A 142203-nucleotide genomic window follows, 5' to 3' on the forward strand; every position below is an offset into this window, starting at 1 on the left:
GGGGGGAGAGAAAATAAACATGACAAATAGGTGAGTTACAGAGTTGGTTAGAAGACGGTAAACATTGCAACAAAAAAAAACAAAACAAAAAACCAACCAATCCCCCCAGAATGGAGGGTAGGTGGGTTGGGAGTGCTGTGGGTGGGCGACACGGGTCGGGCAGGGGAGGCGGCTGCCACTTGAAGAGTCTGGTCGAGTAGGTGTCCTTGAGAAGTAGCATCTGAGCAGAGACTTAAAGAGTAAGAGAGTCAGCCTTGCAGACACTGGGGGAGGAGCGTTCCAGGCAGAGGGCAGCTGGGACAGAAGCCTAAGGCAGAGGCAGCCTGGTAACTTGGAGGCATAGCAAGGAGGCCTTGTGGCTGGAGTGAAAGGACTTAGAGCGGTGGCAGAGAGAGAGAAGGGCTGGGGTGGGCGCATCAGGTGCGCCTCACAGACTCCCTAGCAGCTTTGGCCTCGACCCTGCCTGACATGGGGAGCTAGTGCAGGGCTCTGAGCAGGGGAAGGACATGACCTGCTTTGCTGGGACTGGACTGCGGACCAGTTAGGAGGCTAGAGCAGAAGTTTCCGGAAGAGTGGCTGAGGCCAGGAGGGTGGGAGAGGTTCCGGCTGCCCTTGGAAGGGAGCTAACAGAACCTTCTGATAGGCTGATGTGAACGAGTAACAGGAGTCAAGGATGACTTGACCACTGGCTCTCCTGAGGAGCCAAGACTTGGGGCTCTGAGGGCCGAAGGCTCCAGGACAGGATGGTGGGAGGCAGGGAGAGAGGGAAGGGGACCCAGAGGGGAGGTTGTGCTGTCAGGGCCTTGTAGCGCCAGCTGGGTCCTAACCCAGCCTCTGCCCCTGCACAAAGTGGGCTCTAAAGTTCCAGCCTGTGCCTGGGGTCTTGGCATCCTTGGGGCCTAGATTCCCCACTGGGCAGTGCTCAGAGTCCCTGAGGAGTGAGGCTGACTGGGCTACCCTTGGGGTTCACAGAAACATTCTCCCAGGCTTGACTGTGAGTACACTGGGGGCTCAAAAAGCACACTTGCCATTTTTCTCTGTGAGGCCAGCCCACTACTGGGACCAGCCCCGGCCTGTGAAAGCTAAGACATCAAAGGCTTTTCTACCTGGGCTCCTGGCCTCGTAAAGGTGGAGCAAGAGGGGGACTTGAAGGGCCCCAGCCATTCACGGTGAGGCCCACTGCATACCCACCCCGCCTCGTCTGGGCATCTGGGGTTGCAACACCTGCTCCTCCTGCTGAGTTAACTATTAATGAGTTCTTTGTCACATCCTCTTACCTGGCGGTGAGCAGAGGACGGCAGTTCCCCTGGGTGCAGGCTCCCGGGAAGCCCAGAGTTCAGGGGATTGGGCAAGGGGGGAGCAGGTGGGTGGGCTCAGACCGGGGGCTGTCAGCAGCGGCCTTTCTCCGGGGCACTTGCGGGGGTCTCTCTGTGTTCTCACTGCAGGGGTAGGACCCATAAAGGAGCTGCTCTGCTACCCCAGCTTGTTGAGTCAAACCGGATTTTGCTGGGATGCCTACTGGGGTCAAGACATGAACATTCACTGGAGCAACTGTTATGAATCTAAACAACTTAACTGCCTATTTGCTAATTATAGTATTTCCCCTACCCATCTAAACTGATGGACTAAATTAGAACCAAGGATTAGAAATGCCCAGTTCAACCTGCAAAATCTGACATTTTTCCCGTAAGGATTCCCAAACCAATCTCTTGGACTCACCCCTTCAGTTGTCGAGAACTTTCTGCTTAGGAGACACCGACAGGCTGAGTTGGGTAGTCAGGGTCCTTCAGATAGAATTTTTGAGGCAATAGTGTTTCAAAACAATGCCAGTGCAGACTCTTGAAGGCCAAGATATGGACTGGGTGACCTTCTAGATCTCTCTAAAGGCCCTCTGACCCTCACGTGGAGGGAAGAGTGTCCTCTGAGCCCAGCCCCTGGGTCTAGGCCTGCTACTGCCCTTACGGTGGCTCTCGGTCCCATGGCCCTGAGCCAGGAGCCCGCCCAGAGCCCCTCAAAGGCAGCTGTGTTCTCAGGCCTGGTGTGCGGCCAGGGGAAGTTGGTCCAGTTAGGCTGTGGCCTTGCCTCCAGACGCTCGTGGTCAGGTTTGATGGCCAGGCCTCCCAGCGGGCACTCCAGCCAGGGAGGGAGGGCCGGGAGAGCAGCCCACTGTGCTGGGCGCGGTGACTCAGAGTTACCTGTTCTAGGGCTCCCTGCCAACTCTGCAGACGGGGCCTGAGGGGACATGTTTTTTGCTCCTAAGCTTTCCTTGGGTGCATTGGGCTTTGACCCCTTCCTGATGAACTGCCTTTTAAGGGTCCTCCAAGTTTCCCCCCAGATAGGGATTTTCCACTTTGTTTGTTTTCCCTTGAGGGTGTGGTCTGGTCCTCTCCAGGACCCTGGCTGTGTGGGTCTTGTCCTCTTCCAGCCCAGTGACTGGGATGATGACACCCTATATGATCTTCATGGCCTCTGCTTGGTCCTCTCGGGGGTCCTGAACACAAGGGCGCTGACCCTCGTGGGGCTTGGGAAAGTGCCGAGTACAGCACTTGCCACAAATGCAAGTGCCCTTCTCCGCCCAGGAATGCTGGTCTCAAATGAGCACTAACATTTGCCTGGTGCTTTCTGTTTGCAGTGTCCCCCTCTATTCCCCACAGGCACCCCCAGGCAGCCAAGCTTGCTGTGAGGCCTCTGGGACCGGCCCACTTGTCCAGTCCTGTCCCTGGGTGGGTGGGAGGTGGTAGTGACGGCAGATGGGCGTGCCGCCCGCCAGATTCCTGCGGCCTGCCCTGCAGTGGGCTACGCCCAGCCGGGGAGTCTCCGGAGGTGAGGCTGTCGTTGAAAACCCGAGAGCCAGGAGGGGAGACCCCCACATTCAAGGGGCGCTCTAGGAGACGCAATCTGGAGAAAGAACAGCAACGGCACGGAGCAAGGTATGTTACCTGCCTTCACCTGCCCCGTGGGGCCAGGGCGGGGAGAGGGCTCTACATCTGCGTGTCTGGGGCCTGATTCATTCCTCTTCCTAAGAGCGCACCTGAGTGCACCGCCTCCGAAGGCTAGGTTCAATGTCGGCTGGGGTTTAGACTGCTTTTTCTCGTCTGATAAGTGTCTCAGCCCTTAGAAGGAAGCAACTTTAGATCTGGGGCTGAGCACATAGAGAAGTGGAAAGAGTGGGCTGGCCCAGCGAGAGCCCCTCTAAGGGCTGCTCAGAAGGCCTAGCTGTGGGGGTTCCAGCCCGGTGGGGGTGAGGGTGGGGTGTGGGGGGGGCAGAGACAGCACTGGGTGAGAACTGGGGATGGGTCTCCCTTTTAAGCCAGATTAGCTGTGGGACCTCGGGCCACCCGTCCCCTCCCTGGGCCCCTGACTCTTCTGGGAGGGGATTGGAAGGAGTGATTTTGAAGCATTAGGATGTATGATATAATGATGTCAGGACAGTCCCCCATTCCTTCTCTGCCCCTGCCTTATCAAGCCCCTGTTACTGGACCCCAGGCAGAGGAGTTAGTGGCTGTCATTGGGGCAGCGCCAGGTGGGAGGCAGACGCGGGCTCTGCGGGAACACGCGTGGAGAATGTCTCAGCAGGGCAGGCCTGCGTGCCTCTCCCACCCTTCAGGAGCCAAGCCCAGCTTCCCTCAGAATCCCTGCGGGGTGGCCTCCCAGCCCCACCCCTTCCACACAGCCCCGGCCCACCATTGGAGACATTTTGAGTGACTTCTAGTTCAGATGAAGTCCACATTCACTTTTTAAACACTTCCAGGTCCTCCTCTCTCCCCATCGCATCTCAGCTGCCTGCTGAGCCCAGAGGTGTGGCCATCACAGCCTCACCCTCAGGGTGGCCCTGGGTGGTACTGGAGACCATGCCAATGGCAAGAAAAGGCTCACCTCCAGGTCTTCAGCCACTTGAACCGCCCACTTTGGGGCCTGCAGACTGGGCCAGGCCCTGAGCAAGGCGAGGCCTCTTTCTTGGGACGGCAGCAAAGGTGGGGCCTCTCTAGAGCCCCCTCCCTGCACAGGGCGCAGCTAGTTCTTGCTCCGCATTGTCCGTGCGACTATATGGAGCAGGGCAGGGCCAGTCTCCTTCCCCTTCCCTTACGGAGGAGGAGGCTGAAGCCTGGGAGGGGAGACACTTTCTCAGGGCACCCTATGGGTCACATGCGGCTGGGACGGGAGTCCAGAGCTCTGGTATTTCCCAAGGTTTTGGCTACAGGTACACCTGCTGCTCAGAAGTGTCCTAGGTCAAGACCCTAGAAAGGACTTCTGAGAAAACTTAGGTCCAGAACAGGAGAGGTGTGAGTGTGCCTGAGGGGTCTGCATTATTTCACCCAGGCTGCTTTACTCTGTCCCAGGTGAGCAACCCCCTGGCTGAAGATGAGGCCGCTCCTTCTCCTGTGGTTTGGTAAGTATCCCTCCGCATCCTTCGAGGCCCTGTTACATAGGACAGAGGTGACAGCCATGGGTAAGAGGACAGTTTCCTGAAATATGAGCACCACCTGTCTGTCCCCTGTAGCTTTTGGGTTTGGAAGGCTTGTCGACTGGGGACACACGTGAGGTTTCCCTGCCCCATCGGTCCTTTGGGGAAGATGTTTTTCGACTTCTCCTGAGTGTCCACGTACTCCTGCACGGGGGTGGTTTGTGGCTCCCCACATGCCCTGCACAGTGTCTCTCCCATCCTCTCACTTGCAAGCTGCTTCCAGAGCTGTAAAGACTTGAGTTCTAGACGTCACAGTGAACGGTAGCCGGGCACTCACAGAGTGTGGCCGGGTCAGCTGTGCAGCTGAGGGGGTAAGAAGAATGCAGGTCCCTCTCAGAGTTCCACAAATGGCCAGCAGCCAGCCCTCCTCTGGGCTGTTGACTGAGGCCACCCTGTGAGTCAGGAGAGTTGTGGACTGTGTCCTGGTGGCCGAGTGTGTGCCTGCAGCTGGATTCCACAAGCCACATATGGATGCCACATTTCTGGATCGCCCATGGTTTCTGATTGCCAGTGTTTCTCGTTTCCATTGTAAGCTGAAGGCTACAAATACGAAATCAGCTTTTCCCCCTAACAGCATCAGGATTGCAATCATTACCACCACCAGCGAGTGGGAGCATGGGTGAGGGAGAGGATATAGTCTTGCCTCCCTAAGGGACGCTGGGTGGCTGGCTAGACCATCCTCTCTAGGCTGCACCCTAGCATCTCTGTGATTTCAGTCTTGCCCAGACTCCCGTGGGCCCAGCCATCCTGCTCCCGTGGGGCCTGCTATCCACCTGTTGGGGACCTGCTCATCGGGAGGACCCAGTTTCTCCGAGCTTCATCCACCTGTGGCCTGACCAAGCCTGAGACCTACTGCACCCAGTACGGCGAGGTAGGCCCTGCCTCCATGTCCTGCAGGGTGGGGTGGGTGGGTGAGCCTGCCATTTGTTCACTTGTGAAATTGGCACAGGCCCAGCCCCATGCATGGTGGGGCTGAAAGACAAGTATAAAGCCAGCTCTCTGTTGGGCAAGAGAAAATGTATGCAGAATTAGCCGACCAGCTCTTTTCTCTCTTCTGCTCAGTAAAGCTGGAGTCTTCCCTTAGCCCTTGGGCACGGGCAGGACAGGTTTTCAAGCCCTGGGACTCATCAGTCAGATGAATATTGATCCTTGGGTATGCAGAGTCTAAGGTGTCACATTTGGTGGACAAAGTCAAGGCTTGTGGAGCACAGGGGCTGGGATGTGTTCATTGGGCTGGGACATGTTGTTGCCATGGGGTGAGCTGAGCCATGCCACGGTCACCCCCCTGCCACCATCTCTTTGGCAAGTGTTGCTGGCATATATGAGTGTGGATGGAGCTAGTAGGAGAATGTCAACTGTAGGCTGTAAACTTCTATGTTTTACAACTGGCTCGTATGAAGGGCCAACATACCCCTCAGCCTCAGTGGCCCACATGTTTTTCCACCCCAGGCAAAGTGGAAACCTCCGAATGGTTGTTAAAGGACACAGATCAGTGAGATAGACGAGGAAGTGACTTGAGGTCAGCAAGGAGGTTCAGTGACTCAGCTGATGAGCAAGAACTCGCTCTGAGCAAATCCTACTTCCAGCGAAATCAGTCAACATTGCCTCTTCAGGCAACTGAGGTTTCCAAAGAGCTGCTGTGCTTTTTCTTTGCCTCTGGACTCTTTTTGTAGGAATTTTGGTTTTCTTTTCTCTTCAACAAATGTGGGGACTTTTCTTCATTTATCCAGGTTGGAATTGCTCAGGGTTTTCTTGTTTCCCAGCTGTTTATCTCATTTGGCCATTTTTCTGCTCTCAAAACACGGGTTTGGACAGAGGAACGGGCAAGAGAATGGTTTTTCCTGAGTTTCAGTAGCCTTTGCGGAAAAAGAAAGACAGAGGGAAGGGCAGCGACAGAGACTGATTGCCCAGGAGGCTTGGGTCATCTGTGGCTTCCTCTTTCCAGGCTGCCCTGGTCCTGGGGACCATGGAGGGGACATCTGATGCCTCTCGGCCCTTCCAGTCCTGGGTTCGCTTGGCCCCTCTTACTCCCCCTTGGTACCGGGGAGGGACGTTGGGTGTCTGAGCAGAGGTGGCTGTGGTCTCTGCATCTCACCCACTTGGCTTTGGGAGAAACCTATATGACAGTGTTGGGTAAGATGGCCCTCATCAGGGGAGTGCTCCCCACGGGCCCATATTACTCCCCAGCCATCAGTCCTGGCCCGATTGAGCTCTCTAGGCAACAGAATGGTTTAACTGTCTCCTTCCCACACACCCTCAAAATCCTGTGCCTCTGAGCCATATCTAAAAATTTCAGGGAGACATCTGCTGATTCACCTTCTTGGGCTGACCTCTTTTCTGGGAGGGGAGGCAAGGAGAGATCAGAGGCCCTGTCTGGACAGTCTCTGTCTCTGTAGACCTGGGCTTTGGGCTTCACCTTGGCCTGCCCTCTGCCTCTCTCAGATGCCCCAGGGAGCCCACTCCCTTCCCTATTCTTAAGCAGCCCCCTGACAGCAAAATAGGGTGCTTGCAAAAGAAGTCTAGACTTTTGCAACCCTGGAGATGGATAAATCTCAGCTCTTTTGCTTTTGTGAAAGTTGAGAAGCATCGGCTCTTTTTTCTTTTTCTATGAAGGGGAATCAATCCATGTCGCCTCTTGGAAAGAGTAGGGGACAGGGCGTCTTGAGTGCGCTGGGCAGCCCCAGGTCTACCCCTAACTTGTGTAGCCTTGGGCAAGATGTTACCCCTTTCTGAGCCTCACTTTCCTCTTCTGCTAGTGGCCATTAGATGAAATGGTCTTAAGGGCTGCTCCCCGCTACACTTTTCTTCGGGACTAAGCTGACTGCTGAGACCTGGCTTCTCTCCCCCTCCCCCCCACCCCTCCGTCTTACTGCTCTTTCCTTCTCCCTTCCCTGCCTCACCTTCCAGAGGCCACTGGATGCCAGCGATGAGGACGCACACGAAAGGCGCAGCCCCTTCTAGTCGTCTGTACAGATGCCCCCCCCTGAACCCTCAATGGATGCAGGGGTGGCTGTGTGATGAAAATCAGGAATCTGTATTTTTACCCTGCCGAGTTCCACTTTCAGTTCTTGAATTTAACTCATTTTATTATTTAATGAGATTATAGCAATGGTAATTTATGAAGCACATATATGTCCCAGGCATCATACTAAGAATTTTATATAAATTACCTCAATTAACTTTCACAATACTCCATGAGGTGGCTCTTGTTATCCCCATGAGGTATTGGGAAGGTTTGGGTATGTGCTGGGACCCCAAACTTCTGATGGACACACATGGTGTTGAGTTTTCTGGTAGCTCGAGATGGGGGTCATTTGGGACAGCCCCAGCTGGAAATGAGGGTGGCCTGATGTGGAGTGGCGTTCCTAGGGCCTCCCCCTTCCCCCCCTCAATCCATTCCCACCTGCATATACACCTTCCTTAAGCTGAAGCCTCTGGTTAGTGCCTCTGCTCTGTCTCCATGCAGGGGTGACACGGCAAGCCCTGAGCCAAGCACAGAATCTACCCAATACCTATTATCTGCCTGCTGATATGGTAGGAATGCAGGTATAGTGGGGATTTATGACTCTTGGGGTATTTCTGCATTGCTCACGCCCCCTGCCTCCAACCCCAGGGGGACTCAGTGGAATGGGAGATGCAGGAGAAATGGGGACTCCTTCCAGTCCCCAAATTATCTCTCCCAGCTCCCCATCTGAGAGTGCCGCTCCTTTTTTGTGGGCCCAGCTTTGCCTGTTGGAACGTGACCTCCTCTGCCTGCTTCTGTCTCAGTGGCTAAATCCTATCAGCCTTGAGAGCTGGCTACTGTGAGTTTGGGGTCCACACTGCAGCCCTTGCGATGGGCATAGGACTTAGGCCGCTTTGCCTGTGGCACCCCTCCACCCCTTGCCCAGCTTTGCCCTTCTCGGCGCATCTGCCTTGACTGCCCTTTAACTCTCTGGCCTTGTGCCCAGTATGTTCGTTACCAGAATGGTCCTGTTCCCTTGTTTTCTGTTTTGTAGCCCCTGGATAACCTCTGGGTAAGCTTATTGCTCCTATGGCTGAAGGCATGGATGAAAATGTCTGTGATCCCCCCCATCCTCATTCTCTTCCATGCTTCCCCTGAGCCCCAGTTCCTCATTTGAAAAATGGGAGTAATGACAGCACCCATTTCAATGAGTTGTTGTTAAGATTGTATAAAGGAAGGAATCGAGTGACCACTGGCATGGTGTCTAGAAGACACTAAATGGTTCATCTGTCTTTATCCACCTGCCTCCCTGGGACCTGTGTGTGCATGCAGAGGCCACCCCACCTACAAATCTTCTCCTGAGCATTTCTTCTCTGATCAGGACACTCTCGTACTTACTGAAACCAACCCATCCTAGGGCTGGCCTGCTCTCTGGCTCCAAAGTGACCCCTGCCAATCTGACTTGCTGGAGAATCTGCAGGCCGTCATGGTTAGCGAAGTAGCCCTAGGTGGGGGTGAAGACTCTCTAGTTCTGGTCCTGGCCTGACACTTAGAATAGGGATGTGACCTTCTGAAGGTCATGGCTACTCTCTAGATCACCACTTTCCCACCTATGAATGAAGGAGTTGGGTTAGTCAACCTCTATCTACGTTTATTCAGCTCTAGCATCTCTGCCTGCTTCACAGAGATGGCCGGGCTGGGTGTGACCCTGAGGGTGACCATGGCCTCAGGTGAGCACTGGCAGGGGCTGAGCCATGGCCTTGGGTCAGCTCTGGGCTCCTTAGGAACCCGTGGGTTTCACCTGGAAACTTTCCAGCCCTGCTTCCTGCTGCCATCAATGCCTCCCCCAATGTGTGTCTGCTCCCCAAATGCCTTATTTATCTTCCACTCCCTCTTTTCTGAGGGAAAACTTAATTACTCAGCTGCCTTAATGATAGTCTTACACAGTGCATTCTGCAGGTTAATTAGCTGTGTAAACCAAACAGCTGTCATTTTTGTCTCTTAGACACAAGCTGAGGAGCAGTAATCAATGGACGGCCTCTCCTCTCCAATGTGCACAAATGTGCACACAGGCCCACATGCATGTAAATGCACTCACACCCACATGCACACACCCCAACAACCACTGCCTTTGTGGGGTTGACTATTGTCTGCTTCCTTGACCTTCGGCATAGCTAATGTGCAGGCAGAGGATGTGTTCGTATAAAACCTGAGACCCTTGTCCTCTGCCCACAGAAGACTTTGAGCCTGGCTCTGACCAAGTTATCTGCCCTCCTGTTTCCCAGAAGCTCTCAGCAGGTCTGAAACTTCCAGAATGTCTACCACTAGGGATTCACTTTTGTTTCAAGTGCAAAAACCCCTGGGAAAGGCACTTATTGCTCTAACATCAACCACTTATATTGAAGCAAGGGTTTGCCTGTCAGAAAAATAGCTGTGGCTTTTGCAAAGGGTCCCAAGAGAGTAAGACCCAGAATGGGTAAGTTTTGAGGAAATAGAAGAAAATGGAAAGGAATGTTGGGGGGAAAGGTTGCTACCAGAGGGAAGCAAAACTTGAGTTGATGGAATGTGAGATTCTTGAGTCCTGGTTGTTATGGACTAAGCAGTGTAGCTTTTGGGGCTAGAAAGAGAGAAGAGAGGGAGAAGTCTGGTGGGAAGGCCTGGAACCAAACCTGGGTGGCCTCAAAGCTTTGCTGACCTGGCCTCTTACACCACTGCTCCTGAGCTCCAGGCCCCTAGAAGTCTCTGGGCAATGTCTTGTAGACCTTCCTTGCTTCTTTGATCGGAGGGGCTGTAGGAGCCATTGTCATTTGCAGAGCTGAGATCCATGCATGCAAATCAACTTTCTGCACTCAGGTCTGGGAGACATCTCTCTTTCTGCTGTGGGCTGGGGTTGAGGCTGCCATTCCCAGGGGAGAAGGGAGTTAGTGTCCTGACAACCAACTCTAGTCCCTGCAATTTCTGATGCTGCCAAGGGACCACTGAGGTCCTTGAATCAGAACAGGATGAGAAGGTTTGATGGCAGATACCCTGGGACAGAAATCCCTGCTTTCTGTCTTCCTGGCTTTTTGGACTTGGACACATTTATTAATTTCTCTAAGACTTGCTTTCTTAATCTGCCAAATGAAGATACTCACCATTTTGTGTAATATACCTACCTCAGAGATTTTGGAAGGATGAAGTGAGGTAACGTATGTACAGTGCTCAGAAGAGAACCTGGTGCAGTGTAATTTCTGGGTGTGGGGTATACATCATCTCTGTCACTGGCTTCAGAACGTGAGCTTTGTAAGCTTGGTTTGGATGGACATGGACGCAGTGTTGAGTTGAGGCTTTGGTTAAGGTGTTACTTCATGATCAGGAAGAAGTTAAACGTGCCTCATAGCCCTGGGGCTCTCCTCCCAGTACCACAGCAGGCCTCAACTTTTGACCTTGGCTGGCAATATCCACTGACATAGCTTGTGGATCTCAGTGGCATCTAATGGGAGCCTTTCTGACCAGAGGCCTTGGGGAACCCTTTTTCTGCCCACTTTGCTGGGAAATATGTTTCTCCAGTATGGCATCTGGCCAATGTCTTATTTTTCTCTTCCTTCCTTTGCCATCTTGTTTGCAGTGTCTTTAACTTATGAGCAGGTAAGCTGGAATAGGGGAGAATTCTAATAGCATGTTACAGCAAGAAGCAACTTCATTATCACAACCCACCCTTGCATTTTACCAATGAGGAAGCCGAAGTGTAAGGAATGTCTTTTCTTGCAGGCAACTAGATTTTTTTTTTGTCCTGGATTCCTTTCTTCAGGCTCTGGCTCGCAGCCATGACCCTGACTGCAGCTCCTTAGGCAGACACAGGCAGCCTCGGCTTGCTCATAGGCGGGAGCTGGGTCATGTATACCAGAACCTGTTTTCCTGTTTTCCCCCAGAATTAGCTCTGTGTTCTGAAAGGCTCAGAGTTCTGATTTGCATTGGCCTTCCTTTTTCCAGCCCTCTCCACTCTGATTTAGCTTCTTGCCAGCTCTTGCTCTCTGTTGCCAGACGGACAAGCTTCTAGAACGCTCCAGGATAGGGGAAGAGGCCCAGCCTTTCCAGATGGAGAGCAAGCAGGGGCCAAGCTGGCTTCGGGCCTGACAGGCTGAATTGGTAATCGTGCTGCGCCTCTGAGGTAGCACAGCCAGGGGAATGCTGGCCACATGACCCTGGAGAGGGAGGTGGCTCTAGCTGAGGGCTTCTGTCTCTGGGAGAGAAGGAGACGCTCAACACACACAAGGGGAGGAGAAGAGCTTCATGTTAACAATTATACATATATTACATATAGGCATACAGGAGTAAAATAGAAAGGGAACCGAGGCCCACATGGAGAGAAGAAATTAGCAGTGTGTCTGCACATGGGCTCCCGCCATGAGATGCTCTATTTCAGGCCTCCATCCCACTTGCTAGCTGACAAGCAGAGCTACTTAAAATACCTGTCCCAAGCCTGTTGGCTTAGCCTGTCTGCAGGGATTGAGATAAATCCCTCCTTTAGTTATGTTACTATGATAAGCAACATGCAGGTTTTAAGCCCATGAGGCCATCTGATCCCCTGTCAGCTCCTGCACACGTGGAGGGAGGGCGGAGAAGGCGCCGATTCCCCACAGATTGTCCATAAAGACTGAACAGGGTTGCAGAGGAATCGGCCCGTGCGGAATACCCTGGACACTATTAGTTTGTTTTATTTTATAATAATGTGTATTTTCCCAAGTGTAAAGGTTAATATATAGCCAACATATGAAAGTTTAAAATGATTAAAAAACAACAACAAAGGAAAAAAGTTACCCTCGATCCCATTAGGCAGAGGTACTAGGTTAAACTGAAGGCAGCTGCCATTTCTGTAGGGCACAATGGCTGCAGATCAGCAATATCATACGGTTCAACCTAACTCACTGGTGTATTTCCTTCCAAACGCTTTCTATTCCTTTATACATTTGAGGTCATGATGTATATACAAGGTTAGACCCAACTTTTCTTTTTGTAAAACTTTAGAATGTAAGCACAGTCTCCATGAAATTAAAAATACTCTCTAAATAGTATTTTTAACAGTTACATAATGTTTCATCGTTTGGGAATAGCAAGGGCATTTCCACAGCCCCTGGTTGAGCTGTTGCTGCTCCTGCATCTCGTGGCCCAAGGAAAGAAAGCCTTGTTTCTGGCATTCTCTTGGCCAGAGAACAGGTTGGAGTCAGCTTCCAGCAGAGGAGGGGAGGGAGCTCTGGGGACAGGCTGCCGGAAGGCAGCTGGCCCTTGTCTGTCCTCGGGACATGTGCTGAGTGCAGAGGATGGGGAGTGGAAAAGTTTGCCCCTGAGAGGCTGGGCAGAGTGCGGAGAGGGGCTTGCTCGCTCTAGTTACCAAAATAGGACTCTGGAGGAGAGTCAGATTCCAGCAGGAGGCTTCTCTTGCCCAGAAAGGATTATTTTAAGTGCTCAGGTATTTATTTCAACCACTGACACATCTACAGTCTCTGGGTTACCGGGGCGGGTTAGCCTGAGCAGCCGGCTGTCTTCTCCCAGTGCATTCTCTGCCTCAGTCTCCCCCATGGTCAGCTTCAGGGTCAGCCCAAGACCTCTGAGTGAGACAGAGACTGTCACCCTTTACCCTGCTTCGTGTGATGTCTGTGTACCCAGCTGGCTCCCGGTGGAAACGACAGGATGCCAGGAAGGGAGGGGAGGGAGAAAGAGAGAAAGAGGGAAGGGAGAGGTGGGGGTGGGAAGGGATCCTCTCTGGGGCTGCTGCTCACACCTGCTGTGGGTCAATAGGAAAGTCACATAGCCTCTTTGAGCCTCAGCTTTCTCATATGTAAAATGGAACTATGACTACTTGCCACACAAGGTGGTTGTTAAGTAGGTTATCATAGTGAAACTCCTAAAGCAATGCCTGGCACCTGGGAGGTGCTCCATCACTTCGTGCTGGTGTTTTATTACCTCCTTACCCCCCATCCCCGCCTCTTCTTTTAAACTCTCTGAGTGCAGGAAGGGAGTGTCTATTAGTGATGTGAATAAAAATATTAGCACTTCCTGAGCATTTACTATTCATTCAGTACGTATTTCTTGGGGGCCTACTATGTGCTGGACACTTTTCTAAGCACTGGAAGACAGAGGTAAAGGAAAGTAAGTTCTATGCCCATGGAGTATACATTCTAGTAGGGGGAGGCAGACCATGAGCAAATAATACAAGCAAACAGTTAGACGCTAAATACACAATATGTCGAGTACAGACACATGCTATTAAGAGAAGTGGAGCAGGATAAGGAAAGGACCGGGCAGCAAGGGGAGGGGGCAGGGGCTGCTATTGTGCACGGGGCACCTGTGCCAGACATTCTTAAACATCCAAATAATTACCATTTAATAAAGCACTTTGGGACATGATGAAGACACTCCCAGCACCAGGAAGGGGACAATTTTCTTATTTTGCAGAAAGGAGGTGTTCTCCACTGTGCCGTGCTTTGTGAGCTGTGGAGAGGGAAGATGGGTGTTGGCAAGGAGTTTCTGTAACTCAAGGCACAGGCTTAGCCTATTACCTCAAGCGCTTTGGGCCTGAGCTGTCGGGTTAATCGGTTCAGCAGACACCCCCCATTCTAAGACATCGGCCTCGTTAGCGTATTGCCTTCCCTGGACAGGGCAGAAGTTCAAGAACTGGAAGGCCTCAGAGAAGACCACCAGAGCTTTCCCCTGGGTCTGTGTTTGCGGACTTAGGGCAAAGCTGAGGCATGGGTTATGTGGAAGTATGATTGTTCTTACCCAGAAGCACCAGCTGGTCAGGGAGGTTCTTGTCCAAGCCTCGCTTCTGTGAGTGGGTGGATTTGGAGTCCTCTGAACAGTGTTTCTTACACTGGGTACAGGTTTGGGGTGATGGTTACTCAGAGAAGACAGATTTTGTGTGTGTTGCCTGGGGGAGCTGGGACAAAGTCACGTTGTCTCTGTGAGGATGTGTGTCTGTGTGTGTGCATACATGCACACACACAAACTAAAAGAAGGACCGTGTTCTCTGGTCGTGTTCTTTCCCTTGATGCTCTCTGTCCTGCTGTGGGGGCGCATGGGTTTGCTTCTGTCTCTTGTCTCCCTCCAGGACAGGGCAGGCCTGGGAAGGTCTAGGTTTTTGGGGACCTCCCCAGTGGGGCTGTTTCTCTTTTGGCTGTCCACTTGGGCCCAGATCTTCATGGGGAAGAGCCTCTGCCCTCAGCCCCAGGCTACAGATGACTTCCTCTGCTCTGTTCCCTCCTGGTCTGGGGGCTGCCTACCTACAGAGCTCCATTTGGTTGGGGACCTAGGATTCTCTCTTGTGGGTAGAGAATGTGAGATCTGGGAAAGATCCCCAGGTCCCAGACATCAATGTTGGAAGGCCTTCAGGATAATCTAAATATTACTAGAATGTTTGCTCTCTGAGGGCAGGATCTTTGTTTTGTCCATTATTATAACTCCAGGACCCAGGGCAGGGTCCAGCACATAGGACACGCCCAATAGATATTTGTTCAATGATTGAATGACTCTATTCCAACTTCCACTCAATCTACACAGGAGAAAACTGAGTCCAGAAAGTGGGGTAACAGAGCTAGGACTAGAACCTCACATTCCCATGTACCTTTTTGCTGTGGCCTCTCCCTGATCTTCAGAAACTCAGTTTTCCTCAGGCTGCCAGGATTAGTGGGATGAGATATAAAACTCCCTCACCTGGATCTAATACATAGTAGATGCCAAATTGATGTGCGTTTCCTTTCTTTTATTCTTTTTGTTCTTGGGACCCTTTTCAAGTTTCTCTTTGAGGCAGTGTCACGTACCCACGTTTTTTCTACCACCTCACAAAGGAATTAAATTAAAAGATGACCAACAGCCTTGTTTTAAGAGGCTAATACTTCCAAGTGTATTCATGAAATCAGTAGGTCCCCAGGGGTAGGATGGCCATGGAGAGAATGTTCTGGGCTTGAAGGATATAGGGGAGAATCCTCTCTAGACCCTGCCTCTGAGTCTCTGCTGCCTCCCTGTCCCACAGTGGCAGATGAAATGCTGCAAATGTGACTCCAGGTTGCCTCACAATTACAACAGTCACCGAGTGGAGAATGTGGCTTCGTCCTCAGGCCCTATGCGCTGGTGGCAGTCACAGAATGGTAAGGGCCTGCTGCCTTTAGGGGCCCAAACTTGCAGAGACTCTCACTGGGTGGGAGTGGGTTTTCCAGGCATTTCTTATAGTGGTGGGATGTGCGTGGCTGACAAGCAGAACCTTCTATCACTGTATTTGAGGTCTTCCAGATGTTATAGGTAGAAGAATTTATTGGAAGTTAAGGAAAGTGTAAGAATATTGAGGAGTGCCTTTATCTTACTCCACTTAGTCACCATGGGCTTGTTGAAGGAAATGAGCTTTGGGAACAGGTCTGTAGAACAGACAAGTTGAAACCCTTTAAGGTATTAGGGACATCAGTGGATGGAGGGAAGGAAATTGGCCAAGGACAGATAAGCAGAAACATACTGGCATCATTCTTTCCAAGAGGGAAATTGGAGAATCAAGTTTAGAGTGTCTGACTTCCCTGAGCTAGTATAGTCCAAGCCTTCTTCCTGGCTGGGAAGGTGGAAATTCTCTGGTCCAAGTTCCTACTTTCTGTTCTTCCAGATGTGAACCCTGTCTCTCTGCAGCTGGACCTGGACAGGAGACTCCAGCTTCAAGACATCATGATGGATTTTAAGGTTTGCTGCCTGGGGATGACAGTGGGTGGGAGAAGGGGACCCTGGGCCATGTGGACTTGGAAGGAAGTACAGTGATCTTGCCTGCCCTGGCTGGGGTGACATTTGCCCTGAGCCTGTATCACGGTGGCAGCAAAGGCCCATTCCTGGGAGAACAGTGGCACCTCCAAGCTCCCTGTCTTGGCTGTGCAGTGGTTATGATGCCTCTCTGCATCCCCCACCCTCCACCCATCCAACTAATTCCACTCTGCCAAGTACCAGTTCTACTGGGCCTGTCACTTACTGTACAGTTGTATATTTTTGGTATATTCTGTCTTAATAACTTTGCTGATGAGTTGCAGGGAGTGACATGATCAGAGAGCCATGTAGAAGATCTCCCCTGTGCAGTGGGGTCAGTGGTTTGGAGGGCTAGGACAGAGGCTGCCTGTGAGTCCCAGGCTCAGCATGACCATGGCAGTGAGAGAGAGCAGGGCAGGGATAGAACCAAGAGCCAGTCGGGATAAAAACTGGTTGGCTTTGGGAAGTGCAATGGGAGAAATATCTGTCCTCCCGGGTGGTGGGCTGAGCTAGGGACCCTGCCTGCTGGAATTTCTATTACTTTCCACTGTTCTCCTGGGGCAAACCATCTGGGGCCTGTGGTGTGCCAGAGAGTTGGACCCAGATGCCCCTGAGTACATGTGCTCCCTTTCAGCCCCCTTCTCCCTCCTTCACCATGGTTCTCAGGGGCCACCAGCGCATGTTCAGGAGCCTGTTTCTGTGACTGTGTCCTGCGGAGCCCCCTCCCTGTGTCACCCAGGCCATGCCCCGTGTCTCTGCAGGGGCCCATGCCTGCTGGAATGCTGATTGAACGCTCCTCGGACTTTGGCAAGACCTGGCAGGTGTACCAGTACCTGGCTACTGACTGCACCTCCACCTTTCCCTGGGTCCACCAGGGCCAGCCTCAGAGCTGGCAGGATGTCCGGTGCCAGTCCCTGCCCCAGAGGCCCAGTGGGCACCTAGATGGGGGGAAGGTAGGTAGTGGGGACCCTGAAAAAGTAGGCACAGGGACACAGTGTTGTTCACACAGTTACCTGGCCTCTGGAGAAGATGTGGGGACACTGTGGTCAGCACCCCTGTGTCCTCCCTGAGCCCTCCAGGAATGACCCCTCTGGCCACCCTCAGAACATTGGCTGCTTGTCTCTCGCTGCCCACAGGGGATATTCCAAGGCCAAGTGGAGTGCACTGCACAGCCCAGTCCCGCTCTCTTCCCCAGCCTCCTCCACACCTGGTTCGCTGGCATTGCCCCATTGCAGAATGGGTGGACATGACTTTGCTCAGTGTGGGGACCTTGAGACGGCTAGTCAGCTGAGAAATTTACATGCATTTAATTCAAAGCTCTGATTTCATCTTGGTGGTTTAATGCTAGCATGAATTTCCTCAATCCATCCACGGAGCCCCACCCTTGCCCTTGGGGAAGTTCAGGTGGACGCCACAGCTCCAGGTCACCTCAACTTAAACCCTGAGCTGGAAGTGAGACCCTGCCTCTAGAGACAGCTCAGAACGTCTGTCTGACTCTGAACCCTACCACCTTGGGCCAATTCCTCCTTGCCTTCCATACGTGCTGTACGCATGGCCAGATGAAGACTATGTTCTCTCCTTTCCTGACCCAGGCTCAGCAAACCCTCAGGGTTGCTGTCAGATGTGCCAGCGCTGAGCCCAGCGCCCCCTGTGGCCAATGCGGGGCTTTCCTGCCCCATCACTGTGGTTACAGCCTGTCCAGGTCCCTACTAACCACGTTCCCCAGCCCGCAGACCCAACACAGGATCTGTGAAGGGTTGACATGAAGACTCTTTATGGGATATACCGACGAAGCCCCATCTAATGAGTGTTTTTATTAAAGCACAGTTGAAATTGGGGTTGTCTAGAAGGTGGTGGTATGCCCTGGGCCCTCTCATTCAGCATCCCCTGAACCCTCATGTATGCACCATATAGCTCACTGTAACTTTTGACCCAAGGAAATCAGGAAGTTCTTGGGATAGCTGTATTTTCAACTGTAACGGAGAGGTTACACACACGCACACACACACACACACACGCACACACGCACACACACACACACACACACGCGCACACACACGCACACACACACACACACACGCACACACACACACACACGCGCACACACACACACACACGCACACACACACACACACACACACACGCACACACACACATACACACACGCGCACACACACACACACACACGCACACACGCCGCACATTCATCAGGGCCCAGTGACCATCTTGTGGCCCAGGGCAGTTCGCAGGTCTTGAACCCAGGGTCCTCTCAGGTTCCAGCTGAGAAGGGTCTCAGAATATGAGGCATGTGGGACATTGATGGAGAGAAAGACTTCTGAGCCTGGGGCACCTGCTTACCTCTTAGTCCTTCCCTCCTCCTGGCTTCGTAGGTCCAGCTTAACCTAATGGACTTAGCATCTGGGATTCCAGCAACTCAAAGCCAAAAAATTCAAGGTCAGTGTGGCTACTCCTCTTGCTTCTTATGGAGGGAGCAAAACAGGGCTGGAACCCAGGCCATAGAACTTTCCTGATCTTTCACATGTCTATCAAGCTGGTTGGATTTCAGACTTGCTCCTCTTACTCCACAGGTCTACGGTGGTAGTCCCACAGGCTCAAAGGGCCCGAGTCAGAGTGGAGGGGTCCTTCCCGTCAAGAGAAAGTGGAGGGCTGGGGAGGAGGGCTTTGTGTAGCCTTCTGAAGGCATGGAGGAAGGGAAGACAAGGTCAGGATTCCTTTCCTTACCCATCTGGCCCCAGCGTATTTGCCCCTAACTTCCTTTATTACCCCCACTCCTTGTTTGCCCCTCTCAGAGCTGGGGACGATCACAAACTTGAGAGTCAACTTCACCAGGCTGGCCCCTGTACCCCAAAGAGGCTACCATCCCCCCAGCGCCTACTATGCCGTGTCCCAGCTACGTCTGCCGGGGACCTGCTTCTGCTACGGCCACGCTGACCGCTGCGCCCCCAAGCCCGGAGCCCCTGCCGACCCATCCTCCGTGGTGCAGGTGACAGCCTCGGGTGGGAAGGGCACAGGGGGGAGGGCAAGACCAGAGCAGAACGAGGACACCCTCTGGGCTCCCGTGAAGCAGGGAGGGCACTGAGTTTAAGACTTGGGTATTTAAAACTTTAGCAACAGTGAGAGAGTCTAAGTGATTATCATTTCAAAGGGCAGAATTTTGTAGCACTTCCTTAAACCTGCCTTATGGTTTGGGATGGTTTTGAGTTTCAGTTACATGTAAGCATATGCGTGGGTCTTGCGGGGAGCTTCGGGTAATGCCTCTCAACTTTGGCTACACATTATAATTTCACAGAGAGCTAAAAAAAGAATTGCTCAGATCGCCACCCACAGAGACTCTGCTTTGATTACTGCTTTTTAGAGCTCTCAGGTGATCCTGGGGGCTGAGAGCCACGGCTTTGGGGACTCAAGAATCCCATCTAGTGGTGAGATAGGGGCAGGGTGGGGACAGAGTGCAATGCAAGCTCCAGTGACCTGAGACCAGCTGAGTCAGGGGTGGGAGTGAGAAGTTCCGGCTTAACAAGTAACCCAGAGGATTTTGCTTGAGACCAAACTTGAAAACCATCAGCAGAAGAGAGAGAACCTTGGGCCAAGTGGCAGAAAGAGCTGTCATTTCACTTACCTGGGGCTTCAGTTCTCCTGCTAACATACGGGAGCGTGAGGTTTGCTGTGCTGTAGAGGGGTGTGAGGAAATCAGGAAACATGGCCTGTGAGGCAAGTGCAGGTGAAACGAATGCGGGTCAGCTTGTGTTTTCCTCTGCTGGGCCAGCTCCTGCTCTGGGCTACAGAGGAGCAGAGGGAGGTCATTCCAGGCCCGTGCCATCTATTAGGGCCTCCAGACAGAGATGCCCAGCCCAGGCTGAGCCGGCTCGCTGACACGCAATCACAATGTGCTGTGGGACGCCGAGGGAGAGGGCAGGCCCAGCCCAGTCATTCTCAAATCTGACTGCACAAGGGAATCGCTGTTTTCAAAAGTACCAAGCCTGGGCTTTGTCCCTGACATTTGTATTGAACTGGGCCTGGGCCCTGGTGTATTTTAAAAAGCTCCCCAGGTGACTCTGACGTGCCTCCAGGGTTGACGTCCGTGGAATCAGAGGGGCCAGGGAGGCCTGGGGAAGGAGGTGCTCCTCTAGCTGGCAGGATTTTGCTGGAGAGGTGAGAGAGAAGGGAATTCCAGGCAGGAAGAAAAGCATCAGTAACAACCCAAAAGGTGGGGGAAGTGGGGCCTGTCCAGAGCAGCGGGAAGCTCGACCTTGCTGTGCTGGTAGGTGGGAGCAGGGCGTGAGAACCAAGCAGACCTGAGGCAGGACCTGAATACCAGACCCAGGGTGTTGGGCTTCATTTGGAAGACAGTTAGCACACAATAGTTGTTCTATTTTTAGACCTTAATGAGTCTAATAACAGTTCATCAGAACAGTTCTGTTAGGCAAACAACCACAGTCATAGATTGTTAGAATTATAAATCCCCAGAGGGGCTGCGCTTCTAGAATCATGGGTTGCCAACAAGGATGTTTGGGTGCCCTCCAGGGGCTGCTTTGGACTGGGCATCACAGGGATGTCCAAGTGCAAGGAACGAGCTTTTAAAAACCTAGCTTGAGCCACAGTGCACGCGCGCGCACACACACACACACACGATGGCACACAAGCAGGCCGCTGAAGTGTCCCAGGTGCTGAGCGAAGGCTGCAGGGGCTGAGGTCTGAGCTGGACCCTGACTGGTGAGCTGGAGGGTCAGAGGGGAGAGGGCAGGTCCATCCCTGGGACACTCTATTGGTAATTATTCCTGATGACTGATGGCCTCCTTTTCTAGGTCCATGATGTCTGCGTCTGCCAGCACAACACTGCTGGCCCCAATTGTGAACGCTGTGCTCCCTTCTACAACAATCAGCCCTGGAGACCTGCAGATGACCGAGACCCCCACGAATGCCAAAGTATGAGCCTGGGGTCATCCCCTCCCTTGTAGTGACTGGGTGGGGTGCTGTGACCTACCTGGGGCACAGGAAGAATCTATTCTTTATTATTTTAATCTAATCTTAATTGTACCCCTGCAATTTAAGTTCTCCTTGCTCTGTGGGGATGGAGAGAGGGTTTGGGTTTCAATTGTCCTCTGCTTCTCTAACCCTTCTCAGCCGGTCTGGAGGGATCATGTCTTGGTCCATGCCTGTGTTGCCACATGGATCTCATGGTATCCCCAGATCCTCCTTCTACTGGCCTCTCCACTTGCCTTATCCTGTGTAGGGCATGTCTGGTTCCTATTTCAAATGGGCCCCTGGAGTCAGGGCCTTCCTCTGCACAAATGAGGAAAACAAGCATCCCCTGCCCAGAGAGAGGCAGTGACCTAGCAGGAGACCCATGGTGGCAATGGGGGACAGTTGGGACGAACCCCACCGAAAGGGCCGTCTGGCCCAACGGGGACGTTATGCCTGGGTTAGCCCCCACACCGGGAGCCAGGAGGCCTGAGTTCTTACTCTACACTCTTTCTTACTGTCCGTACAACCTTAAATAAATCACCCAGCCTCCTCATTTTGCACACTGGAGCATCTTGCAGAGTTGCAGGAGATGCCCCTGAGACCATGTGGAATATTGTAAGTGGCAGTGGTGCTGGTCTAACACCAGCCCTGGCAATCTCCTTTTTCAGGGTGTGACTGCAACGGGCACTCAGAGACATGTCACTTTGACCCAGCTGTGTTTGCTGCCAGCCAGGGTGCACATGGAGGTGTGTGTGACAACTGCCGGGACTACACTGAGGGCAGGAACTGTGAGCGGTGTCAGCTGCACTACTTCCGGAACCGGCGTCCTGGTGTTCCCGTTCAGGAGACCTGTATCCGTGAGTCAGGGCCCTGGGGACCCAGTGTTTCCTCTGCCCATTACTCCCCATCCGCTCTGGGCATGGCAGAGCAATGTCCTTGGGGACATTAGAGCCCTAAGGAAGGCTTGGCTGCATGTCAGGACTTCGGGACATTTTTAAAACTTGGCTGTGCACTTCTAAGCAAACCACCCAACCTCTCTGGACCATTAATCAATCAGTAAATCATGCATTGTGTAGCCCTTATTTTGCACAAAGGAGAGAAAAAAGTAAATACATAATATAGTTTTTGCTGTAAGGAAGCACACACACACACTGTTTGGTTACATAAACTGTACATGCGTGAGAAAACGGGGGAAGCACCTTATGCATACATATGCCATTGCCTTTACCATGTGATGTGGTTTGCTCTGTATTTTTCTTTCTTCCAACACTGAGCATGCCTCCCTAGCAGGGATTATGTCTTATATCCTCAGGCCCTAGCACAACCACAGGCAAATTGCCAATGCTGCAGGAATGCTTATTGAATGAATATGTGGATGTAGCACTCAGGGGTGACCTCACAAGCCCACCAGGGCCAGTGGGTTGTATGGGAGAGAGCAACGTGGACTGAAACAATCAGATTCAGGCTGGGTTTTTTTAAATCAGGAAAGACCTAGATGAAGGAAGAATCTGCATTTAAGCATTAAAAAAAAATGAGTGTGGGGGTGGGAGAGGGCTGGTTCATTTCCTGTTGATATGACTTGTTTATGGAAAGGGGGAGAAAGACTTGAGTTTGACTTCAGTTTCTGGCACTTACTTCCTGTGTGACCTTGAGTACATGCCTTAACATCTCTGGGCCTCAGTTTCCTCATTGGTACAAGAAGGGTGATGGTCCTCACCTTGCAGGGTTCTCGTGAGGACTGCATAAGGCAACATGGGAGTGTGCTCAGCTGTGCGGCACCTGGCGGTTGTTCACTAAATAATGACAACAGAAGCTTCTATCGGACTTAACGTGTTGTTAAGTGCTGTTCCACCTGCTTTACATTTACTCATTTCTTCCTCCACAGAAGTCTGTGAGGATGGTATAACTATCCCCATTTTACAGATGAGGAAACTGAGACATGGAGGGGTTAAGAACCTTGACTAAAGTTGTCAGGTTATAAGACAGTAAGTGGTGGATTAAGGATTTGAACCAGGAGTCTGGCTTCCACAGTCTCCTTGTAACTCCCTGCTTGCCTTCTTTATTCCGACTGTGGTGGCCGTTTCTCTCAGCCTGTGAATGTGATCCGGATGGGGCTGTGCCGGGAGCTCCTTGTGACCCAGTGACCGGGCAGTGCATGTGCAAGGAGCATGTGCAGGGGGAGCGCTGTGACCTATGCAAGCCGGGCTTTACAGGGCTCACCCACACCAACCCAAAGGGCTGCCACCGTGAGTAGGGGGACCCAGCATGGCCTGGCTTGGGAATGGCCCTTGGGGCTACCAGGCTCAGGTCTTGCCCTGGTTTCTGGGACACCAGGTGCTGTGCCACTGGATTCCAGCAGGTGGCAGCACCGGCCTGGGCTAGAAGGTGGCGAGCCGGTGGAGGAGGGCGGGTGGCCAAGCTGCCAGGGCGGGCCCTGGTGGGAAAGCGCGGTGGTCCTGTGAGTCACAGGTTATCTGGAGGGAACGACCTGCCTGATTCCTTTCCCAAGCTGGGCCCCCGCCCTCATGTATGTCCTCTGGGGGTGAGTTTTGGTTGTCTGCCAAGAGCTCAGTAGCCCTCCCTCCTGCAGGCTGTGACTGCAGCGTCATGGGGTCCCGGCCGGACATGCCATGCGATGAGGAGAGTGGGCGCTGCCTGTGTCTGCCCCACGTGGTGGGCCCCAAATGTGACCAGTGTGCTCCCCACCACTGGAAGCTGGCCAGCGGCCGGGGCTGCGAGCCGTGTGCCTGCGACCCGCACAATGCCCTCAGCCCCCAGTGCAACCAGGTGCGAGGTGGGGGTGTCCCCGTGGGCCCCTCAGCGGGGGAGAATTGTGCCCATCAGCCTCTGTCTCCCCTGCATGCTGCTCTGGGCCTCCCCAAAGTCAGGCTGGGCTGCTGCTGCCCTCATTCCCCTTTTGGAAGGCTGCCCAGTCTCCCTTCCTCTTTGGTTCGGGGCCTTCTGCAATGCCATACTTACCACACCTTCTGCAGGGTCATTGTGGCCTTTGACTTCAGAGCCTGCCTCTGATGGGAGCCCTTATTTTGGGGCACACCAGCTCACAGGCAGCTGGTGAATCCTGAGCTCTGTCTGCTGACCAGGGACCTGGGCCACTTCCCCTGTACCCAGGCAAGGCTGGGGCTTCTGGGGGGCTCCCTCACGGTGCTGTCCCCCACAGTTCACAGGGCAGTGCCCCTGCCGGGAAGGGTTTGGTGGCCTGACATGCAGTGCTGCGGCCATCCGCCAGTGTCCAGACAGGACCTATGGAGACGCAGCCACTGGGTGCCAAGGTGGGTGTCCACTGGGTCGGGGGGTGGGCGCTGAGGCTGTGGGGTGAGCCGGGGTGAGCTCGGGGCAGGGGGCGTATGGCCTGTGGTAAGGGAGGGCCTTCTCTATGGCACAGGAGTACACACCCTGCACCTGAGGTGGCACATGCTCCCCTTACTGCCCCTGCTGGTTGGCTGGGCCCACCCCTAGGGCTGGCTGGTTAGGCCACCTATGTCTGCATGACAGGAGGGCTTCTCCCTACATCCTTGACAAAGCATTTCCCAGAAGCCACCTCTAGGGCCCAGTAGTGGGGGAAGGATGTTTCTTCCTTCTTCATAGATGGAGAAAGTGAGTCCTCAGGGGGAAAGGTGTACTCTCCCCAGAGTCAGGTTGACAAGTGCTGACAAGAGCCTGGGACGTGGAGCGGGCAGACCCGGGTCTGGTCTCGCTCAGTCTCCACCTCCCTGGTGACAGGGGTGAGCCGCTCCCCTCTTTAGGCCCCAGTTTCTGGAAGGCATGTTGCACTTAAGTTCTCTGTGCCTCAGATCCTCATCTATAAAAATGGGAAAAGAAGGGTGGCTGACTATTACGGTGTGGTTGTGAAGGTCAAGTGAGGTCATGTGGGTATGGACGTGGGGCACAGAGCAGCCCGGTGCAGAGTGGGTGCTGAGCAAAGGCTTGCCTTCTCTGCTACCATTACTGTGATTTTATTCCAGCCTTGACAGTCCATTATTCTAAGTCAGGTAGAAGGAACTGGAGGTCAGGCCTCCTCTTCGGGCTCTCCCACCAGCTGCACTGTCTCCCTGACCCAGCCCTGACCATCATTCTCCCCTGCCAGCCTGTGACTGTGACTTCCGGGGAACACAAGGCCCAGGCTGTGACAAGGGCTCGGGCCGCTGCCTCTGCCGCCCCGGCTTGACCGGACTTCGCTGTGACCAATGCCAGCGAGGCTTCTGCGACCACTACCCAGTGTGCGTGGCCTGCCACCCTTGCTTCCAGACCTATGATACTGCCCTCCAGGAGCAGGCCAAACATCTCAGTAGCCTCCGCAATGCCAGCGCTAGCCTGTGGCCTGGGCCGGGCCTGGACGACCGCAGCCTGGCCTCCCGGATCCTGGATGCAAAGAGCAAGGTTGAGCAGATCCAAGCAGTCCTTGGCAGCGCCGCGGTCCCGGAGCAGGAGGTGGCCCAGTTGGCCAATGCCATCTTCTCCATTGGGTAATTCCTTTCCGTGCCATGCACTTAGAAGAATTACACCACATGGGTGCACATAAGGGGCACACTGTCCTTGCTCCCATTGGTTCAGCCCTTTGCAGTTACAAAGCATTTTCATGTTTGTTCTTTTAACAATTGCAAGTCCTGTGAGGTTGGTGTGCTGGTGTTATGACTTCCATTTTGCAGATGAGAAAAAAGGCACAGATGGGTGCTGTGACAGAGCCACATGGCCACTGAGGGGCAGAGCAGGGCCTCAGAGGCCAGGCAGGAGCCCAAGCCCGGCATTCTTTCAAGTCCCCAGCATTGCCTGTAGGAGAGTCAGCTCTGCATTAGTCACCCTGGTGGAGGGCATCCGAGAGGCAGGAGCTCTAAAAATAACTTGCGTTTGCCTTTGGATTGGGAGCAGTCCCACACAGCCCCCCACCTACTGGCAGAGCCATCTTGTTCATGAGATTTGGTTCTGGAAGCTTCTATAATTACATTGCATTCCCTGAGCCCTTGCTGAGTATTGGTGCCCAGATCCATCCAGGACTGTGATTGACCTAAGTCTCAAAGTTGAGCAGTGAGTCCATAGGTATTTGGTAGGCTGGAAATGCAGGTGTGGAAGGATGGGCTTTGGAAGGATGTCCAGGCCCGCGCGAGGCCTGGAGGAGGAGAATGTGAGGCTGTGGAGGGTGCTGGTGGTTGGTCAAGCTGCAGAAGGGATGCAGAGGGAGGACAAAAGCTCAGGGGTCATGGACCAGGGCGGGTGGACGCTGACCCCTGTTCCAGTGGGGATGAGCAGTGGGCAGCAGCTCTGGGAGCTCAGTGGGGAGTGGGGGCTGCAGAAGGGAGACCTGGGAGCCTGGTGGGTGGTCCTCCTTCTCCCTGCCCAGGATCCAGTTCATCAGACGGTGGGCGGCTGAAGTCAGTGTACAGCCAGCCAGGAGGAGGGAGTCAGGGTGGGCTCCTTGAGGAAGCCAGCTGTGGGGACGTGGAGGAGAACGGAGTGTCCAGGTCACACAGCTCAAGGAAGGGGAGGTCTTTACGGACGCCCCAAGCCCTGCAGAGGGAGGGCGGTCCTGCCGGCCCTCCCAGCCTTTGGCTACACAACTCTCTCCGACTGGAGGGCTCTGCATTCTGTTGCCTTTGCTGAAGTCCTTCCTCCTGCCTCAGTTCCTCCAAGGGCATGGCTGGTTCCGGGGGGAGAGCCCCCTCCTTTCTTCTAGTGAAGGCTCGTCTCCCATCCCAGGCGGAGTCTCCAGGGCCTGCAGCCCGATCTGACCCTAGAGGAGATCTTGTCCCTCCCGGAAGACCTGGCCAGTGTGGATAGAAGCTTCAGTCACCTCCTCGTCTTGTATCGGAGCAAGAGGAAGCAGTCGGAAGAAGTCAGCAGCGCCGATCTTGCTGGTGAGGCCTCCGGCCGCCATCCATGCCGCACCTCCTCCTCCTCCATCCCCCTGCCGCCAGGCTCACGGGGACCCAATTCCCGTCCTCTTGCCGCAGGGGCCTCCCAGATACTGACTGCGGCCTACCAGCGGTCACTGCAGGCGGCTCGGCAGGTCTCCAATAGCTCCCGCCTGCTGCTCCAGCTCAGGGGCAGCCGGAGGGAGGCGGAGAGGCAGGCGACACAGGCCGGCGGAGGAGCAGGAGCTGTGGGCCCCCCGCTCGAGGCCCTGCAGCTGGAGATGGCTTCCTTGCCTGATCTGACCCCCACCATCAACAAGGTGACTCCTGGCATGGACTGCCACTGCCTGGAGCCCCTGGCCCAGCTTGTCACACACCAACTGCTGCTACATGCTTCCCACTAGGGCAATGTGAAGGCACCCTACCCCCAACCCATCCAGTTCTTTGGCTCCTCACTGCGTGCTTGGCAGTTGCCAAGGAAACAAGTTTCTGGTGCCTGGTTGCCATGGAGAATTCTGGCTGTTTGTCCCCTGAGTGTGGGATGGGTGGTTGTTGAGGAGCCTTGGGTATCCTCTCTGATGTCCCCCTCTTTCCACAGCTCTGTGGGGGCTCCCGGCAGGCAGCCTGCACCCCAGAAGGGTGCCCTGGAGAGCTGTGTCCCCGAGACAACATCACGGCCTGTGGCTCCCACTGCATAGGTGCCCTCCCCAGGGCAGGTGGGGCCTTCCGGGTGGCAGGGCAGGTGGCCAAGCAGCTGCAGGGCTTCAACGTCCAGCTCCAGCAGACCAGGCAGATGGTAGGTGCTGCCAAGGTGGGGTGGGCACTATAGCAGAGGGGATAGAGCCTCCCGGACAAGTCAGTCCCATTGTACAGGCAGGAGACCAAAGTCCGAGATATTAGGTGACTTATCTGAGGCCCCACAGCAAGTGAGAGAGTTTGGGGCCAATGTTTTGGGCTTTTTAAACCTGATTCCACATCATTTCTTCTGGGGCCAAACCAAATTAGTTACAAATGTTTCCCAGGTAGGTCTTGGGGAGCAGGTTCCCCAGAATCCTGGGGGCAGGTGAGACGTGCTCCCGGGGCCACGCCCGCTCCTGACCTTTTGAATGTGCCTGCAGATCAGGGCTGCCGAGGAAGTCGCCCTGCAGGTGCAGTCCGATGCTCAGCGCCTGGAGACCCAGGTGAGCACCAGCCACTCCCAGATGGAGGAAGACCTGAGACGCATGAGGTACCTCCTCCAGCAGGTCCGGGACTTCCTCTCCGGTGAGCCCGTTCTCCACGCGCCCTTCAGCTCATGTTCCACCTGCCTGCCCCTTGTCCTCCCGTTCCCTGTCCATGATCCAGTTCCTCAGCCAGCTGCCTCCTGCCCTGGCCTCTGTGCCACCCGGGCCAGGCCCCCACCATTTGCCTGGATGGCAGCCACGCCCTCTCTTGGTTCTCCTGTCTTCCCTCCTGCTCCCTTGAGGTTGGTTCTCAACAGAAGAGCCTGACACATCTCTGGGAAGTATGTAAGGGAGATCACGTCCCACTCGTGCTCAAAACCATCCCCTGGCTTCCCTCCTTCTGGGAACGCACCCCCAGCTCCTCGCATGGCCTCTACTCCCCCCAAGGTCTGAACTTATGTCTTCCCCTCTTTGCTCACTGACCACCTTTGAACAGGCCAGGCCCTTGCCTGCACTGGAGACTTTTATTTGCTCTTTCTCTGCCTGGAATGCTCTTTCCAAGGCTGCTGGTTCTTGCGCTTGAGGCCTCCGTTTAAGTAACATCTCCCTAGAAAGGCCTGGCCTGACCGCCCCTCCCTCCAATCTGGTCTTCCCCTCCCATCCTTTCCCCTCTGCTGTCTGACCTTCACTGCACTGCTTCCAGCCTGTGGTTGTTGAATTCACTCGTCTACGCGTGTGCTGTTTGTCTCAGAACTAGACTCTACACTCTAAAAGGGCAGGGATGGCCATCTGTCTTGTTCACTGTCACCTGCACCCAGGGTAAGGACAGACTCAGAAAAGCACCCAGCGTTGGTGGAGTGAATAAATGAACCAGATCCCCTCTCTTGCTGCCCTGGGGATTGGAAAGATCCCTGGACAGGAGAGAGGAAACCTGTGTGACTTTGGGCAAGTTGCTGCTCTCTTTGCCTCATCTGTCACCTCTGCAAACTGGGATGCTAGTATTTCACACATCTATTCTGAGGATCAAATAACTGATGTAAAATGTGTTTTCAAAAATCAAAGGTGCCTCAGGAATACGAGTTGATACTATTAGATTTCTCAACCCTGCCAGGGAATTTGCTTGGCTGGGAGCCCAGCTCATGTGAGCTAAAGGCTTACTTGCTACTGTAGTGGTGCTCTTGCTCCGAACAGGCCAAAGCCCCTCATGAGTGGATGGCAGGTCAGAGATGGGCAGAAAGGGTCTGCTGAGGTCCCAGGGCTTGCCTGAAGCCATGCTGGGATCAGCGTCCCAGAGAGCCCCAGAATGGGCAGTGGGGGCAGGGGTAGGGGGGAATTCCTTAGGGATGCAGGAAGGTGGCGCTTGGCCCATGTGGCCATCCTAGCACCCTATTCAGGGTCGTGCTTCCCTGGTCACGTGCCTGTCTATCCCATCAGGGTCGAGCTCCATGGGGCAGGGACCAAGTCTAATCTGATTTTCAATCTTAGCCGTTCGGAGCAGTGGATGTCTGCTAAGCCCACCCTGAGACTCGATGCACCTTAAAATGAGTGTAACTCAGACCACGCCTGTGGGCACAGCCGAAGTGACACAGAATAAAGGGAGGGCCCAAGCTGGGTGGGAGTGTGCTCACTTGTGGGAGGCTTTCTGGGAAGGGGCACGGTAAGCCTTGTTCTGGGTGTAGGGCTCTGCATTAGATGAGAGGTCGATGATCTCTAGGAGGAGGTCCTTGTGCAAACCTGCAGCTGGGGATAAGCCAACTTCAAAACTCAGCCATAATCATGGTTTGGGCCCCTGCAGTGTGCGAATATGGCTCTGAAGGGACACAGCAATGAATGAGGCATGGCTTCTGCCTTCCAGGAATGTCCTTCCATCTGGCAAGGAGGACACTGGGGCCGGGGCCTGTGTAGGTAGCCAGTGAGAAAACCCTCTGATTGGAGAGTGAGACTCTTCACAGGAGGCTGTGTCCAGGGGAAACCTTTCAGGTGGGTGGGTGCCCCCAGGTCAATACCAGTAGAATCTACAGAAGTGAACAGGGTGAAATGGCAGGGAGGATGCCATCTCTGTACTTCTGGCCTTACTCTGACCCAGAACTGGGTGGTAAAATTCTTGTGAATTGATTGTTTCATTTCATCCCTTCAGGTTGAGGACTGTTATTGTCATTTCATAGACCAGGAAACTGAGCCCAGAGAAGCCATCTGACCTGTCCCAGATTGCTTGAATAGTAAAAGAAGCCTGGGTCTGGACACCTTTCAATCATTCACTTACTCTACAAATACAGAGTGCCTCTCAGAGTCAGATGCTGTGCTAGGGCCTGGGGAGAGAGTCCTGGATGAAACCCGGGTCCTACCATCGTGGAGCTTTGTCCTAGTGGGGTAACAGACAAAACACCAGAAAAATGAGTGTCTTTGCAATGGGTTTCAGCCCCGGGCAAGTTCACAATGTGACCAAAGAAATGACAGTAGAACCTTCTTGGGGTGAAAGGGTTATTCCCAACTTTATTTCCACAGTGGCAGGTCAATGACTAAAATCCCATCCACTCAGAGCGAGTCTGCACACAGCAAACCAGTCTCTGCCTCTGGGCCCCTCTACCAGCAAAGCCATCCTCTGGGCCTCTCTGCCCACACAGCTCTGCCTGCAGCCTTGCAGCCATACCGTGATACCGCCCAGAGCCCTGGCAGGGCTCTTTTATATAGAGTCAGTAATGATGCATTGCCCACACATGTGTAGTGAGCTAGCCAACCAGGGCCAGGTGAGAATCCTGGCCACAGGAACCTTCACTTTATCCACAATGAGTAAAGTGTTTGGCATGTGGGAAGTGATGCATGCTAGGGGGAAAGATAAAGCAGAGGAGGAGGAGAGGAGGGATGGCCTAGGGTGGAGGTTGCAATTCTAGATCAGATGGCCAGGGCCTGCCTCTATGAGGAGGTGGTATTTGAGCAAAGACCTGATAATCTTTATCTGCCTTTGCAAAAATGACCACTCTGGCCTGAGGAGGGGCCCATGGAAGGGTGTCATACTGCCAAGGAAGCAATTCCAGTTCCCGATGGCTCTCCCCAGCTCAGGGCTGATTATGTTTGTGCTCCAGGCGTTGTTTGGTACCAGCTGTCTGGCACCACCTCCTCTTCCCCGCCTACAGCTCCCGTGGCATCAGACACTGAGTTACCACAGCTGTGCTGACACTCCTCCTCCAGCGTTCCCGGAAATTCTCCGGGAATGGGCACCTGAGTGTGCCTGGGACGCAGCAGCCAGGGCAGGGACTGAGCTTCCTGTGGGTGCTGCTCGGCCCAGAGAGGCCCCTGACCTTCGGGGAGGTGGCTGGGGTCCCCCCAGTCTGATGGGCTGCTATCTTCCAGACCCTGACACAGATGCGGCCACCATCCAGGAGGTCAGCGAGGCTGTGCTGGCCCTGTGGCTGCCCACAGACTCTGCCACGGTCCTGAAGAAGATGAGTGAGATCCAGGCCATTGCAGCCAGGCTCCCCAATGTGGACCTGGTGCTGTCCCAGACCAAGCAGGACATCGCCCGGGCTCGCAGGCTCCAGGATGAGGCCGAGAAGGCCAGGTGTGGCTCTGGGCCCTGAACGCCCTGCCTGGGATTGGGCCTGCGTTTTGCTCCCCAACTCCTCTGCTTGATGGAAGAGGGAGAGGAGCCTCTGCAGGTCAGGGGGGTGGGGGTACCGAGGGCTGGGGGACAGAAAGGGGGCTCACACAGTGTTCAGGTGAAACATCACATAGTCCTGTCTTCCATATTGGAAACCAGGCCCAAAGGGCGTCTCAGACATAACACATTTGTCGTGTCTGCTCAGTGGGGTCCTGGGATGGAAATACTGCTGAGTTAATATTCCTTTTGTTGTCTCCACTGGGAAGGATCTTCTAGCCTGTTGAGTGAGTTGAGCCACCCAACTATCTGTTTGTGATTCACTCCTTCTCTCTCCTCTCTCTCCTGCTCTGTGGCTCCAGGAGCCGAGCCCAGGCAGTGGAGGGCCAGGTGGAGGACGTGGTGGGGAACCTGCGGCAGGGCACTGTGGCGCTGCAGGAGGCCCAGGACACCATGCAGGGCACCCGCCGTTCCCTTCAGCTTATGCAGGACAGGGTTGCCGAGGTGAGGCTTTATGGCTTCCGTCCCCCATATTTGGGAATGAACAGACAGATTTAGGCACAAGGCATAGAAAATGCCAGAAAGCGACTTGGACGGCACCTGAACTGGGACCCTAAAGAAGGAAGGTTATAAGCATTGGGACTGGCTTTGAGCTTTTGTTTTTCTGGTCTCAGGGCCAGTTGCAGAAGGCAGGGGCAGGGGCTGAGCTGCAGTGGGGTGGGGGTCAGCTCAGCTGCTGGGGAAGGAGGAGGCCTGGATGCGAGGGGACAGAGGGGATAGGGAAGGGGCAATAGCGAGGACCTGGTTGGAGAGAGTTTTGGCTGCCTGAGGCGCTGGAGAAAAGAAGGATGACAGCTACTGCTTATGAGACCCACCACAAACCCCCAGCCTCCCTCTTTCCACAAAGGTTCAGCAGGTGCTGGGGCCAGCAGAAAGACTGGTGAGCAGCATGAGGGAGCAGCTGGGTGACTTCCGAGCTCGGATGGAGGTGCTCCGGAGCCAGGCAGGGCAGCAACGAGCACAGGCAGCCCAGGCCCAGCAGCTCGCAGAGGGTGCCAGCCAGCAGGCACTGAGTGCCCAGGAGGTACAGAGAGGGCAGAGGCCGTCCTGGAGGCACAGCATGGGGGCCTGAGCAGGAAGGGACTTTGTACACTTTATAAGACCATGGGCTCAAAGGCAACTAGAGCAACAGCTGTTCTAGAATAACCAGATGGGGCTTCAGGATTCACCCAAACCTGGCCAAATCCTAAACTACCTCTGGTTGCTTTGGGGGGTAACTGGTTCAAGCATGTTGGAAATGATCTAGTCCAATCCCGCTCCTTTTGCAGATGAAGTGGTAACTTTGTTAGGCCCATGGGTCTCTTGACACCAAGGCCAAAGCTTGTCCCCTCTCGTGGCTACCTAGCCCAGACAGACACTCGCTGCATCACTGTCTTGACCCGGGCCCATCGGTGTTAGAGTTACATCAGAGAGAAGACCAAAGTGCCATTCCCGATGTCTCCAGCATTTTTAGCAGTTTGCCAGGAACTTTGGCAGTTGTCCCAGCACAGTGGCCAGGCTGCCACGTATACAATTCAGGGACAATTGTGCCTGGCACTGTGCTGCAAGTGAGGTGTGGAAGGACAGGAGGCGCAGATGGAGGGAGGGAAATACTAGAGTTTAAGTTATAGTTTGTGGCCTCGGGATTTTTACAGGCAAAACCGATCCATGCGGAATATAAGGAGGCAGTTGACGTGCGGGTGGATTTGGGTAATACCACATGCTTCCATGAAGGTTTTGAGGACTTTGGATGGTGATGATGGCAACACTGAGACTGTCCTATAATTTTCAGGGATTTGAGAGAATAAAGAAAAAATATGCAGAATTGAAGGACCAGTTGGGGCAGAGCCCCATGCTGGGTGAGCAGGGCAGCCGGATCCTGAGCATCAAGACGGAGGCAGAGGAACTGTTTGGGGAGACCATGGAGATGATGGACAGGATGAAAGGTGAGGGGATGGCCCAGGGGCTCGGACTCCTGCGCGCTCCCGAAGGCTGAGCCCAGCCCGGGTCTTCTGTGGCCCCCTCTTGCTGGAGCTAGCCGTGCTGAGGGGGTGAGACCAGTCGGGATTTGCTGAGCACCTGGTAAGGAGGAGGCATAGTGATGGGGCTGGGGGAAGGCAGAGATGTTTGCGAGATTTGCCCTGCCCTGCAGCTTGCATTCCAGAGGGGGACATTGTTCTTATTGTCCACAAGAGGCATTAAGCTGTATTTAACAAGGGGTCTGTGATAGAAACCAAAATAACAAGACCTCTAGGGGTTCAGGTGATAAATAATGTCAGAGAAAAGGTGAAGTTCAGAAGGGATAAGGTTTGATGTGGGCCTGGCAGGATGCACAGGCCTGGGTGAGGCTGTGAGGAAGAGGAGGGATGTCAAGATGAGGTGGGTGGGAAGGAACAAGGCATGTGGAGGGTGGGGGCGGGCGCAGCCCGCAGGAGAGGAGGGCTGGGGAGGACAGAACAGGTGGGAGGGAGGCAGCGTGGGGTCAACGCGGCGGGTCCAGGGGACCGCCTCCTTGTCTGGGGGAGGAGGGCAGACTCTGCCCTGGAGGCAGCAGGGTCATCACCCTGGCAGATGCATAATGAACGTAAGCCATCACCAAAGGGTTCTGCGCTTCCTCAGGAAGGAAAGTAGGCATTTCTGGGATCCACATTTAATTTCTAAAGACATGATGGTTGGGTCTCTGCACTAGTGTGCCCAGCAAATGCCAGGAACAGAATTTCTCTGAATTTTAGAAAAAAACAGACAAAGATCCATGTGACCAGCCAGGTGGACAGCACAGAGAAGGTTGGCCTGGTGAGCTGGCAGAGAGAAGACACGAGGCTGTGGCCAGCCAGACCTGAAGGGTGAAGCGAGGGGTGCAGACCGAGGGGGAGGGGCCTCGGGGCTGGGTCAGCATGTGCCCTGCCCATGTTCGTGAGTGTTTAAGAAGATAAAGAACTTGCTTATCAAACTCTGTGGACGACAGATGGTACAATAGGTAACAGAACCAGCCTTCTATGGCAATGTCGGAAGAACTGAAAGGCTATCCTGAAAGGACAGGATGAAAGTACATACGGAGAAATATCTCCCACTCTGGCCTCGTTTGGGCATAACCCTACAGGCACAGCTCAGTTGAGGCCTGGCTTCTCAGCGGCTAATGTAGCTGAAAATAGGTCATTACCGGTAAGTGATAAGCAACTATGAGTTGTTACTCACCTGAAAGAGACTCCAGACGCGTGGCTCAGTAGTGTCGTGGGTCTGCAGGACCTTGCTGCTGCCCAAAGAGCAAAAAGATACGAAAAGCGGCCACCAAAATAAGGGGAGAAATGGCTCAGGGATGATATTTAAAACATTTAGTAACTATTCATGTCATGTGCCTACCGACCAGAAAAGGCTCAGGTTGTAGCATTGGGACCTGCTTGCAGGGATTTATCCTTAATTGCGGGGTGATGGGAAAGATCTCGCAGAGGGGACTTGTGGGAGTGGGGACCAGGGAGTAGGACAGCGGCTGTTACATTTCAATATTTTATCCACCCATAGGTCCATAGGGGTGCTGGCTGGCTTAGTAATGCCAGCCCAGTAACAACCCAGTTATACTTGGCTGACAGGATCCCGCCTGTGGGGTGGTGTTCTGTGGTGGCTGCTACATCCTCAGGAGGGACACTGACAAACCTGGACATATCACAGGGAGGGTGACCAGGGTGCGGAGGTAGGGAAGGGCTCGATAATCATATCGGATGAAGACTGCCTGAAGGAACTAGGGAGGCTTGACCTGGAGAGGATGCGGCCTCAGGCATCTGAAGGATCCCCACGGGGGAGAGAGAGCAGATATGCTCCCATACCCTTAGGAGACAGACCTAGACAATTGGGTGGAAGCAAGGAGTGCTCAGATTCTGACCTGAGGAGAAGGCTTTCCTAACAGCTGGAGCTGCCTGAAGGTGGAGCCCTGGGAGGCAGTGCGCTCCCTGCTTATTCCTGGAAACGTCAGGGCCGGGGCTGGGAGCTCTGTGAACATGACGGAGGAGACCCCCGCCCAGCCTGACGGGATGGACAGACCGGGCTAGTTCACTTCAGAGAACTCCAGATCCTCCCTGCGTACTCTGGGGGTGGCATGCCGAGGGGAGAGGCGCCTGGGAGGCCAGACAGCCCTGGAGGTGGTTTCTCCTGCAGGGGCTGCCTCTAGGTGGGCGGGAGGAGAGGAAAAGGTCGGGGGTCTGTGGGTTCCTCACTAGCAGCTCCTCCACCCTGCGGTTCCTTCCATCCTCAGACATGGAGTTGGAGCTGCTCCAGGGGAGCCAGGCCATCATGCTTCGCTCAGCGGACCTGTCGGGGCTGGAGAAATACGTGGAGAAGATTCGCAACCACATCAACGGGCGCGTGCTCTACTACGCCACCTGCAAGTGAAGCTCCGGCTCCCAGCCCCTGGCCCCACTCACCTGCCCTCTGTGCTTTTGGGGGACAGACTGGGTTGGGATACTTTCCAGCTCCGGGCGACTTTTATGCAGCCTAAAGCACAGCCTGGCCGACCCCTGGTGTGCACCTGTTGAGATCGTTCTGGGCTGCAGCTGAGCCTGAGCTGATGGGACCCAGATGGTGGAGGCGGGCCGTGTCATGCGGGGGAAGCTTGGCTGGGCAGTAGTGTTCCTGCCCTTCACCCTCCACTGAGGCTGACTCCTGGATCAACACGAACTCTTAACAGAAAATGATATACAAGTGAAAAGCCCAATAAACATCTGTGGTAAGAACCCTGGAGGTTCAAAGAGGGAAAATGGTCTGTCTCCCCATTAAATAAAGCTTCGTCACTTGTTTCTGTCTCCCATTTGGGGTTCCTGGGTGCTCTGCCCACGTTCAAGGCTTAGAACTGTATGAAGCCGTAGCCTGCCTCACTCCCAGTCCAGCCTGCTGACCTCCCGAACTTAGGGAGACTGGACCCCTTTGCCCCAGGACCTGATGCGTCCATCCTTGAGAAACCAGAGGAGCCATTTTCATCTGTCAACAGTGATCCCACTTCTCATTTACACACGAGGAGGTAGACGTCCAGGGAAGGAGAGTAACGTGTCCAAAGTTCACACAGCTTCTTGAGGCAGAGCTCAGACCAGAATCTGTCTTCTGGGATCTCAAAGGGAAGTAAAGGAAAGTGTATTTGTGTGTGTATGTGTGTAGGGGGTGCAAATATGGAAACGGCATGACTGTGTGATAACCGTGGCTCAGGCACGCACTGTGCTAGGACTTCATTTACATTAACTTCTTGATTGATAATCATGTTAGTTACTGAGCGCACTGTGCTGGACACGCCGTCTATGTCATCTCAGGATGTCCGTGGTGTTGGTGGTCCCATGTGACAAGTGGGGAAACCAAGGCCCTTAGGCTGAGTCACTCCCCCAAGGCCACAGATGTGGTAGGGCAGAGCAGAGCTGGGCCTCAGATTCACGTTCATCTAGTACCGTCATTAGGTCAAAGGACTCTGAAGCCAACTGCCTGGACTCCAACAGACCCCACCTGAGGGGATGCAGAGGAGCTGATGCGTCAGCAGGTGTAACTCCTGGCCCTGGGTGCCTGGCCCTGTAGGCTCCCAGCCCACATCAGCTGCATAGGCTCAGAAGTCCCTGAACTGCTTGCTTTTGCCTTTGAGAAGAACAAAGTGAAGCCTCATAGAGAAAAATATGTACATTTTATTAAGCACAACACCGAGCAGGAGGTTGGAGGGGGCAAGAAAACTGGGGAGGGGGAAGGGACAAGAATAATGTGCCTGCTTTTTGTGGAGAGAAGGGAGCAGAAGCAGGATTGGAAAAAAATGGCTGAAATTAAAACAGTCAACTTCCAGCTTTTACTAGATTGGGTGTGTGTGGAGGGCATCTGGCCAGGACAGTAACTCCTTACAGTACCTAGGATTTCTTTCTTTGTCATGTTGGAGGCTGGGTGCTGTTTTGCACGGGGGCAGGGAGGGAGGCGGGCGGTCCGGAAGTGTGCGGCAGGAGGGTGGCCCGGTCTCCGTGCAGCCAGGGGCCCATCCGACTTCAGCATTTGAGCCTGAGGGCTCACAGACCAGGAGCTGCCTGCCCCTCATGCGGATGGGCAGGCGCCGACATTCACGAACCCGTTCCGGCCACGATGGAGGCCTGAGCGGCAGGAGTGAGGGCGTGCTGAGCAGGGGGTCTGGGGAGGTGGTCCACATGGCTTTGCCTGGAGAAGGTGACACAGCCTGGCCAGCCTGTTAAGCTTCTCATGACGAACAACACAGGCCTGGCCAGAGCAATCTAGGTGCACTGCCCAGAGCCACGGCACGCAGGGTGTGGGGCGCAGGGCGGGCAGGTCAGGGGGACCTGGGAGCCTCAGAGGTTGCTCCTCCCGTCGGCAGGCGAGGCCTCCGCGCCCCGGGGCTCACTCCTGGGCCTTCTGAGAGCGTCTGTCCAGGTGGCAGCCGGCGGCTGCTTCTGACCAGAAACTGCTCCTGCCCGGCCCTGCTCTGCTTGCTCCCTCTTCCTCCCACTGCAGAGTAGAGGCCAGGTGTGGAGGGGCAGAGGAGAGTGGAACACCTCTCCTGCAAGGCAAAGGGGTTCAGGGCGGGGGTGGGGCTGCTGCCTCTGGCACCCCTAAGGCCCCGTCTTCCATACTCTGGGATGTGGCGTCCCTCCTTGGCAGAGGCTCTCCCGACCCTCCCGCCAGCCCCTCCCGCCTTCAGTCCCCTCACCTGAGAACTGCAGGACGAGCCGGGATCACATGAGGAGACACACTCCCGTTTGCCCTGCCCGGCAGGGGGAGCTGCCGCTGGCCGTGACTGGCACCACGACCTCTGATTTGTAGTTCCTGCAAAGGAAATGACGCGCCGGGCATGAGAGCCGGAGGAAGGAGGAGGGGCTGGGATGCTCCTCCGTGCCCGTGGCACCCACCCAGCGCCCCCTTCAGGAGGCTGCGCATGTTCAAGCCCTCGCAGTAAATAAATACAACCGTCCAGCACCCTTCCTCCTCCCCGAACACGGACGCCCCGGGAACTCAAAGAGCCCACTAGTCGTCACTCACGTGTACCTGGTTTTCTATGCGCACTTATAATCCCTGTTGCTTACTAAACCTTTATAGCATCTCTTGAGGCAGGTTAGGTAGATAAATGTGATTCGATCAACCCATTTTACAGGTGAGCAAACTAGAAACAGAAACATTGACTGACTTGACCGTCAATGGCTGCAGAGCTAGTGAGCGGCACGGACAGGCCTGGAAGCAGTTCCCCTGCCCTCCATCCAGAGCTCTTCCCATAGAGCGGCCTCTACTCTGCTCGATTCCTTTCAGCCCCACTGCCCGAGGTCTCCCAGACCCAGGCTGAGCAGGGCCAGGCCTCTGTCTTTGGCTGTAAATACTTACTGTTTTTTGTTAGCCTTTTTGAGGAGTGTGGGCTCAGAGCAGTGGGAGGACTTCCCTTTGCTCCGGATGCTCAGGCAGCTGGAGCAGCAGCCACAGGGCCCGGCAGTCAGGGGCCCCTGCTGCATGGGCACCAGGCTGCTGCTGATGCGCAGGGAGCCATTGACCAGGCAGTTGAGGGACCTGCCACCAGGGGCGCTGGGCCTGGAGCTGTGCTGGCAGGGCAGCCGGGACAGGGCAGGGAGCCCCACGCTCTGCTCCAGGGCGGGCGCTTCAGTGATGGTGATCACAGGGGAGCTGGGGCTGGAGGCTTCTGAGGCTTGCATGGCAGGTGGCCTGTTCTCCACCCCTGGGCGGCCCCCTGGGCTGTGCAGGTTCATGTGCAGCTTCCTCATGTGATGCACCACAGCTGCTGCATTGAAGGCTTGCTAAAGAGACATAAGACCAACCCCTGGCTGTCTCCAGCCTCTGAGGCCACAGGGCTCAAGCTTTCCCCTTGACTGTGCCCTCCAGAAATCTCTGTGCTTAATTCTCATCTTAGAGAAGGCCAAGGGATCTCCAGTGTCTGCTGGGAAGCCCCAAGGAAGCCCCTACACCAGTCTTTGCCCCAGCCCAGCCTCCAGCAGCCCAGAACAGCATGCCCACCTCCTGGAGAGGACGACTTACCCTCCACTTGCTCTTGGCAAAGTTCTTCTGGATCTGGAGGCTGACGGATGGGTAGATGTCTCGGTGAAGGGCTGTGTTCCCGTCAATCCTACGGATGCACAGCAGATGCCTGGCTAGTGGGTACCTATGGGAGCTGTGGGTTGGCCTGGGGGCTGTGCATGCAGGCTGAGGTTAAGCTGAGTGGAGTGCCCCAGAAGAAGAGTGGTCCACAGAAGGAAAGGGCTCTAGAACCAGGGCTCCTCTGTGTCCTTGGGCAGGTCAGAGGGGGCCTATGCTTTGGCAAAACCAAAGACTTGCTTAGAGCAGGGTCAGCAAACTATAGCCGGTGGCCAAATCTGCCCATTGCTTGTGTAAATAATGTCTTCTTGGGACACACGCCCATTCATTCAGGAATGGGCTATGGCTGCTTCTGTTCTTCCAACTACAGCTGAGTAGTTGCCATAGAGATGGTATGGCTAGCAAAGCCTGAAACACACACTATTTGGCTTTTTACAGAATATATCCCTTTTGCTCAAAACCCGCCTCCTCCCGGAAGCCTTCCTGGATGAGGCCCCGGATACAGGCTGCCTTTTCCTGTACCCTCAGACTCTTATTCACTCATCTCTAAGTGTTTCCCAGACCCTCCCCATGTGCACGCCGCTTTCTCGGTACTACCCTTGGTGCTACCCAGAGAAGTAACAGAATGGCCCTAATCCACACGGGATTTCAGTGTAGGTATTCAGCCATGTTGCTTGCCTTGAACTACACTAAGACATTGAACATTGTAAGACCTGTGTTAATAGAGAGAGATGGGAGGTCTGCCTGCACTGCAGGAGAGCTGGGGCATCTCACAAGGGCAGAGGCTGCTCGGGACCCTGAAGGATGCCACATACAAGGCAAGAGGCAGGACATGCTAGGTGGTGAAAATGACATGGCCCGACGTGTGGTTTAGAAAGAGTTTCATATATGGGGTGGAGGAAGGGAAGGAGAGAAAGATAACTTCTGGCCTTTTTGAAACAGAGAAGGTGTGTTGGGAATCCTGGGAAATGAAGTTGGAGATAAAGGGTCAGGCCCAGAAGAGGGAAAACCTGGAGACACAAAGGAGTCTAGTTTGCTCTGGCAGGAAGTGGGGAGCTAGTGGGAATTCTTGAACAGGTGTGTAATATGAAGAAAGGAAATGTTTCAAGACTTTATTTACCTACTTTGCCGATTGGTTGCTTTTGTAATTATTCACAAATCACCTCACATGGAACAGGGTTGGATCCCAGAAAAAAATGATGCTCTAAGGACAGGGCAGAGTTGCCTATTCCTGGTTAAGCGCTACGCTCTAGTGCTGACAGCAGTGCCTAGTTGCATCTACCTCCTGCACTTGACTAGGTGTCCGCCTGCCACCCCTGGGTGAGAACCTGCTTCAGTAAGTGCTGTTTGCATCTCCAGCTGGACATGATGAACATTGCTGAACTCCTTGCATGCTGCAACAGGAAAGAGCTCGGGGCAAACACCGCGTGAACGAGTCGGCACAGGATCTGGGGAGCCACATGGCTAACGTCTGGAGCCCACCCCATTCCTCACTCACCAGGGGTGCCTCAAGGCCTTCTCACAGGTGTACCGCTCATTTGGGTCCTTCTCCAGCAAGTGGCAAATAAAATCCTTGGCTAAGGGGAGCAATCAAAGACACAACAACTAAGGAGCAGATTTCCCGACTCATAGAAATTCACTTCCAGGCTGGTGGGTGGCAGTGAATGCATCTTTAGCTAATCTTCCAAAGAGGCAATTTTAAGAGTCTTAAAAGTGGAAAAAAAAAAACCAAGCCACCTAACAACCCACCATAAACCGCCAAAAAGAGCTCTACACAACTTCACCCACACAGCACTGCATCACGAGGTACCGAAGCGCCTGTGTGCCACACGTGTGTGCATTTTCACCGGTCGGGCTGGCAGCCACACATGGGTACACATGTGAGTGCTGGCTTATTGTGGCTCCAATCTCCTCTTAACGGCCCCCGAAACATGTCATAACTGCCTTCTCTCACACACACACGCATTGCATGCTCTTGGTCTTAGTATGTAAAAGGCCAAAGTTGGCGTTGGTTTTTCCAGTCCTGCCTGGAACACTCCCCTGGATGCAGCTCTGCCCTCATTACCTCCCCAACTTCTACCAGGCATACTGCGATTGTGCCTCTCAGGAAACAATAGCATGAACTTAGATGTGGACAATCGATTTGGCCTTTGAACCAGATGAAGATCTCTCCACGTTCCTTGGCAGCCTGTTCTGTAAGGTTTCCGAGGGGCCTCCAAGAGCCAGGACTGTCATCCTTTGCTAAGCTCTTTCTCTTGGCAGCCTCTGCCTTGAGCCTGTTATCTTGTCCTTCACAGCTGCTGACCTTACCTGACTCAGAAATGTCATCCCAGAATGGTGAGTCAAACTCGTAGTAGCCTTCCTTGATCTTCTCAAAAAGCTTAGACTCAGTTTCTTCATAGAAAGGAGGATACCCACATAACCTGCAGGAAACAGGAAGGAGGTAGGCTGCTGAACAACCCTGTCTTCCCCGGGCTGGCTTCTCCCCTCTGCCCAGTGCCCACCACACACACAGGCAGGCAACCAGCAGTGTGAGCAGGACATAGACCTGCCTCCGATTCAGGAGCACCACGGGTCTCATCAGGTGTTGATGCAGGAACCAAAGCTTGGAACAGCCAGTCCTGGAGGCTGACGGATGGGTACATGTTTTTTATATTTCCCCCAAACCCTTGCCACTTCTCCCTGCACTTCCTCTAACTCTTAGGTGACGTAGAAAATACCTTTAAGAAGGATGGCAGGAAGTCCAACTGAATGTAAATTTCTTAAGGGTTTTTTTTAAGGCTACTTTGTTCTTCATTCTTTAGCACATAAACCAGTGATTGGCAGAGAATAGACAGTCCACAAATACTTGTGCAAATGAATGAATGAGAGTAGTTGTTCATTATAAGTGGAGGAAATAGAGAACTGAATTCACACTAAGGGATAAATAATTAATAGCAGGTTATTTTCCTAAGACCAAAAATGTGCTATAGGTGAGGAGGGATGGTGGGGAAGGGGTGATGAGGAGGTCTGGCAAGGAGAGCCTGAGAATGTCTGGAGGGGAGCGACGAGCAGGTTCATCCGGGCCATCATTTTGCCTTGAGCTGATGTTGCCAGGAGAGAAATCTGAGATGTGAACATTGGGCCCACTTGGTTTCCAGGCGTGGTGTGGTCTCTCTCCTTCCTGCTGCTCGTTCCACAGAGTGGGATTCAACACATTCATACACTGTAAATGAGGCTGTACAGGAACAGTGAGGACCCTGTGACTGAACAGTGGGATCACACTAAGCTCTGGTTTTATACCCTGGTGGAGATCAAGACAGGAAACTTCGGAGCTGTGTGCATGAGTAAGAGCGTGTGTGTGTGCGTGCACGTGTACACGCACGTGCTTTGAAGATAAATGCTGCCAGGGGAGCTGAGACGGGAGGGGAGAAGAAGGGGTGAGCAGGCTCTGAGATCTCTCAGGAACTGAGCCAATGCCAGCTTCTACTCACAGTATGTAAGTGATGACGCCAATGGACCAGCAATCCACAGCTTTGCTGTAGGGCTTCTGGGCCAGCACTTCCGGAGCTGCAGCAAACCAAAGGCGGAGTCAGGGCTGGGGCAAGAGGACAGGACTAAGGGGGGAGGGCCGAAGGCGAGCAAGAGGCCTGGAGAAGAGGCCCGGGGCAAACCTGGGACCCGGTTGTGTCAGTGACACGAAACTTCCCTAGGGCGGGACTCTCCCGTTAGACTTAATATTTCTCCATCAGCCTTCAAGGCCCCTGTCAGACCGGGGATCTCCAGGGCTATGTCTCTGCCATCAGAATAAGTAAGCTCTGAAGGTAGGGCCTATGTCTCCCCACTTAGACGGCGGATCTCTGAGGCAGGGGCTGTGTATCTCCCTCCAACAAGAAATCTGCAAGGTAGGAGTTGTCTCTTTCCCACTGGATCGGAATTTCCTTGAAGGCAGAGGCTGAGACGCCCCTGTTAAAGTTAGGAGCTCCCAGAGGGCAGGCAGTAAATGTCCTATCCGTCTGAGGCCATTATCAGATGGAGAGCTCTATGAGGAGCTCTGGGGCAGCAGAGAGCTACCTTCTGTATTTATTTCAAATTCTAGGGTTTTGTAACCAATACCTGATGGTAAGTGACTGATCTCTCTTTAGGGGGTTGAGCAGATTCCTGCTACTGAGTCAGGGTTCTGCTTCCCACTTTCCAACCCCAACTAGGTGATGATTGGCTAAGAGGGAAGGCGCAGGGCTGGTGCTCTGAATTTTTACTTTCTCCCCTATGGATCTCAGGAATGCTTTCATAGTAACTTGCCGGCTTTTACTTTTCTTGGGTGCTTCAGAAGCCCCTAAGGGGCTTTAGTCAGGAGGCCTGACCTCTGCTAGCTTCCTAGTGTGTTTCCTTGGGTATACATTTGGGTCTAGGTTCCTCAGATTCAAAGTCAACACTGTGCCCCAGGAACTATCAACTGGGGGGCTGAGGTCTCCTCTAGAGTGGGAGAAAAGAAAGGGGTGATGAGTGGTCAACCCCTCCACAATCTAATGATCTCTGGGTTTGTGATTTTATCTCTGCACCTGGTCTAGCTGAATAGACAAAGGCTGGAAGTCTGACTGCAACAGTGACAGTCAGGTATAGACAGGGACCGTAGGAAGGGCTCGGGGTAGACTGTCTTTAAAGATACAGGATTTGGGAGCCATAGGGGGTAGTTCCAGAGATAAATGGAATCTACCCTAAACCTCATACATGAATGTTCTACCTGGATTGCTCCTGAAGTTGAACCATATCTTCCCATAACCACCCTTTCTGTAAATAATATCCATGTGGTTGGATATAGTCAGCTGGTCAAACTCCCTCCCACTCCCGGGCTTACCCACATAGCCTGGGGTCCCACAGGCAGTGGACATGACCCCACTCTGTTCCATCTTGGACAGACCAAAGTCTGTGATCATGATCTTAGAATTCTCTTCAGGGGTGAGGTACAGAAGGTTTTCAGGCTGTGGAAGAGAAATATCATGTAGTGTGTGGGATACAATCATCTGAAACACACATTTGTTTTCTTCCCCGTAATAAATAATTTCAGAGAAAGCTGCACCCTGGGCTCCTGACTTCAAGGCCAGGCCCATTTCTTCCAACTATTCCCTCCTTCCTTCTTCTTGAACTCTTGCCGCCATATCCTAGCAATCTGTGTTTTGTTTATGACCAACTTTGCTCAGCTTTACAGCTGTTAACCTACTAATCCACTCATCCCAACCACCTTAACACTATTTCTTTTTTGAGGAAACCAACTATTAATGATCTTTGATCTCTCTAAAGTCTGGTACACACATGACACAATGTTGACCCTCAGTAAGTATATATTACATTTGCTTTTGACTGTGGCTGGGTTCAAGACGTGTGGTTATCTTGCTATCCTAATAGGGTGGGGCCTAATGAAAAGTTCAAGAAAAGGTTGAGGTGCAAATTAACAATGATTGCTTAGTTATCTGTGATTTGTTTTAGGAATCTGAGGGCAGAAGGGGACTCAGGAGTCTATTAGTACAACCCTCTGCTTTACAGACCTTAGACTACCCATGACCCATGCAGTCTCCTGACGGGTCATTCTCTGTCCCACCAAGGAGTCCCACCTTGGTACCTTTAAGTCTCTGTGGACGATGCCATTCTCATGGAGGTATTTCACTGCTGACAAGACCTGCTGGATCACCAGGCTGGCATCCTTCTCTGTGTAGACACCCCGCTCCAGGATCCGGTCAAAGAGCTCCCCACCAGAAACACTGCGGGCACAGGGGCAAGTGCAGGAATCCAGTTCTTATTTCAGGTCAAAGGGACATGAATGTATTTGCTCTGCAGCCGTGGACACAGCTGAGTCAGAATAGGCAGGTGCTCAGGGACTGTGCAGAGAGGACCCCTCCAAGCTCAGAATTCCGCCTTTGCATGCTGGAGTGGTATCACTAAGAAGTCATTTTTCTGGGCCAACCATTGACCACTCCCTGAAAAAGTCCTTTAAAATGCAAAATGCCCCCTGGTTAGGGTCTAGAAAGAAGCCAATAATCTCTTAGAGGGGACACATGTCTTAGCTGCCTTCTTTCCTGGCCTAAGGCACAGGAAGGCATGCTAGAAACTGAATATGGTGAAACTGAAATCAGGCAAAGTGAGAAGGTGTTCAAGTAAGACTAAGTCTTTCCTTATTTTGCAACACTGGGCTGTCTAAAGTGGGAATTATGGGGTGGAGGGGTAGTGGTGTTTTAAGGCTCAAATGAAATGGAATGTTCAGGTTCAGAGGAGTGTTAAGAGGAGGCTGGCCCTCCTGCCTTGAATGCCATCTATACTATTTTGCCAAGAAGCTTTCTAGTCAGTAGTGGAATAGCTTGGTGGCAAAGAACTCATGACTTCTTAAGACAGACTGCTTTATCTTGTGTCACCTTCTTAATATTTCTATAATTATGATGGAAGTTGACTCCCTGTAGCTTCTACCAGCACATACCATTGGGGCCACCCAGAAAAAGAACATCGTCCTTTCCTATGAGCCTTTGTAAGTATGTGAAGACAATGAGATGCCCTCCTGAGGCCTTCTCCTGGATCAGCACCCCTGACTACTTCAGCCATGAGCCCGGGTTTCTGATCTCTCTATCGCAGGTGTCCCCCCACGGTTCCATGACATTTGGGTGTGAACATGCACACAGGACGGGGCCAGGCAGTGATGAGGCAACAGGGCTTCTTCAATCAACATGCACACCATCTACTCCTTTGGCTGCTGTCCTGAAGCTCTGGACTCCACTCTAGGAGCTGCAGGTCCATGAGAAAGCTACTCTATGTACACAGCTGTGAATTCCTGACTCAGACTGACCTGGGTCCTGGAGCTGGTCCTCTCCTAGGCCTGGCCGCTCTTCAGTGACATCTGAATCTGCCTACCTCCCCGCCTCACCTGGGCTGTCTGATTGACGGTGGGAATCCTGTTGAATTGGCCGCGTGGTCCCTGTTGACTTGTTAGTGCCACTCCGGGCACCCTCTACCTCACTCTCTTGACTTCCTGATAGTCACTGGGACTCAGGTGAGCCTAGGAGTTAATAGGCTGTTTAGGCTTGAGTCAGCTCATTAAAGTTTCTGAGGAATCAGCCCATCAGTCAATAACATGAATCCAGCCACAATACGATTACACAGTGATGTGTGTGTGTGTGTGTGTGCACTTGATAAATAGAAGCATCTCCGGGCCCAAGGCTGAGCCCTCAGGAGCAATGGCCGATCCCTGCAGCTGTCACTCTCAGGCAGAACTCTTATTTATACATGATAATGATAAGGAAACCCTTCTAATGAGGTACCATTTCTGGTCCAGATGGACACACACAATTACAGCCTGTTTTTAAATATGGGAAAGTCTTGATCTTGCAATATATCTACCTGTCTTCTAATCCTACAATGGTTTTACCCTGAAGTGATGTTAAAACATTTAATATCCACTTGGATGGACACAGACTGACTGGTCAAAATGGACTCAAGCTATGGCCCAGAAAAGGGTTCTGAGGCCTCCTGTTACACTAGGCATTACCCCTTCTATTATAGGGTGCTGTGTGTGTGTGTGGGGGGGGGTCCAGAAAGTCTGAGGGGAGAGGCTGGACAGCAGGGGAGGATGCAGGTGTTGGGGTCACAGCTATTTGCTGGCTGGTAGTTAATATTTTAATGACTGGTAGGGCTGGACTGGTACATACCAACTCAATTATCAGCTCAAGCTTTACCCCTCTGTCCACATAGAACACGACCATGACCAGTGGCATATTGTATTTCACAGAACTCTTGGCATTTCAGGGCCTCTTGAACTAAACTTGATGTTGTCTTTTAATGACCATCCTTCCCTCACCACTAACCAGCGTCCTCTAGGCCCCCCAGGCCCTGTGAGATGTCTGTGTAGGAAGTGGGTCCCCTTTCACTTACAGCTGCATGACCAGGTAGTAGTGAGTGGAGCTCTCGTAGATGTCCTCCAGGGTCACGATGTTCTCATGCTTGATCCTGGGAAAAGTAAGGGTCGTGGTGAAAGCCATGTGGTTTAGGTTGTACGGACAGAGAATGCAGACCCAGGCCAACTGGACTTTTATTTCTGTTAGAGACTTTTGATGAGCATGTTTAGGAAGATCATGCAGCTTTCCTACTGAGTAGGCAGTTCCAGTGAAATCCTGGAGAAAGGACCCCCAGAGTGGTGGTCAGTCCCTTTTTTTAATGGATAATTGATCATCTTGCCTACAGGGAACAAACATTTCCTTGTTACTCCAGGAATGTCACTAAACTTTACCAAGTAAAAGTTAAAGGAAATGAGGAAGGCCAAGGGAGTGCCCGAAACTAGATTATTTCACACAATGGGTGCCCAGGTCCCCTTCAGAAGCATCGCATGAAGAACATGGGCCATAAGAGGAGAGATTTAGGGCTGATAAGTGTCCTCATGGGTCACCATGGGGGAAGTGCCACAAAATCATTGTTCCAGGATATTGGGAGAAGCAGGACAGATGCTCATTTGGGGGGTCAGTTCTGTAGGATGCCTTAGATCAATGATTTTCATCCAGGGCTATTTTGTCCCTCAGGGGACGTTTGGCAATATCTAGAGGCATTTTGGATCATCACGAGTAGGGAGGGAGCAGGTGCTATTGGCATCTAGTGGGTAGAGAGAGGAATGTAGCTGAACAGCTTACACTGTACAGCATGGCCCCCAACCCAATAAAGAATCATCTGGTCTAAAATGGTAATAGCACTGTGGCCAGAAAACCTTGCTGTAGATGACCTCTGTCTACGGTTACTCAGAGCAGAGTAATAGCACAGTAAAGCAGAATAACCGTAATAGCTGGGGGGCTTCGCTTCCCATTCTTCCCAGGCAGCATTTCTGTGCATATCTGTCCAGCAGGAAAATTTCTAGATGTTTTAATCATGGCTGTGCAGCACATGGGTTAAGAACTTAGACTCTAAGTCGGTTGGGTCTGAGTTTAGATCCAGCTCGGCACTAATGGCGGTAACTGGCCGGCTTACTCAAATCTAAGCCTCACTTTCCATGTGCATCTCTCACAAAGGGTTATATTGGGGTTAAAAGAGATAATGCATGTAAAATGCCTAGTACAGTGCTTGGGGAACAGTAAATACGTAACCAATAATAGCTGTCATTCTTAAGGTATTTCTAAAAATATAGACCTCTTACAATGGTTACCTGATGGATTCAACTACATTTGTAAGCTGACAATACTAAGATGAACTTATCAATGGTTTACTCACTGAACACATGTTTATTGAGCACCTATGCTGTGGGGGACAGATGGTACAATGCAATAAGAAAGATGACCCTACTTCTTGCTCTCATTGACATTATTTATCATGGCGTCCAAGACCCCTTTTAATAAGGTCTCCCTTGACCATTTTAATTTCATTTTCTGTCCCTTGACGGTATACACTCCGAGTTCCGGGACTCCCAATACTAACTCTGCCCTAGTATCTTTTGCACTTTCATGATTTTATGTTAAAACTTATGCTACTCTTGACCTGAATTGCCTTTCAGCACTGCCCTTCCTACCTGCACAAAATTCTACTCATCCATCAAGGTCCCTCTTCTTAGAAAATGTACCTAATACTCCATATTCACGGAAACACATGTGTAGACAAAATGAATCTGTTTCCTTCAAACTTTGCCTTCGGCTAGTGTGGCTCACATGCAGTGGGATTAGGGTTTGTGGCTGCCACCTCTGTCTCCGCCCATAACATGTGAGTTCCTGAGGGTGAGGGATTTCCTTGGCCTCATCCTCGTGGCACTGATGGCTGTTACACTTCGGGCACACCACAGGGGTTCCACAAGGCTGTATTGTTTGAGTTCTGCTGTAAACATTTGATGCTTTGTTAGTGTGGACTCTATCATGATGGTTGGGAAGCTGAACCTACAGTTGCTTTGGTCCAAATTGAGAATAATTTCCAAATCATATGCTGCTTGCTTAACTTTTGATTCTTCCTGGTATTGGCCCTCCATCAATTCTTGCCGCCTTAAGCTCACTACTCTCCGGTCTGTGTGCACAAACCAGATGCTGCCACCGGTTGGTTCACTAGTCGTTGAGCTGGAAAAAAAATCAGTAAGACAGCTGTCTGTCCAAACTTAGCTGATTGATCACACTGACCCAAACTGACCCACCAACTCAGTCAAAGAGAGTATGTAAACTTTTGAATATGGAAATCCAGCCCCAGTCCTTCTCGAAGGTAATCTGGGAAGGAAATGTTTCTATCCCACAGTTGTACCCAACCCACCCTAAGAGCCACTCACTTTTTCAACACAGCAATCTCATTCTCGAGACTGCTGTCCCGGAAGGCAGGGGACTTCTTGATGCACTTCAGGGCAAAGAGCTTCCCAGTCACCCTTTGCTTCACCAGGAAAACTTCTGAAAAAGCTCCCCTGAATAAAAGATACGAAAAGATAAACATGACAGTACTGATTTGGCTAGTGAACATTGCTGGAGGCAAAACCACGGGGTAGATGAAAGAAGGTCTGGCTTGTTGTTAGTTTCCACTGTCGTGATGGGCACCTGACCAGCTGTGCTGACGGCAGACCCTATCTGACATGCCCCTGTGTCCTTCCTCTATCTATCACATAGGAAAGAAACGATTTGACTATAGACCCAGGGACTAGGTGGGTTCTATTTCTGGTTCTGCAATTTGGGAAGGACTCCCAGAGACTCTGCTTTGGCTACAGAGAGATTTCTCCACTTGGTAAATCCATTAAAGGGAGGGCACTGCAGAGTTCATTTGCTTCACTACTTTCAATATGGTGAAGTATGGCTCACCAGAGTGGCTGTCGGAGGGAGCCCTGGGGGACAGCACTCAGACACAGTAAGGGAGAAAAGACCCCTGTATCAGTTTTAGAGGGTGATAATGACCCTGAGCCAACTGTCAGAGGCAAGAGGGCTCTGCACCCTCTTATTCCGTAGGATCTGCCAGGACAAAAGGCAGAACCCAGCAGCTCTGGGCAGGCTTTCTGAAGATGGAGAGGATTGAGCCCAATAGGGACACAGAGTAGGACTGCAAATTACAGGCTTCTCGGTTTCAAGGGGGTCCTCTGGAGACCAGATTATCAGAATGGAGATGAACTAGTGGATGGTGGAGCTAGATTGTCCATGTTAGAACCTCAGCTTTTTGGGTGATAAGTTGCTTAACTTCTGCATATCTAGTTTCTTCATATGAAAAGTGAAATGTCAATAGTATCTGATTCATAGGGTTGTTCAGAAGATTAAATGAGTTAATATACATAAAGGGCTTAAAAGCATTCCTGACATCTATTAAATTAGATACTGTTGCTGTTTTTATTACTATTATTGTTTGGATATCATTAGGGAGAACCCTTGGTAGCAACAGGAGATAGAGTTTAAGTGAGGAAACAGCTGAGCTGTCCTCTCCCCCGCCATCTGGGCTCTAGATTGAAGAGTCAAGCTGGTGTGAGGACTCCGAGAATCTGCATTAGAAAACAGTCACTGTTTCCTGTGGCTGAGTCTCCTGTTTCCCCCAGCTGCACTTGGAACTGAGTTAATCAGAGCCTTCAGAGCTTGCTCTATTCATTCACCCAGCCCTTCAATCAAGATTTATTGAGCACCTACTGAGCCTTAGACACTGGAGATGGAAAGGTAAGTGTTTCTGCTCTTAAGGAGCCGGTAGACTAGTGAAGAACACAGACAAATGAGCAATTAACATTTGATTTGAAAAATGTTACTAGGCATTCAGTGCGTGCTTGTTTGGCTAACAGAACCTCTCTGTGTCAGGTACTTGGATTAATACTGGTCTAGCTTAGCATCTAGTGTGAGAGACAGACCCATACAGATAACCAGTGGGTATTCGGGGGCCACAGACAATGAACACTTAAGACAGGACCTTTGCTACTGTTGGGCAGGTTGGATACTGCACAACTTCAGCAGATGCCATTCACCTTGGAGACACTGGGACACTTTCATGTGATTAATTATTACATGTTTTTCCCAGCAGACAGCAGGCTAAAGGAAAGGGCTCATTTTTCCTAATGTGGACCAAGTGACCAATTGCGGTGGCTGAGGAGCACATAAATATCGCCCTCTGACCGAAGAGCACCCTGAGTTCAGTTTTAAGGGAGGAATGAGAGGTCGCCCATTGGAAAAACCAAGTTGGAAGTGATGTTTCAGGTGCGGGTAGGAAAGAAGCATGAGCAAAAGCCTGGAGGTGCTGAGCAGGGGGTAGGGGTGGGCCGCCAGCGGGCAGTCCAGTGCTGTGGGTAAAGCATGGGGCAGGGAACAAAGGTAGGAGGAGGAGGGTGGCGCCAGGTTCTATGCCTGGTTACATATGGAAAATGCTCTATGGCGTCTGCGTGATGGTTGCACGGGCGGATGGGTGGGCAGATGTGTGAGGGCTCTGGGTTGGGATTCCTTATATGTTCTACTGGTCTCTAGACCCCACTTTCTTTATTACAAAATCAGAGCGTTGAACCACATAGCCTTAAAGATTCCTTTAAGAATCTAGGATCCACATGGCAGGCTCCACTTCCAGAGTGCTCCCTTTCTCACCTCTACCTGTAGAACCATACATGGACGGTCCCCTGACTTCAAAGCTGCCATCCACTCCGGGTCCTCTTGTGGAAGGAGATCAGATGAAAGCCTTCCTTGGGGTACCGTGTACACTGAAATGTACGTAAACGGCACCTAATGGAGTTGTGCAATGCTGTGGCAGATGAAATGGCGTTACTGCTGTTCTGCTCATGCTGTTTTATACTGTGTGTGTGTGTGTGTGTGTGTGGTGTCTGTGGTGTGTGTGGCAGGGGCAGAGAGAGGGATTACAGGACTTAATTGTGCCATCTGTGAGACCGGGGAGCAGAGAGCTAGTTTTAAGCAGCCAGGGTTGCTCAGGTCGGAAGGCAGACAAGCAGAGCCTTCAGGGCCAGAAGCACCTGCTGCAATAGTACTTTTGGGTTGCGTTTCCTTCTCTGAGTATCTTTCCACTCTTGCTGGGAGCCTGGGTGGCAAAGGACATGGTGGAGGAGACAGGGAGAAAAATATCTTCCTGGACAGTGAAAGGAAGAGACCTGGCACTTGGGTGACAATGCCCCCCGCTCTGGACTAGCTTTGCCTAATGTCCTTGTGGCTGCCTGAAGGCCCTAGCATTGTGGATGGCATCCAGGAAGATGTAGCAAAGACCTATTCCCCCTGATGGGTTGCTCCAGGGCAGCTGAGAACTGAAGAGAAGGGGCCTCTGTCGTAGGGCTCTGCTGCATCCTGACAGGGAGTCTGCTCTGCCCAGCTTCTCCCTGTTCCACAGCCCCTCACCTTGTACTGCGTGGGGTCTGCAGCCTGCGGCTGCCTGTCCCCTCCCTGAGCACCGCAGAGATGCCTTCTCTTTAGCTCCTGCTCAGCCCTAACTGCTGCGACAACTGTGGCTTGCCCCTGCCTTGTCCTCTCTGCCCCCAGCCCCCTCCAAACCAGTGCATGGGCTGGATGCATAAGAGCCACCAGGAGAACTACAAATATAGGTGGTTGGCTATTGGGTCATATCTCCCCAAATCCCAATTTGGTAAGTTTGGGACCAAGAATCTGTAATTTTCAAAAATTAGCTAGGCTAAAATGACATTAGGGAGTTATTATTAATTTTCCTGAATGTGACAATGATATTGTGGCTATAGAAGAAAACATCTTTATTCTTAGGAGTTGCAGACAGAAAGAATTCAGAGGTGATGTGTCATGATGTTTGCGACCTGTTTACAAACTGTTCCAGGATGTCAATATTTATGTGTGGGTGTATCTAAAACAAATATAGTGAAATGTTAACACTTTTTGAATTAGGTGGTAGGTATATTGGTGCTCACTGTACTATTATTTGCCTTTTTTTTGCTTTAACATTTTCACAGTTAAAAGTTAGGGGATAAGCCCCCCAGGTGACTCTAATGTCCCCTGAGCTTTCTGCTGTGACAGACTTCACTAAGCTCCATGAGCACAGCGGTGTCTGCTTCTAACAGCCAATCATTTCTGAGCCACTCAAACACCCCCCTCTAGCCGCCCCTGTCTGGGCCAAGTCCCTTGATTGAGGGCCAGCATGCTGATGACCAGCACCACCGCTGAGATGTGCACAGGGGCTGAAGCCTGCCTGGGCAGGAAGGGCTCAGAGGCCTCCTGTCAGGGCCAAGCCTGGCTCCTTTCATCTCCAGTGAGTGTGGCCAAGCTTCATTGTTACTGCCCGAGGTCACTGCCTCCTAGCCATGGCACAGGAAGCGGAACTTAGCCAGAATTGGCTAAAGGGAAAGCTTGATTCAATGGACAGCCCAGTACCAGCCCCTCACTTCCTGGGGCCCAATTAGCCCAGACCAATGAGCCGGCCAGCTGGGGTTCTGAGGCTGTGGGAGCCAGGGGCCCGGGGCTGCTGCTGGCCTGCGTCAGCGCCCTCCCGGAGGAGAGGCAGCCCCAGACAAGCTGTCTCTGCTCCTCGAGCCGTGTAATCGTTGTCAGGGGCAGGCACAGACACGCTGGAGGGTGCTAGGAGTTTGGGTGATGGGGTGACTTTATTTTTCCAACATGGCACTTAAAGAGGGAACAGAGAGGATGCTGGTGGCAGGGAGCTGATTCAGGGGTGTGCAGCCCCTCAGATCTCTGAGGCTTGGGAGCCCCTTCTCTTCTGTCTGCCACAGACAGTGGGGTTGACCTGTCCACTGCTGGGGGAAACGAGGACGCTGGGTGAGGAGGCCCAGGAAAGTTCTAGGGTCACAGAATCTCCGGATGTGCCCCAGAACTCCTCATTCCTGCCACCAGGGTAAGAATTCACAGGGTGTCACAGAATTGGACGCGGGGCAGGGTCCCTGGGTGGGGGTGGGGGTGTCAGGAGGTAGAACCCTGGGAAAGGGCTGGCATCCCTGAGGGTTCCAGAATATTAACTCATCCTCTGCATTACCCTAAATACCCACCCCTCCCCTTCCCCTGAGGCCCTTACTCCACCTGCCTGGGTCTCTTAGAGCTGCTGAGATGGTGTCACGGCAGCCTCAGGCCCCGTCTGTCTGTCCCTGCTGGCTCAGAACAGCTCTTGGCCGGCTCCCCAGAGAACTCCCCGCCGCCCAGCTCGGCCCCGGGACTCACGATCCTAGCACTTCCATGAAGGTGAAGGTGTTCCTGATGTTGGTGGTCTGCTTCTTCCAGGAACTGCAGTCATCTTCTTCCTTCCGCCCCATCGCCTCCAGAGTTGAAGCTTTCGGGGAAGCTTTGTGTGAGGAGCGAAGAGAGGGTCTGATCAGCCGGTTTCTCAAGTTAGAGGCGAGCAAGTTGCAACAAGAACTAAAAGGCTCACATCTCTCATGTAAGGACTGGAAGGGAGGATAAGGAGCAAAACCTGGCTAACTGGTGAAAATAAGACTATTCTCCCCACTTGTGAAATTACTACAGTGAAGGCAATTGGACATCTACCACATGCCCACGGTGTTGGCTGCATGCTTGGGGAGTTTAGAGTCTAGTACTGCAAGTTCCGCCTTGTACGTATATATTCAAGGGCAACAGCACACGTATAGATGAACATGGGAATATCCACCTTGAGGGGACCTGAGCAGAGCTGAGGCGTTTCCTGCTTTACCAGGTGATCGCCAGGTTTATTCAAACTATCCTGTCAGCCCGACTTCCTATTGTCACCTATTATATCAGCTCTGCCACCTCCCCCAACCCTCCCTACCCCTGCCTCTCCCCTACGTGCTGCAGGTTGAACGAATGGACGTTAGACGAACGAGCTTTGTGTCTTATCCTCTGTAACTCCCACATCATTTAGCACAGTGCTGGGAAAATAGTTATTCATTAAGATGTGATTGGCATCATGTCCTAGCTCTCTCTCAGAGTTCTGCAGGTACCGTATTCATTCCACTGAGTCAACACCTATGATACGGTAGGTGCTGGGTACGTACTGATGGACACACAGGTGACGGTTCTGTCTGTTCTAATCTGTCTGTTCACATTACTTTACCTGCTCATTGCCTGGCTCGTCCAGTCCCAGGGCGACAGAATGAACTAGTGTACACAGAGATTTAGCACATTGTCTCACACATATTAAACAGTTGTGAAGAGAGACAATTTGGAAGCTATTAAATCTATGTATTGTCATTCCTGGTTAATCCCCACCTGGTGGATTCATGCCATTAAGTAGGTCCTATAGTACAGAGGGAAACCTCTTCTGCCATTAAGACACACTATGAGGCTTAAGACCCAGAAGAATATGATACAAGTGAGGTCCTTGCTAGAGAGGAAGAGGCGTGGAAAGATAGACACAGGGGATCCCGGGAAGGGGATGAGGAGGCAGTGGTGTCATTGTCAGCAGTGCACATTTTCCCTGTCACCCTCTTGGAGAAGGACACCCATCCAGGAATGGGGAGATCAGTGGCATGGGTGGGTGGGCTTCCTGGAACCTTGCTGGCTGGATACTGTAAACCTAGGGGCATCTCTGATTGCATCCACATGTAATAGGTAAGCACAGGGCAGGCCTAGAGGGAGAAGGTGGGTGAAACAGTGATGTGTGACCTGCATGGACCCTGGAAAGTCCCCAGGGCCTGTGGCTGTCAGCTTGTGCCAGCCAACTGCATGTCTCTCCTGGCTCCATGTTAAGGGTCTTGTGTTGTTAGCTTGGAATTGGCCAGAATGGGAGTATTTATACCACAGAAACAAGCATATACTATAGTCAGAACTTCTCCTCCCCCCTTATGCCAACCTCCAAGAACCAGTCATTAAACATTTATCATCACATCTCTCCCCATGGCCCTGGTTACCTGGGGTCTGAAACAAGAAAGACATAATCAGGGCTCCTCAGGTGGAAGCAAATGGCTGGAATCTAGGCTGTCAGTGGAGGGTGTTAGCTTGACACCCCACAGGCCAGATGGGAACAGTCATACCTCAGGGGGCACTAGTCAGCCTCTGGCGAAATCCCAGAGAACTGGGATCCCAGGTGCCTGGTAAGTCTGAGGCTCCCTTCTCCCACGCCACAACCAGGTCAAAGCAGTACCTGATGACATAAAATGCCACCTTGAAGTAGAGCAAGAGGAAAGCCTCTCTCATGGCTGCGTATTTTCCTAAAAGAGACCGAGTCAGCTAAATGAGATTCTTCAACCTGAGATGCTATAATGGACAGGTTCATATGTAAAGTTCCTCATTTCCCTTTTTGCTGCCTGATGGGGTGGGAGTTCCTGAGAAGGATTTTATAGGAAATAAAGAAGCTGAATTTTTCTGGTACACTCCAGCATGGTGTTGAAGTTTCTAACCTGGCTATATCATGATGGTGATTGCTATGAAAAATGCATGTGAGGAATATTAAGAATTCCGTAGCATTTGGTACAGCCCAACGTAGACCTGCTGACTTGGGCTCGTATCCTCAGGCCCATTTGTTTTCTCCTTTGGTCGGGGCAGCAGCCCAGAGGGACCACGGCATTTCAGAGCCAGGCACTGGCCGGAGGGGGACTCACCAGCAGTGCGGTAGTGGGCTGAGCCTTGACTTGGCACCGTCTACAAGACGGAGACAAATGAAAGCCCAGAGATCGCTTTGGGGAAGATGAAATCTTGGAATAGAGGGCTATCTTTAGCCAGATCTCACTCTGCAGATCTGAGCCCAAATCTAGTGGCTTCTACTTATCAGAGTGGTTGGCATCTGGCTGGCCCAAGTGCTTCCTACTGTATAGACATGCAGCTGTACAGACAAAGTCCTGAAAAGGGCAGGGCAGGAGGATGAAGGGGCGGATGCTAAAAGGAGCCAGATCAACAGGGCCAGTTTGGGTGCCTCCCTGTGTCTCTCCTGCCCATCGAACAACAGGGCTGCAGACGCTGCTTTCCAGGGAAGGGCCAGCCTAGGGCCTTCTCTGCAGCTCAGGTCGGCCTCGCTGGGCATTCATCGCCGCCCCTGCTGGAGCCCCAGCACGATGATGGCCTGCTCTCCAGGAGGCACCACCACCTCATTAGCAGATCTGTACTCACTGTTCCTTCTTTCCCATCTCTCTTAAATAGCTTAAAAACATAGTATTCTTAGCCTAAGCTAGGCTGTAAGAAAACATCTTTCCCGCCCACCCCTCCTCCCATACACTCCATCCTAACAACTTAGTTCTATCTTCAGAGCAATGTGGAACACTCAGGGGCCCAGACCCCGACACCCCTGCTTCATTCCCACTCCTCCTCGACCTCAGAGAATGCTCCAGACCCCTGCCCAGGCTGGTTGGGGTCCAAGAGTGGGCTCTGAGAGGGGCAGCCCATATTCCACTGCTATATCCTGCTTCTTGTGTTAAAGCCCGCCCTTCCTTTTGTCCTGACTTCCGTAATCTAGGTCCTTGCAGAGGAATATAAGATGAATTCTGAGAAGGCTGAATCTCCAACATTGCTGTCATTTGTTTCCAAAGGACGCCCCACCTCTCACTCTATTTTAGGCAACAACTTCCATAGGGCTTCAAGCTCAGGCATAGCCACTGTAGATCTCTCTGAGATTTAGAGCAGGGGTCACGTGTGTGGCCCAGGAGATGCCATGGATGTGAGCATTCATGGCTGGTTCAAAACCCCCACTCCTCAATAGGGCAAGACCCTCAAGAATATTCTGCAAAAATGGCTCCTGGCAAAGGAAATGACCTTATTTATAAGACCATCTTTGACCTGGGGAGGTAACACCCTTTCATTCAATAAGCATTGATTGATTACCTCCTGTGTACCCACTGGACTAAATATAGACATTCCTATGACGGGAGGCTACCCCTCAAAGTGCTTACAATCAAGTTAGAAAGACCAAGCATGGGTATATAAACAACTAAAAACAGACCAGTCGTTTGCTTACATCCTGTTCCCCTCACCAGACTGCAGGTGTTTGGAGGGCAGGGGCCGTGCGCTACCCATCTTGGAATCCCTAGTCCCTAGCCCTGAGCCATATGAAGGGTCCGGCCCGTGTTAGTTAAATGAGTCAGTGAGGAGAAGAGCCCTGGGGGGTGAGTTGATCAGGGAAGGCTTTGCAGCGGAGCAGGACTGGAGATGGGTATGGAGAGGCAGAGGCTGTGCTCTTTATATTGCTCCACAGGGGAACCTGCCAGCAGGCAGACCTGTGCCCTGGGAAGGGAAGGCAGGAGGGCCCCCTCTCCAGAGGCCCCGCTGTGAGGCTGTGCCTAGGGTATGGCAGCAGGAGGGGCTGAATGGCCACAGAGAGCTGACCTCTTGTGGCTTCTTTGCTATCATCCTTACTGCAGGGTGCGGGGTGGGCTCTGGGTCCCCCCCTTCTTGGTCAGCAAAACTTCCCTGGGACACTCAAAGGGGCCTTCCCTGATGCTTCTATCTGGAGGCAGCCCACCTTCCCACCCCCACCCACAGGCATGCTCTTCCTCGCTAAAGTCACTCTGAGTGGACAAAGACCTCACGCGTCTCCTTTTCTCCCGTGGGCCTGGGGCTGAGCCTGGCTCCCACTTAGTGCTCAGCTGCAATTTGGGGGTTGTCTTTCTGGTCTCTTGGGGGAGAAATTTCACCACTGGGGAGGAGACTTAAGAGGGAAAATTTCTTCCTAAAGTGAAGATCACACAGCCCTGGGGTGGACGCTGCCTCTGAGTGTAGCCTTTTCTCTGCTTCTGGGGACGGGCTGTGTGACCCAGGGTGGCATCCAGCCTGGCTGTTTATGAGATGCTGGTGAGAGATGCTTGGGCCAAGAGCCCAGGAGGCAGTGCCCTTCACATGCCTTCTGCCCTCCCCTCCCCAGGCTCCGTCTGGTCACAGGAGCAGCACCAGGGCAGACCGAACCCTAAGCAGGGGAGGTTTGTCTTCAGTGGCCTCACTGCCATCACATACCCTGAAGGTGCCAGGTCCCACCCCGTGACCCCACACTGCCCTGGACCCTCTCTTCTGCCAGCCCTGCTTCATACGGCCTCCTTATCAGCAATTTCCTATTTTGAGCCATAGCCACTTAAGACTGTGCTGAGGTGCTTAATAAGTGAATCAGCTGGGTAACTGCTTAAGAGTGTCACCTCTCTTGATAAGATGGCCCAGAGTCTCAGGAGCACCATGTTTTAATCCAGAGGCACTCAGTTCCATTCAGTCCAGTGTGTTTCCCAAATCCACAGTAGGGTTTCTAAACAGGACATGAACAGACTTCAGGAGATGGGGGCAGGGAAGGACAGAATCTTTGACTGGCACCTCTGCAGCCTTCAACCTGCAGATCATGGCTTTCCGCTTTACCTGTGGAAGAGCAACCTTGCTTTGTCAGTAATCTCACCTGGGGCTTCTGAGCAAGGAGGCATGACTCACTTTGGGGCCTGGTGAGCAGGCTCAGAGCCTTCCTGAGGGACCGTGGGTGGCTCTTTCACTGACTTCAGAGGAATTACTTCCCTAGGTCTGCCTTCTAGTCTGCTTCCATGGTTTTCCGTTTCTTGGGAACGTGACTCAGAGAGGCCTGTGGGTCTTGGGAGAGAGGTTATCAGTTGGATTATCCTTCATAAGAATGTGCTGTCTGCCTCCAGGCTGCTGCATGCAGTCATGCAATATATAAATCACTTGGTTATAAAGGACTGAAAGGGTAAAGCTGAGACTTTACTTTGCTGGGGCCCCACAGTTTCCTGGACTCTGGATTGAGAGGCACGCTAGAAAAAGCTCAAGTTCTGGCTCTGGTCTTGGCTTTGCACCAAGGAGCTGGGCAGCCCCAAGCAAATCACTGTAGATCTCTGGGCTTCTACTTTTTCTTAGTGAAAAGAGGAGACTGGACTAGATTAAGGTTCCCTGAAGTTTGTTTTCTAGACTATTAGTTCCAGAAGACTCTCTGTGAGCAGATGTGCTGCCTCTTCTTGGAGATTCACGATCTATGTCAGCTGTTAAAGTCTCTACGAACAAGTACAGACACCTGTTTGATGCTGTTTGACCCGGCACTCCCCCAGCTCACTACACGGAGACACCCCTTCCTTTCAAACACCCACGGGCATCCAGGAGATCCAGGGTTTCTCAGAAGTTACTTTGGAAAACAGGGACTAGGCCCTCTTGGATACCATGTGACCCTCCTTTTGTTTGGGCGCTCTGTGAAATTCCCAGCAGCCTGCTGTGATCGGGCACGGTCCGGCTCTCCTGCTGGTGTCATGGGCACGCGGCTGGGTCTGTGTGTGCTGTCAGAACCTGCTTCCAGCTCATGGGCGGCAGCTCAGGAGGCCAGCCAGATTGCCAGGGCCCAGGCCCTGGACCCCAAAGGCTCCTGGAGACCTCCGGCCTGACCCAGAACCTCTGGGGAACACGGACTCCAGCCCCAGCCCTCCCACGCTAGCCTTGCGTTTCAAAGGCCAACTCTGCGTGCCAATTTGTGTTTGCAAAGCCACTGAGGAAGGATGCGTTTCACTTGACTCCTACAGTTTATTTCAGGCTCAAATCCAAATTTAAGCTTAACCAAATCCCTCCTGCTGTAGAGCAAGCCTGAGGGCATGTGTTCCTGAAGGCTGACTGTGTACCTCTAACGGAGGGAACGAAGGGCATCCTCCAGGTGGCTGAGAGGGAGACACATAAGAGTTACTGGAAAGAGCAGGGTGTACTACTTATTTTTAATGTGCTCCTAACCACGTGGGCCTCAGTTTCCTCATCTGTTGCATGAGGTAATGACCTCTGCTCTGCCCATTTCTCAGCATTCCTGTGGAGGCCAGATACAGCAACGGGCAGGAAGAATTCTGCAGCAGTTAAAGTGTTATTCAGGGGGTCCATATGACAGGCGCATGAATTAAACACTGCACTGGGGGCATAGAGAGAGGGAAACAACAGTTTGAATAGCCAGCACATGACAGGAGCCAGCTCCCACATGCCTCCCATCGTGGGAGCATCCCTCACTATGATCCTCAAGTATTTAAGGATGTATATAATTTTACATACATCATGCTCCTGACATGCAAAGCAGCTATTTCATCTGGTACTCAACCAAGAAAAGAGATCTGTGGCAACACTGGAGTAAACACCGCCTGTGTTGCTTTTCTTCCCGGGCAATGTGCTGGTCTCCAAGGGGCATCCTCCTAAGTTTTCAAGGGTCACAGAGTGGACTGTGTGTCTGCCTAGAAACCTAACTCCTTTGCAAGAGGTGCCTTTGTACAGATGGGGGGCTCCTTACTTTAAACCGCCGCAGAGGAGCATTCTCTCAAGTCCCCCGGGGATGTCAGAGGAGGGATCTCCCCCTGGGGTGGGGGCGCAGACAGAAGGCAGGGCAGGCTGAGCTCAGAACGGCTGTGGCAGGAATCTGCATTACCCGCCCCGCGTCGGGGGACTCCGGAGTGACAGTGCTGACAGCCGGCGCAGCCCAGGGCCCCCTTGCTCTGCCCCAGCCCCTGGCGGTGACCGCGGCGGCGCGCGCGCGGTTGTAGCGCCTGCGCGCAGCCGGGGTGCAGTGGCGGCCGCTCCCCCTCTCATTCATGCCGCGGCTCATTCATCCGCGGGCTCGGCGGGCTGCGGCGCGCGCACTCCGTGTGGCTGTTTATTTCTGGGCGTGTGTGCGTGTGTGAATGGGGGAGAGGGAGCTAGGCGGGTTCTCTCCTCTTACGGGGGAAGGGGTGTCTTTTCAATCCCCGTGGGAATTTCTCCTGAGCCCCACAGAGTTCGCTGCGCGGACTGATCACCTGGGTGGGGCACTGTGCTAGGCACTTTATCTGCATTGTCTCGTTTAATGCCTCGCTGCTGCCTTACAAGGGAAATATCCCCAACTCCATGGCTAAGGCACTGATGAGGAGAAATGTTAAGAAAAATGCCCCAAATCAAACACAGTTAGACGACAGAGCTGGCGCTCCAGTTCATCAGACGCCAACAGCACTTCCTGCCAGCCCACCGTATGACCTGTTGCCTCTGTCCTCCAGGTGGTTGTGGGGGATCTCACTTCTGCCCTCCTCCTGAGGATGCTTTCATTCAATCCCAACACCCCAGGCAGTCCCCCTGGAACACGTGACTCGGTTGCTCTGGGAAAAGGCTGGATCTTGGGAACACTCGGCCTGACCTCTGTCCCCCTGAACCTCTTCTGTCTCCAGCTCAAGCCTTTCGCACTAGAACCTCAAGCTTCTTACCCAAAGTTTTGCTCCATCTTTCTAAGGAGTGCTCTTAACACGCACACACGCACACCCATACACCATAGCTATCTGTAGTATCATGGAAAGGTCACTGGTTATGTCAGAGGATCTGGGTTCAAATGCTACCATCATCATATGGTACTACCGGTATCAGCCTTGGGACCCCAGGCAAGCCTCTTTGAGTCTTAGTGTTTTCATCTATGCTAAGGGAGAAATGCTGTTTGCCTCACTAGCCTAATGGGCTTGTCCTACAGATTAATTAAAAGCACACTATAAACTGTGAAGTGTGGTCTCCATATCAGGTATTACTATGCACTTTGTGGGATGGCCTTTTAGGTCTCATCTTTGGCCCTGGGTAAGCTTGGGTCAGTAGGATTGACAGGGTCTGGGCTCTGCCTCCCACCTCTGATCTGGGAAAGATCATCTTACCCAAGACGGAACCTGCTTGACTCTTTTGACCCTTCTCAGAGCTTTTCCTCATGATCAATTTATCTGGCTCCAGAGAAAGCAGCTGGCTAGCCACGCACTGCAGCCTGAGCAGCGTGAGCCCGGCAGCTGCCTGCGGGAACCTCAGGGTTAATGTTTGTGCGTCAAAGTTACGTGAGGAGAAGGGGGCACGGTACGGATGGGGGTTGGTGGTGAATCCAGACCTCCTTTTAACATGTTTACCTGATAACTGACCTAGGGAAGTTTAAAGAGGGAAAGGAGATAAATGAGCCCCTGGGGAAGGTGAAGAAGGGATCCTGGGACTGACAGCAATGCGAGGCTGAGTTCTGCATCCTAACGCAGCCAGGGACAGGGAGCTGGAGCCTGCCTATGGACCCTGCCAGGAGGGACTGAGGCTGGTGTACCTTCCTTGGGTTTGCAGAGCCACAAGCTGTCTACCAACAGCCCACTGGCTCTCCGAATCTGTACAACCCAGGCAGGGAGACAAAACAAGCATCACCCCTATTTGACAGACAGGGTCAGAGAGGTTAAGAGATGAAGGTTGAGCAGAAGGCAGACGGTGCCAGTATGCTGGTGGTCCTGACTCCCTGCGGATGGATGGCCCCTCCTAGGCACAGAGCTTGGAGGTCTGTCCCTGGAATGCAACCCTCGGGCAGGCATTGCAGGAGGAACATATACAGATATTTTGCTCCCTGTTTCCTGCCCAGAAGTCCAAATGGTTCCCATTCAAGCCAACCCTGAAGTAACAGCCAGATGGCTCCCCGTGGAGGTCCCACCCATACCCCCATTCAGACTTAATTATTCCTACTTACCCTTGAATGCACAAGAATCAGGCAAGACTGGACTGGGGCTGAAATAAATACCAAGTTGCTCACAAAAGTGGCTCTTTAAACCTACTCTGCAGGTGCCACACACCTCCCACTAAGCAAGGAAACGTCTTAAAACCAAAAAAAAGAAGCAGGTCCATCTTACCCAGGGACTCAGAAAGAACCTTGCGGTGCTCCCACTCCAGCTCCTACAGGTCTGTGAGGATTAGCTGCTCCTGTGCTTTAACAATAAACTGAATTAAAGGGGAGGAATGCAGGGGTTTTCTTTCCCAGGACCGTAACCAGGCAGCCTTAAAGGGGAGGAAAAGTAGCTAGTGTGGCTCGCATCTCTCCTTTCCCCCTGCTCTGCTTTTCCTCCCTCTAAGCAGCACTGAGTCTGATCCAGAAAAAAAAATGCTTTTGCAAAGGGGCCCTTTTATGCCCTGTGGGTGTGTATGTGTGCATGTGTGTGTGGTTGCACTGATGTGATGAAAAGAGGGAGGAAAAATAAAAAGCCAAAGTAAAGTATCATAGTACAGGTTTCCATTGGCCTGAATGAGGTGATAACAAAATCAGAGAAACTTCCTAGGACTGCCCATCTCAGTTTCCTTTTTAACCACTCAGTGGCTGGAGTATGTTGTCTAAAGACAACTTCCAGAGCAACAGGGTATCTACAGTTGCTGAAATGTGCTGGATTTCAGCCTGGAAACCCCTCAGTGTCCAGTTGTCTCTTATGAAATGAGAAGAATAGCAGGGGGACCCCGTGTTGGGTGGTTCTCCCAATACCTCTGGTACATCTCCTCTGCTCTGTTTCTGGACAAGCCGACTGTCCTCTTCTGTCCTAACCCTTAGGCCCTAGGGGATCACGCTCCTCCTTCCGGAAACTCTGGCCCCTCTGCTTGCCCTCTGTCCCGCCCTTGGCCCGGCCTGCGCAGTGCCAACCTCAGCTGCCCTGCGGCTGCTCCTTCAGTGCAGTTCCTTGAACCTCTGTCTTCTGCCCTCTTGCTTCTTCCTTCTCTCCTCTCCCCTTGACCTTAGCATCCATTCACTGGCTCTGTTACCATCAGTATGTGATTGTCCCAAATCAAAGCCCCCATCTGGGTTGTCAACCTTGACCTTGACATCCCGATGTCCACTTCACCCACAAAAAAACATGAGCGTGCCCAGACGCACTCCCCTGATGCTCTTCCCAGCTCGGCGAGCCCAAAACACACAAGTCGGAGACCCAGATGCTTTCTTTGGCTGTGTCGTCTCTTTGGTTGCCTTCCAAATCCGATCAGCTATTAAACGCTTTCAATCGTTCCTTCAAGTTAACTTTTAAATTGTGCTTTTCATTTTTCATCATTTGTGTTTTTTGAACAAATAACACCTTCATATGGATCAGAAAACAGAACTAAATTTAAAGGCATGCGTTGTGAGGTCTCACCCCACTCGGCTCCCCAGCCACTCCCTGCCCTCTCTAGGCAGTCACTTTTATTAGTTTCTCCTCTATCCATCCAGTATTTCATGTGGATATAAGCATAAGAATATATGTAAGTATATTCCCTATTCTCTTTTCTTACAAAACGTGGTAAGTAAATGCTGCCTCTTTTGTTTGTTCATCTCTATCATTTTAATCCAGGCCCTTGTCCTTCCCTCTTGAGTACTACTATGATAGGCTAGGTTCCAGGTGCCCTGGGTGAGGTGTCCCACTGGCATGTTTAAGAGTGGCTCTGGAGAAGACTTCTAGGTTGGACTCCTAGGTCATTCGTTAACTGGATGTGTGGTCTCGGACAGGTGGCTTAACCTCTCTATGTCTCAGGTTCTCCATCTGTAAATGGGATAATTACTGAACTTAAATTATACAGTAGTAGGGTGGAGTGAGACAGAATGCTAGGTGCTTAGAGCAGTGATTGGCACATATTAGGAGTCAATATGTTATTATTTTCTCTCCAACCCAACTGTCACTCATGCTGGAATTCTATCAGTAAAATATATTGCTTCCATCCCGAAAAAGATCCCTTACCTGCAGAATAAAATCCAAAATCTCACCCCATCATTGAAGGTTTCTACTCTGCCTGGGCAATATGCCAGGCTCTGAACATACAGTAATAAACAAGTTAGATGCAGTCTCTGCTTTAATGAAGCTTATGTTTAGCAGTGAAGTTAAATTTTAAACAAATACAGACCATTGCACTTGTTAGGTATTTGTGCTATGAATAGTTTAGGCCATTGTGAAAGTATATGTTAGGGCAATATTACCTAGCTCTGAGGAAGTGACTTTCAAACTGGGATCAGAAGGAAGAAGAATCAGCTACAGGAAAAGCCAGAGAAACAAAAGAACAACAGGTGCAAAGGCCCCTGGTGGGGTGGGAAGATGGAGGTGGGAAGGATCCGAACCTATGACAGACAGAGTGCATTGTGGCTGGGCAGTGAGAACAAGGGAGGGAAGCCCCAGATGAGCTGGTGAAGCAGGAAAAGGAACAAATCATACAGGGCCTTGAAAGTAGGACGGGACAAATAATGAGATAGGAGAGGGGCCACCGAAGAATCAGTAGCACTCATTTCATAACACATTTCCAATTTGGAGCCGAATAACAGAGAATGGAATGGGCACAGGGAGTGGGGGCGGGAGGGAGGGAACGGAGATTGCAGGATTGTAGCGACAGGCTGGCACACTAGCTTGAATCAATGTAATACTTGCTGTTTAGTACTTACTTGCTTTAAAATAAGACACCAGATTTCTAGTACTTACAGGAATAGACATGTTGTTCCTGTAGTCTAAGATGGGCTCATCTTTTTATTTGAGCTGGATTTAAAAAAGTCTCCTCCCCTAGCACCCTTCCCTGGGTCCAGAGGCAAAATGGATGACCTGCTTCTCCCAAAGCCCGTGTCTGCTATGGCATCCGGCCCCCTCCCCGGGTGGAAATTGGTCTAATACATGTCAAGGTTGCCTGTTAGTGACAAGCTTTCTAAGGTAAGCATAGAAACCCTGGTTCAGTTCCCTCTCTACGCCTGGCATTTGTGTTCTAACAAAGCTCTGTAAAACTATAGGGCTGAATAAAACCTACAAGGAACAAGGTGTGTTCCTAGTTTGACACCATTAGTAGCAGAAAGAGAAGGAGTTTGGTTCATTGGGGATGGGCTTACCAGGGGCTGCCCCTAGATACCCACAGAATCTCCAGAAGAATATATGAAACAGTCCATTGCTTCTGGTTCTTTTTGCATCTTCGAAATTCTTTAGAGTCTGCAGAGAGCAGATGTCAAGGGTGGGCCATGCAGTCAGGATGACTGACCACTTCCTCAAGTGCCCTCCACCCAGGAGGAAGATATCAACCCATTCCACCTGGACTTTCTTTCTTCTGCTCTTTCCCACGACACCTCCATCTATATACTCCGCCTTCAGATCTTTCTATCCTTCCCCTCAGCCTCTGCCAAGGTTCAGCAAACATTCAGTTATACCTAGTTCTACCCTGGGTGGGAAGACAGGTGGCTTTGGATTTTGCAGGTGGGATGTCTACAAGGTGAGTAAGTTCTCACCAATCCCATCCTCAGGTATTCACTATGCCTATGTGCTAAAAACTCTGTCCGTTGCTTTGAGTCACTTTCCCAAGTGAGCCCAGTCTTGGTATATATGCCACGTTCCAGGAAGAAGGTGGGGGACAGGATAAAACCCATCACTCTGGGCTTTGGAGTTTTAGCTGATGATCTCTCAGTTCTTATGTGGGAACCTGCCTCTGGTCCTCAGCGATGATTGCAGTTCCTTTCTCCTCTGTGTCCATCATTATCTGCATGTGTTTCTGTACCCACAGCTGGAGGAATCCTTCACGACTCTCCAGGGTCAACAGTGGTGACCTTGAAAGACAGCGGTCAAGGGCAGTGGGTGAGTAGTCATGAGAATCACTTGCCTCATCCAAACTTTTTTTTTTCTCATCCAAACTTTTATCAAGGCTACTTACAAAGTACCTGATGGTCCAGTTTGGTTTGAATCTGCTTTTTCTGTTTCTTCCTAACCCTCCAGGTAAGAACAAAAAACAATAGGAATGGCCTATAAAGGGAAAATTATGAAGGTGGGAGTTTCATTAAAGAATTTAGCCCACATCACCATGTTTAAAACAGGCCCTGGATTTGGTCCAAGATTGAGGTTTAGGGGCATTTGTCCCTGTAGCTTCTTTATTATCCAAGCAACCTAGAACGAGTCTAAACCTCAAGAATCTTCCTGTTCTCATCTGTTAAATTGGGCTAACGATGTCCCTCTACCCCAGGGGTCTACTATCAGAGTCAAAGGAAATGAAAGGATGTGTATGGAATGTGGAAAGTACGTTGCGTTCATTCCCAGTTGACACCACGTGTCCGTCCCGGGGTCCTACCCTCGCCCTGGACCGTATCCCTCACTCCCAACAGTGAGCTACCACTGCCCTCTAGTGGCAGCGTTCTGCCAGACCTGGTCCTGCGGCCACCCCTCTGGCTCCTGGGCAGAACAGATCTTTCTCTTGGCAGAACTGTTTCTGACCAACACTTCCTCAAAGACAAAATGCCTTGCTTCAGAATTTTCCATATCCCTGATATGGGTGGTGACTGCTGCTCTTTCCTATGATATTCTAAGAGCTAACAGGCATTTGTCAGGTGTCTGCTGTGGGTGTGGACAGTGTGTCAGGCACTGAGGTGACATTCTCCCCTGCTTCCTCTCCCTCTGCTGCCCCATAGGAGAGGGAGCTCTCAAGCCGGTCATCCCCAGGATGTCAGCCTTCTGGAAACTTCCCGTAGATGATTACTGAGCTTCCAACTTCCCTTTGAAAGGACCCAGGGACGACCTGCTAATCTCTGTCTCCACGGTGCCCAGCACAGAGCAGGCAGGCATTCTGCAGGGATCGCCTATTGAAGAATTTGTCTACTGGATGAACTGATGACCTTCAGAAATGCCTTTGCTGGATAGACCCTGAAATTCTATAATATGTCTACACCTCTTTGAGAGTCATAGTGAGGAAGTTAAGAGTCAGACAAGAGAACAGGTTTGGGATTGAATTTTGGGTGCTTTATTATTAGCAGGGCGATGCTAGGCAAGTTTCTTGACATTTCTGAGCTTGTTTCTCATGAGTAAAATGGGCATAAGGGAATGACACTTCCCTCAACAAGAGGGCCCTAAGAAACACATGGGATAACGTATGTGAAGTGCTTGGAAAACAACACCACTGAAGAAGAGGACCCTTTGGGGGCGTGACTCCGTTTGAACACTGCGGGGACCACATGGAGAGCAGGCTGGAGGCAGCAGGCAGGGCCGGGAGGCGAGTACTGGGTGCGTTGTCTGAGGCAGAGGATTCCCACGTCCAGCGGGGTTTCAGCTAAAGACCCCAAGGTGCAGAGCTGGCAGGTCCCCCCCTCTCCTGGAACAAGCATCTTTTCCAGGAAGAGGCCTGGTCCTGAGCTCCTGAGCCCTCCGGGACCCAGGGAAGCCCATTGGATGTCCTGCGGATGCACTTAGTCATAGGGGAGGTGGGGATGGGGGCAGCGAAAGACAAAACCTCTCCTTCATAATGGGTTTGGGGGGATGACAGCCAAGACTCTTAAACAACTGGAATGCTAGGAACTGGGGACTAGACAGCATCTGGGGACACATGCACCCCTGGGAACACCTGGGTGAAGTAGAAGAAAACCCGCTTTCCGGTAGGACCCGCCCCCCCCCCCCCCCAACAGGTGTCACGGGCAGGTGAACCCCTTCTCCGTCCCCTCCCTCTCTTTCCCTTCCCCCCTTTCTAGGCTTTCAGGAGGAGGAGGGCGTCAGAGGCTGTTAGCAGCACTGCCACCTCAGTGTTCTTGTCTACTATTGTTCCTGAGATGGAGCATTTAAATAGTAGAACTGACAATAAGTAGAAGCCAGCAGAGATCATTTTCTCCCGAGGAAGGAAACGATTGCTTGATTTAGACGCAAGATCTCTTGTCTGATGGTTCCCAGTGCTATGGGCCAGATTTGACCTTTGCAGATGGATTGAAAGAAGCTTGTGGAGGGAGACAGTGCAGTCTCGTTGCCTCCCGGGCGGCTGCGGGCTGAGAACAATGCCCCTTCTGTGTGCTGTGCAACGGGGACAGTCACGGTACACCCAGTCCGAGGCGAGTGCCCGCACTCGGTATTGGAGGCAAGTCAGCCGAGGGGGCGGGGAGCAGGCTGGCATTGACACTCCCGTTATGGATTATTTTGATCTCAACTTTCAGCATTTCTACCTGGCCCCCACAGGTCGGAGGCAGCAGAGAGGAAGTGATCTGCCCAGGCTTTCTGGAGCCTTGGGGAAGCAAGTAGACCACAGGATTTCCAAGGGGACAAGGGATTCTCTTCTGCAGTGGGAGCAAGGCCCGTGCACCCGGTAACACTAGAAAACTTCTAATCCATCCTGGGGTCTAGGGGACCTAGATTAGCCCCCGAAGGGTCATGTTTGGGGTCAGGCCTACAGGATGGGGTGTGGGAGACAGAGGGGAAGGAGTCATTTCTTCTCTCCTTCTCTTGGACTAGGGCGTGGCAGATTCAGGGACAGAAGGAAAAAGCAGGCCTAGAGACAGACCCTGTTCTTTTTATAACCCTAGGTAGCTTTGCAAGTGTCAGCTTGTACCAAGGCCCTGCCCATCATTTTGGACATTCTCTGTACTCTAAGGCTGGCCTTGTCATAACTTGTGACCATCTGAGAATGGAAGGGTTGGGGAAGGGCTGGAGCTCAGCCCCGGGAGAGGGTGGGACGGGCAGTGGCTGGTATGTCTAGCAAATCATCACATCCTGTAGTTCCCGCAAAGGGTAACGGGAGCATCACGGCGTGCAGGCAGAGGACAGCAGTGGGGAGTCCGGGAGAAGGCAGTGTTCTGAAGTGGTCATGCCACGTGCCTTTGCATGACTATTTCTTTTTCCTGGAGTGTCCTTGCCTTTGCTTTTTCACTATTATTTTTTACTAAAGTATTGTTAGTATACAATCTTATGTTGGCTTCAAATGTACATCACAGTGGTACAACAGTCCCCGTGATCCACTTATGTTGTGATTGCAAATTATTGTGCCCCTTTATCCCCCTTCCTTCCCACCCCACACCTGCCCCAACCCCTCCGCACAGTAACCACTAGTCCCTCCTTGTTGTCTAAGAATCTACTGCTGTTTCATTCCTTCTGTTTTGCTTTGCTTTTATATTCCACAAATAGGTGAATTCATATGGTATATGTCTTTCTCCACCTGGTTTATTTCACTGAGCATAATACCCTCTAGATCCATCCATGTTGTTGTAAATGTCAGGATTTCTTTTCTTTTTATGGCTGAATAATATTTTATTGTGTATGTGTACCACTTCTTTATCCATTCATTCATTGATGGACACTTAAGTTGCTTCCATATCTTGGCTATTGCAAATAGTGTGGCTATAAACATAGGGGTACATGTATCTTTTCATATCAGGGATTTTGTTTTTTTTGGGTGAATTCCTAGGAGTGGAATTACTGGGTCAGATGGTACTTCTATTTTTAGTTTTTTGAGGAAGCTCCATACTGCTTTCCACAGCAGTTGCACCAATTTACATTACCATGTCCTCTCCTTTTTTGATGAGAAGATGACTGGGTTTCAAGAACAGCTCGCATCTTACCTCCTCTATGACATCTCTCGTGACAAAATAGTTCTCTTCCACAGCGTTTGACAATACTTTATTCATTCTTCCATTATATTCAAAAATTTAAATTATTAATTTATTTCACTAAATCTTGAGTCCTTAGAGTAGATACTATATCTTTAAGTGCTTAGCATAGAGCAACTCGTGATTTATTCATTCAACAACCATAATAGGATTCAAGAAGGCAGGTGGGCAGGTAGCCTGGGGATGAAATTTGGTGGGAGATTTCAGGATGAGATTCCGAACCCGAGGTGGGAGTGTACACAGGAGCAATAAAGTGCCCTTGTCCTAGAGGAATTGGGCTCAGGGTGGAGTTTTAATGCAGGGGTCCAGCTCAGGAATTTAGGTTGGAAATGGGGTTCAGAGAAGAGGCTTGGTTGTAGAAACAGGTCACAGAGTTGAGCAGTGGCCCTGAGGAAGGCTGGATGGTGACTGAGTCTTAGGAACACTGACAAAATGGCCTTCGTGGCTCCTTACTAGAAGATGGTCCTGCTGTCCAAGCCTGGCATGGGGTTGAGTCTGCAGCTGGGGGCCCAGGGTTGAAGGGGCCTCCGTTGCAATTGGAGGACTAAAAATGTCATGAGTCCATAAGTCAGATTCCAAGACCATTGCTTTGTTCTCTTTTCTTCACTAAGGGAACATAGGCATAGATACCCAGCCTTCTGTCCCAGAGCAGCACCCGCACATCTGATGAAGTCTCAGGAGGTCAGCCTTGAGCAGCTATCAGATACTAGACATTTGTGCACAACACGTGGAAGCAAAACTTGCAGAGACACAGATGCACCACCCACGCACACACTACCTGTCTACGTGTTCCACAGAGCCTACTTCCAGTTTTTAAATTCAAGAGCTGTTCTGTGGCTTTTCTCCTCCCATGCAGAGCATCACAGTTGCTCACTCCAGGGCAAGGCTCTTGGGAGAGATTTTGCTGCTGACCCAGAGATTGGGAAAGGGTAGGTCAGAGCTCGCGTCTGTGGGTGGTGTTTAACCAACACGAAAGCAACCAGAAAGGATGTGGAAAAGTCAATTTATCTTAAGTCTTAGAATAAAGACAGCTCAGGTTCTAGTCCCCTTTGCAAATTCTCCTCTTATAGAAGAGGTTTTCATTCTGGATTTGGGTCCTTGTAGAATGGCTTCGGACACATCTGAGCCTCAGTTTCTTCATCTATAGAATTGACAGAATAATGTGATCTTGACAGCATGGGGGCATCTTATGAGCAGAGCAGATGGCTCCTGTGGGGTCTGCCTAGCACTCATGCCCTTTCTGAGTACCTACGCCCACTCCTTTTCTGCTGGAAAATGCTCCTCTTCTTGTCACGTGGCTGCAGTGGGAGGCATCGTGTCTATGCAGAGCCCAGCACGGGCCGCAGCTCAAGGGTCCCATGGTGAGCTGAAGTCAGTTCTGTTTGGTGCTGTTTAATGGACTTCACATTTATAAAAACCTTTCAGATTTCCTGGGGTTTGGGGATTTGGAAATTGCAGATAATAGGTTGTAGAATTATAGGAACTTGGGCGTAGGCATTTGTGGATCATCCGTGTCTATTTGCTCCACTGGAGTGGAGATTCTTCAAGGGCAGGAATGAACACCTCCCCCAGGGGCTCCTCAGTCCCCTCAAGTTCAGCACGTCTAAAACTACCTCTGTGGGAAGTGAGAAACATGCAGTAGGGAGTGTGAAGGATCAGGGCTGAAGTGGAGCCTGGCCTCTGCTCCCCTCCCCTGTTTCTCCACCCTTATCCTGTGTTAGCCTGAGTCACTGGGGGATCTCCACCTTCCCTCAACCCTCCACGTCCAGTAAATCTCCAAGTCTTACTGATTGAATTTCCTAAATATTTCTTGAATTTGCTCCTTCATGATTGGAATTAATTATCCCTTGCCTGGATTATAGTCCCACTCTGAATTGGTCTTATTTCCTCTAGTTTTGTCCCTCACCCATCCCTGGTTTTCACTGCTCTGCTAGAGTGACGGATCTGTAATGCAAATCTGCCTGGGTCACTCTTATTTAAATCTGCCCGGGGCTACACATTACCTGTAGGAGTGAATCCAGGCTATATGGCACAGTAAAGATCTGGCTCAATGCCCTACACACACCCTGCTGGTCCATGCTTCATGGGCTTTATTGTGCTGGGACTCTCCTCTTGCTGAGGATAACCTGCAGCAGCCTAGCAAACTGATACACCTCCACGGGATGGATAGGACTGAATTCTGGGGTAGGAAACTTGTGCAGCTGGGCAGGGCTCCTATTAAGGAAGTACTGGGGGCAGCCTGCCTCTGCTGCACACCGGCTGGAATGAGAGCAGCAAAGAGCCCAAGTCGGCCTTTGCTGCCCTCTCAAGGTGTGGATCTGCTGACAGTGTGAAAGCATCAATCTCCATGTTTTCATTTTTTCATTCTCAGTGTGGAGTCAGACCCCAGGGCGTGCCCTCCGGGAGCTGTGTATGCAACACGCTTTACATGTTAGAATTGGCTGAGAAGTGAGCTGTTGTTGCCCATTTTTCGAAGCACAGTTCTCACTGCCGGTCCATCTGAGAGGTACTCTTGCAAGAAAGGAAAGAAATGTCTCCATGCTTTTAACCACCTAAAGACTCCATCAGAAAGAATTACCTTGGTACTGCCTGATGGGACTGTGCCTTGATAATGTTAAGCACAGCCCTGAACCAGTTGGAGACCCTTCACAATACAGACCCCTTCAATACAGAATAACTTATTTGAGCGCTTAGTTAACTCCTGATCATCTGTCTTCTTAGTCAGATCCCAGTCTGCAGATATAGGTTTGAATTGTCAGCAGAAATTGAGAATGTTGAGCGAATGTGTGTGTGTGTGTGCGTGTGTGTGAGGAAAGGAGAGAAATGGACAGAATAGCTAACCATGTATCTTTGATAGCTGTATAAACAAAATAGCCAGTATTTTCAGACTGCCTTGAAAGCTGTAGTGTTTCAAAATCATTGCCAAGGAGATGTTGAACTTTTGTTAAGAAAAACAGAAAATGAGAGGATCGTAAACCCCAGGGAAGAAATTTGACATTTTGAGGCCAAAGACTGACTCCCTTTGATGCGCTAACAGGAGCCATTGAGTATCCTGTGTTTTGGGGTAAACAGAGCCTTCTTGATGATGTAACATTCCCCCAGAAATAGAAGCAGAGGACGCCCAGCTGAAGCTCATAATTTGAAGCTTTCAAGCAAGAGACGAGCGACCTCTGCTGGCCATTCTTGGGTAAGCCACGGGCCCTCTTGCAGCTGAGTCTTACCCATTCCTCTGATGAGGAAAAAAACAAACTCATGGAATCCAGTGTGCCCAGGTAGGATTTTCTCTTTCTTCTCCCAACGGTATTTTTTCAAGACTCTAATTTTCCAATTTCATGTGGAATGGATGGGGGGAGTCTTTGATAAGACAGAGTAAATGAACAGTTTTTATTAGGATAACTTTGAGAGCCCATCGCTGACGGTGGGAGAAAGGCTCATTTTTCATGCAGATGATTTAACCCATGGAATTGTTTTAGTCCCTTCTCATTGGGACTGTGCCTCAGTGACACTGAGATGTAAAGCCTCCTCCTATCATACTGTCACTTGCCCACCAGGGTAGAGCCAGCAGAGAGGCTCAGACCTCGGGGTGGGGGCCACTGTAGCTGGAAGCGTTTCTCCAGATCAGGTGAGGATGCAGACGGGGAAGGGAGGGAACTGAGATTCCTGGGTCCCCATTTAAGGAGGACTTGTACCATCTGGGAGGCAATCCTATGAGAAAGTCGAGAAATATGTTGTCCTCTTCTCTTGATTTCTGGTCCATTACTAGGAAGGTTGTGCTCTTTAGGGGGGCCAGACACTACGTTCTTGGTTGTCTACCAATTGTGGGACATCAGTGAGGACCCTGAAAGACCCTCTGTTGGAACTGAGTCCCATTCCAACATATCTGGCTTGAGTCAACTTCCACAGAGCTACTTACCATGGGTGTGGATAAGGTTCCATTGTCATTCTTTGGTCTCATTGAATCCATAGTGAACTTGCCTGGGGCCGAAACCCATCGGCAAGACAATTGCCAATGTTGGCAGGGGTCATTGTTGACCAAGGGAAAGAACAGGCTGCCCTCGTGGGGGGAGTGTCTCAGCGGGCTGGGCCTACGGATGGGGAGACATTCAGGTGTCCCCCAGTGGACATGTGGCTTGCCTCCTGGAGGACTGGGCCCCACCCCAAGACTGGGAAGGGGTGGAGGCTAGCACCCAAGGCAGTAAAGGTGGCCCTCAAGAAATAGGGAATTTCTTAGAGAAACGGAGTGCCCGTGAGGCCACGGGAACGGAGGGAGTTTTCTTCTCACAATATTGAGAAAGGCTGTGAGGGAGAAAGACGCCCTCCTGCCGGAGGCCCGAGGGGAGGCGGCACGAGAAGGAGCCGCGGCTGGAGAAGCAGCGCGAGCGCAGGCTGCCAGGGGCCGTGGGGCAGGTGAGGGAGGCAGCGGGGCCTCGGCCCCAGGAACGGAGGGGCGGGGGTCTGACCAGCAGGCGGGGGTGGAGGCCCTGCCGGGGCCGAGGCATCAGCCCCCCCTCGGTGGAGGCCCCACCCGGTTGAACGCTGGTGGAAAGCCAGAAGGACTCGGCAACCGTGGGCTCTTCCAGGGGAGGCGCAGCCCCCTCCCCAGGTCATGAGGCGGCCATGCTCTGCTTCTGTTCTCACGCGCAGCTGAGACCCGAGCGGCGGTTCCGGCCGCTGAGGACGCGCAGCAGAGGCAGAGAGAAAGCAACGAGATGGGCCTGTGTGTCGGCAGGGCTTTCTGCTGGAGAGGCTGGAGAAGGTGGGTGTTGTCAGGCCCACCCTGGGTTGGGTGACTCCTTGGAATAGAACTGGTTTGACTACAGCCAGGTTATGACCGCTTGGTGGCGATGGATCTCCTCAGGCTTGAGGGTTATTATAATTTGTTGTAATTTTTGTTATTTGTATGTTGTCACAGTCTGTGTTGTTATTTGTAGGGGTTTGGTTACATTGTGGCAGCCTCCTCGCGCAGGGACCGCTGCCAAGGGCTGAGGGCACATAGATGGGGAGGCGAGAATCCTGGAGGGGTGGGGTGTGGATAATGCTCCGTGGTCATTCCGTGGTCTCACTGAAGCCACAGTGAACATGCCCGCGGCTGGAACCCATTGGCAAGGCCCGTCGGGATGCTCTATGAAGAACTGTTTATATTTAGAATATTTAGGTCTGGACTACGAGCTTATCCAGAAACCAGACCTTCTCACTATTCTCTTTAAAAATAAAATGAGCCACCCAGCGATGGAGCGGAGCAGCCGTTAAGAACACGGACTCAGGTGCCCGACTGGCTGGGTTACAGTCCCAGCTGGGTCCCTTACTGTTTGTGTGACCTGGGAAAACTACATAACTACGCTTTGCCTCCATTTCCTCAGTTATAAAATGGGATGTAAATGCTGCCTTACCATATAGGGATGTTGTGAGAGTCAAGGGAGTTAATATACAGGAAGCACTTGGCATAGGTCCTGGCGCACAGTAGGCCCTCGGCGGTTGTTTCCTATCAGCGCCAGCATCGCCCTCATCACCCTCATCACACTATGACCGACGCGTGAGAGGCTGAAAGCGTGTCCCCAGTAACCACTGCTCCATTCTGATTTGACGGCACGTGTTCTTGGAGTGAAGAGAGACACGCTGGGTGGTGTGGCAGACAGGACAAGTGCCGCCCATGTCTGGTTCACCTCCCCTTCCAGGAGCACCGACTTCTCCCTGGGACGGGGGCGGGGCCGTGTGAGCGGCCCTGGTCCATGAAAGGTGGATGACGTGTGCTCACTTCTGGGCTGAGACGATCAGAAGCCCGGATATGACCCCTTCTCGCTTCCCTTTGTCATAGAAACTAAGCAGGTCAGATGTTCTGGGAGATGCCCTGTAAGACAGGGGGGCATCTAACGGCCTGGTGCCCCGGTGACTGTGGGGGCAGAGCTGCGCTGACTCATTCCACATAGAGCGTGAACAAGAAGTAAACTTTTGTGCTATGAAGCTACTGAGATCCAGGAGTCATTACCATAATAGCATATCTGAAACTTTGTGAGAAATGTCAGTTCTCAGGCTCTACCCCCCAGCCCCCCACCTTACTGAATGGGTGGGGCCAGCAGTGCCAGTTTTAACAAGTACCCCTGCTGATTCTAATGTAGGTCAAGTCTGAGAAGCAATATGTATCCTATCCTGAACGAAACAGGTAACAAAGGCCTGGGGGGTGTCCTGCTCTCAGCTCCAGTTTCACAGGGACTTGGCCCACATCGGTGGCCACCGTCTCGGATAGTCCATCCTGCTTTACCTTTTCCACTGGTAGCGTTATGAAGCACCAGGTACCTCAGAAGAGCTAACATCAGACATCAAGGCCCAGGGATATTTCCCTGAAGTCAGCAAATGGCCTGGAAGTGGTTCACTGTTGCTTTAAGAAGGTGAAGGCTTTCTAGTTCTTTTCAGGTGTGTCTGAAACCACTTTTATTGCATAGCTTCTCACTCTGCTTTACAGCTCCTCTTCACCCCAGGGAAGAGAGTGTCTGATCATGTCCATTTCACTGAAGAGGAAAGTGAGGCTTTGGTGGTCTAGTTATTTTTCCACAGCTTGGAGACATAGCTTTGCACTACACGCAGCCCCGACTCTATGTCTCACAAAAGCAGATACTCAGTAAGTGGTTGTAGAAAAATGAAGATACAAAGACAAGGGCTGGCGCAACACATTGGTTAGTTGTCTGAGCTTAGCGGGATTCGCTCCTGGTGCCCACAGCAGTAAGGGTGCACCTTGGCAGAGAGCAGATGCAGGAGGGACAGAGCAAAGTGCTGGTTAGGAACAAGCTGACCTGTCCTTTCCTGAGCCCTTTGCGAGGCAGAGCTGTCCTAGAGAAGTGACAGCCTGTGGTCAGCAGCAGAGGGCAGTATTGTCTTAAGCACTACTTGGATTCGTGCTGGGAGGAAAACTCACATCCCCTTTGGCAACACCGATGGCATTGGCGGGGGCCAGAGGCTCTGGGCCGTTGGAAGGACAAAAAACAGGAAAAAAAAAAAAAGGTGGACATCTCCGTACCCACCATTTACATTAGACAATTAGCATTTCCTGTAGAATTCTTTCAAATTTGTGTCTGAAAAATTTCATATTGAAATGTTAAAGAAGAAACAGGATAGGGCGCTGAGCTGCGCCATCCCCACCCTACGGTTAGTGGGGGGCTCCCCCATCTGGCCCAGCCCCGCGGCCACTGGGTGTGTGCAGTGACATCAGTCTTCATCAAGTGTGTTATTCTTCAGGTCCGGCATGTTCTTGCTGTTCTGGGACGAGCCCCCAACCAGACCCCGTCCTCACTTGCTCCCCGCCTTCCCCGTCTTGTCTCCCCTTTCCTCTCTCTTCCCCTTCCTCCTCCCTCTTTTACCCTGTGTCTGGGTGGATGGTTGATGGCTCAGCAGGGTCAGGTACCGGGGAGCAGGGGGTAGGTGTGAAAGACTCTAGATCCCTTCCCTTCAGGATTTATAGTCTTGGGAAGATAAAGCCACAGAGGCAGAACTTGGAGGAAAAAGGCAGGAGAACATTTATATCATGTTCTCTGAGCCATATGATAAATAAAAATGTGAGCCTTAAAATTTTGGCAAACCTTGGCCAGAAGCTCCTAAGTTCTTCACAAGTTCTTCATCATGAGCTTCTAAAACGCACCACTTTCATGTCTCCAAACATCCTGCAAGGTTTTCCAAGGTAGAGCTCATCCCTGTACCAGGAGAAGAGGGGACAGATTCTGTAATGTGGCTGTGAGAGGGCAGCTCAGCTCACCCACGAGGTGCCAGATAACGGCCACATGGTGTCACTGTAATCCATTCTCACATGCACTGGAATCGTTCCAAGGCCCTGTGACCCATGGGGGGACCTTGAATTAGGCCAGGCCTGCTAGGATCACTCCAGCCAGAGGCAGGGATGAACCAGGTTCTAGGTCAGCCTGGCTCCATGTCCCTGGGCACTAGCTTAGCCTTCTGAGAAGGGAGTGGTGTCCCAGTGTTATGCTGCGGGAAGGAGCCCGGGAGCCCCAGGGGACTGGGTGTCGCGAGGTGAGGCACCATTACCAGCCGTGGCTACACTGGCTTTAGGAGATTAATGAGCCTTTTTGAGTAACAAATGTAGCTTCAGCCAACTGTTGGCAATTAGTTAGAGCAAAACCATGCTGTGCTCTGTATCTGTCAGGTGGGACCGCCAAAGGAGCAGACCACAGGAAAGAAAGGGAAAGTTGAAATTCCTTCCCTATTCTAGGCTGACCCTCTAGGTCTGTAATGACCCTGAGATAGACCTTTCATAACCTATCCCTATCAATGCGATGTCACTTTGATTTGAGAGACATATACGACAATGAGGGTCCTTAAGAAGTCATCCTGTGTACCACCGCGCCTCCACTTAGGACCCTATAGCCGTACTTCTCAGAGTTTCATCTGGGTGTAGGTCACCTGGGAACCTGGCTTCCTTGCTCCCCGGTGATTGCTGATGCTTCTGATTTGGGGACTATGCTTTGAGTAGCAAGGCTCAGAAAACCCAGGGGTGGGGCAGCGGGGGTGGGGTGGGGTGGGCGGCACTGAAGAGAGAGGAGAGAAGACATCTATTTCATTAAGTTGAGACTTTAGTGTTTATACTTCATTCATCCTTTATGTGTTCACTCATTCAACAAGGTCTCCTCCGTGCTAGGCAGTTGGATTCACGTGTATTGGTACAGAGATAGGTATAGAGCCTGGAGTAACCAGACCAGTTCCCTGGGGCTAGGAGGAGGAGACTGGGGCGGCAGGGTGGGTGTGAGACTGGGTCACGCCAGCGTGGAATTGCTATAGGCTATGAGAGCCTGTGTTCTCCTCCCTTCCGAGAAGGCCCTGCTGAATCTGCAGAGACTGCAGTCAACGACCGTGGCAGGCAGGGGGATGCGAGAGAAGTAATGCTCACATCATCATCTCTTTAAGAGAGAAAATGCAGCTTAACAGCGGTGGGAGCTAATTTGCTCTCCTGTAATCAATCACCCAGCACAGAAAACAAAATACAGCGCAGCAAGCCTGGAATGGCTGAGAGGAGATGTAAGGCTGGCAGGCGGGGGGTGGGGGTGGGGTCTCTGTACAGAGGATATATTTTTCTCTTTATGGATTTAAAGTAAAATGAATCCCAAAGACATATGGCATATGTATGGCTGTGTGGTTGCATGTCAGTGGTCATGTCTAAAGAGGTGCCAGTCTTCTCCTGGCTTCCAGTCTGCAGCCCAGGCTAATGTCCTGCATCTCTTATTGATGGATGGATGGGCAGTGGGACACGGTAACTTCAGTGCAGGCTTCTCTGTACTCCTCCACCTGAAACATATACCCCAGAGCGTGGAGCTTGCATCTGTCTCTGCCTTTAAGTTCATTACTGGGCAGCCGCTGTTCCCTCCTGAGCCTTAGTTACCTTCCGTGTAGAATGGGGGCATTCACTCTCCCTTTTCTACCCACACGTGTATTGGTACAGAGATAGGTAAATCTCTGGAGTCAGGGAAAGTGGACTTTTCTAAAAACTGGTGTAAGATAAACTCCCATGGAGCCTGGTGCTCTGGCTATTTCCATTTGGGTCTTGGGCTTGGGGTGAGGACTACAGCCCAGGCTAGTCTTTCTCAAGTGGCAAGTCTGGGAAAAGCACCTTCTTAGGGATGCCACGTGGCACAGCGTGCGCTCTCCACCTGCCCCCGTCTCACTGTGCAGACATGCCCCCAACTACCCCCCTTCCTCACTTACTCTCTTTCCTCCCCCTTTTTTCTTTTTCTTTTTCTTCCTTCTCCCTCGTACTCTTTCCTTTACCCCTGTATCTAGCGTGATCATGTTTTTCAAATTGAAAATTGGGACATGGCCTGACAATGGGTCTGAGTATTTGAAATCTTGACATTTATGGACATTTAAATATGTATAATCACGCTAAACACCCTTCTTTCTGCTTCTTGCTTTCCCCTACTGCTGCTCTGGGCTATAACTCCATGGTCACGAGACAATTGGTTGGGGTCAGTGTGACGCCAAATATCCAGATTTTTAGAAATGTCCAGATGGTAGATTTACTTTTTTGCAGTTTTGTTTATTCTGGACCCTTGGTGCTCTGTGGACACAATTCAGTAAAAACAAATAGATGAGTAAATAAAGATAACCTCTGTAACCTAAGCAATGAGTTGCTTAGCATCTTGTCTTCAAAACAACTGGTAGACTGATTGGGCTTTTTTTCTTCCTGCTGGTGTTGTTTGGGTGGCGTGTTCTGCAGACTTCATGAAAGTTGTCGCTGACCATGTTCCCTGGAGACCCTCCTAGGAAAGAGACTCTGAAATGAAAGAACAGCCTGAGAAAGAACCATGGCTTGGTTTTCTGGAGCCACAGGATCTGTGTAATAGTGAGTGGAGTGCCTCATCCAAATTCTTATCATATCATCCATCCATCCATCCACCCACCCACCCATTCACCCACCCATCCATCCACTCACTTCCTCATCCACCTGCCTGGTTTTCTTCTCTCCTCTCCTTTCTTCCTCCCTCCCTCCCTTCTTCTTTCCTTATTTTCCTCCTTTAAATCTGACCTGTGAACTCTGTGCCCTGCACTAAATTAGATACTCATCCTTGCCCCTAGCACTCACAGTTTATTGGGTGAGACAGATGTGCATACAGTTGTTCAAATATACAAGTGCATTTGTTCCCTTGCCCCATTTCTGGAGAGTGCCACCTTCTCCTCCTGGCTTCATATTCCCCCCACCTCCCCAAGGTGTGGGCACTGCCTCCAGGAATCCAAAGAATCCTAGAGAAGGGCCGCTCCTGTGTGGTAGGCAGGTCTCATTCCTGCAAGTATGGGTGGCTGGCAGAAGGAATGATTTAGATAAACAAGCTTGAATGGTGTCCTTTTCTTTCTTCTTCCTCCGGAGCTCTCAGTACATGTTTCCTGCAGGCCAGCAGCCCTCCTGTCACAGGGAGGTGCAGACCTCTGATGCTAGAGGCCAGTTTCTTCCCTCAGAATGCCCTTCCCTATTGTCACCACCCCTCAGTGGGAGCCGATGCACGGGGTGGGGGCAGGGCCATTCATTTATTTCAGTTCTGCTGGTGTCTGGCCTTGTGGGAAAGTCTAGTAAGAAGACAGAAGGCTCGTGGCTTTTGGAGCTTAATTAAGCATATTTACAAATCCAGGCCTGGTTATCTAGTGAGCCACGATGACGGAGGCTGGTCCTGAGTAGCAAGATTAATAAACCAGTTAAATAAAGACTGCAGTGGCCTGGCAGCCCCATTGGGGCAGGAGGAAAGTTTGACAGCTGCTCTTTTCTGATGATTGCCACACATTTTAGAGGAAAAGACAGCCTGGGCTTTTGCCATTCCATGAGCGAATACTCCAGGCTCTTGTCCTGTCTAATCGCTCACACTGTTAGTCAAGTTGTTTTCCAAGCCTGTAGGTTGGATGTCATGTTTAGACAACTGGGGGAAAAAGGAAACAAAAGCTATTTCTTCCCCTCCGATCCTTGAAAAAAAAAAAGCATCAGAGTAAGACAACTTATTTTTCCCTGAAATGTACCTTCCTGAGAGCAAAGGAATGGAATAGGCAGGGGAATTCTGGGAGTCCCAAATGGCCACCTGCCAAGGAGGCTCCCTGTGGAGGCTCGTCCTCTCCAGCTGGTCTATCTCTTGTCCCCTTTCTGTCCAGGTTAGCGTGCTCTTCCACAGCTGGGGGTCTCTCAGAATCAAATCATTGGCTTTTGCATGCATTATCTTAGGTTGGAATGACCCGCCCCCGTTGCCTGGGGCATAATTAATAAAAGCAGGCCCTTTCACAAAGTGCCGTGAAGACCCTTCCTTTGTGAAGCAACAAATCAAGTCCTCCTATGGGGTACAGGGAGTAGCTCCTCAAGACCAGCAGGAATTGCCAGTTCCCATCTGCTCTGGGCCAGGGCCCAAAATCCTGGCCTAAAACCGTGAATAAGACTGGACAAAGAGGTCCCGGCCTGAGGAGACGTGTCAGTTAGGAAGTCCCCTGCCTTTAGTGGCATTCAAAACCATGGGAGAGTGTGTTCAGGGCTTCCTTCTCTGGCTCAGCTGTGCAGGCCATGTGTGCTTTGGGGGCCCCTGGGGTTCATTTGCTGCCTTGGCTTACCTTTTCCAGCTGCCATACATGCTCTGGTCAGGAGTTCGGAGAATGTGGATTGGATGGGGCACATCTCAGAAGAGATCCTGGGTGTTTAGTTTCCTTGTTTGAAAAAAGTAGTGTGTGCGGGGAGGGATAGTAATGATATAATTGTAATCATTAAAATAAGTTATAAAATTCTTGTTATAATAAAATTAGTTATGCCCCCTTTACAAAATTGGCAGATAATAGATTTGGAGAGTTCCAGACAACTATGAGTACCTGTAGTTACAAGGTAGTTACAAGACAGGCCTTCAATTCCTTTCTGGAACAACATAGGGAATGAATGAATCAGGCTGACCTAGGACTTACCAGAGGCAATCTTGCCAAGCTGTTTAAACTCTCCGACTGACCGTCATTTTAAGTGGGTGTGGCAACACTTAAGGTGAAAAGAGTGGACTTTGGCGTCATGATCTCACCTACTTGCTGTTTACTTTTGAAAGTTTTTTTGATGCTCATTTTTCTCATCTGTAAAATGTGAATGATCATAATTCTGATAAGGAAAAATTCTGAAATGTCTTAAATTAAGTGGCATAAGGACAGGGGATTGAGGGAGAGAGACAGGAAAGATCACCAGTCAATTGCTATAGGACAGAGCTCACCAGAAACACCACGTTACTGGTTGAAGTCATTTCAACAATCATCTAGAAGTTTCCCAAAACACTGCATGTCCTTTGGGTACAACCATCCTCAAGAGCCAATCCCTGGGCCTTCTCTAGGGATCAACACCCATTCTCAGACTTGGCCAACTTAATACACGCCGTATTAGCTCATCTTCCTTATCTGTAGCCAATGTGGATTTAAGTAACATTTTTTCCTTGAGGCCCCTCATAAATGTGCCATGTTTCTTGTGTCTGGTGGACAGGTTATTTCTGTGAACTGGCTTTGCTGCTGGGAAAGCAGAAACTTCCTGTCACAGGCCTCAGTCCTTATTCTAGCTTCAACTGAATAAAGGCTCAATTCACCCTTTTATTTCAGAGATCTCTTGGTCTCTAGAGTTTTTGATTTGTCAATTCCTACCTCATAGGATTATTGTAAGAAGCGATTACGATTACTCATGTAAAGTTTATGGCTTAGTGTCTGGTCTGTGGTAAGTGCTCAGTATAATAAAGCCATGTTTAATGACCCTGGTTCTTATTAAATATGAGATTATGTATATAAAGCGTACTGCACAGTATCTGGCACATGGGAGACAGTCAATTAATGAAGCTCCCCTCCTTCTCTCCTTCCTAAATGAATGATCCACTCCATGAATCAAAAATCCTGGCCTAACAGGGTTTCCCACTGAATGGAAAGGCTGCTGTTAACATAGAGTGGGGAGCCCTGAGAAGGTCCCACGCCTTTGGAAACTTTGGTCCACTGGGTCATGCTTTCTCCAGGAGAAATAAATACTCAAGGAATAAGGTGGGAAGAACAGGATAGAAAATCATGACTCCCCAGGAAGCCTGGGTCTGGCCTCTGCCACCAGGACCCCTCCTTACCCTCAACTCCGGGGCAGCACTTTGCAATTTTACTCACGTTTCCTGGAGTATCCTAAACATGATGGAGCTCCTCAAAAATCCTTAAGTTAAATGTACAATTTTCTCCATAAACTGAAATCATCCCAAAGGATATCATTTCAAGGTATTATCAATATTGACTCTTTAAAATTGAAACCATTATTAATTTTTTAATGTGTTCATGGATTCTAAATACCTTAGTGACTGGACATCCATCACTGTCCATTTAAAAAGCATGTCAGCCTTTCTTTAACACTGAGAAATTGTATTTCATTCTCTTTCTTAAACTCCTCTTTCTATCCCATCTCCCACAGAATTTTATTCTGATGTACTGTGCTTTTATACTTGATTGTTCTTTACTGATCACCCAGTATTCATTTCTGAAATAATATTATGTAGGAGATAATATTCTGTATGTATTCTGTAATATTATACATGTATCAGAAATTTTTAAAAATTATTTTTAATTGTGATAAAAAACACATAAAAGTTGCCATCTTAACTATTTTCAATTGTACATTCAGTGTAAATACAGTATACCTAGAGTTTAGTATACTTGTAGTTCAGTTAAGTGTATACATGCTGTATATAATCAGAAATTTTAATATTAAAATATTTCCATAAGGTTTTTAAATATTAAAATTACTTCTGGAATGAGTGATCATTATAATTATTATCAGTGAACAAATATCAAAATAATATAAATACAAAATAAATTTTGTCAGTACTAAAGTAAGGAGTATGAATTTATTGGGACTACATTTCTTTATGAGATTAATGTGCTCTCTCCCAATTAGATAATAAACACTACTTATTTTTAGAATGAGAAAGGGTGCAGCATCAATTCTGTTTTTTGCAAAAACTTGTTTGCTTGACTTTTATAGATGTGAGTGCTGACAAATCTTGCTTACATTAATAAGTTGATAGGAACAGAAGATGTTTTATTATGATAACTTCACTAATTATTTAAACTCTTTTGGGTTAAATGCCCCAAATCACATGGTGACCCATTATCAAAAATTATTTTCTCCTTCAATTTGAAGGAGAAAAGAACTGGAAGAGAAAAAGACTTCCTAAAGGATTTGTTATCCATCATTAGAACCATTCACTTTCTCAATTTCTGGGAATATCAAAAAAGCCTTTTCTAAAATTTGTTCAATGACTATTAACTACATCTGTTATTTTTTTCACCTTCTCTGGTCTCATTTATTAAGAAAGGGCTGGAAAATTAAGATGTTGAAATTGAAATTGAAATAATTTCAATTCACTTTTCTCAATGCAATTTTAAAATACAAAACACTTTCTTTTTTTACATGCTTAATTGTCTTTTTGTCAAAACCATCGAGCTCAGAATTAGCTCATTTAATTTATGGAAAACTCCTTGTGCGTAATCTATTCCGCCAAGCTGAGCTCGCTTGGAAGGGACAAGAGGGACTCCATCTTAAGGCTGAGATTCCATTTGGAAACTATTAAGTTAAACGATTAAAATTCCCAACATATTTTAGGAACGTTTAGTCAGCAACTGACCATATCCTGAGGCAGGGAAAATGATCTCAAAATAAAGGATGTGCTCCCCTTATCTGAGGGTAATAATTACCCTGAAAAAAAACAGGACTAATGAAATTCCTTGTGTAAGCTTATCTCACAGAGCATCAAAGATGGAAGGGACTGGCTGTACCCTGAAAGAAGTAACAGTAATAAGTCAAATCTGCTGACCATGGGAGGGCGACATGCTATCTTAACCACAGGAGATAAACATCATGAAACTGCCCTTCCCTCCCCCGTCATCCCATTTGTGAAATCCTTAGAAGCCTAGCCCAGTGCTTCCTTGAGGAGGCAGCCTTCTCTGCTGCTCACTCCCTTGTGCACAGGCTGTCTCCCCAATAAACCTTGACTGTTTCTTACTCTGCTGGGTGCTCTGTCTCTTTCTATGCCATGGGAAGTCCTCCTGGCCAGCCAGCCAGGAGAGGGAGGCATCCCGTGGTGGCTCTCCTGGCTTGCTTGACCAATGCCCGGAGACAGGGGAATGCTCTGTGACTACCCTAGGACCCAGCGGCCGCTCGACCTTTTGTCCTAACCACCCTGTGGAGTTGGTGAGTGTTAGTCTTCGAGCCTTCAGGGCTTCACAATTCTGAGCAGCCACTGTTGATCCTACATTTGTTTGTCCCTCCGTGTTCTTTTCTCTGATCTCTTCAGTAACTCTTTCTGCAGTTACCTGGTTGCTTCTCCCCGTGTGCTCTGGGCTTTGAAGTAGGAGCCCAGCCTGATGACCTAGGCCCAGGCGCATTCAGAAGGTTTCCCTAGTGTGCGCTCCAAGGCAGGAGGTGAGAGCCGCGGCTGACTAGCCGGATTTTTGTCTTTTCATTTAGGCCTGCTTGTTGCTGGGATTTTGGGAACAGGAGGCCTTTGATACTCTCTCTGTGGAGGTAGAACGGGTCTGTGAGTATCGAGGCCACTCTCTTTCTATAATCCTAATTTTCCTCTTTCTTCCTTCTTATGTGTTCTTAAAACTTTTTCCATTGAAGTCGTTCCTATTAAGCAAAATTCTTAGAAACCACGTTGCTGGTTAAGCTTTTTCTTGAGTTTCTTGGTGTGGTTTGTCCTTACGTCTGGTCCTGGGCACTGCATCCCTCCCCAGCACCTTTGACAACAGAGCATAAGATTATCACCAAAATGGGCAATGCACCGGGAATTCCCAAAGAGTCCCCCCTGGGAGGTATTCTAAATGGTTGCGACCAGTTCAAACTGGAGAGGCTAAAACAAAAGAAACTGGTTTACTATTATAACACCATCTGGCCAATGTACCAACGAGGTGTTCAGGAAAAATGGCCAGAGAACGGGTCTCTGAACTATACCACCATTTTCCAGTTAGGCCTCTTTTGTAAATGAGAGCCAGAAGTGGGGAGGAATTCCCTCTACACAGGCTTTCACAAAACTGTATCCGGATCCAAAGCTAGCCGGTACCTGTAAAATATCTGTGTCGGCTGCGGTGAAGCCTAAAAATGAAGATATTTTAAATGATCCTGCTTATCAACAGCCACCCGGGTCTCCAGCTGCTGTCCCTGAACTGGTACAGGCACAAAGCTCCTGGAAGAAGCTGGGGACATTCCTTTGCCTCTCTTACCACCGCCAGAGCCTGCGGCTCTGCTGGACCCTACAGCCTCCCCCCGATATCCACCATCATCTCTGTACCCACCTCTACCTAAACCGACGCTAGAAGCAACACAAAATATCAAGCTACCACTGGACAGTACCTCTTAAGAGATGTCTCGGATGGGACCGGGGGAACTTTATGGGTTCATGTCCCGTTTCCCATGGCTGATCTGGGAATTTGTAAACGTACATGTGGCAGTTTTTTCTGAGAATCCTGATAGGTTTCCCAAGGACTCTGTGTGCCTAAGTCTCTCTTATTCCCTGACATGGCAGGATGTGATTGTGATTTTGACTCATTGTTGCACCCCTGGTGAAAAAGAATCTTAAAAAGAGCTAGAGAATATGCCGATGGATGGTTCACTCCTCATCCTGGACGTGCCGTCTGTGGGACCAGAGAGGCAGCAGTGCTGGGAGTCCTCCCTGGCTGGGGTTATAAGGATAATGAAGACAGGGCTGAAATGGAACATTTCATAACTTGTACAGCAGAAGGTATGAAGAGATGTGTCCTAAAGCCTAAAAACTGTGAAAAGACAAAGGAAGCTTCACAGGGAAGCGATGAAAATCCCACCATGTTCTTGGCCAGCTGACAGAGGCACTTGCCAAATACACTAACACTGGCCCGGAGTAACTGAAGGGAAGGCCTTACTGGCAATGAGGTCTGTTACTCAGTCGGCTCCAGACATCCACAGAAAGTCGCCGAAGAGTCAGACTGGGCCCCAGACCCCGTTAGCCCTATTGGTTGAGGAGGCTTACAGGGTTTTTAACAACTGAGACATGGCAGAGGATGGCAAAGTAGGCAGGTAACTGGCTAAACCCACTCAGCTCTTGGCAGGAGGCTGAAGACGGCAGGGTGTCAACCTCTGGAAGGAGACCTGTGCGCCTTCTGCAGCAGCAAGGACACTGGGAAAATGAATGATCTAAAGCTAAGCAAATCCTCAACAGGACGACCCTAGCCAGGTTCCCCTGATGGCCAACCTGGCCGAAGGAACCACCAGCTGATGGGGCCTGAGACCCTCATGGCTCCAGCACTGGCCTCCACCATCGCCTTTGTCGCCAAGATAAACCTTGGAAGTGACAAGGAGGAAAACAGAATTTCTTGTAGACACTGGAGCTGCCGCCTCTGTCCTGACTCACCCCTTGGCCCCTCTCCCAACTGGACTGCATGAAGATGGGAATAGATGGAAAACCGCAGGTAACATAATTTACTTTTCCTATCTCCTGTGAAACTGGCAGTGCTCAATTAACACTTTCATCTTTCTGAGTACCTGAACCCCCCAATCCTTTATTAGGAACAGATTTGCTTCGTAAGTTGGAAGCAACCATCACCATGACCCAAGATAAAATGCAGGTGTTGGTGGGCCTCAGCCAGGGCCTTCACCTTGTCGCCCTAATGCAGAATGCAGAGGCACCGCCCTCCACGGTGCCACAGCCAGGAGAGACGAGGTTGAGCCCCGCGTGTGGGATAATGGGGTCTCCAGAGGAGCACTCAGTGTAATCCTGTCCAGATCCAACTAAACCCAGGAGGTACATATCCCTGGAAAAGGTAATATCCGCCAAGACCAGAAGCTCTAGGAATACAACCAGTTTTGGAGACGTCTGTACAGTGTGGGCTGATAAGACCTTATCAGTCTCCCTATAACACTCCTGTCCTTCCTGATAAAACATCTAATGGAGATTTCCGATTTGGGTGTCTCAGAACTATTTACAAATCAGTTACTCCTATCCACCCTGTAGTTTCATGCTTTCTTTTGCAAATGTTTACCCCCTGACTGTCAATATTGTCTGCTTAAGAAAGGCTGAACCCGATCACAAAAAAGATAGAACGATACCCTTGGAGCGTCTTGCCACAGGGATTCAGGGACAGCCCTCAGCTATTAGGCAATGCTTTGGCCAGGCAGTCAAGGGAGTTTCATCGCAATGTGTTGATAACTTGTTAATGGTTAACGAGACAAAAGAAGATTCAGGTGCAAACATTGTGATGACTCTTGAATTCCCAGCCAAAAGAGGTCATGAGATGTCCCTGAGTGAAGATTGAATCCCTTTACAGAGGACTCAGTATTTGGGGTTCATCCTCACCCTTAGAGCTCGATCCTCAGCCCTGAGAGAAGGCAAGCCATTATCTCACCAACTGCTCCCCAGACTCGTGAATGGCTACGTGGATTTTGGGGAATGGATGAATTCTGTAGAATTTGTATTACAAACAAGGCCATTTTATAAAACCCTAAAAGGGGAAGAAAAAGAGCCATTACACTGGGACAAAGAATGTCAAAATGCTTTTGATATCTTAAAATGGGAGCTAAGCCAAGCACCTGCTTTGGTGCTTCTGAGCTTGGAGAAACCTTTTGCTTTATAGGTACAGGAGAACCAAGGAGATGCCTTGGGAGTCCGAACACAAAAGGCAGGCCCAGACCAACAGCCTGTAGCCGACTTCTCCAAGCAGCTAGACGCGGTGGCCCAAGGCTGGCTGAGCTGCTGAGAGTAGTAGCAGCTACTGCTCTCCTGGGAGGGGAAGCCACCCGGCTAACCTTGGGGCAACAGATGGATGTTTTTTGACTCCTCACCAAGTACAAACAGTCCTTGAAGTAAAGGACCATCATTGGCTTATGGGTGACCAGTTAACCAAGTACCAGGCATTGCTGCTAGACCCCCTTGACATAACTTTAAAGGTGTGCCAAGTAAACCTGGCAACTTTGCTCTTGGTTATAGGGGAGAAATCCGTACACCAATGTACAGCAATAATTGAACAGGTTTACTTTAGCAGACCAGACCTCTGGGGTGAGCCCCTAACAAACCCTGGTGTAGAATGGGTTCAGAGATGGCGGCAGCTTTGTTCACAAGGAATTTGTAAGACGGAATATGCCATAGAGTAAGTTTACAGAATGGTACAGAAACAAAGGCCTTCCCAGGATCTACATTAGGGTAGAAAACTGAGTCCATAGCCCCGATGACAGCATTATAGTTAGGAAAGGGTAGAAGAGTTAATGCCCATATGGATTCCACATTCTACATGTAAAGAAAGGGGAATGCTGACCACGAAAAACTCTCCTATTAAATATAAAGAACTGATCCTTGAATCGCTAGAGGCCATCCTAACGGCAGCAGAAGTGGCTGTAATACATGGCAGGTGCAGCTAGAGGGATGCCTCTGCCATGAGTCAAGGAAACAAAGCCCACGGGATGGCCAAGTGGCCCTCCTCTAGACTGAGCTCAGGGCCATAGCTGGCCTTCATTAGCAGCCCTTCTGACTCCCTAGATCATCCTCAATATTCTGGGTCAGAACAAAAATTTGATCAACGGAATGGCTGTAAACTGGAGCCTAATGCATGGCTGACTAAAAATCACAGGCTCCTTATCCCTGACGCCCCCCTTGATGCCACCCATGTGGAAGCTATGCATTATGGGAGTTTGTACACAAGGTTTATATCAGAAGGGGATTGAGAACAGCAAACTGTATTATAGCCTCCTGTGAGCTATCCTTAAGAAATAACCCGCAATCTCATCCCATTCCACCTGTCCAATACCAGGACACATATCCTGGTGAGCATTGGCAGATTGACTTTACCCAAATGCCCCCTAAGGCCTGTTTTAAATATCTGTTGGTATTTACGGACACCTTCACTGAATGAGTGGAAGCCTTCCCACCCATCACAGAAAAGGGAGCTGAGCTATGCAAACAACTGCTAAAAGAAACCATCTCCCGATTCTGACTTCCCAGGTCTCTGTGCAGAGATTACCCAGGGATGTGCTGCCGCTATGGAGATACGATATAAATTACATGCCTCTTGGATTTCCAACCATCAGGAAAGGTAGAAAAGGTAAAGCACGTTCTAAAGAAGATGCTGGGAAAGTTATGGCCAAGAAATACACGAGTCACAGAAAAAGTTACTTCTATAGCTCCGCTTAGAATTCAAATGGTCTGAAAAGTGAGCTAACACTTAGCCCACACTGCAAGGCCTAACTAGTTGGGAACATCTGTTCCAGATTAGCCCATACGTTCCTGCATCTCTGCAGGATCTGCTCCCATAGGAGCAAAGTTACACCTGGAAGGCCATAGATGATCTGAAATATTTATGCAAGAAGACTACCTCACAAGCAGGTAAGTAACACTGTACAGAAATTTGGTAATTTCAGCAAGATGAAGCTACAAATGTATGGTCTAACCTTGCTTTATTTTTTCTGTTCCCTTGTCTCCCTTGCAGATGCAACCCCAGGGGCCCCCAAAGCACACATGGCTTGCACAGCTGAGCCAGAGAAGGAAGCCCTGAACACACTCTCCCGTTTTGGAATGCCACTAAAGGCAGGGGACTTCCTAACTGACGCATCTCCTCAGGCCGGGACCTCTTTGTCCAGTCTCATTCACAGTTTTAAGCCAGGATTTAGGGCCCTGGCCCAGAGCACATGGGAAGTGGCAATTCCTGCTGGTCTTGAGGAGAGAGCAGTGTGTGGGGCTACTCCTTGTCTCCTTGGACAGGCAAAATTTGCAGCCTTTGAGGGAAAACATTCACTTGAAAGGGCCTCACTGTCTAAGTTAGGGTACTTAGATGGAGTGCTCCCTCAAGAAGATGGAGACAGATGGGCAGCTGCTGAACAAACTAATGAGGCCCTTCCTAAGGGGGTAGAAAAGACCCAACAAATTAAGCAAACTTACTTTAAGACTCAGGTATGGGAAAACGCATGCATCCTGACTTAACAAGAGTTGCTAACTATTCTGATCCACATGGAATCAGAAATTGCCATGAGACAACGGTCCACCTTGCTTATGGCAGATCTTCAAACTAAATGCTTTTGGGAGACATATGGTCCCCATACCTTATAGAAGTTTTTAGATGGAAAGTATGGTATCAGATATTGTATACTTAAGGCCCAAGTACCCTGGTTAAATCGAACAGAGAGTTATTAGGTGGTACAGTTAGTGTGGGAAGCTTCATCAACACTAGGATTCCTCCAGTAGGAAGCCTTTGGGCCATTTTAACTAAATCTAATACTTGTTGACCCATCCCCCTCTCTGACTGTAAAAATTGCAGAGGATAATGGCTATGTCCCCAGAGCAGGTGGAATCCTGATCTTTCTGAAGTCTGGCTTCTAGTGTCCACTCCAGTAACTAATGTCATCTGGTACATGGGAAAAGGCCAATTTTGCAGGGAAGGACACAGTAATTCCATTGTAAAACTCTCTGATTTTTCCTGTAAGGACACCTCTTTTCCCATCCAGGATGAGAATCTGCTATAACACCAAGGCTGCTGGCTGAGGAAGTTTACCCTCCCCAAACCAGTCCTTTGATAATCTAGATACTGAGGACAAAATGTTTCTAGAAACCAATTTACTCCCACCTCAAGATGTTGCAGCAATAGAAACAGGTTGGCCTGAGGAAACCTTAAAACCTCTTGAAATGGAATTAGAAACATTCTCAGAGTCTTTTGCCCAGAAATACCATAAGGTTCAAATATCAGTAAACGTAGGGAAACGTATTTTCAGTCTAATAAAAAAATATGAGACTGCTTGAAGGGGATTTTTTTGGTTGGTTAGGATGTTTATTTCCTTCTGGCATCACTTCTGAATTTTGGATAAAAATGACCTTTGCATTTTTCTTATTAGCCTTTTCCCTTGTGTTTTTCTATTTCATATGGTGAAGTTATGACAGATAGAGATTATCAATGCTTTATCTGCTCTAAGTAGCATACCTGAGTGATAATGATGACAAACGATCAGCCCACTGGCCAGGATTCAGGCTGAGCCTGTAGGCCCTCTTTAGAGCAGGCAGCTAGAGAATTTTATGCCTCCAAATAGACAGGGTCTATAGTCCCTTCTCAGCACTGAAGAAGTTACAGAAGACAGACCGTCAGTCCTCATCTTCCCCTAAGAATAAGGAGGATAAAAATCTTAGGGGGAAATGAATTCATAGAAGGAACAAGTGGAACTCCATCTTAAGGCTGAGATTCCATTTGGAAACTGTAAAGTTAAGAGATGAAAATTCCCAACATATTTTAGGAATGATATAGTCAGCCACCGATCATATACTGAGGCAGGGCAAACAATTTTCCAATAAATGATCTGGCCCCATTATCTGAGGGTAATAATTACCCTGAAAAAGAACAGGACTAATGAAATTCCTTGTGTAAGCTTATCTCACAGAGCATCAACGATGGAAGGGACTGACTGTACCCTGAAAGAAAAAACGCTAATAAGTCAAATCTGCTGACCATGGGAGGGCGACATGATATCTTAACCACAGGAGATAAACATCATGAAACCGCCTTTCCCTACCCCCTCATCCCATTTGTGAAATCCTTAGAAGCCTAGCCCAGTGCTTCCTTGAGGAGGCAGCCTTCACTGCTTCTGACTCCCTTGTGCACAAGCTCTCTCCCCAATAAACCTTGACTGTTTCTTACTCTGCCTGGGTGCTCTGTCTGTTTCTATGCCATGGGAAGCCAAGCACCTGGCCCACATCTGGTGACAAAGCCAGTCTTCCTCCTCAAACCGGTCTGCACATCCGACTGACTTTCTCTAAAGAAAACATCTGACTTAAATTTTTTATTCAAATCAACATTACAGTATGTTTTGAGGAATAGTATGAAAACTACCATGAGAAAGATTACTTATAATCATATAAAAAAGGTTCCCCAAAGCAGGCAAGACTAAAATCATGAAGGATATAATTAATCTATTTTGTAAAAAGTCATACAAATGAGAATAAATCTGTATGCTGTTGGTCATCACTTACTTTGTGAGAATTCAGGGTTATGTGCCGCTCAAATTGCAAGTTGTGAAACAAAAAAACATGATAAAAAGTGATTCTTTAGTAAATGTGCTCACATGTATGTACTGAACTTTGGATTTTACTTTTGAGAATAATTAAATAAGAATCTTGTATGAAAATACAGAAATAATTCTTTTAATGTCATTAGGCATCAAGATAAACACCCTAACACATTTAATGAAAGAGACATCCATATATTGCTAAAAATGAATTTGTCCAACAGCTAGTATTTAATTTTCATTTTTGATTAATAGGAAGTGTAGTAGGGAACACATTTTAAACATTTTATAAGATGAAGTAGTCTTTGGATTGATTGTATATGGAATAATATCTCATTATATTATTTGACAAAATAGATTTTAACTACTTATGAATAATGCATATTGCATTCAAAAGAAATCACATAAAATTTTTATCCGTGGGTTTTATTCAGGACAACCTGTCAATTTTTGTAGTCCCTGAAAATGTTTCACTTGTGTTTAAGAGAATTAGTGTTGCAAATCTATGCTGGTTTGGCTGTTCAAAATTTTTTTTATTTCTTTTTTTTTGTCTCCTGAGGTTGAATATTGAGAATAGCTGAAAAGGGTTGCTTGTTTAATATGGGGAGAGGGGAGAGCCATTTTTATTTTTTATTGTTCTTTTTACAATGCAGTCTTTTCTTCATTCTCCCCAGACCCATCAAAAGCAATGTGCTCTTTGACAAGACTTGAGGGGCGCAGGGATGATGTCCGTACCAGAAAATTGCCAACACACCCATTGCCCACGCTCTATATTTGATTAGACCACGTCCAGGCGGGCCCGTGTGGAGGTTGTGGCTTTTCCTGAGCTGAAGAATGGATTTGACGGGGAGGAACAGAAGCCCTGAGGTAGGTTTACTGTGCCTTCATTCACTGATAAGACCACCTCCCCCCACCCGCAGCTGGTGGTTTTAATTGTCCTTTTTGTCTGGTGCCCGGGAGAGCGCACTACAGTCAGGTGAGGAACGGGGAGGAGACACCTTTTTAAAAAAATTTACTTTTATTAAAGTACAGTTGATATACAATATTATATTGGGTTCAAGTGTACATCATAGTGATTCAACAGTTACCTGCATTATTAAATTCTCGCCCCAACTAGTGCAGTTACTGTCAACATAGAAAGATATTACAGAACTATTGACTGTATTCTCTATGTTGTACTCTCATCCGCAAGGCTAGATTTTGGGCCTCTTTATCTCCTTCACCTATTTCACCCACTCCACCCCAGCCCTCCCCCGCCGAAACGCTGTTCTTTGTAACCTGGATGAAGGGCAGTTAAATAAGGAGGAGAGTGGGAAGAGGACCCGGATGATGCCAGCCCAGAGCATGAGTGGCACTGGGGACCTGCAATGGTTGACATTGGTTACATCTGCATCCCCCTTGGAGGGTCCTCAGGTGTGGACTCTCTCCACCATCTACACACACGTCACAAGTTCACATTCACCATATGCTCCCAAATGCACTCTCACACCTTTACACTTACACACACATACACCTGAACATAACAGAGGTCGTGCCCTTTCTGCCTGGACCTGAGCAATGGGTGTGGGGTGCTGGATGGAGCAGAAGCAGAATGTTCTAGGCTGGTCCTGTCCACTCTGGTAGCCACAAGTCATACATGGTTGTTGGGCACTTGCAAAGGTGAAAAGTCCAAAGAGACATGTGCTGTAAGGATATGATACATACACATCGACCCTCACAAACTCACACCCACCGGAACGTGTGCTCACAACCATACACACTCCTGCTGAATCACACATTCAGTTATACACACACAGTCACACACTCCTAAGCTGCACACATTTCAGAGGTTGGTGGAAGGCCCAGAGATGTCTTTTAATTGCTTTAGGTCACACAGCACGACTGCATGCTCCAGTTTTGAGACCACTGCTCTAGGACATCTATGGCTTCCCTCACCCCAGCTGCAAGTCTTGCTTTCCTTCTAGGAGGCTGGGAGTGGTCAGACTTTTTGCTGAGATGTTCTGCGCCTTGCTTTTCTGAGATGACAAGTCCACACCAATCCCCTGGCTGCCCGGGGCTGTATTGGCAAATCTCTGCCTGCCCTGAGAATCAGCAGTGTTTCTCTCTGAGGCAGTGCTGTCAAGGAGACCTGTCCTAATAGCATAAAACCCATAGAAATGTACTTAGTTGGTGATTATTTCCAGCCTCATTTGCTGGCTGGCAGCAAACAGCAATCACTGTGGACCTCCCAGACGCACTTGTTGCCTGTGTGGTTCTGCTGGCCCAGTGAGAACCGAAATGGTTGCCCAAATGGGGATGGTCACCTGGGGATATGGTGCCAGGCCTGCCCCGGTTCTGCCATGTGACCTGGATCAAATAAGACTCTGGACATCTCATCACCTCTGCAGTGTGCATGGATGTAAATACAGGGGTATAAATATGTATGTGAGTGTAGGAGTGTGAGTGTGTGCAGGCAGACATGAGTGTGAATGTGTGGGTATGTGTGGGTGTGAGCATGTTTTAGTGTGTGAGTGTGAGGCTAGTGAGAGGGTTTGAGAGAATATGGCAAGTGTGTATGAGGGTGTGAGGGTGTGTGTGTAAACATATAAGGTAAAGAAAGGAGGGTGAGGCAAAAGGGAATCTCTAAAGGAATTTAAAATGCATCTTAGCTCCCAGTGGTGGGTGAGGACACGGGAAATTATTCTTCTTTCGGCAGATACTGATTTGGTACATACGACTTACATTGGCTGCTGGGTTCAGTTGGAGTTTAATGGTAAACAAGACAACAGGTCCTTTATATTTAAAGACATGGATAAGTTAAAAGTAAAGGGACTCCTGAAATGGCCAAATCAAATGGTAAGCCTGAGTAGGTCAGACCGTATGTAGTGGACACGCACAGTTAGTTATCGTGAAGGAGAGGAGCAGTTGGGTGATTTGTTCTCACCTAGGTTTGCCTGAGAAGAGGGTTGGCCAATAGAGCTTCACCTGAAAGCTAGCTCTTGGGCGGCCTTGCTTTTTGCTTACATCACTGGAAGCCTTCCAGGTGGACCAGAGCAAGAAAACACGGGTCAATACATCGCACAAAGCTGAGTCAGAGCAGAAGACAAGCTGGGAGCAACTGGCTGCGAGAAAACTCACCTGGGCCGTCTTGGATTTGGGTTGTTGGGGCCGTATCTGAACCAGGCACTCATGACTTTGTCTCTCTAATGCACCAACTAAATAGAGAATAAAACATTTAGCTGGTTGGTCTGTCATATCTGAAACATTTGATTGATGTTTTGGATTAAACTCAGATGTTCGGTGTTCTGGAATTTTATCAGGTGCATATTGATACGTTCACATCAGAGATTCTCAAATAACTCCATGAAGAATATTAATTCCACACAATATTAAGAGATATTATGTGTGTCTGAATTTCAAAAGCAAGGTTCTGAAATGCTAGATTCATTAAAGTGAGTGGCTTTTTTTTGTTTTGAACCTTAATATGGGTAAATGTGTAATGGGAGTCCTGACACACAAGGTGGGAAATACTGTGGTCTAGAACAGTCCCCAAACTTGTTTGAATAGAAGCTCTTTTTTTCATAGAACACCTGTGTCAGAGTGAATAACCTCCAGTGTGTCACTTAAAGTAAGGTATTTATTTCCTTTCAGGTGAAAGATACACAGAAGCAGGCTGTCCAGGTGACTGTGGCCCCATGAAATCACTTGGATGCAGACTCCTGTTACATGTCTGCTGTAATATCCTCAGCTCATTACTTACGTCCTCTATGTGGTTCCAGATGGCGGATGTGCCGGCCATCACACTCTCGGTCTAGACAGAAAGCTGGGTGAAGAGCATAAAGTATGTTCCCCCATGGTGAGTATCTCCCTTAAGGAGATTTCCAGGCTTCTATTTGCAGCTCATTGGTTACATCTACCTGCCATCGAGGCTGAGAAATGCTGGTTTACAGTTGGACACATTACTGCCTTGAATGACGTCAAGGTGTTGTAACTAAAGAAAAATGGAAGAAAGAAAATTGAGTAAGCAAATAATCTCTACACACATGTCCAGCTGAACAATCCTCAGGCCAGGTTTGGGAAATGTTGCTGTATATTGTTTTTCCGCTCGTCTCCAGTGTTTTCCCTTTCCCACATGCTGCGTGGCCGTGCCTGTGTGTTCCCCCTCTCTTCATCTCTGCGTATGTTTGTCTTTCACATACATATGTATAGAAATATACATGTACACATATATGTTATTGATTATCCATAGACTATAAAAGACTGATAGAATGTTAGAGAAGGAGAAAGGTTTTGATGTTGTCTAGCTCAGCGGTTCTCAACCCGCATTGTATCTTACAATCACTTGAGGGAACCTAAAAAAAAAATCTATGCCTGAGCCCTACCAGTTGGAATTGTAATCTTTGTGGCTAAAGCCCAGATAGTCAGTCATCTTTTTTTTCTTCCCCTTCTGAAGCTTCCTGGTTGATTTTAATCTGCAGCCAGGGTTCAAAGCCTCTGGTCTAGACCAACTTCATCATTTTATAGGAAAACTGTCTGTGAAATTATTTCTTTCATGTGTGTTTCCCCCATTAGACTTCAAAACCTATGAGAGCAGGAAGAGTATCTATTCTATAATCACCACGATCCTGCTCGGTGCTTAGCACAGTGTTGGCAAAAAGCCACATGTACAAATGAATGAGTCAAGTAAAGCCCAGAGAGGAGAGGATTCTTACGGAAGGTCACAAAGCAAATATACATGCACAGAACCAGGACTGGAACCTTTGGCTCTCAACCCCCTTTTCAGGGCTCCTGCAGTGATCTCAGATGTCCACAGTCAGATGGCCAGACCTCGGAACACGCTACTCCAGAACTGACAGATGCGCTCCTGTGTTCCGGTGGTGTGTGCTGTATGCCGCTGTCATGGTGAATCCCAGGTTAAGAACTGTATCTATTTCTTCAAGCATCACCACCCACCCACCATGCCCAGCTTACCATAAATGACTGATGGTAATAGCTAACTGGATAAAAGAAAAGAAAAGAAAAAGCTCATGCTACAATTCAGTCCTTGGACCACCCTGCCTTCCTTTCAGGGTATCTCTGGCCAAAGGCCAATTTTCTGTCTCCTACTAAGTCCTAAACCCAGATTCCACATCTTCTCTAGCCAATTGCTTGATTTTAATTACCTGCCTGGTTGAAACATCCTGAATATTAGTTCATAGTACAGTGTTAATGATTGATTATGTTTAATGAACTACATCTTCTTGGGATCTTTGTGTATCAACCAGTGTCCTGACTCAGAAGAAGGAACACTTAATGGCAAAATTTTAAGTATAACAGGACAAAACTCATGAGGGGAAATTTGGGGTATAAGCCGGGTGGCCTTCCTGGAGGGATATAATTCGATCCATCAAAGGCAGGCAGCTAGGTGTTCATCTTTGAGGAGGGCATCTGGAAGGCACCCCTGGGGGTCAGATTCTCAAGTCTGCCTTAGTTACAGGTCTACTTTGAACCTGGAGTTCTCACTCAGTCCTCTTGTGAGTGGTGTAAGAGACCAGTAGCTTCGCTGGGATGCTGTGGGGGTTGGGCTATGGATTCAGACTCATCCCATTCTGGTCAAGGAGGAAGGGAAGCATATTCAGTGCCTTAGGCAGAGCTCTTAATAAATGTTCACTCTCTTTCTTCTCTCAGCAGGGATTGCTCAGTCAGCAGCCCCAGAGGGAACAATTAGGTTGTTTATCCAAACCTCAGCCACTTTGCTATGTAATTGATTTTTCATTGAGTGTATTTAGGAAATAGTTATTTACATGAATACAGGCTCACCAGGGACATGACAGCATTTGATCATAGGAAATGGGAGGGAATCTAGATCAAAGTGTGAAATCTAGATCAAAGTGTGGAATCTAGCGGGAGGGAGGGTGGGCTGTGGAGACAGACAGCCTAGGCTGAGATTCTGACTCTGCTACTGACTGCGTATTTGGGCAAATTATTAACCCTCTGAGCCTTGGTCTCCTCTTTTGAGAAGAAGGTAAATTTACTCCCTAGAAGGGTTGCTGTACGGATTAAATTAAGCAATGCTTACACCATGTTCACAGCTGGGGCAGCTGCATCCTGTACCCTCAACAGGCTGTTGTCATCATCATCATTATGATTTCTGGCACTGTCCATGCTGGGGAAGTTTTCTGTCCTCCTCTTAGCCTACCAGCCCCTAACCATATCTCAGCGCCTGGCCTAAGTCTCGCCTCCTCCCCAAAGCCTTCCCTGACAGTTCCAGTCCTCTCTAGTTACCCTCACCTTCCAGAACATTTATGAGATTTAGTCTATAGCACCATATTTTAAGCCTTGGTTCTAAGCAACAGTATTTTCTTTTTCCCTGTGTAGACCAGGAATTGGCAAGTGGCAGCCTGTGGGCTAAATCTGGTCCACTGACTGTTTCCACTGGGCTAAAAATAGTTTTCGCCTTTATAAATGGTTGAAAAAAAAAAATCAAAAGAGAAAATGTTTGTGAAACATGAAAATTATATGAAATCCAAATATTAGTATTGATAGAGTTCCATTGGAACACAGCCACACCCGTCTGTTGGCACTAGCTGTTCTGGGGCTATAATGGCACGGCTGAGCAGTTGCAGCAGAGACTGTATGATCCACAAAGCTGAAAGTATTTACCATCTGGCCCTTTACAGGGAAGTTTGCTGAGCCCTAGACTGTACGCTTCTTACAGGCAGGCAGTGTGTGCCATTCTTGTGTGAATTCCCATGGCACATGGCCAGACACTTGACATGTAGCCAATGCTCCATAAATCCTGGGAGTTGCTGATTGTAACAATTCAGGCTCACCACAGGGGGTGTCTGATCCATGTCCCCACTGTTCCCCATGTTGGGGAGTGGATAGAAAATTATTTGTACAGCAGGTCCATGTGTGTGTGATGAGTTGTTTCCCTGGGGTATTTGAGGTCCTTGGGGCAGAGAGACCAGTTCTTATTGTAGTGCAAAGAGAAGAAAATGAATATTAACTGGCACCAGTATGTGCTGGACACTGTGCTATGTCCTTTGTATGCTTTATCTCCTTTAATGTTCATTCATTTATTCAACAAATATTTATCAGGTGCCTACCATGGACCAGGCACTGTTCTATGAACTGGAAATGCAGCCAGGAGCAAACTGGACATTTTCTGCTATCGCTGAGTTTACTTTCTATATTGGCATGGGGTAGGCATTCTAAAACAAGAAATAACCACAATATATTGAAGTATATTGTATATTAAATGGGATTCAATGCGACAGGGAAAAATGCAGCAGGAATGGGAGAGAGTATTTGCCAGCTTTTTATTTTAGGTTGGGGAGAGTGTTGGGATTTGAAAGAGGAAGGTCAGAGGGGGCCTTTCTGAAAACGTGACTCGAGCAGACTGAGGGTGTGAGCCGTGCGGGTGTCTGGGGAGAAGGACATTACAGGCAAAGCGAACGTCCAGTACAGAGGCCCTGAAGCACGAGAGGACTTGGCGTGTCCAAAGAACAGCAAGGAGAGCTGTGCGGCTGGAGCGACGAAGGGGGGAGAAAGCAGTTGGAGGAGGAGGCGGCAGAGATGGGGGGAGGGGAACGAGGGCAGGAGACCAGTTATGAAAAGCCTCTCATCGCACCGTGAGGGCTGTAGCTTTTCCTCTGAGATGGGAAGTCTTTGAAGGGTTTGAAATACAAGATTGAGGATATCTGATGTTTATTTTAAAATAATCGCTGTATGAGGACCTTGGGCTGGTGTTCCTTGTTTTCATTCATTCTGCAGGCAGGGAATCGGAGTTCAGAAAAGGCCAGATGGTGCATGTTTACGCGACTCGCAAGAGGCAGCAGTGGGGCTTGAACCTAGGCTTCACCAGAATCCCTCCACTACCCTTGCGGCCAGCCTGCTGGCATGGAGAAGAGCCTCAGTAACTACTAAATGAGTTCAAAGTAAACGCTGGGGCTTGGGCAGCGGGACGAGCTGGCAGCCCCACACCGGGCCCCATCTGTTCTGCTCGGGCCTGGTGCTGGGAACAGCTCGGAACACCGTCTAGGGGCTGGCCTGTGGGACCCCTCTCCCTTCTTTAAACTTGGTCCAGCTATGGAGCGGTCAAATGACTAACATTAATTAAAGTACAATGGAACAACGTAATTAGCTCCTAACAGTCACATGTTGCCAATTAAACACTTTGATGTCTAGTTTACTCTGGAGCTTAATTAGGTGCTTCCAAATACATGTAGCCCTGTGCCACCACCTGTTGGCTTAGGAGCCAAACCTTTTGTTGGACGTGTCCTCTCTTACTTGGGGAGGGAACAGAATGACCAGTTTGGGTAGAGAAGTGAACTCATATGTTGGCATCTCTCAAAGTTATTTCATGGCTCTGTTGCATATTTAAAACTTGGTGGAAATCACTGCTCAGCTCACCCCCTGCCTATGCTACTTGTATGCCTCTGGCAACAGGAACCTTTAGCTAAAGGGTCCCTGAGAGAAGAAGATTGTAATGTGCATTAGGACTTTCCCCTTCCGTGGTAACATGAAGTCCCGTTCTCTGGTCCCAACTGTCTGCTGCTTAAGCACAGCTATCTTCTTAATAATTGTGGAATTGGTTTGTTATGAATAAGGGGTCAGAATTTAATGGCACCACAGGAGAGAAGGTTTAAGGTGCTTGCGAACTCAGTATGTGTTAATACAACCAAGAGACTGCTGAGGATGCTGGACTGTCAGTGATGGAGAGACGATACCCAGTGGCACTTGGTGCTGGTCAGTGATGTGAGCACTGTGTGCAGGGTGGCATTTTTCTAAGGAACACTGACAAGTGTAGACATTTCCCATGGATGCTGATTAACTTGGCAAGGGGGCTTAGAAATCAGATCAGTAAAGGAATTGATGAAAAACATTGAGAATACTTAGTGTGGGGTTTTGGTAGTGCTTGGGACTAAGCACCGGGTAAAGCAGCCATCATTCCATCTGTGAAGACCTGCCATGATCAGAGAGCATGAACGTTTTCCACGTTGCTCCATACGGTAGTGCAAATGTCCAGGGGTGAACAGTACCATCGCCCACATTTTAAACCATCATACGTTATGGAAGGACAGGTAGGATTAGCTGGGTTTATGCCCCTCACCACTCTTTCTCCCCATCTGAGGAGGAAGTTAGGACCATTTCTTCCCAAATTGCAGGCTGTGGCAGCTTTGAAACATGTCTGCAAAGGTCTTTGACCCTCTCTCATCAAGATGTGGGGTCTGTGTCCTCTCTCCCTGAATCTAGGCTCTGTGACTCCTACGGCAACATAATACAGGGGCAGTGCTAGCTTCTGGGCCCAGGCAGTAAGAAACTGGCAACTTCCACTTCCTCTGACTGGCTGCTCTCTCTTGGGACCCAGCCATCACCCGTAAGGAAGCCAGCAGGCACACGGACACATTTAGGTGAGTCAACCCACAACTGCAGCCGAGGTCCGAGCTGACAGCCAGCATCACTACCAGGCACACATGAGAGCCTTCCAGTGATTCTCTGCATGTGGCAGGGGTGAACGGTCCCCACCCAGCCCTGCCCAAATGGCACCTTCTGAGAACAACAAAGGATTGTCATTTTCCTCCCTGCCTTGGAGAGGGCTTGTCAGATAACTGGAACACAGGCCAAGGCAGGCTCCCAATCCTCAGAGCCAGTCCTAACTTGAGTGCCAGACTGTTTTGCCCCTGCAGTGAGTCAGGTAGGCCTGACCCTGGCTCACCACCTGGCACATAGCAGGAACCCGCAGCATTAGTTAGATGAGTCAGTGACTACTTGTTCCTCATAAACACTGAACCTTTGCCTGGGTCCTGAGACTAAGTGCCCAGATCAGTGTTTTTGTTTTTGTTTTCTTAACCTTGATTTTCTTGATGGTGCCCATTTTAAAAATACAATCCGAAGTCATCCCAAATATACATAAAAGGACTGAGCGAGGAGCTTTTCCGAGTGAAATAGGGAGATGCACTCAGCCCTGTCAGCCTGGCCTCCCCTCCCCACCTCGCAGGGCTCCCGCGGACTTGGTTTCTGTGGATCTCAGGTTTACAGACCAATGTTCTGTTCACCTACATGTCATCTGCCTCTGGTCCTGCTCCTGAGCTCTGTCCCTACCTCTCTTCCTTCCTTTATGTAGTACCAGGAGGTAAAACTGAGCCATCGTAAGTAGTAAGAGAGGCCTTGTGGCCACCTAAGCTCCCTGGCGCTCTTCTGAGGAATAAGGTGCTTGTTCAGGGCAGATGAAAGTGAGCAAACGAAGCAGGCCCTGCTTTGTGGGAGAGAGGCTGGGCTGGCTGTGGTCTGCCTGGCCACAGGGAGGGAGGGGCAGGGTGGGAGGGATTCTCCACACGTGGATGATAGCGGCATAGGAAAGTGGGTCTGGAGCATTCACATTTGGGGTGCAGCAGAGACCAGAGCAGCTGTCAACTCTGGGAAGTTGAGCGCTCTCCAGATCTGGGCGGGAGGTGCTTAGGTGAAAGCACAGGCTTGAAAGGTGGAATGTGAAGCCTGATGGGACAGCAGGGGCATAAGCCGCTTTCTCTGGGTCCACTGGACATGGGAGGCTGACTTGGGGCTGAGGCTGAGGTGGGGGAAAGTGGAGGGCAGCTGAGAAATGAGGTCAGAAAGCATGAGGACATCGGAGAGGGGCTGAGTGAGGTAGTCCAGGAATGAGGGGGTGGCCAGGGAAGAGGCACTTGGCAAAGGGCAGAGCTAAGACTCAGGGAAAAGCCACTGAAAGGGAGCTGATTCCCATTGGAAGGCCCTGAAGGAGAAGCATGTGGGGCGGGTAGGTGGCACTCCCACAAAGGCACACAGCTTCTAGAAGGTTCTGGGAGAACTGCTCAGTTTCCTCCTGAACTACTGGGGTCCTGTGGTTCAGACCTATTGGACGGTTACTTCTTCAGAACGTCAGTGTGATGTCATGAGGAGAACACTGCCTAGGAGTCAGGAGGTCTGGCTTCTTGTCGGATTTTGCCACTGGCCAGTCATTTCAGTTTTTCTTATCTGTAAAATGAGAAAGCTGACAGCTGTTGATTGCCAGGTCCTTTCAGTTCTAGACACGTGTGATTCAATCCAATAAACATATGTGGGCCAGGTACAGTGCTGGACGCTGGGGGGATGAGCATGGGCCGGACACCCTTCCTTCAAGGGGCTTACATGATGGTGGGGGAAGTGGGTACCTGGACAGGTGGCTGGGCTGCAGTGTGAGAAGAGATAAAAACACCAATTCCAGTACTAGACTAAGTTCAATGTTAGGGAACAGTAGTAAAGAGGAACAGAAAACCCCAAAAATGGGAGCTGGAAGAAAACCTGATTGATTTGGAGGTCTAAGAAGGTGGTGTGGGATGTATGCTGTCTGTCTTTGGCCCATCCACACCTCGGCCTGCTCCCCATGGCCTGGTGCAATGCTGGACCCCAGCGCCCTCTCCTCCAGCAATAGATAAAAGGGCTCAAAGCCATTTAATTCCTTTGAAGCATATATTTATTTTTAAAAAGTATTTTTGTTGTAGAAAAATTAGGAAGTTCATAAACAAATAATTTATGAGGTGGCAGCCAGTTAACATACTGTATATCCTAGATCTCTCTCTCAACACACACACAATTGCTTTACACTATTTTGTGTGTTTCCCTTGGTAATAGATTTGAACATCTATCCTGGTTGATAAACAAAGATCATCAATCACAGTGGACACCCAGGGCTCCAAGATGGCATCAGTTGTATTGGCCAAAGAGAAGAAACTCATGGGTGTCAAAATAGGGGAGCAGGTGAGCTAGATGCTGATGTAGAATTTCACTCCGAAGGCACAGTTGGAGCATTTCAAAGAGATATGGCAAGATGTGGGGCAAGTATTACTAAGAGGTATTGCTGTTATTAGGAGTCTGGTGTGAAGAAATGAAGCGTTGCTGAGGTCTCGACAGAGCTGGAGGCTTATGTGCTTTTTTATCTACGGTTGACCCTTGAATGGCACAGGGGCTAGGGGCACCCACCCCCTGTGCAATCAAAAATCCAAGTATAACTTTGGACTTCCCCAGAACTTAGCTGCTAATAGCCTACTGTGGACCAGAAGCCTTCCTGATAACATGAACAGTTGATGAAAATGCACATTTTGTACATTATGGGAATTATATACTGTATTCTAACAATAAAGTAAGCTGGAGAAAAGAAAGTGTTCTTTTCGAATTGTCACAAATCTCAAAACATTTTCCAATGTAGTTATTGAAAAAGAATCTACACATAAGTGGACTCATGCAGTTCAAACCAGTGTCGTTCGAGGGTCAGCGGAACTGCTTTTCTTACAAGGAGCTCAAACATGAGCGGACACACAAGCACCTGAAGAGGGCCCGTTTGAAGGACGCAGCCTGCATTCCTGCCCAGGACTTACTCTCTCTGGCGCCTGGGTCCTTTAATACCCTAACTGAGAATTCACAGCCAGTAAAAGATGACCGATTTAAATAAATGCTGCTGGTGGGAATGTAAATTAGTTCAACCATTGTGGAAAGCAATATGGAGGTTCCTCAAAAAGCTCAAAATAGAAATACCATTTGACCCAGGAATCCCACTTCCAGGAATTTACCCTAAGAATGCAGCAGCCCAGTTTGAAAAAGGCAGATGCACCCCTATGTTTATCGCAGCACTATTTACAATAGCCAAGAAATGGAAGCAACCTAAGTGTCCATCAGTAGATGAATGGAAAAAGAAGATGTGGTACATATACACAATGGAATACTACTCAGCCATAAGAAGAAAACAAATCCTACCATTTGCAACAACATGGATGGAGCTAGAGGGTATTATGCTCAGTGAAATAAGCCAGATGGAGAAAGACAAGTACCAAATGATTTCACTCATCTGTGGAGTATAAGAACAAAGCAAAACTGAAGGAACAAAACAGCAGCAGAATCACAGAACCCAAGAATGGAACAACAGTTACCAAAGGGAAAGGGACTGGGGAGGGTGGGTGGGAAGGGAGGGATAAGGGTGGAAAAGGGGCATTACGATTAGCATGTATAATGTAGGGGGTGCATGGGGAGGGCTGTGCAACACAGAGAAGACAAGTAGTGACTCTACAGCATCTTACTATGCTGGGAGACAGTGACTGTAATGGGGTTTGTGGGGGGGACTTGGTGAAGGGGGGAGCCTAGTAAACATAATGTTCTTCATGTAATTGTAGATTAATGATACCAAAAAAATTGTGTATGTATACATATACATACATAGTTTATATATCTCACCATTTTCAATGGCTTAATAATAATTTTGTGTTAACACAACAGAAATTATTTAACAACTTCCTATTGTTTGAACTTTATGTTTCTTCCCTTTTTTATTTTGCTATTATCAACCATGCTTTAATGAAAATTGTATTATAGCTAGATCTTTGCACACCTGCCTAATTATTTCCTTGAATATGGTGGTTTTTACAGCTTCTTATGTATATTACTGTCTTACTCCCCAGGAAGACTTGTTCTCATTTCTTCCCAAAGCAGCATGGAGATGTCCGTTTCCCACTCTCTTGCCAACACCAGGCATTATAATTCTGTTTTATCTTTGCCGTCTAAAAAGTAAAAAGGGCATATTCTTGTTTTAAGTCACATTTCTTTTATTACCATTAAGGTTGAACATTGTTGACGCTTTTAAAATTGTATTTGCATTTCTTCTTTCGTGATTTGTTTTTTCATTTCATTTTGCTGTTTTGCCCCCATGCTGTGTATATTAGCTTCCTAGGGCTGCCATAATACATTACTACAAATGGGGTGGCTTTAAACAACAGAAATTTATTCTCTCCTCATTCTGGAGGCTAGAAGTGTGAAATCAAAGTGCTGGCAGGGCTGTGTTTCCTCTGAGGCCTTCAAGGAAGGCTCTTAACTCGCCTCTTCCTCGCTTTTGCTGTGCCGGAATCCTTGGCTCGCAGCCCCATGGCTCCAGTTTCTGCCTCCGTCTTCCCTCCTGCTTGTCTGTGTGTCTCCAAATCTTCCTTGCCTTCCAAGGATGCAGTCATTGGATTCGGGTCCACCCCAACCCAGTATGGCCTCATCCATCTGCAAAGACCCTACATCCAAAGAAGGTTGCATTCACAGGTACTGAAGAGCTTAGGACTTGAACATATTGCTTGGTGGGGGACGCAACTTAACTCATTACAGTCTGTGTGCCCTTCTGTTATTAATTTGTAACAGCTTTATGCTTTACCTTTTAGCTTCTTTGACTCACACCTGCCCCTCTGCTCAGTCAGAGAGGGATGGAGATTTGATTGGACTCGAGGCATGTGGGTTCTTAAAGCCACCTTGTGAGTTATAAGACCTGTTGGTCTCAGGAGCTCCTGCATTAACACATTCTCCCTAGAGAAGCTCAGTGATGGAAGGAGGGAGGAAGCAGCTATCTTCCTGGTACTGCTGTGATTGACTGTTGCCAGCTCTTCTATTAGCAGGTCCGAAAGCCAGTTGGTTGGGTGGGATCAGGATGATCAGGATGGGAAAGAGGCTGAGCCACCAGTAACAGTCTCTGAATCATAAACAGGTGAATGAATGACCACTGGGGTTGGGAAGGGGGTCATCTAGCTTTACTGGTACTTCCTGGGTTTATATGAGGCTGTTTCTCTAATTGGCTTCTTAAAAGCATCATGTGGCTCTTTCCCTGCTTTTCAAGAGCTTGTACAAGCATTGCAATATCAGGTTAGTCCCGAATTTGCAGTTTCCTTGTATCTGAATGGAGCAAGAGTCTCCACTTTCCCCAACCTCTGCAAGGTTCTTTCCTAGGTGGCTAGGAGCACGGAGAAGAATTGGCTGTGATTTCCAGATTAGTTAGAATGGAGCAGTAGTCTAGGGCGGAGTTCCACTGTGGCCCAACTCCCGATCCCTCCCTTCTGCAACCTCACCTTTGAGGAGCATCTCTTCAGAGTCAGGAGCAAAACAGGGCTCCTGAGAGGCTCTGGGGTCTCTGAGAGGGGAAAACACCTTGTTCCAAGACACAGAGGACTGTCCAGTGTGCCAGTCAGACGGTCCCCTAATGAACCTGGGGCCAGCACCGGGGTAGCCAGCTTGATCTTTATCTTTCACTGGGGTGGAAAGCAGTGAGTGGCATCAGGGCCAGAAGAGAGACTGAGGATGGAGAAAAGTGCACCATGCTCTCCAAGCACCACAAATTCCTGCTCAGGAAAGTATGGAGATAGGTGTCAATACAAGTGGCTTCTGGAAGCAGAAAGCCTACCATGGAAAAGTGCTAGAGCAGCAAATTCCTGAATTTAGGAGACAATACAGAGCTGGATTTGAATCCCAGCTCTGCAGTTTACTAGCTGAGTAGCATGAATTAATTCTTTTAATCTCTTTAATAAGGTTCTGTTTTGTAAAAGTAAGATAATATTGTGGAAAGTTTGTTTATAGGATAAAATAGAATAATGTATGAGGAAAAGCTCATCACAGGGTCTGGCACATAGTAGGTGCTTCTTTATTGTATTTTTTTCATCCTGTATCCTATATAATATGATTGGAACAGTACCACTGAATCATTTATCCTAAAATAATTTATGAAACCATAAATCTCCTAGAATTAAACAGGCGGTGAGCTCCTTGACATCTGTCTTAGTGATTTTTCTTTTGGCTCTGACATCAAAGGCAAGGGAAACAAAAGTTAAAATAAACAAATGGGATTACATCAAACTGAAAAGCTTCTGTACAGTGAAGGAAACCACGAACAAATGAAAAGGCAACCTGCTGAATGGGAGAAGATATATTTGGAAATTGTATATCTGATATGGGCTTAGTATCCAAAATATATAAAGAAGTTATATGTTTCAATAGCAATAAAACAAACAATGCAATTAAAAAATGGGCAGAGAGTTTGAAAAGCCATTTTTCCAAAGAAGACAGGCAAATGGTCAATAAGCACATGAAAGATGTCAACATCACTAAGCACCAGGAAAATGCAAATCAAAACCAAAATGAGATATCACCTCACACCAGTCAGAATTGTTATTATCAAGAAGACAAGAAATAATAAGTGCTGGCAAGGATGTGAAATAAAGGGAACCCTTGTGCACTGTTGGTGGGAATCTAAGTTGGTGCAGTCACTATGAAAAACATCATGAAGTTTCTTCAAAAAATTATAAGTAAAGCCACCATATGATCCAGCAATTCCACTACTGGGTATCTGTCTGAAGAACAAAAGTACTAATTCAAAAATATCTATGCACTCTTACGTTCATTGCAGTGTTATTTATGACAACCAAGATATGGAAACAATCTAAGTGTCCACTGATGAATGAATGGATAAAGAAGATGTAGTATGTATATATGATGGAATATTATTCAGCCATATAAAATAATGCAATCTTAACCATTTGTGACATGGATGGAACTTGAGGGCATTACACTAAACGAAATAAGTCAAACAGAGAAAGACGAATACTGCTTGATTTCACTTATATGGGGAATCTAAAACACAAAACAAGCAAAACAAAACCCAAACTCATAGATACAGAGAACAGATGGGTGGTTGTCAGAGGGGAAGGTGTTTCAGGTGAAATGGCTGAAGGGGATTATGAAGTACAGATTTCCACTTATGAAACAAATAAGTCATGGGGATATAATGTATGGCATGGGGAATGTAGTCAGGAACATTGTATGAACTTTGTAAGGTGACAGATGGTAACTAGACTTATTGTGGTGGCCATTTTGCGATGTATACAAATATCATGTCACTGTGTTGTATACCTGAAACTAATATAATATTGTACGTCAATTATACCTCCAACAAATCAGTTTTTTGAAGGATTAGGCATTTTCATCACCAGGGGAATGAGATACCACAAGGACTACCTTGGTCTTCCTCTCAGGGGCTCCATAATTCCATAGACTAAGACTCTAGTTATGGGTTTGGGGCAGGAGACATTATGCTCTATGTGATTGAATGTGTGATTCATTTGACACTGAGAATAAAACCAGGCTGAATAATAAGAAAATACAAGCCTCAGAGGATCTGAGGAAAAGCCTTGAAATCATTGTTGAATCATAAATTAACACCCATAACGAGAGTAGGAATTTGCCCTGAATTTAGGACACTCTGTTTTTATTTTTTTCTACTGAGTTTAAATGCTTACCATAAATCGCAAATATCTGGGGGTTGTAAAGATGATTAAACACATGAAATGTAGTTCCCTAGGACATAAGAAAAAAAAATATTAAGCACTTTCTTAAAGTCCGTGAGTGAGGACTGAGTTATGGTTTCTTTGAATAGTGAGACTTGTGCCTTCTCTCTACTGAGGTCAAAAGGAAGTGAAGAGAAAGGAAATCAATAGGAAAATGACTCTCATGCTTGAATCATCATTTCCTTCTTCTACCAGGCACCTGCTATTGGTTTGTATAAGTAATAGTAAAGTGATTAAAAACATACTAAAACCTTGAAAACCGAGTGTGGGGCAGTGGCCTGAGCAGAAAGATCCTGTCTCCTTCATTATTCTCCCCCTTGAGACCCCTCCCTCATTCTTTCATTCATCTTGTGAGCATGGCTCATGCCTTAATGCCGCTATGATGTTACATATTTATATGGTGATTTGTCTTTCAAGAGAGTTTGTGCCTAGCCTTGCAAATAATCTAGCGGTGTACATTCTATGAGCTCTTTCCCAAAATACTGAATTCTGACCTCCCCAGTGCCCAGATGACTGTGCTGGTGGTCCTCCCACTTGCTGTAAATGGGTCCTTGCCTACAGCTTAATATCCTTAATCACAAATCAAGTGGTCAAGTCCCCAAGTATTCATTGAGCACCAATTTTTAGAGCCTGCTTTTTGAGTGTGAGGTGAATTTGTAGCAGGCTGGCCAGTTGGCTGCCAGGGATCGAGGGCAGAGGCCTTTCATCCACAAGATTTATTATCTCCATCTTTTGGAGAGGTTAATGAACTTACCCAGTGTTCCAGGATAGTGAGTGGCAGATTTGAACCCGGGTCTCCTTAATTTTAAGGGGAAGTAGAGAGTGAGAGAGAGGATAACTGGGGAGTTTAGGTGGATCCTGGAGCTGGCCCACCATCACCAGCAGGGCATTTTTCACATTCTCTCTGTTTACCCTTATTTTAAGGAACTGAGTTTATGTATGGTAACAGACAGACATCAAGTTGGTACTCAGCACAATTCCAGGTACCCTGGGGTGAAGAACTGACAAGCAGGACCTCACTTCTGCAGCCGGTGCCACTGCAGACTTGAGTCAAAGGGGAACCACTCTGGGAGTCTTGGGTGGTGACAGCTTGGGAATCAAGAACTAACTCACAGCGTTAGGCAAACTTGGGACCAGCTGCAAAGAGAATGACCGGTCACAGAGTTCAAGTGAGGAGAGAGAGAGAGGAAGTCAAGTCTCCAGCCTGAAGCCCCCTGAGGTGGTGGAGTCGGCAGGCAGAGGGGCTGCTAGTGTTTTGTGGGCAAGGTCAGCCCCTGGGGGTAGGTCTTCTCTTCCTGAAGGACCCCATTTTATAAGTTTGAATAGCTTTCTTGTCCACAAGCCCAGCCTCTCTACCAGGTTACCTGACCTCAGGCCCATGAGGGTGCCTTGGGGGTCCTGTCCTGCCTCTTCCTGGATGCCCAGGACTGGCAGATCATGACCTGGACCACAACTTGGGGTCCAACTGGCAATATTCCTTGGATAGCGACTGCTTCCTGAGTCCTAAATACAACTGCTGCTTCGGTTCTTTGCCCTCACCCCCACCCACCCCACACTCACCAGTGGGTCTCCCTCCAGCGGTTGTGACCTGACTTATGTCCTGGGTCATAACAGCCTTATCTTGATAGATAAGCAAGGAACATGCAAACAGAACAGAGAGAGAGCATTCCAAAGTAGGACACAGTCCAGTGCTATGCGGTGCAATGTGACATGTGATAGGAAGTCAGAGAAAGGAAAGCAGCACAGAGCCCTGGAATCAGGAGAGGTTCCGCGGAGGAGGTGAAGCATAGATGGGACTGCGAGGATGAAGTCAGTCTTCCATTTCTCCACCCTGGTTTCAAATGCCCCATGCTTTCCTTGGAAAAACGGGAGTCCTGCTGTGTGTGGGTTTCCAGGTCCACGTTTTTTTATGTGTGATTGCCAGCAAAGGGGACCAAGTAGATAAGAAGGCTGTGCTTCCCTCTAGGTGGCCACCAAGACCTATTAGTCAGGGACGCAATTATTGACCAAAAGATATTTAACTTTGTCTGCTTGTCTGTGTGAGTAATGATCATAATGAAATCTAACCTTCTGCCAAATGGATATAGATAAAACTTAGATAATGAAGAGATGACTTCTTTGACAGGTAGCTAGAAGCAGATCTATCAACAATAGGAGCCCCATTCCCAGGGAAGGCTGCAGGAAAGTTAAGGGGATGGATGGGGCCGGGGGCAGGGAGGTAGGGAGCTGTGGTGGGGAAGGGGTTAGGTTCAGGTGTGGGACTGAAGCAGTGGTGCAGGGCTTTTGAACCTGGGGTTCGTGTAGAAGACACTGATGTGTCTGCTCAGTCTCCACGCCGAGATTCTGATACAGTAGGTCTGGAGGGAAGGGGAGTCTAAGGTACACATCCCCTTTGGAGCATAAGGAGACATGGTTATAATCCTTACTCAAATCCTAAGCCTGCTTGAAACCTGGGAAATGCTGACTGAATGAGTGACAGAACCACATCAAGAATGGGCTGGGCCTGGGAAATCGTAGGCCAATGCTTCTCAAAGTGTGGTCTGTGGACCACCTGCACCAGAATCACCACCAGTCTAATGGATTGGATTTTAAGGGGTGGAAACCAGGAATCTTCCCTTTTAACAAATACACCAAGATAGGAGATACTCACATACTTACATACTAAGATCTGAGAGTCATACAAGAAACCTTAGTCTGTAAGGTCAGAGGTACAGAGCCCGGCAACTTCATGTAAATAGTAAGGGTTAGAAGTGGGATTCAGTCGCGGATCTGGCTGACTCTGAATTGCATCCTTGTTCTGCCATGTTGAGCTGCCTCTGATGAGCAGGAGGAGGGATTCCAGGATTCCAGTTGTCAGGGACAACTAGAGTATGATAGAGTCTGACACCAGGCAAAAAGGACCCCATTGCAAAAACTGATGGGTCAAGGCAAGACCCCAATCTCAGAGGCACTGGAGATGCTAGTTGGTATATCTTTGCCCTTAAGGACAGCAGGTGTCCAGGAAGAATGGTTAATATAGGAACCCAGTGACTGGCTTAGAGATGCAAGGTGGGGACCTACTTCTCAGAACAAGGGAAGAATTCAGGCTGAGGAACTGGGGAAAGATTAGTTTTAAAATTAGGGATTAGTCTTTGATTAGTACTCAGATCTGAAAAGTGCTCCTAGCTTGATACACACTCAGTCCTGGGCAGGAAGCCAGGCTGTCTAGTGTGGCATAGAGTTATAAATGCAGATTGCCCAATATTAATTTGAAGGGTACTGGGAAGGCCTCATGATTATGCCCATAGACCAAAGCCTCCCAGACAGAGTTCTAGTCTCTGTACCGTGGTCAGCCCACTCGCCCTAGACAGAGTCTCTTTACCCGCTGCTAGAATTATGCTCAGCCCCAAATTCTTGGTCTTATTCCTGTGATAAGCATCTATCTTTTGTTTTTGTTTTTGTTTTTGGCTGTCCCACATCTGACCTCCTTTCTTCTGTTTGGAGCATTTTTGACCCCGCAATTCTTACTGAAATGCAGATTTTGACTCAATTTCCAATCTTCTGTAGCTAGACTGGGATAAAGGACATAGGCTTGGCCAATCGGGTGAAACCACCTGGGCTTTATTTTGGAGAAACTTTCTGAGGGTAGCAGCGGCTAGGGCCCTGCGTGCCATGCCAGTTGGTCTGGAAGCGTGGTCCTTAGGCCCCGGGCCCACCAGGCGTCTGATGACCCCCCACAGTGGTTTCCGGGGAGGGCATTTGGCTCTGGGTCTTGCTGCATAACTTCTCTCATTCCTGGAAGTTCTGGAAATGACTAACCTGTTTCTAAAAACTTATTTTTCTACTCACACCAATCAGGATTTATAAGATGTTATCTGACTGGAATATATCAGATAGGAAAACAGAAACCACTGTAGGCTCTTCAACTGCAGGTGTGTAATATCAGGAATTGGCAAGGTGGTGGAAAGGCTGAAAAACCCAGCCAGAAGTGGGGAGGCAACCCAAAGATGAAGAGTTGCAGGGTATTGCTGCCACCCCCAGAACTGGAGTCACAGTGATAGAAGGTGTGTTTTCTAATCCCACAGGCAGGGGCTAAGCAGTGAGCTTGAATCATGGCCTTCTGGTGGGAGGTGGAGCTAAGGACACACAACCACAGACAGGGACATGGCCTGTGGCAAAGCAGGGAAGGAGAGAGTCCTCTGGTGTCTCCCCTCCTGCCTTCCTCTGCACTGCCACTAGGGCACCATTGGCAGAACCTACCCAGAGGGAGCCTGGTCCTTCCTTGCAGTGCAGAACAGAGCAGGGGACAGGTAGGGGATGGGTATGGCCAACAGCCCGCAAATGACAAATCCACTGAGTTTGTCTCTGTTGCTTTCAAGTAAGAGCATCGTTGGTAAGATGCTAAAAGGAGCATCCCCACGTGAAACACAAAAACATATTGGAATTCACAATCTGAAGGCTGGGTATTTCTTGGGTTGAGTGGTAGTTCAGGAGGAAGACTATGGGCACATCGTGTCGCTGCAGGCTTGGCTCGGTCCTGCCAGCACCCATGTCTGTTCATTTCACTTTTCACACTCCCGGGCTGTCTGCCCTTCTCGCTTAGGCTGGAACCCTGAGGCCATCAGGAATCTTTGTGGCAAGACACCAGGAATGACCACCTCACTTCTCAGATTTCCAAGCTTCCAGTCCTTTCTAGACCTCACCTAGCTGCTTCACCCTCAGGTTTGTGTCCTGCCAGCTGGGTGGAATGCCATAGCTTGGAGGATGAATGGTCAGCCAGTTGTCAGAGGGTGATAGGCAGCTGGCAGAGGAGGGGCCCAGAGTTGGGAGAGGCCCCGAACACTGCTCTGTGATTTCACCCAAAACTGCCCCAGCTGCCTGGTGAAGCGAGAATGGCCCGCCCGCAGGCAGAAGGATTCATCCCTATAGTTTATGACCCCGAAACCTCAGCTCCTAGAATTACTTTCTCTTGCTGTGTTTTAACCCTGAATCAAAATTAAGGACTGAGTGTTTCCATCTTTGTACCTCCAGTGCTCAACATAGTCCAATTTAAGTGTGGAAATAGAAATAATAAGGAAGAAAAATAATGAATGAGTAAATATGACCACTGAGGCATATGTACATCCTTGTATGGCCACCGGAGATAAATGCCTGTGAACCCTTTGACTTTTCTGCGGTTGTTCCTGGAGGTGGGCATGTGTACTTCACCACCTTTGCTGCTGCGGAAAGGAAGGAGATGGGGAGCTCAGAAGCCCAGGAACTTCAAACACGTGGAAGTGCAGGGAGGCGGCTCTTTCTCTTTGCTTCGGCTTCGTGGCCCCGGATGCTCTGGGTTGGCTTCAGCCTGCCTTTCGGCCTTTGACCTAAACCTCCCAGCCATACTGCTGGCCAAGTCAGGCTGATGTAGAAAAGTTTCCCAGGGAGACAGGCAAGCTTCTGGCTCCCTTTTTTCCAGTGGGGATTGATATGATGGGGAGGGGACGGGAGCTGTTACCTGAAAGCCAGAATTAATTTCCATTATAGCAGAAGAAAATAAAAGCAAGCTGGAACCCTAGTTCATAAATTCTGCCTGTTCTGTATCACTCTCTGTTTTGAGTGATTGTTCCAACGACAGGAGGGTTCTAGGGCCCTGTAGGTGGGGAGTGGTTAGGTCTCTATTGATGGACTTCCTCTCTCTTGACCTGTTTCGCCATGAAACTCTACACATATACACACACACCAGTGTCCGGTTAGCCCTGAGACCTTCTTCCTGCTGTTAATTTATGATTCCTCTTGTCTGGCCGATACTAAAGTGACAAGCCTCCCTTTGGAGATCCTGGAGAAGCTCCAGGAAGTTGGACAAGAGCAGGATATGGAGTCTGAAAAATAATAGTGGGTAATATCTGGTTGAATATCGGGCATAAAGGGAGGCTTAGCAGCTTGCCAGAGGCCAAGAGCATGTGCTCCTTAGGTGGAAATGGCGTCATATTCCCTGCGTGGCCCATTTTCTGCTTGATAGAAAGTGAATGAACATGTGACCACCCTGGAATTGGATTTTTGAAAAAAGAAAAGATTTTCTTGACCACTGCCCAGGTTCTCAACTTTAGAGTCGGAAGCTGCTGGAGCCTGAGTCCTCTCAGCAGGCAGGGCTGTGAGCGCCCCTAGGGATTCCCAGGGGCCCAGCTAGCTGGTCTTTCTTACTAGGGCCCTCTATGAACTCCAAAGGGAATACCTGGGTCATAGTGCAGTTAGGCCCCATTAACACTCTAGGGCCGCCCACTGGACATCTAGGCGGAGAGAAGGTGCCTATTTGGGGTGGAGGATTCTTCAAACAGAAACGCCCCTTTCCTTACACTTTATGTGCAGGGGTTTGTGTGTCCTGTCCTTCACGAGCACCTTTCCATTTCTTTCTCATTCTTTTCCACCTCATCTCTCTGCCTCTCTTTCTCATTCTCTGCCTTTGTCATCTCTCTCTCTCTCTCTCTCTCTCTCTCTCTCTCTCTCTTTCTCCCACACACTCTCTCTGCCTCTCTCTCTTGTTTTCTCTGCTCAGGTTTCTCAGTCTTCCTCCTATACCTGGCTCTTGTTTCCTTACTGTACTGGATTAAATAGTGAACCCCCACTCCCCAAAGTCATGTCCTTCTTGGGATCTCAGAACTTGAGCTTATTTAGAAGTAGGGTTGTTATAGATGAAATTAATCAAATTAAAAGGACTCCATTCTACAGTAGGGCGGGCCCTGAGCCCTCCCTATGGTGGTGTCCTGATACAGGGAGAACCACGTGATGGTTCAGGAGGCGGCGATGCATCTCCAAGCCAGGAATGCCAAGTGTTGCTGGCAATAACCAGAGGCCAGGAAGAGGCAAAGGAAGGATTCTTCCTTAGCGCCATCAAAGAGAACAAGGCTATGCCAACCTCTTGATTTTAGATTTCTAGTCTCTAAAATTGCATGACAAATATGTTGTTTAAGCCCCCCCAGTTTGTAACATCAGCCCCAGGAAATGAAGACACCCATCATCAGGTTTCTGTGCCCTTCTCTTCCCTAGCCACAGCTTTCGGATTCACAGATCCAAATCACTGACCTCATCCGTTGCATTCCTGGCATCAAATCTTGGCTGACTCTTTCTCTTGGGGGCAAAGTGCACATCTGCTGGACTCACAGTTCAACAACCATGTGGACGTTCTCTGTTCAGAAGTGTCAGGGTTTGTAAATATTTCATGAAGGGAACCGCCTTTTAACCTCGTCCTCCCAAGCCAGTATGCCTTCTTCAGAAACCATAGGAAGAGTCAAGAATCTGGGTTTTTAATCTCCATGGGGCCTGGGGCAAGTCTGTTAACCTCCCTTTGCCCCAGTGTCCTCATCAATAAAATACAGAAACTGCTTCTGCCTCATCTGCCCTCCTGAGAATGTTGCTAATGGGAAAGAACCTTCAGAAGCACAGAGTAGAATGCTGTGTACATTTCATAGCCCTTTCTTATCCAGATTTAGGAAGCTGGGATGAAATAAATATTTACTGAACACCCAGAAGGTGACAGGGACTTTAAAAAATATTATTACATTGAATCCTCAACTCACCCTGCCAGATGGGTGATTCCCGTTTTTAAGTGAGGAGAAAGCTGACTTGAATAGAAGTGAAGAAATGTCACTTCCATAAGAAATGGTCAAGTTCCTAATTAAACTGAGATCTCCTGCTGTCCAGTCCAGAGGTTATTCACTGTACTACACTTTATTCAGTCTGGTTTAATGATTGGTTTATTTTTTTAATGACATACTTCCTCTCCACCTTGATATCTCAGGAGAAAAATACTAACCCAATAGAGAATGTTCTCTTCTGTAAGGCAAGATGTAATTTTCAAATATGAATTGTAACAACATGCTCAGCAACCACAGAAGTAACATTTTGGTGGAATAATTGATAAGAGCAGACAGGAGTCTATCAGGAAGTAAAGGATTTGGGGGTTTGTAAAACTGAAGTTTATATAAACCTTTGGAGGGGACACCGGAAAGACTACATCCAGAAAAGAGGAGGCATCAATATCAGGAGTCCCAGGGGGCTGGCGAGTGTGCAAGCCTGGGCCATGCTCTGCCGAGGCGGCTATTTGCAGACGTAGCATTTTATCTGCATAGTGTGTAGGTGTGTGATACGCATGTGTACATGTTAGGGAAAGACACCTAATTTCTTTCATGTCTTAGGCATCCTCTAAAAACATACATGTCTGAGAAATGGTCACCTTCTCTCCCACTGATTTCTCCACTTTCTGTATCTGGTGAGTCCTTTCCTTCCAGAGCAATGGACCGCTGGCTCCTTCTTGAGGCGTTTATCTGACATCTGCCTCACTGCCAAGGGAGCAGGCCCCTTGATTCCCTTCTTTAAGTCCCAGAATTAGCTTCCATCTCCCCACCCTTGGTGTGATTACGGCGAAGAAAAGCTCATAAAAAAGAAAATTAAAACATCGGATAATTTTATGGCCCATAATTTGTTTATCTTTAAGAAGCTCATATTGGAGGAGCATTACTCACCCTGGGGATCCTGGCATAGGCAGATGCATCATTTATACTGAAGTATATTATCTGCTGTGATATTTATGATGAAATGAGTTTGCCAGCCATCGTCTATCAGGTCATATGCCTCTTACTCAAGCTTGAAAAACGGCTTTTCATGCATCTTGTTGCAAGATTGGGATGGATGTGCACTCTGTGGCTTTCCCATCCCCACTGCTCCCAGGGCGGGGAGGCATGTTCCTTTGCCTCATTTATACCCCATCCCCTCCTCAGTCTGGTGAGATCACAGGTTCTTAAGGACAGGCTCCATATCTTACTCATCTGTACATTCCCTGTGTCTGGTGCATGATTGATGGTCAACAAATCAATAAAATGGAGTAAAATGAACCAAGGATGTTTCAATTCTAGGATCATGACCTCATGAATTCCGGGAAAAATGGAAGAAATATGCAGCACCACTTAAGGTCATTTATTTATTCATTTGTTCAATAATACATTTGCGCATTCATTCAACAAATGCTCCTCACAAATTATTGTGAGAGGAGGCGGAGCCAAGATGGCGGCATGAGTAGAGCAGCGGAAATCTCCTCCCAAAACCACATATATCTATGAAAATATAACAAGGACAACTATTCCTAGAATAAAGACCAGAGGACACAGGACAATATCCAGACCACATCCGGACCTGAGAGAATCCAGCGCCTCGCGAAGGGGAGGCCCGAGCCAGGCCACGCCCACAGCAACAGCGGAGATTAACTCCACAGCAGCCGGGCAGGAAGCAGAAGCCCTGTCTGCGCGCAGCTGCGCAGCACAAGCCACTAGAGGCCGCTGTTCTCCCAGGAGAGGAGGGCCACAAACCAACAAGAAAGGAAGTCCTTCCAGCCGTCACTCGTCCCAGTTCTGCAGACTATTCCTATCACCATGAAAAGGCAAAGCTACAGGCAGACAAAGATCACAGAGACAACACCAGAGAAGGAGACAGACCTAACCAGTCTTCCTGACAAAGAATTCAAAATAAGAATCATAAACATGCTGACAGAGATGCAGAGAAATACGCAAGAAAAATGGGATGAAGTCCGGAAAGAGATCACAGATGCCAGAAAGGAGATCGCAGAAATGAAACAAACTCTGGAAGGGTTTATAAGCAGAATGGATAGAATGCAAGAGGCCATTGATGGAATTGAAATCAGAGAACAGGAACGCATAGAAGCTGACATAGAGAGAGACAAAAGGATCTCCAGGAATGAAACAATATTAAGAGAACTGTGTGACCAATCCAAAAGGAACAATATCCGTATTATAGGGGGACCAGAAGAAGAAGAGAGAGGAAAAGAGATGGAAAGTATCTTAGAAGAAATAATTGCTGAAAACTTCCCCACACTGGGGGAGGAAGTAATTGAACAGACCACGGAAATACACAGAACCCCCAACAGAAAGGATCCAAGAAGGGCAACACCAAGACACATAATAATTAAAATGGCAAAGATCAAGGACAAAGAAAGAGTTTTAAAGGCAGCTAGAGAGAAAAAGGTCACCTATAAAGGAAAACCCATCAGGCTAACATCAGACTTCTCGACAGAAACCCTACAGGCCAGAAGAGAATGGCATGATATATTTAATACAATGAAACAGAAGGGCCTTGAACCAAGGATACTGTATCCAGCACGACTATCATTCAAATATGACGATGGGATTAAACAATTCCCAGACAAACAAAAGCTGAGGGAATTTGCTTTCCACAAACCACCTCTACAGAACATCTTACAGGGACTGCTCTAGATGGGAGCACTCCTAGAAAGAGCACAGCACAAAACACCCAACATATGAAGAATCGAGGAGGAGGAATAAGAAGGGAGAGAAGAAAAGAATCTCCAGACAGTGTATATAACAGCTCAATAAGCAAGCTAAGTTAGGCAGTAAGATACTAAAGAGGCTAACTTTGAACCTTTGGTAACCACAAATTTAAAGCCTGCAATGGCAATAAGTACATATCTTTCAATAGTCACCCTAAATGTTAATGGGTGAATGCACCAATCAAAAGACATAGAGTAATAGAATGAATAAAAAAGCAAGACCCATCTATATGCTGCTTACAAGAAACTCACCTCAAACCCAAAGACATGTACAGACTAAAAGTCAAGGGATGGAAAAACATATTTCAAGCAAACAACAGCGAGAAGAAAGCAGGGGTTGCAGTACTAATATCAGACAAAATAGACTTCAAAACAAAGAAAGTAACAAGAGATAAAGAAGGACACTACATAATGATAAAGGGCTCAGTCCAGCAAGAGGATATAACCATTCTAAATATATATGCACCCAACACAGGAGCACCAGCATATGTGAAACAAATTATTGTGAGGAAGGTGCTGTACTGGGTGTGGTGTGGACTGAAACAATGCATAAGACATGGTTTCTACCTTCAAGGAGCTTATGGTCGAGTACTGAAGGGAAGAGAGAAATAAGTGGGACTGAGAAGACAGTAAGTCATGAAAATATTGTGGGTGCTCTGTGGATGAACAGATCGCTGCTAGCAGGAGGCGTTGGAAGGAGTGGGGATGGACTAGAAGTAGGCTGGATGGCATTTTTGTTTCTTGTTGGCAAGTAAAAGAAACCAAAACTAATCCATCTTCAGAGGTTCATAGGGAGCAGGCTGTGGAATCTCACAGGATCTCAGAAAATGCTGAACCAGTAAGTCTCAGGCAGGGTGGGAAGCAGAGATTTCCATGGGCCTCAATAGTAGTCCTCAATGTGTGGTCCTTCCCTGGAGAGTTCCACTGTCCGTATGATTCAGGGCCAATGCTTCTCTGTGGTCTGGTCCAATATAATGTGATTATATATTTTAGGTATAATATAATGAGATATAATATGATTAACCAAGCTGAGTGTCAGGAGTTCAGCTCTGAAACTAACTGACTATGGCCAGAGCAGCTATCCCTAGAAACATGGCTGCTGAAATGCCATCTGGACATTGTGAGCAGTTCCCAGAAAACAGGGGCTGGGCAAGACCCTCTGGCAGAGGGCAGCTATGGTAGGTAAGATTTGGAAGTACACAGACATGATCACGAAGGACATTTCTGGTAGGAGAAGCAAAGGGCTAAAATCCTCTCCACCAGGACTCTTGGACTTGGTTCCTATCTGTCCTCCCAGCCTCAGCTATGGTCATTCATCACCTCTGCTTGTATATGACTGTGTGTGAGGGTGTGTGTGCACCTGTGAACATGTGTGTGAGTGCAAGTGTAAGCATTCATGACTGTGATAATGTATGAGTGTGAGTATGTTGCATGTTTGAGCGGGTGTTGAATGTGTCTGAGTGTGTGTGTGTCCACTGTGAGTAGGTGTGTGTGAGTGTGGGGAATGTATGAGTGATTATGTGTGGGCTCCTAAATTCTACTTTGGGCAGGGCAGTGGGTGGGTGGGTGGGGGTTGTGCATCACAATCAGCAGCCAGTCTGAACCTTCTCAAGTCAAATGGGATTCTTCTTAGCATAGCTTTTACAGGCTATTACGTAAAATGAATCTCTTGTCCTCCACCTAAGAAAATTACTAAATGCTTTTGTTGACCTGTCTTCTGTAGGTGCCAATCCACACAGTGAAGTAGAGCAGGGGAGAAAAATACCTATTGTGTAACACAACAGCAATTTCTTCCTGTCCAAAACAAGGCATTGCTTTCCTGCAGCATGAATTCATTTCATCCTCTTGAACTTTGTATGCTCCTTTTAAGATAATCCCTCGGTTAAATAAAGCCATCTTCCTCTCTTCCCAGCCACCTCGTTTCCAGACAAAAGAATTCTGGTTCTGCCCACTCCCATGGGCTCCTGGCTCCTAAGTGTGGGGGCTGTTCCACTGTAGACCTGTTCTGCTTTTCCACTTTTTCTTACTTGCCCTGTATACCCACTGAAGCCCCTTGCTTCACTGTAGAGCTTCAGAAAGTGGATTCTGTTTCCTTCTCTCCCCTGAGGATCAAGTAAAGATGACTGCTTTTTTGCAGAGTGGGAGGGACGTCTATGTCTCAGTAGAGAAGTCATTGGCAAATGGGATAGCAAGCGTGAGTAACTGAAAAAAAAGAGGATGTCCTTCCTGGCATGAAGAATAGACCATCCCAAGCTGGCAGCAGGGAGAGAGTGCTGCATATTTACCTCACTGGATTTTTGTTTATGTAGGAAATATTTGTGGCTTGATCAAACACTTCTCACAACTCCAACTGTTATAATGGGAGAGAACAGGTGTCCCGTCCACCTAACCTTTTACAAAGGAGATACCTGGCTGCCTCTGCTGTTTCATTCCCCCTGGAGAAAGCTGGATGCTTGCACATCATGGCTGTATCTCAGCAACACAGGCCCTGATTTATTTTGTTTCATTTTGATTGAAATATAATTGACATACAATATCCTGTTAGTTTCAGGTATCTATCGCGGTGATTGCCTATTTGTATACATCTGATTTTCTTGGCAGCTGCAGTTCATTTGTAAGTTATTAACCTTCCAAGGGCCAATGTTTGCTCAGCGCCTTCCAGTCCATCCCGAGGATCAGCACCGTGCTTGAGAATTTGTGGGGAAGACGGAGCAGAGAGCTGGAGCTGGAGAAGGTGGGTGGCACATGACCGTGTTGGGAGGCAGAATGTGTTCCTAGCCAGCAGGGGAGGAGACTCAGACTCAGCATTAACAGAAGCCTCGTCCACCTTCTGCCCAGGCCCAAGAAGATTGTCCATGAGCGAGTCCACACGGGAGCAAAGAGTCCGCTGTGCACACCCGGCTGAGGTTTTTCAGGCCAATTCATTTCTGAGGATAAGACGAGAAGGGAGTTCCCTACAGTGTGCTGAGAACTCTCCCCAAATACTGGAACCCCCCCTTTGGGTCCACAGATGGGAACTCCCCTTGTCATCTTGCATGAGATCAATTCCTCCATGAGCCTCACCCGCAAGACGGTGGGCACCTTAGGAACAGAAACTGTGACTCAATCAGCTCTGGATATTCGGATTAGCATAGAGCCTGGGATTTATCAGGGACCCACTGCATTTATGCTGACTGAGTAATTAACTCTAGTTCTTTAAGTTTCTCAGGACCAAAGAGTCAGCCTTAATTAAAGCAAATCCACAATTCAAAATTCAGTCTATGCACATTCATGTACAATATAGTATAGTAAATATAAGTCCCTTATTGACTATTACACATTGCCAGAATTTCCAGACAAGGATCTGTCAGTAATATGGGTAGGTGTTCTTTGTAAAGACAGTCAACAAAATATTCTTCTATAATCTCACTTACTCAGTGAGTAATTTTTAGCTTGAGGCTAAAAATTATTCAATATTTCTCTTGTCAATCACAGTATTTGCTGAGCACTATAAAGTGACCAAAAGTGCAGGGGGAGTTACCAGGAAGGGTGTTAGAAATAAAATAAAACAATCACTTTTTGTTTTAATAGAACTACTTATAATACCAGAGAGATTGTATAGCAAGGTGAAAAAAGATCAAAGTCCTTGGTGTCAGACACACTTGAATTCTGGTCCCATTATTACTTCATCATGTGTACTTTGGATGAATTATTTAATGACTCCAAGACTCAGTTTCCTCATCTGTAAAATGGGAATATACTACCTATCTCATAAGGTTATTGGGAGGACCGTGAGTGCTTAGCACACATAAGGACTCAGTAAAGTGCTAATTCTCATCTTCATCACCATCATCACCAGCACTATGAAGAGCCCTACCTTGAGGACCTTGCAAAGTACCTGGCATATAATAGGCACTTAATAGAGGGAAGCCAACTAGTATTAATAATACTTATAATTAATTATAATTAATAATTATAGTTAGAAATGATAAATGACAAATTTTTAAGTTATGCAAAAACCAAAAAGATCTTGTGTTTATGAAAACCAGAGTCCATATATTCCAGGCTACTGAGATTTTCCATTTATCCAGAAATAAGAAAGCTACAAGGGAGAATTAACAGTTATTATTTACGTTGTGCCAGCTACTGTGCAAGGGGCTTTACAAACATTGTTCCCCCAGTTAAACTAGTAAGTATTCATAGTTTTACAGGCAAGTCACCAAAGGCCCAGAGAGACTGAATAGCTCCAAGACTGCACTAGCTGATAGTGGTAGAGCTACGGTTTCAACCTGGTCTATTTGGATTCCATAATCTGTGCTCTTTTCACTTTCTGAATCTACCTTAAAAAAGAATAATATTTCCCAGAGCTCTCTGGAGTTTTAAGCTGTTCCGACCTTCCTTTGCTGTGCATGGAAGCAGGCACAGCTTGACTCAGCCCGAGCTTTTCTATTTGCCAAAAGAGACATCTCAGGGGCCATGGCCTGGAGGGGCAGTTCAACAAGCATATGTGTAACTGAGTGCCAAGCATCACGTAAAGATCTGGACCTATCAAGATGGATAGGACATGGTGACAGCTGTCCTTGAAGGCGTCAGAACCTAGAGAGGCAGATCCACTGTGATCAGATAATGCCATGATGAAGATAGAGGGCAGAGGTGTGCCTAGGGAGCTGCAGGAGCCCTGAGGTGGGGGTTTGGGGGAGCCTGGGCTTTGGGGGAAGATTTACTAGAAGAAAGGATGCCAGAACTGAGTGTTGAAAGGTGAGTCAGAGGCAGATGAAGTCAGCTGGGAAGAGTGTTCAGGAGGCAGGGAGAGCAGGAGCAAAGCCTCAGGAGTGGGCGACACAAGGGAGTGTTTGGGAGATTCCAGGCCGTGTAGATTTCCCAGAGTGGAAGAGACAATACGGAAGTGGGCAGATATCAAGCAGGAGGGACAGGCAGGGCCCAGTCTCAGATGTCTCTGCAGGCATGTCTCGGATTTTGGACTTGATCCTGTACATGCTGGGGTGCTAATGAAAGTGTTTCAGCAGAGGAGTGATAGTAGGAGGGTCGAAGTTAAGGTAAGCAAGGCTGGAGATGGGGGGGCCTATTGGGTGGCTACTGTCCGGGGCAAAAGATGAGGAGGGCAGTGATGGTAGGAAAAGGGAAGCAGGCAGAGACTCAAGAAATGTCAGAAGGTCGAGTCTTCATGACATGCTGGTTGACTGGGTGTTGGAGGAAGGGGAAGAGGATCAAGGATGATTTCCAAGATTTTGCCGTAGACAACTAGGAAAAGGATGGTGCAGTTAACAGATTATTAAGAAGAACAGGAGGCTTATGGGAAAACATAAAATATTGATTTTTGTGCATGTTGAATTTGGGGTGCTTATGGGACACCCTAGTGAGGATCAATGTCCAGCAGGCAGTATACCCTGATACTGAAACTGCAGAGGAGGCCTGGTGGGGAGCTGTTACTCCGCAGGTACATCTAAGCCCAGAAATTAGCAGTGACTATAAATGTCTCTTCCTGACTTCACCAGTCTTGCACCTTCCTTACTTGCTCTTTGCATTTTTTAAAAGAGGAACACTCTCATGCAAAATACCTAATTGCCTGGTTTGGCTTCCCATTCCCACCGTGATGTTTGACCCTGTGCCTTTGTTTATGCTATTCCCTCCTTGCAGAAGACCTTTCCACTTTCTTCACCCAATTAATTCTTACTCAGTCTCTAAGACTTAGCTCTGGGCTCAGGGGCAAATATAGCAATCAAATTTACAAATAGCCCCAGGATTCCCACAGTCCTCAAGGCAGAGATATAGGCTGATTTTGCCAAATCACCTTGAGTCACGCTAGCAGGTGTCTTGAGTATCGCTGGGCTTTCCTCCCTTTCCTGCCTTCCCTCCTCTCCTGGACTGCTTTCCAGTCTTTCAGGGCCTACAGCTTCACACGCTGCAGCCCGAGTGCAGTGACTGTGAATCGAGAGACTTCCCTCCCAGTGGGGTCCTTCCGGGGCGTGCCCCCTTACCACCCTCGCCCTGGGATCTCTCAGCCACTTTACGGTGATCTGCACTGACCTAGTGAAAGTTAAGCACAAGTCAAATGGACAAACTCACACAGAGGCACAGTGTTGTTTGGGCCAGCAGCTCTGAGTCAATACTTTCAATTGTGTCACCTGAAGGGAAGTAAAAATAGAAAGGAAGGAAGGAGAAGGGGAGACGGGAGGAAGGAAGGGGGAAAACAAGGAAGAATTTATTGAGTTTCTACTGTGTCTTTGCACAAAAAGCTATTGATCCACTATTCAACTTCCATTTATCAAGAGCCTACTCTGTTCCAATTATACCAGGCACTGCAGATACAGAAATGAATAAGCATTTACCCAAGCTGTGCAAAGCTTACAGTGTAGAGGTGCAGACAAGCATCTAATGAGTACACAGTGGAATGAGTCTTATGTCCAAAAGGCTATGGAAGCACAGGGGAGAGAACAATTTTCTCTGGCTGGGGAGAGAGGAGGGGTTCAGAGGAGACTTCCTGAAGGACTGACCAGAGTCTCTGAGGCGAGACGTGATGCAAGGCTCTCCTAAGCAGGGATCTGCAGGAACAAAAGCATAGGAGCTGACAAGCCTGTATGTTTGGGCATCATTGAATTATTTGGCTCTGAGTGGCTCCTATTTTCCAGTACCCAGTAGACCAGTTCCCTGAATATTTACTTTCTTTATTTGCTTTTAATAATTAAACACAAAGGAAGTGGCTTTTGATTGCCAGCCTCACTCTCGGGGTTAATTAGATTATTTCCAAATAACTTGCCAAATGCTTGCTTTTGTCTCAAGCTTGGCCCTCCTTTTCTTTCCCTTTCCCCAAACACTGATTTCTCTAGAGAGCTTTTGTTGGAGAATTGACTGGAGCTAATTATTCCAGATAATTAAGATCGCTAAGCAAAGCAATTTAATACTTTCTATTTCTATTTTTTTTTTGAGAAATGTTAATGCCTGCATAGCACACCATCAATAAAACTCCTTTTAAAAGGTTAAGTTGGCCAAGTGCAATATTGAATTGAGAATGACTGGGATCAAATGAAATCCAGTAAAGATATTTAGCAGAGTAATGAAGTTTATTTGGGAACAAATGGCTTTTTCTTATCAGAATTTGCTTTTATTTGAGGCAGTGTTGAAATGAGGATGAACCGAGTCAGTCCAAGTCGATGATATTAAAAGAAGTTTGTTTTCTGGCACTTACCTTCTGTGCTTGCCCTGCACCATTCCTGCCCTTTCCCCTCTCGCTCGGAAGCATAAGGCTTTTATACTCTGCCTTCCCCCCTTCTTTCTCCTCCAAGCATGGGTCTCTCCAAGCCTGCAGTTACCCCAGGTGCCCTATGCATCACAATTATGCGGCAGGTAGGTCAGAACCACATGAGAGCCTTTGAAGAGGGCTTGGAATATACAGTACTGAAAAAACAATCTGAATTTGTTGCCAACATTTCAACATTTGGAGACTTCACATAGATGGCATTCCTGCATGGTAGCAATTTAACTGGGACTGACCAGTCACTGTCCCCTTTAGACCAGGTATGTGGGCTCTGCCTTGCCTACACCACACCCAGCCTTTTTCATTTATTATCTTACTTACTTGGCCCAGGAGGCACTGAAGTTTGAAACTCCAGATGGAATGTACTCTTTCTATTTGGAATGCTTCCATTGTATCCAAACTAGCATTTTCTCTTTTCTCAGATTTTAATTTTGTGGTAAGATAACAATCTGGTTAAAAAAATCCATTTACTGAGAATAAATGCCTGAGGGTCTGCTTCATCCCAGCAGGACTATTGCATTTTCAAATCATTTTGTTTGGATCTCTAACTGTTAAAATTTTGAACCATGTGCCAAAGGATAGTGAAGAATAGTATGTAGTATAGGAGGATGTTCCTTGGACAGCCAGGTGTTCCTAGGTTGTCTTCAAACACTTCCATGGTGACAGCATCCTTCAGTGGAGAGAGAATGGGCTTTGTACTCAGATTGATCTTGGCTTACATGTGAATTGTCACTTATGTCTGGTGACCTTCCCGTGGCTTCTAAGCCTCAGTTGTCACATTTCAAAACATAGTTTGCTCCTAGGATTGTTGAAAGGTCCTGCTGAGCTGGCAGATGTAAAGTGCTGAAACTTAGTAGCTGCCCAAGAAATGCTCACCTGACTGCCACCTTTACTTTCATTTGGGCCTGGGGATGGATATTCTCCGTGTGTCTGGATGACTATACAATCACTGTCCCACATTTTGTTTACAAGTGTTGTATTCAAAATACATGTCAGAAAACACATTCACTACTTAAAAAGCATGGGCTTAAATTCAGTTTGGTGATCTACATACACAGCCATTGTCCTAATTGGGAATTGTACTGATCATAGCTCACTCACTAATTCATTCTTTTATCAGTGCCTCCATTCATTCAACAAACCTTTACTAGCTGCTGTATTCACTAGGTTATGATGTGGTAAGAAACAAACCCCAGTGGCTTACCACCAAATACCTGTTTCTTGTTCATATTATGCACTGGTTGCAGGTCAGCTGTGGTTGTGATCCTGTTCCAAAGCTGTGTTCTGGCTTCTGGGGTCCAGGATGAAGGAACAGCCTCTGGAAGGGGCGATCTGGGATGGGCTGGCCTCCTGGTGGAGGCGGAAGGGAGCTGGTGAAATCATGCAATGCCTCTTCAAGTTTCTTTTTGGAACTGGCTGACTTGTCATTTCCACTCACATCTCATTGGCTAAAACAAGTCAATAATCATGTGTGATGCAATGGCCAGGGAAACTACCCTTCCTTTAGGAAAACATTAGCAAGTCACAGTCAATGGGGAGGGATGGTTCATCCACATAGGGAAGGGGGAGGCGGGTATTTGGGAACACGACGAGAAGTGCTGGGCTTAAAGGAATGGATGAGATAATGGACTGTTCCCTCGGAGAACTCACAGCTTAGAGAGGAAGACCTGACAACTGTTACAGTGAAATATAATTTATGGCTATCATAGTTCACAATAAGCGCTCTTCTAAGTAATTTACACGTGTTAAATAATTTGGTCCTCACCCAACTCAAAGAAGTAGGAACTGTTATTATCTCCACCCCTCTAAAGGAACAGAGGCACCCAGCAGTCAAGAAGCTCAGGCAATACACAGCAGAGAGGAGACTCAAACCCGGGTTTTGTGGCTCACGGATCTGTTTGCTTGACCGCAGCCCTGGGCTGCTGCGCTGGGCGTGACTGTAGAGTGTAGAGCCTCCGGTAGAGGTTCTGATAGCACCGGCTGGAGGGGAGGAACTGGTGACAGGAGAGGAGATGGTCCTTAAGGTCTGAGGAGGATTTAGTCAGGTGGAAGAAGAGGCGCTCCTGATGGAGAAAAAGAAGAGACAGAGGCTCAGAGTGGAGCGGCGTCCTGAGTGTTGCCATGAGCAGTTTGGTGCTGCTGAAGCCAGGGGTGTATGGCCGCAGAGCCAGAGAGGGGCCAGATCGTGGAGTCAGGCTTTATCTTTAAGTCTCTGGGGAGCCGATTAAGGCAGATTTGGGAGTACAGGAGCGGAAGCAGGGAAAGTAGCGTGAGGCGATTGCTATATGCCCCTCATCCCCTTTCCCCCAGAGAGATTTAAATTAATTCAGAAATCAATTATCCTATTTGCACGATCATTTTTGTGCCCTGCTATCCGTCTCTGTCTCAGAGACGCAGGGGCAGGGGTGCTGCATGTGGGATAGGGGTTGGTGGGCTCTGCATTGATAAAAAACAAGCAGTCTGAACAGGTTGCAGTATTTCCTACCACATCACCCTGTATTCCACAGGTCTGCGGAAATGCTGAGTGTTTTTGTTTTTCCTGCAAAGCAGAATGTCGGCAGCTTGATTTTTCTCAAGTGTATAGCACTGAATATTATTTATTGTTCTGACTGAATTCAGTGGTGTCTTTTTTTCTGTTTCTGTCTGACAGGTGATTTGCTATTGAACAATTAACAGACTGAAGGCTGTGTTCCATCTCTTTATGGGCTCCCACCAGCCACCGTTGGGAGCACAGGGGAAAAAGGCTTTCTTCTTTATCCTATTACTGCTGCCCAGCATTGAGAAGGATTAATTAACCTACCAGGTTTTGCTTCATTACCAGGAAGAAAGAAAAGGCAGTGACAGTGGAGTTCAAACATGAAGAATGCAAAGGATTCAGGGCTCGAGTGCCTTAGAACACCTCCAAGGCTTAGCCAGGCCGCACGGCACAGAGGCAAGGGGGTTCCCTGGTGCAAGTTACAAACCCTCACAGCCCTCATACCTCATCCTCAGAATTCACACTTCAGTTCCCCAAAATGGAAAGCGTATTCTGAGCTGAAACCTGCAGGGCCATAAGAAGAGGTCCTATGCCTCAGAAACTCACTGTCTAGTAGGAACTGGGGAGTGTAATCATGCCTACTTCCCAGGGTTGTTAGGAGAATTAATTAAATGTGGTACCGTGTGTGAAAGTACTTTGTAACTAAGCATTATGTAAATGTTAGTTATCATTCTAACATTTGATATTCAGACACTCAAACAATTATCGAGCAGAGGACTATACTTGGAGAGCATGGTCATGTGAAAGAATTTGAAGACCTTGGCTTTGCTGTTCAGGAAGGTCCAACAGACGCACATGTGAAAAAGCTTAATGACAAAGTCAGGACCTTGAAGGAATTTCGTCTCTCATGCTCAGCATGGCTGGTTGGCTCTGGCCCTCTGGAGTATAATGCTGAAAAAGATCCTGGAGCTCTCTCTAGGTTCATTTTACAAGCATGGTGTGGCAGGTTAGAAATGAATGCTGCGGTCACAAGCGAAGCCTGTGGTGATACATGCGCTGGGTATTTATAATGCCAGATATCAGGTTAGCAAACTGAATGGGGATAGAAGTAACAAACTGCAAGAGTAATTTACCAAAAGTTGGCATCAGTGTGGATTGGTGTGGTTTGCAGTAACATAGAGGAGCTAAAAGTTGAGTGTGATCCTAAATTATGGTGGGGTTTCAGTGAGGAGCAGGGAAGGCTATTCCAGGGAGGAGCCGCAGAATACAGGGCGCCTGTACTGGAGTGGGTAACCTACGGTGAAGAGCTCTGAACAGTCAGGAGGCCTGCCTCAAAGCCAGGGCTTCCTGAGGTGAGCCATGTGGATCGGGCTGCTGTAGCCCCATGGTCTCAGGGTTTTCCATGTATAAAATAATAGAGCTTGACTTGATGTCCTTAAACATTCTAATTCTGGAAAACAGTGCATCTGTGGACTCGATGAGCTTTGTTAAATTGTATTTCATGGAACGATGGTCCCATGACCTGCGCTGTGAAAAATAAGTTTCACGATCAAATAATTTTGAGAAATTCTAAATTCTAAGGACTTACTGATTCCTATTCCTCTCCTTCTGTTCTTTCTTGGAGCCTCTCCACTTGCTCCTTTGAGTTGGTGTTTGTTCTTATGATCATTATTATGATGGTAGTCAACATGGGGAAAGATGGATCCCACAGATATTTCAAAATATAAATCAATAGAACTTGGTGATTAATTGCACGGAATGAAGAAAAGAATCAGAGCAAAGATGATAAATATTTCAACCTTGAATGTGGATAGAATAAGCCAGAAGAGTATTGATTGGAAATGAAAAGTGGAGCCAGGTTTGGGGACATGGAGCAGGGCTGACGGAGGGGGAGTGTGTCTGGAGGCTGGATGCCTGGTGGATTTCAGTGAAGAGATGCATCTTGATTACTCACAGATTTGAACATTTATAGCAACGATATAAGAAAAGGTGAAGGAGATGAGGTCATCAGCTCCACAGCAACACAACGTTAGGGTTTGATTTATCCTTTACTAAGAGGTCCTTTACTCAGGACTCAAGTTTCAGTTCAAAACTGGGCAAGTCCTGGGCAAAAAGAGGCAATTACTTCTTAGGATCCTAGTTTTTCCAGCCTAGGATGGAGACCTGGACTCATAATGAAGGACAATTTGTTGCTAGAAATTTTTTTTTCTGGAAAGAGTTCCAGTTAGTCCCATTAACAGGTGGCTGATCTCTCTTGTGCCCAGCACGTGAGGGGGCATCTTGAGCTTGTCCAACATTCTCTGGTCAGCTCCAGTCAGTCACATTTAGTTCCACCTCTTAGTAGAGCATGCTGAGTGCACGGGGGAAAGAGCAAATGGGACCACTTCGATCAGACAATGACCATCACATTCATTTGATGGAATTAAGGCCCCATGGATTCCCACCTCAGTCCACCCAGTACAGAGGAAAGGTCATGAGGCCAACTTTGGACAGGCTGACTTTAAGGGATCCTTAAGGTTTAGGTGGAGGAATATTTATAAAACTGGGGGAAAGATTTTCATTTGAGCTAAAATAATTCCTGGATATTCTTTTAAAAAGAAAAACCTGATCAAATTCTATAGGGAATTTATTGAGGAAAGGATTCAAGAGACAGATGGAGAAGGAAGAGAAGAAAAAAGAGAGAAAGGGAGAGAAACAGGGGAGTGGGTAGAGAGAGAATCGTCACAGCCGGGCTTCCCAGCCCCTCCTAGTGTAGCACGTTCTACTATTTCAGCAAAAGGGTGAGGCATGTGAATAGTTCATTTGTTTGCTTTAACACAATGGTTCCAGCTTCCTGTACAGGACTCTCCAGGAAGGTGCAGCAGATTTGGGACCTGTTACTTTACAATGCTTTGTCTTCCAAACAACAAGATACATTTTGCCATGTAAGGGTCATTTCACAGGGAAGGAAGTTCAGCAGGGGTGTCTGTGAAGCCCAGGCGAGCCCGACTCCAGAGGAAGCACCAAAGCCTAGAAGGCGAGAAACCTACGTCCCTGCTTTTCTCCTCTGGGCTCCATGTGTGATCATGGGCAAGTGGCTTAACTTCCGTGGATTTTGTCCTTCCAGCCCTTGAAAGAAGGATGGCCCACTCTCTTTTTGTTGGGAGAAGCTAAGAAGAGAAGTATTCAGCCTAGGGAGAAGAGGGCAGGTGCTGGCCCAGCCTGGTGGCATGTTCACAGACACAGCACAGTCTAGCCTCTCACAAAGGCCCTTCCTTCCTTAGTGGTGGCTCAGGATTTCCAATGTCCCTGGGCTCTCAAGAGTCAATGGGAACCACTCAGCTAATGTTTAGAAGTTGTGGTTTGATACCACTAATGTATAGTGAGAGGTCACAAAGGTTGCCCCTGCTTCCAAGACGGTCAAAGCTCAGCTCCTGGGAGCCCAACTAGGGATGAAATGCACTTTGGTTTCCAAAGCCCACTGACCCAAGGCTTATCCACACAGGCAGGCTGGGCCCTGGAGCATAAGATAGAGGTGGAAGTGGCAGGTCAGTCCTCGGCAAGATGAAACCTATCCTCAGAGCCTGACCCAACATCTGGGGAAGTGAGTGATAACAGCTGGAAGTAATATTAAAAGGGTCCAAAGCTCTGTGCTAAAGGAATAGCTGGGAAGTAGAGGAGAAATAGCTGGCAGTCACCAAAAGTACAGGAATTGGAACAGGGCATCAAGGCAGCACTGCCCAGAGCTCCATGAGCTGTAGCTGGAAAGTTGGGGTATACATTTGGAGGGTGAAGTCCAAGTTTACTTCTTTACTATGAGTTTTACCCTTTGGACCCAAGACTGTCATGAGGTATAAGTACCATTAGGTGGCGATGCACGCATGCTTTTTTTTTTTTGCTTTCTGGTCCTAAGCATAGCACTGTGGGTCTGTCTCAAACTCAGGCTTAGAAGCAATGAACTCATCCACGCTTGCGGCATCCACAAAACAGCCTTGGCACCCGAGAGCCAGCCGCATGGGAGGGTGGTGTGCGCTTGTGCGTGTGGGGGTTTGTGTGTGCGCCCGTTGATGTTATTTTTACTTCAGTGTCAGTGACCAGCAAATGAGGCAGCAGGGACACATGGTAGCAACTGACCACTTGGAGCCACGCTCTGAAAATGCGATTGTCACTCTCTGCTTGATCTTCGCTGGGGGAAAAGAATTAAATTAGATTTCAGGGAGTGCTGCATGGCAGCCCTCTTCAGAACAAGCTCACATTTCCATAGGAGATGCTGAGTCTCCCGGTTTGCAAAGGCTTCCTGGTGCCTTTGCCCTAGATGGACTGGACTCCTTCCCACCTCTGTTTGCTTGCCTCGGTGCTGTAGTTCTATGGCCAGTGGAGCCTTCTCCCCATCCTACTCTTCTTTTTTCAAGTCTTGGCTACACTGTGCACCAGTTTCATGCCTAATACAGGATTTGAGCAGCTTCCTGTAATCCACTGAGCACCCAAGCGCCGAAGGAACAAAACCAGCCCTTTGCTCTGTTCGTCCACGTGCATTAGAGCTCACCCTAGTGGTGAGTGGCAGGAGGTACACACTTTTATTAATAATTCGAAACAGAGACAAGGCATTGTTCCAAAGGAAAATGCCTGCTCATGAAAGAAGCACTTAAACTGCTGAAGAGAAAGTTCCTTTCTGTCCTTGGTGGTTGCGCTGTCAGCCGCTTTGCTTGATCTGTTGGTTATAGTCTTGAACTGAGTGCCAATGGGAGAATTTCACACATGTCTTTGAATTTCTACCTAAGGTAAGGCCCAGGGCCGGGGGCACCCAGACATTGCTCTGCAGTGGATTTTACCCAGTGAGAGATATACTAGCTACCCGCTCCCACAAACACGCATACTGCCCTGGATGATGTCCATGTGTGCGACACACTCTCGTGAGCAAGCCCAGGTCAGACACAACTATTTCCTATGTGGGCAACGTACCTTTCTTCTCTTCCCTGTGTGAAGAAACCTAACAGAATATAAGCACGAGTGATCTTGGAGGAATATTATTGAATCTGCTCCATTTCACACATTCACAAAACTTGAGGCTATTTAGTCAAATAGATAAAATTGGTTCACAGGTGACTAGTAAAGGAGCAAAATCTGGGAAAAGAGAGTAAAAACAATATCCAGTGAATACTAGGCTTCAGGAATACAAAGGTGGACACTCAGAAATGGCCCCTCTCTGTGATAGTCTGTGGATGGGTCAAGTTTTTGCCAAAGTTTTTTTTAGTTTTATTGAGATATAATGTCCAAGTACAATTGTAAGATATTTAAAGTGGTCATTTGATACATGTATAGATTGTGAAAGGATTCCCACTATCTAGTTAATCAATACATCCATCCCCTCACATATCTATCTTTAAACTTTTATTTTTTGATGAGGACATTTAAGTTCTACTCTGTTAGCAGATTTCAATTATATAATACAGTGTTATCAACTATTATAACCAGGTTTTACAATAGATCCTTGGACTTTATTCATTTTATAGTGAAAGTTTGTACCCTTTACCAACTTCTCCCTATTTCCTCCACCTGTCCAGGCCCTGGCAACCACTTTCTACTCTCTATTAGTGTAACCTTTTTAAATTTTATTTTCTCTGTCTGACTTATTTCACTTCTCACAATGCCCTCAAGATACACCCTTGCTGTCACAAATAGCAGAATTTCTTTCTTTTTATGGCTGGATAATATTCCATATTATACAATCATATGATATCATATAGTGTAATCATACAAGATTCCATATTTTAGATAGACCACATTTTCTTGATAAATTCATCCATCTTGATGAGGTTGTTTCCATGTGGTTATTATAAATAATGGTATAATGAACATAGAGGTGAAGATATCTTTTCAAAATAGTGATTTCATTTCTTTCAGATATATACCCAGCAGTGGAATTGCTGGATCATATGCTGGATTATATATTTAATTATCTGAGGAAACGATACTGTTTTCCACAGTGGCTGCACCAGTTTACATTCCCACCAACAGGGCACAAGGGTTCCCTTTTCTTCACATCCTCGCCAACACTTATTATTTCTTATCTTTCTGATAATAGCCACTCGGACAGGTGTGAGGTTGTATCTCATTGTGGTTTTGATTTCCCTGATGATTAATGATGTTGACCATCTTTTCATGTGCTGTTGGCCATTTGCATATCTTCTTTGGAAAAATGTCTACTCAGTTCTTCTGCCCATTTTTTTATTACATTGGTTTTTTTTTGCTATTGAGTTTTATGAGCTCTTAATAAATTTTGGATGTTAACCTCTTATCAGATACACGATTTGCAAACATCTCCCATTCCACAGGTTGTGGTTTAATTTTGGTGATGGTTTCCTTTGCCATGCAGAAGCATATATTTTAGTCTTTTATTTTTATGTAGTCCCCCTTATCTATTTTTGCTTTTATTGCCTTTAATTTTGCTGTCAAACCCAAACAATCATACCAAGGCCGATGTCAAGTAGCTTAAAATCTATGTTTTCTTTCAGAAGATTTGTGGTTTTAGGTCTTACATTGAAGTCTTCAATCCATTTTGATGGATTTTTGTGTACGGTGTAGGAGAGGGGCCCGGTTTTATTCTTTTGCCTATGGCTGTCCAGTTTTCCTAACACCATTTATTGAAGTGACTGTCCTTTCCCCATTGTATATTCTAGGTTCTTTTGTCATTAATTAACTGACCATACATACATGGGTTTACTTCTGGGCTTTCTAAGATATTCCTTTGGTCTATAGGTCTGTTTTTATGTCATTACCACACTTTTGATTACCAAAAATTCATAATATAGCTTGAAATCAAGTGTGTGCTGCCTATAGCTTTTTTTCCCCTCAAGGTCGCTTTGGTTATTTGGAATCTTTTGTGGTTCTATGCAAGTTTTAGGATTGTTAGTTCTATTTCTGTGATAAATGCATTGGAATTTGGGTACGTATCACATTGAAGCTGTACATCACTTTGGGTAGTATGGAATTTTAACAATATTAATTCTTCTAATTAGAAGAATTAATGAGTACAGAATATCTCCATTTATTTGTGTTTCCTTCAGTATTTTTCATCAATATCTTATAGTTTTCAGTGTACAGATATTTCCCCTCAGTTAAATTCATTCATACATATTTTATTCTTTTGATGCAGTGGTAAATGGAATTGTTTTATTCAAGGTATTCATTTTTTACAAAATACTTTAATTGATGTGTACTTCAAATTCTATAAAATTCACCCATTTAAAGTATATAATGCAATGGTTTTAAATATATTCACAGAGACGTGCAACCATCATCATAATCTAAGTTTAGAACACCCTCACCCCCAAAAGCAACTTGGCACTAATGAGAAATCACCCCCATTTTTTCCCCCTCCATAGCCCTAAGCAATTACTGATTGACACTCTGTGTCTATAGAATTCCCTTTTCTGGACACTTCATATTAATAAAATTATACAATATGTGGTCTTTTGTGACTGGTTTCCTTTACTTAGCATGGCTTCAGGGTTCATCCATGTTGTAGCATGTATCAATAATTCATTTCTTTTTATGGCAGAATAAATCCATTGTATGAATATACCACATTTTGTTTATCCATTCATCAGTTGATGGACATTTGGGTTGTTTCCACTTTTTGGTTATTATGAGTAATGGGTGCAATGAACATTCATGTACAAATTTTTGTGTGGACATAGTTTAAAATTTCTCTTGGGATTATACATAAGAGTAGAATTACTGGGACATATGTTCTCTGTATATTTAATTTTTTGAGGAACTACCAAACTGTTTTCCACAGTGGTTGCACCTTATTACATTCCCACAAGCAATGAATGAGGCCTCCAGTTTCTTCAAATCCTTGTTATTGTCTGACTTTTTGATGATACACATCCTAGTGGGTGTGAAGTGGTATCTCATTTTGGTTTTGATTTGCATTTCCCTAATTACTAATGAGGTTGAGCATCTCTTCATGTACTTTTTGGCTATTTGTATGTATGTTTGTTTGTTGATAAGTGTCTATTCAAATCCTTTGGTTACTTTCTAATTGTGTCCCTTTATTACTGAGTTGATGGATGAGTTTTTGAGAGGCAGGATACAGGAGCAAAAGCTTAGATAAGGAGAAGAGTGAACTCTGGTGAAGAAAGGGAAATAAAACCGGGTGGCTGGAGCATAGCGTTTGTGTAGGAGATGTGACTCTGCAGTCAGCAGAGATGGCTGCCCAACATCTCTTATCTATCAAGCAGGAATAGCAATGAGATAAAATGTGATAAAGAACCAGTGTTTACACATAGGATGAACTCATAAATAGAAGCTGATACTATTTGTTATTGGCTGCCTAAAATGGGCTGGTCACCGACTTAGGAGTATTATGTGTCCTCTCCCAACCACTCAGTGAGTTTTCCCATTTTTCAGATGGAGAAACTATGGTCAGAGAAGTTAAGTAACTTGCCTCAGGTCACCTAGCAAATAAATGGCAAAGGTGGACTTCAAACTGAGGCCCGTCAGCCTCTAAAGTGCCAAGGGAGATGGAGTGAAGTGCACTACGTGGGAGACAAACCTAGAAAGCTTGGGGATCTTATTAGGCAAGCTTGGCTATTCAGAAAGAGTTTATGCTTAATTTGGAAGCATCAGATAGTTTCCATTTATTACCAAGGGAGACTAGGAGATACAGTTTGAGAAAATGAAACCAGATGGTTTGGAATAGGGGAGACCAGATGCTGGGAGACAGGTTAAGAGACTATTAAAATGGTGCAGGTGAAGGATACGGAGGACAACACCGAAGAGGTCCCAGGGAACCCAGGAAGGAAGAGAGACATGCAGTGGGGGGCTGGAGCCGGCTTATACCCCAGCCCTTGAGAGCCAGTTATTAATTTTCCATCCGATTATGAAACACTGCCTTTACTCTAAATTAAATTACATAAACTTACAATTTAAAATTTTAATTTAAACAAAGGTAATAGCTACTCAAAAGTCATTGCTCCTTAATTAATTGCCCACATTTTACTATTGCCTATGTTTGAGGTTACTTCCGTCTCTTCTCGGTGCGGTGGAAATGCTGTGTCATGGTGCAGTACTGTCATTCCCAAGGTCCACTGACACCACGTTGGCGCCTTGAAATTGGCCACGATGGGCTATGCACAGCATGGAAATCAACAAATTCCTTAAATCAAGGGTTCTCTTTTGGGGGTTGCTGGTTGTTAAACATTTACCAGCACACCCCTGGGGAGAAGAATATGTGGAATCGGGCAGGTCCACAGCTGTAGTACAAAGGGACAGGGAAAATGTGGTGTGAGGGCTTTTGGCCTGTGACACATGCCTAGAGGTCTGGGTGGCTTGATGCATGTGAGACACGTGCGGTGTGAAGCAATGGGAAAGACAGGCTGACCGGGAATGCTTCCTCGGGGAGGCAGGTTTCAGGGTTTAGGAGAAAAGGAGAAGTAGGTACAGGGATGGTGGCACCAGGGACACTTTCCTTGGGGAGGCAGGTTTCAGGGTTTAGGAGAAAAGAAGTAGGTACAGGGACGGTGACACCAGGGACACCTCTGTTAAGTTTATGGGTATTTTGCTTGGTCATCTGATTTCTTTAGCCACAGGACTGACGGGTGAGACTTTTCAGGGCAGGAAAAGTTTTATCTGTGTCTGAATGCTGGCTTCAGGGGATCTGCTAGGTGCTAAGGAGGATCTGAATGAATCCGTTTCTTTCTGAGAGTCAGGCTGGAACCAGTACTCTCCATCTTCCTGGACAGTTTTAAAAAGTTCAGCACAATCAAGGTATCTGGGATAGTATGAGTGGTAGGAGTCAAATGTCTACTAATAACCAATCATCTGACCTTGGGCAAGTCACTTAACCTTGTGAA

General features: G+C 48.8%; 2 protein-coding genes and 3 long non-coding RNA genes across 7 annotated transcripts; 3 read left to right on the forward strand and 2 right to left on the reverse strand.

Moving 5' to 3' along the window:
* Window positions 1–1431: 1431 nt before the first annotated feature.
* Window positions 1432–36592, forward strand: LAMB3 (laminin subunit beta 3). The gene is made up of 23 exons (XM_057508009.1): window positions 1432–2930; window positions 4341–4390; window positions 5182–5336; window positions 15418–15532; window positions 16033–16106; window positions 16922–17113; window positions 18551–18614; window positions 18971–19164; window positions 20984–21104; window positions 21812–22000; window positions 23234–23389; window positions 23734–23930; window positions 24322–24433; window positions 25249–25627; window positions 26856–27013; window positions 27110–27330; window positions 27609–27806; window positions 28129–28273; window positions 31525–31732; window positions 32131–32272; window positions 32676–32852; window positions 33600–33753; window positions 36054–36592. Exons 2-23 carry the CDS (start codon window positions 4363–4365, stop codon window positions 36188–36190), a joined length of 3516 nt encoding a protein of 1171 aa, XP_057363992.1. The 5' UTR covers window positions 1432–2930; window positions 4341–4362; the 3' UTR covers window positions 36191–36592.
* An 852-nt stretch (window positions 36593–37444) lies between these two features.
* On the reverse strand, window positions 37445–64346 carry CAMK1G (calcium/calmodulin dependent protein kinase IG). The gene is made up of 13 exons (XM_057508012.1): window positions 64248–64346; window positions 54913–55033; window positions 50106–50234; window positions 47756–47830; window positions 45462–45600; window positions 44700–44823; window positions 43336–43411; window positions 42173–42285; window positions 41361–41439; window positions 39806–39893; window positions 39143–39567; window positions 38478–38593; window positions 37445–38327 (listed from the first exon to the last, which is right to left on the reverse strand). The coding sequence occupies exons 2-12, from the start codon at window positions 55002–55004 to the stop codon at window positions 38503–38505; spliced, it is 1431 nt and encodes a 476-aa protein (XP_057363995.1). The 5' UTR covers window positions 55005–55033; window positions 64248–64346; the 3' UTR covers window positions 37445–38327; window positions 38478–38502.
* A 5947-nt stretch (window positions 64347–70293) lies between these two features.
* Window positions 70294–75594, forward strand: LOC118925956 (uncharacterized). Its single transcript, XR_005030255.2, has 3 exons — window positions 70294–70419; window positions 74088–74146; window positions 74819–75594. It is a non-coding gene; the product is annotated as an uncharacterized LOC118925956 (long non-coding RNA).
* A 4978-nt stretch (window positions 75595–80572) lies between these two features.
* Window positions 80573–99112, forward strand: LOC118925991 (uncharacterized). Of its 2 annotated transcripts, XR_005030276.2 has the most exons (4): window positions 80573–82055; window positions 92484–92568; window positions 95903–96204; window positions 98859–99112. It is a non-coding gene; the product is annotated as an uncharacterized LOC118925991 (long non-coding RNA). The 2 variants fall into 2 exon arrangements; XR_008999398.1 differs by lacking the exon at window positions 92484–92568 and having other exon boundaries at window positions 98859–99110.
* A 9645-nt stretch (window positions 99113–108757) lies between these two features.
* Window positions 108758–112332, reverse strand: LOC118925992 (uncharacterized). 2 transcript variants are annotated; one of them, XR_008999084.1, is made up of 3 exons: window positions 112274–112332; window positions 111512–111608; window positions 108758–109680 (listed from the first exon to the last, which is right to left on the reverse strand). It is a non-coding gene; the product is annotated as an uncharacterized LOC118925992 (long non-coding RNA). The 2 variants fall into 2 exon arrangements; XR_005030277.2 differs by lacking the exons at window positions 111512–111608; window positions 112274–112332 and adding an exon at window positions 110054–111503.
* Window positions 112333–142203: the final 29871 nt, after the last annotated feature.

The sequence above is a fragment of the Manis pentadactyla genome, chromosome 9 (genome assembly GCF_030020395.1).
Source record: "Manis pentadactyla isolate mManPen7 chromosome 9, mManPen7.hap1, whole genome shotgun sequence".
In the NCBI taxonomy this organism is placed as follows: Eukaryota; Metazoa; Chordata; class Mammalia; order Pholidota; family Manidae; genus Manis; species Manis pentadactyla.

Bases quoted from the DNA above. Each gene is read 5' to 3' on its own strand.
- CAMK1G (XM_057508012.1), bottom strand. From the start codon at position 55,004: ATGGGGCGGAAGGAAGAAGATGACTGCAGTTCCTGGAAGAAGCAGACC. The intron at 50,235-54,912 runs GTGAGTCCCGGG...TCTTTTATTCAG, and splicing joins TTCATGGAAGTGCTAGGATC to GGGAGCTTTTTCAGAAGTTT. The intron at 39,568-39,805 runs GTAAGTCGTCCT...ATGTCTCTTTAG, and splicing joins TTGCCAAGAGCAAGTGGAGG to CAAGCCTTCAATGCAGCAGC.
- LAMB3 (XM_057508009.1), top strand. From the start codon at position 4,363: ATGAGGCCGCTCCTTCTCCTGTGGTTTG. The intron at 27,014-27,109 runs GTGAGGCCTCCG...CTCTTGCCGCAG, and splicing joins CAGCAGCGCCGATCTTGCTG to GGGCCTCCCAGATACTGACT. The intron at 33,754-36,053 runs GTGAGGGGATGG...TTCCATCCTCAG, and splicing joins GATGATGGACAGGATGAAAG to ACATGGAGTTGGAGCTGCTC.